We start from the raw sequence: 144,179 nt of genomic DNA on the forward strand, positions 1-144,179 counted from the left end.
GTTTCTTTGGAGTGCTTGCTTGAGTGTTTAAAATCAGGCGGGCACTCTACAAGTTTATTTATAATGGAACACACCTGCATACCTGTGGGAGGGTCGCAGAGTGTTTCCAAATTTTTAATCTATAAATTATTATAGATTGCGGTTTTGGTCATTGATTACGATGGTAACTGCTGCAATTCGAAACAAGAAAAAGAGAAATCAGAGATTGCAAACCCTCACCAGGATGTATTTTCAGTGGTTTTAAAGGCTTTTGTGTTAAAACAAATATGGCGGCCAAATCACGTGACCGATGACGTCATCATTTTTTTTTTCTAAACTAGTTTATTCCTGGATGATGCTCAATAAATTTCATCTTGATCGGATGAAGTTTTGTACTTGCCAAATTATGACGTCATAATGGAGGCACCTATGACATCATCATTAACATATTTTACTCCCCATGGAGAGTTCTTTACATTGAGCCGTGTCTCAATTTTTTTCTATTCAGCGCTTTCAGAGATCCAGAGGTGCAAAGTTTTTTGGTTTTTCCAAGATGGTGGCCGAAACACGTGACCGATGACGTCGTCATTAATTTTTTTTTCTCCACCACTTGATGCCGACATGGCGCTCAATAAATTTCATCTTGATAGGATGAAGTTTTGTACTTGTCGAATTATGACGTCATAATGGAGAAACTTATGGCATCACCATTAACATATTTTATTCGCCATGGAGAGTTCTTTACAATGAGCCATGTCTCAATTTTTCTATGCAGCGCTTTCCGAGATATAGAGGTGCAAGATTTTTCCAAGATGGTGGCCGAACCACGTGACCTATGACGTCATAATTATCATTAAAAATTTTTTACAGGTGGAGTTGCACCTATGGTGAAAATTTCCTGTCAATCGGACCAAAGGTTGCAGATAAAATCAAATTTATTCTGTGCGGACAAACAAACAAACAAACAGACAAACGGACAAACGGACAAACAGACAGACTCAAATGCAATACCCTCTCCTCTGGCGAGGGTAACTAGAACGGCACTCAGTAGAGAGCATACCTTTGCCAGGTGAACAATTTACGTTTTGTATCCTAGAGTAGACCAGAAAATCACAATACAGAATCGAATTTAATCAAAATCATCCATCCACAACTTTTTGAGATATCCTGCTATGTATCGTTTTGGCCCTATCTCCAATGGTGAAGAATCACTTAAAAAATTCTACTAGCCGGATCCGGATCCCGATCTTCACCAAAATCGAATCGATTCTTCCTTGTCACACACACACAACCTCTCCAACAAGTTTCGTCCGAATCCGTCCATAACTTTTTGACATATCCTGCTATATGTTGGTTTTAGCCCAATCTCTCAACGGTGAAGAATCACTTTTAAAATTATACTAGCCGGATCCGAATCCATATTCAGATATTCACCAAAATCGAATCGAATCGTCCTTATCCCATACACTACATCTCTGCCAAATTTAGTCCAACACCGTCGACAACTTTTTGAGATATCCTGCTACATATCGTTTTTGGCCCTATATCTCAATAGTGAAGAATCACTTGAACAATTAAATAATTCTCATATCCGAATCCATATTCAGATATTCACCAAAATCGAATCGAATCGTCCTTATCCCATACACTACATCTCTGCCAAATTTAGTCCAACACCGTCGACAACTTTTTGAGATATCCTGCTACATATCGTTTTTGGCCCTATATCTCAATAGTGAAGAATCACTTGAACAATTAAATAATTCTCATATCCGAATCCATATTCAGATATTCACCAAAATCGAATCGAATCGTCCTTATCCCATACACTACATCTCTGCCAAATTTAGTCCAACACCGTCGACAACTTTTTGAGATATCCTGCTACATATCGTTTTTGGCCCTATATCTCAAGGGTGAAGAATCACTTGAACAATTAAATAATTCTCATATCCGAATCCATATTCAGATCTTCACCAAAATCTAATCATTTCGTCCTTGTCACACATCTTACATCTCTGCCAAATATCGTCCGAATCCATCCACAACTGTTTGAGATATCTTGTTCACAAACGGACAGACAAACAGACCGACAGACAGATAGACAGGGGTGAAAACATAATCTTCATCCATCTTTGGTTGCGGAGGTAGAAATACAAAAAGTTTGATGATTTTATGTGACCATGACCTTTTGACCTCAAAATCAATAGCTTCAATTACCCAATATGCAAAACCTGTTTAAATTTCAAGTCAATCAGATGGATATTGATGATTTTGTGACCTTGACCTTTGAATATTCTTGGGAGAACACAGGTTACACTCGATGAATTAGGTCATGTTGGGTCACTGACATATCAATATTTATGCAACTTTGACCTTTTGATTAAAAAAAACAATCGGCTCCTACCTTTTGATTGGTGAACCAATTCAGTGAACCCAGTGATCAGGTTCGATTCCGATCGTGATACCAAACACCGTAAGAATGGTACGTGCTGCTTACTTGCTTGATGCTCAGAATTTAGAGGATAGAGTTGTAAAGAACAAATTGCTTGTTGCAGGTGCAGGTCTATACGTCACTGCTGCATACAGGTGCAGGTCTATACGTCACTGCTGCATACAGGTGCAGGTCTATACGTCACTGCTGCATGCAGGTGCACGTCTATTCATCACTGCTGCATGCAGGTTCATGCACAGGTGAGTATCTGTACACTAATAGCAGCTGCCTCCATTAGTTCATTCTAATTTTAAAGGATTATCACCGTCTGTGGATTTAAACTTACACTGTTAAGAAAAAGCATTTTTCTCACCTTTGCCATGAAAACGTATCTCATTTTAGCTCTTTTGACGTTTGCTTGCCCTTGTGGGAAAAACATTCAACCTGTACAGAGTAAAGGTGTGTTACCAACACAATACCCCTGCAGCGATGATGACGTTCTTCGCAAAGGGCATTTTTGTTACCCATGGGTCTTCAATCTTGAGAACGTAAATGAAACGATCTTCTCTTATTTAAAAAAATATTTATATCTTGATGTTTAATATTTAATTATTTACTTTAATATTTAATTATTTTCAAATGTTTCATATTATTTATTTACTTTAATATTTAATTAATTTTCAAATGTTTAATATTTATTTGATTTGATTTTAGTTATTAGGTGGATTATCGGATGATGGATGAAAAAAGGCTAACATCAAATCCACCTTTTTGACGACTAAACCTTCTCACAGGTAATACAACCACTACACGGGTACACCTGTATACAATGACACCTCAACATACAGTATAAGCTACCCACCGCTCCAGGCAAAATCAATGTACCACATAATCCCGAAAGCTTCCAGAACCAATAGTGAAGCTCTTTAGCTCGTCCTCTGCGCAGCGGGAGACAGACGCAATCCCTTCTGTTATGTCTGTTTGTGGACATGTTTGTCTATCCGGGCCATAACTTGTTTTACCATTTGAGTTTTGTCATTAAATTTCCACCAAAGCTTTATTATGATAACACGGAGAAGACAAATTAATAATTTTGTCTAAAGGTCAAAGGTCAAGGTTGAGTAAAATCGTCAATTTTCACCTGATTGACCTGAAATTTAAAGAATTTGCATATCGGGTTACGGGATTGGTTCACAAATCAAATAGTATGAGAGGATTGTTTTTGTTTTTTTAGATCAAAAGGTCAAAGGTCAAGGTTGAGTAAAATCAGCAATTTTCGTTCAAATGACCTGACATTTTAAGAATTTGCATATCGGGTCACGGGATTGGTTTAATGGTAGAAGTGGATTGTTTTGTTTTGTTTTAGATAAAAATGTCAAAGGTCAAGGTTGCATAAAATCGTCAATTTTCGTTCAAATGACCTGACATTTTAAGAATTTGCATATCGGGTCACGGGATTGGTTTAATGGTAGAAGTGGTTTGTTTTGTTTTGTTTTAGATCAAAATGTCAAAGGTCAAGGTTGCATAAAATCGTCAATTTTCGTTCAAATGACCTGACATTTTAAGAATTTGCATATTGGGTCATGGTATTGATTCACTAATCAAATGGTAGAAGTGGTTTGTTTTGTTTTGTTTTAGATCAAAATGTCAAAGGTCAAGGTTGCATAAAATCGTCAATTTTCGTTCAAATTACCTAAAATTTTAAGAATTTACATATTCGATCACAGAATTGGTTCATTAATCAAAAGCTCGAAGCTGATTTTTAAAATATTATTCTACAGCACATCCCCATCAGTTGGCAATCATCGCACAATCCCCATCAGTTTGCAATCATAGGACAATCCCCATCAGTTTGCAATCATAGGACAATCCCCATCAGTTTGCAATCATCGCACAATCCCCATCAGTTTGCAATCATCGGACAATCCCCACCAGTTGGCAATCATCGGACAATCCCCATAAGTTGGCAATCATCAGACAATCCCCATCAGTTGGCAATCATCGCACAATCCCTGTCAGTTTGCATTCATCGGACAATCCCCATAAGTTGGCAATCATCGGACAATCCCCATAAGTTGGCAATCATCAGACAATCCCCATCAGTTGGCAATCATCGGACAATCCCCATCAGTTGGCAATCATCGGACAATCCCCATCAGTTGGCAATCATCGGACAATCCCCATCAGTTGGCAATCATCGGACAATCACCATCAGTTGGCAATCATCGCACAATCCCCATCAGTTTGCAATCATAGGACAATCCCCATCAGTTTGCAATCATAGGACAATCCCCATCAGTTTGCAATCATCGCACAATCCCCATCAGTTTGCAATCATAGGACAATCCCCATCAGTTGGCAATCATCGCACAATCCCCATCAGTTTGCAATCATAGGACAATCCCCATCAGTTTGCAATCATCGCACAATCCCCATCAGTTTGCAATCATCGGACAATCCCCATCAGTTGGCAATCATCGGACAATCCCCATAAGTTGGCAATCATCAGACAATCCCCATCAGTTGGCAATCATCGCACAATCCCTGTCAGTTTGCAATCATCGGACAATCCCCATAAGTTGGCAATCATCGGACAATCCCCATAAGTTGGCAATCATCAGACAATCCCCATCAGTTGGCAATCATCGGACAATCCCCATCAGTTGGCAATCATCGGACAATCCCCATCAGTTGGCAATCATCGGACAATCCCCATCAGTTGGCAATCATCGGACAATCACCATCAGTTGGCAATCATCGGACAATCCCCATCAGTAGGCAATCATCAGACAATCCCCATCAGTTGGCAATCATCGGACAATCCCCATCAGTTGGCAATCATTGGACAATCCCCATCAGTTGGCAATCATCGGACTATCCCCATCAGTTGGCAATCTTCGGACAATCCCCATAAGTTGGCAATCATCGGACAATCCCCATCAGTTGGCAATCATCGGACAATCCCCATCAGTTGGCAATCATCGGACAATCCCCATCAGTTGGCAATCATCGGACAATCCCCATCAGTTGGCAATCATCGGACAATCCCCATCAATTGGCAATCATCGGACAATCCCCATCAGTTGGCAATCATCGGACAATCCCCATCAGTTGGCAATCATCGGACAATCCCCATCAGTTGGCAATCATCGGACAATCCCCATCAGTTGGCAATCATCGGACTATCCCCATCAGTTGGCAATCATCGGACAATCCCCATCAGTTGGCAATCATCGGACAATCCCCATCAGTTGGCAATCATCGGACAATCCCATCAATTGGCAATCATCGGACAATCCCCATCAGTTGGCAATCATCGGACAATCCCCATCAATTGGCAATCATCGGACAATCCGCATCAGTTGGCAATCATCGGACAATCCCCATCAGTTGGCAATCATCGGACAATCCCCATCAGTTGGCAATCATTGGACAATCCCCATCAGTTGGCAATCATCGGACTATCCCCATCAGTTGGCAATCTTCGGACAATCCCCATAAGTTGGCAATCATCGGACAATCCCCATCAGTTGGCAATCATCGGACAATCCCCATCAGTTGGCAATCATCGGACAATCCCCATCAGTTGGCAATCATCGGACAATCCCCATCAATTGGCAATCATCGGACAATCCCCATTAGTTGGCAATCATCGGACAATCCCCATAAGTTGGCAATCATTGGACAATCCCCATCAGTTGGCAATCATCAGACAATCCCCATCAGTTGGCAATCATCGGACAATCCCCATCAGTTGGCAATCATTGGACAATCCCCATCAGTTGGCAATCTTCGGACAATCCCCATCAGTTGGCAATCTTCGGACAATCCCCATCAGTTGGCAATCATCGGACAATCCCCATCAGTTGGCAATCATCGGACAATCCCCATCAATTGGCAATCATCGGACAATCCCCATCAATTGGCAATCATCGGACAATCCCCATCAGTTGGCAATCTTCGGACAATCCCCATCAGTTGGCAATCATCGGACAATCCCCATCAATTGGCAATCATCGGACAATCCCCATTAGTTGGCAATCATCGGACAATCCCCATAAGTTGGCATCCATGGGGAGGAGGAAATTCATCTTGAGGAAATGCCCCACTGAGTACGGTGAGAAAAGTGGCGCCATTGTTATGACGTTGCTGGTACCCAGAGTATCCCGAGAAGTAACGGTTGTGACGCACTTCCCCCAAGCTCCATGGCTGTGTTAAGTGTTTGTCTCATCAGTATGTTCTTGTGGTGTGTGTGTGTGTGTGTGTGTGTGTGTGCGTGTGTGTGCTCTATTATGAGCGTTAGCCCAAGTACAAACACGCTCAAAGGTCAAGGCTCATAAAATCATCAATTTTCATTTAGTATTAATAGTGTAGCAGCATAGCAAACCTGTTGTGCATTTTGTGATACAAGCACCAAATTTGGCACAAATGTACATTAATATGTTGCGAACATTTTCAGATATTGGGCCACTTGAAATTCCGTAATTTTTTTTTTCAAATTTTTTCAAATTTCGTAATTTCAAATTTTTCGGGTGACACCGTCACAATTTCGGTCTTCGAGGCCGGCCGATATAGTGGGGCGGCTTAGCCCAAATATTCAAAAGAATTGTGCATTTTGTGATACAAGCACCAAATTTGGCACAAATGTACATTAATATGTTGCGAACATTGTGTGGTCAGCAATGAAGACGAGAGTCTGAATTACATGTATGCAAAAGACCTTGTGAACCAGTGAAGCAAATACACGGGTAAGCATGAATTAAATCTAGGGCATGATATAATTTCCATGATGTTTACCTCTACACTCAATGGTGGAAGGAGGTAATGTTTTGATCCCAGCTTGTCTGTATGTCTGTTTGTCTGTTAGTCCACAAAATTCCAGACAAAGCTTGTAGTAGTGGTAGTTGTAGTGGTAGTGGTGATAACAGAAATTGTTATATAGAACTGAACTTATATTATTATTATATGCAGAAAATAACTTCATTTCTATATGCCCTGCAGTGGACAGGTTAATTGGTTTATGCACTGAAGGGGTCACCCTGGTGTGCACTGCTGTGTTCTGCCTCACTGAGTTGTTCAGGTATGATGTACTCAGCACAAGCTTCCGGTCGGCCCGGAGGTGGGGGTGCGGGGCCTGTCACGGAACGTCAAAACAAACGGCCTGCCGGGGCCGCCCAAAAGTCGGGCGTGAGGGGCGCGTCCACTTATGGAACGCCTCTCGCTTCCCAGATCGAGGGCCACGTGGTCAGGAGAACCTCGTCCCTTCCGGTCACACTTTGCCTATCGGCCGGCCTCGAAGACCGAAATTGTGACGGTGTCACCCGAAAAATTTCAAATTACGAAATTTGAAAAAATAATTACGGAATTTCAAGTGGCCCAATATCTGAAAATGTTCGCAACATATTAATGTACATTTGTGCCAAATTTGGTGCTTGTATCACAAAATGCACAATTCTTTTGAATATTTGGGCTAAGCCGCCCCACTATAAAAATAAAATTGTTTTCATTGTTTTGAGCATACAGAGAAAAATAAGACGTCTGAATACAAACGGACCTATCTAACAGCAATGGTTAACAGCAACTTTTCCAACTAGCCAAAATCAAGACTTTCTGCTCACCTTCACTCCTTCATTCCTCTTTTCTCCCGCCTCTGGAACAACCTCCCTCACTCGATTCAATCCCACTCCTCCCTCCAGGTCTTCAAAACAGCTGTTCACCACCATCTCTTATCTTCCCCCATCCAAAACCTTGATCTTTTCTACCGCCGTTAATTCACCCGAGATACACTTTTTTTTAAATACCGACTTCTTTCCTGGAAGTAAATTGATTATTCCCTTTCCAACCAAGTAAATCGATTATTCCCTTTCCAACCAAGTAAATCGATTATTCCCTTTCCAACCAAGTAAATCGATTATTCCCTTTCCAACCAAGGAAATCGATTATTCCCTTCCAACCAAGTAAATCGATTATTCCCTTTCCAACCAAGTAAATCGATTATTCCCTTTCCAACCAAGTAAATCGATTATTCCCTTTCCAACCAAGTAAATCGATTATTCCCTTTCCAACCAAGGAAATCGATTATTCCCTTTCCAACCAAGTAAATCGATTATTCCCTTTCCAACCAAGGAAATCGATTATTCCCTTTCCAACCAAGTAAATCGATTATTCCCTTTCCAACCAAGTAAATCGATTATTCCCTTTCCAACCAAGGAAATCGATTATTCCCTTTCCAACCAAGTAAATCGATTATTCCCTTTCCAACCAAGTAAATCGATTATTCCCTTTCCAACCAAGTAAATTGATTACTAGCTTTCCAACCAAGGAAATCGATTATTACCTTTCCAACCAAGTAAATCGATTATTCCCTTTCCAACCAAGTAAATCGATTATTCCCTTTCCAACCAAGGAAATCGATTATTACCTTTCCAACCAAGGAAATCGATTATTCCCTTTCCAACCAAGGAAATTGATTATTCCCTTTCCAACCAAGTAAATCGATTATTCCCTTTCCAACCAAGGAAATCGATTATTCCCTTTCCAACCAAGGAAATCGATTATTACGTTTCCAACCAAGGAAATCGATTATTCCCTTTCCAACCAAGGAAATCGATTATTCCCTTTCCAACCAAGTAAATCGATTATTCCCTTTCTAACCAAGGAAATCGATTATTACCTTTCCAACCAAGGAAATCGATTATTCCCTTTCCAACCAAGGAAATTGATTATTCCCTTTCCAACCAAGGAAATCGATTATTCCCTTTCCAACCAAGGAAATCGATTATTCCCTTTCCAACCAAGTAAATCGATTATTCCCTTTCCAACCAAGTAAATCGATTATTCCCTTTCCAACCAAGTAAATTGATTACTAGCTTTCCAACCAAGTAAATCGATTATTCCCTTTCCAACCAAGTAAATCGATTATTCCCTTTCCAACCAAGTAAATCGATTATTCCTTTTCCAACCAAGGAAATCGATTATTCCCTTTCCAACCAAGTAAATCGATTATTCCCTTTCCAACCAAGTAAATCGATTATTCCCTTTCCAACCAAGGAAATCGATTATTCCCTTTCCAACCAAGGAAATCGATTATTCCCTTTCCAACCAAGTAAACCGATTATTCCCTTTCCAACCAAGTAAATCGATTACTCCCTTTCCAACCAAGTAAATTGATTACTAGCTTTCCAACCAAGTAAATCGATTATTACCTTTCCAACCAAGTAAATCGATTATTCCCTTTCCAACCAAGTAAATCGATTATTCCCTTTCCAACCAAGGAAATTGATTATTCCCTTTCCAACGAAGTAAATCGATTATTACCTTTCCATCCAAGTAAATTGATTACTAGCTTTCCAACCAAGTAAATTGATTTTTACCTTTTCAACCAAGTAAATCGATTATTACCTTTCCAACCAAGTAAATTGATTACTAGCTTTCCAACCAAGTAAATTGATTTTTACCTTTTCAACCAAGTAAATCGATTATTACCTTTCCAACCAAGTAAATTGATTACTAGCTTTCCAACCAAGTAAATCGATTATTCCCTTTCCAACCAAGTAAATTGATTTTTACCTTTTCAACCAAGTAAATCGATTATTACCTTTCCAACCAAGTAAATTGATTACTAGCTTTCCAACGAAGTAAATCGATTATCCCCTTTCCAAGCAAGTAAATTGATTACTAGCTTTCCAACCAAGTAAATCGATTATTCCCTTTCCAACAAAGTAAATCGATTATTCCCTTTCCAACCAAGTAAATCGATTATTCCCTTTCCAACCAAGTAAATCGATTATTCCCTTTCCAACCAAGTAAATTGATTATTCCCTTTCCAACCAAGTAAATCGATTATTCCCTTTCCAACCAAGTAAATTGATTACTCGCTTTCCAACCAAGTAAATCGATTATTACCTTTCCAACCAAGTAAATCGATTATTACCTTTCCAACCAAGTAAATCGATTATTCCCTTTCCAACCAAGTAAATCGATTATTCCCTTTCCAACCAAGGAAATTGATTATTCCCTTTCCAACCAAGTAAATCGATTATTACCTTTCCATCCAAGTAAATTGATTACGAGCTTTCCAACCAAGTAAATATATAACCAGCTTTCCAACCAAGTAAATTGATTTTTACCTTTTCAACCAAGTAAATCGATTATTACCTTTCCAACCATGTAAATTGATCACTAGCTTTCCAACCAAGTAAATTGATTTTTACCTTTTCAACCAAGTAAATCGATTATTACCTTTCCAACCAAGTAAATTGATTACTAGCTTTCCAACCAAGTAAATTGATTTTTACCTTTTCAACCAAGTAAATCGATTATTACCTTTCCAACCAAGTAAATTGATTACTAGCTTTCCAACCAAGTAAATTGATTATTACCTTTCCCACCAAGTAAATTTATTACTAGCTTTCCAACCAAGTAAATTGATTACTAGCTTTCCAACCAAGTAAATATATAACTAGCTTTCCAACCAAGTAAATTGATTACTAGCTTTCCAACCCAGTAAATTGATTATTACCTTTCCCATCAAGAAAATTTATTACTAGCTTTCCAACAAAGTAAATTGATTACAAGCTTTCGAACGAAGTAAATCGATTATTACCTTTCCAACCAAGTAAATTGATTACTAGCTTTCCAACCAAGTAAATATATAACTAGCTTTCCAACCAAGTAAATTGATTACTAGCTTTCCAACCAAGTAAATTGATTATTACCTTTCCCATCAAGAAAATTTATTAGTAGCTTTCCAACCAAGTAAATTGATTACTAGCTTTCCAACCAAGTAAATATATAACTAGCTTTCCAACCAAATAATTGATTATTACCTTTCCCACCAAGTAAATTTATTACTCGCTTTCCAACCAAGTAAATTGATTACTAGCTTTCCAACCAAGCAAATCGATTACTAGCTTTCCAACCAAGTAAATTGATTATTACCTTTCCCATCAAGAAAATTTATTACTAGCTTTCCAACCAAGTAAATTGATTACTAGCTTTCCAACCAAGTAAATATATAACTAGCTTTCCAACCAAGTAAATTGATTATTACCTTTCCCACCAAGTAAATTTATTACTAGCTTTCCAACCAAGTAAATTGATTACTAGCTTTCCAACCAAGTAAATATATAACTCGCTTTCCAACCAAGTAAATTGATTACTAGCTTTCCAACAAAGTAAATTGATTACAAGCTTTCCAACGAAGTAAATCGATTATTACCTTTCCAACCAAGTAAATTGATTACTAGCTTTCCAACCAAGTAAATTGATTATTACCTTTCCCATCAAGAAAATTTATTACTAGCTTTCCAAAAAAGTAAATTGATTACAAGCTTTCCAACAAAGTAAATCGATTATTACCTTTCCAACCAAGTAAATTGATTACTAGCTTTCCAACCAAGTAAATATATAACTAGCTTTCCAACCAAGTAAATTGATTACTAGCTTTCCCATCAAGAAAATTTATTACGAGCTTTCCAACCAAGTAAATTTATTACTTGCTTTCCAACGAAGTAAATCGATTATTACCTTTCCAACCAAGTAAATATATAACTAGCTTTCCAACCAAGTAAATTGATTACTAGCTTTCCAACCAAGTAAATTGATTATTACCTTTCCAACCAAGTAAATTGATTATTACCTTTCCAACCAAGTAAATTGATTATTACCTTTCCAACCAAGTAAATTGATTATTACCTTTCCAACCAAGTAAATCGATTATTACCTTTCCAACCAAGTAAATATATAACTAGCTTTCCAACCAAGTAAATTGATTACTAGCTTTCCAACCAAGTAAATTGATTATTACCTTTCCAACCAAGTAAATTGATTATTACCTTTCCAACCAAGTAAATCGATTATTACCTTTCCAACCAAGTAAATTGATTATTACCTTTCCAACCAAGTAAATTGATTATTACCTTTCCAACCAAGTAAATTGATTATTACCTTTCCAGCCAAGTAAATCGATTATTACCTTTCCAACCAAGTAAATTGATTATTACCTTTCCAACCAAGTAAATTGATTATTACCTTTCCAACCAAGTAAATTGATTATTACCTTTCCAAACAAGTAAATTGATTATTACCTTTCCAACCAAGTAAATCGATTATTCCCTTTCCAACCAAGTAAATCGATTATTCCCTTTCCAACCAAGGAAATTGATTATTCCCTTTCCAACCAAGTAAATCGATTATTACCTTTCCATCCAAGTAAATTGATTACTAGCTTTCCAACCAAGTAAATATATAACCAGCTTACCAACCAAGTAAATTGATTTTTACCTTTTCAACCAAGTAAATCGATTATTACCTTTCCAACCAAGTAAATTGATTACTAGCTTTCCAACCAAGTAAATTGATTTTTACCTTTTCAACCAAGTAAATCGATTATTACCTTTCCAACCAAGTAAATCGATTATTCCCTTTCCAACCAAGGAAATCGATTATTACCTTTCCAACCAAGGAAATCGATTATTCCCTTTCCAACCAAGGAAATTGATTATTCCCTTTCCAACCAAGGAAATCGATTATTCCCTTTCCAACCAAGTAAATCGATTATTCCCTTTCCAACCAAGTAAATCGATTATTCCCTTTCCAACCAAGTAAATTGATTACTAGCTTTCCAACCAAGTAAATCGATTATTCCCTTTCCAACCAAGTAAATCGATTATTCCCTTTCCAACCAAGTAAATCGATTATTCCCTTTCCAACCAAGGAAATCGATTATTCCCTTTCCAACCAAGTAAATCGATTATTCCCTTTCCAACCAAGTAAATCGATTATTCCCTTTCCAACCAAGGAAATCGATTATTCCCTTTCCAACCAAGGAAATCGATTATTCCCTTTCCAACCAAGTAAATCGATTATTCCCTTTCCAACCAAGTAAATCGATTATTCCCTTTCCAACCAAGTAAATTGATTACTAGCTTTCCAAACCAAGTAAATCGATTATTACCTTTCCAACCAAGTAACTCGATAATTCCCTTTCCAACCAAGTAAATCGATTATTCCCTTTCCAACCAAGGAAATTGATTATTCCCTTTCCAACGAAGTAAATCGATTATTACCTTTCCATCCAAGTAAATTGATTACTAGCTTTCCAACCAAGTAAATTGATTTTTACCTTTTCAACCAAGTAAATCGATTATTACCTTTCCAACCAAGTAAATTGATTACTAGCTTTCCAACCAAGTAAATTGATTTTTACCTTTTCAACCAAGTAAATCGATTATTACCTTTCCAACCAAGTAAATTGATTACTAGCTTTCCAACCAAGTAAATCGATTATTCCCTTTCCAACCAAGTAAATTGATTTTTACCTTTTCAACCAAGTAAATCGATTATTACCTTTCCAACCAAGTAAATTGATTACTAGCTTTCCAACGAAGTAAATCGATTATTCCCTTTCCAACCAAGTAAATTGATTACTAGCTTTCCAACCAAGTAAATCGATTATTCCCTTTCCAACCAAGTAAATCGATTATTCCCTTTCCAACCAAGTAAATCGATTATTCCCTTTCCAACCAAGTAAATCGATTATTCCCTTTCCAACCAAGGAAATTGATTATTCCCTTTCCAACCAAGTAAATCGATTATTACCTTTCCATCCAAGTAAATTGATTACGAGCTTTCCAACCAAGTAAATATATAACCAGCTTTCCAACCAAGTAAATTGATTTTTACCTTTTCAACCAAGTAAATCGATTATTACCTTTCCAACCAAGTAAATTGATCACTAGCTTTCCAACCAAGTAAATTGATTCTTACCTTTTCAACCAAGTAAATCGATTATTACCTTTCCAACCAAGCAAATTGATTACTAGCTTTCCAACCAAGTAAATTGATTTTTACCTTTTCAACCAAGTAAATCGATAATTACCTGTCCAACCAATTAAATTGATTACTAGCTTTCCAACCAAGTAAATTGATTATTACTTTTCCCACCAAGTAAATTTATTACTAGCTTTCCAACCAAGTAAATTGATTACTAGCTTTCCAACCAAGTAAATATATAACTAGCTTTCCAACCAAGTAAATTGATTACTAGCTTTCCAACCCAGTAAATTGATTATTACCTTTCCCATCAAGAAAATTTATTACTAGCTTTCCAACAAAGTAAATTGATTACAAGCTTTCGAACGAAGTAAATCGATTATTACCTTTCCAACCAAGTAAATTGATTACTAGCTTTCCAACCAAGTAAATATATAACTAGCTTTCCAACCAAGTAAATTGATTACTAGCTTTCCAACCAAGTAAATTGATTATTACCTTTCCCATCAAGAAAATTTATTAGTAGCTTTCCAACCAAGTAAATTGATTACTAGCTTTCCAACCAAGTAAATATATAACTAGCTTTCCAAACAAGTAAATTGATTATTACCTTTCCCACCAAGTAAATTTATTACTCGCTTTCCAACCAAGTAAATTGATTACTAGCTTTCCAACCAAGCAAATTGATTACTAGCTTTCCAACCAAGTAAATTGATTATTACCTTTCCCATCAAGAAAATTTATTACTAGCTTTCCAACCAAGTAAATTGATTACTAGCTTTCCAACCAAGTAAATATATAACTAGCTTTCCAACCAAGTAAATTGATTATTACCTTTCCCACCAAGTAAATTTATTACTAGCTTTCCAACCAAGTAAATTGATTACTAGCTTTCCAACCAAGTAAATATATAACTCGCTTTCCAACCAAGTAAATTGATTACTAGCTTTCCAACAAAGTAAATTGATTACAAGCTAGTAGTGTAATAATGTTGCTTCTGGGACACCTCCGTTTAACATGGGAAATCCCTATCTAATGTCATTTACCCCCTTGTCTTTTTCAAAAATCATAAACACCTCTATTTATCCCACCCTCATCTTTATGAACCTTTTGTCTGTAGTACCTATCCTTAATGTTGTTCATTAGACCACTCAAACACTACAAATATTTGTTTTCTCTTATAGACCTATCATCCTTCTTCTACATATCATCTGGCAGATTAATCTTTGACCCACTCAAACATTGACCCATTCACTTCCATATTAATTCTTTCCCTCCCTCATTGCCCCTAAACACCTATATTTCTCTCACCCTGTTCTTTACGAACCTTCTAACCTTTTGACATGTTATCCTTATTCATTAGACCACTTAAACACCTGTGATCCTTCTGACCTCATGGACCTTTTAACCTTTTACTCTTAATATCATCTGGTGAATATAACCCACTCAAACAACGACCCTACAAATATTTGTTTATGCGTGGGAAATAATTTAATTCTCCTACAACTCTCTTCACCATCTAATATATTAACAAAAAATATGTTTGAGTTTGGTTCTTTATTAAGATATTTTAACTGAGCTAAGATAAAATGGTAAACCTCCCTCAATGTTCTTATTTGAGCGCCTCCAGTGCCACATACCATTTTTAAATTAAAGTATATATTTTCCTGACAACCATCAAAGTTTTCCGTCCACTCAAAAATATTTCCATCTTTTTTACCCAATTCACCGGTATTTAAATTAATTCTCTTATTTGTTTTGTGAACTTTTTTACCAGTTGCCTTTTCAATTATACCTATTTGATATTTTTCACATTCATTATGTTTTCCATTTATATACCAAGGTTGATTACACCTCCACTCTTTAGTCTGGTTGATACTTGGTTCTATCATTTATATAATAGTAAAAAAGGCGGCGGTAGCCCGTTAAAATCCCCAACCCCCCCCCCCCCCCTTTTAACTTATCACTTATATATATCTTATCACTTATATATATCTTATCACTTATGTATATCTTATCACTTATATATATCTTATCACTTATATATATCTTATCACTTATATACTTATATAACCATAAGGGAGACTATCAATTCCATTTTCTAAAATAAACCTCTTATCATCAAAAGCCCCCAATGCTTTCTTATTTATCTCTTCTGAATATAATTGATGTTTATAACTTCTTATTCCATTAATCTTTCTAAACTCTTCTTTCTTTGTTGTTAAACAGTTATAATAATCCTTAAAGTTTATTGTTTCTTTAATAACATTTTTCTTTACACCTTTTAACTTCTTATCAGTCTTTTCAACGTTATTCACAATGTATTTATAAGCATAAGCCTTTGACCTCAATCCCACAAATTCACTCATAACATTTCCTCCTAATTCATCCTTGAACTTTCCAATCACCTTTTTATTTTTAGAAGAGAACAACTCACTCTCTGGACTGTAATTACTCGTGTCATAGATATTAATGTCTCTTTTCATGTCTGAATAAACATCGTTGGTATTAATTTTCAAAATAAAACTATCTGTATCCATATAAAGTAGATTAACATCATTTTGATATTTCTTCCTCAAGTTATTATAAAAGTAATCATACATTAATGACTTTGATAAATCAAGAATTGTTGTTCCAATATAAATAGGTTTGTTCATTTCAATACTCTCTTTAATCAAATGGATCGCACAAAAGTTCTCAGTAAAGACCTCAGCTCGAGTAAAACTCGGTCTATTAATTAATTTTGATGCTTGTTCCCAAGATGTTGATAGTCTGATATTTTGTCTTTTCCTCACATTCTCCATAGTCTTACCAAAGACCGCATTATTCATCAATTTATAAAAGTCTTTCTCAAAATCTGTTTTTGACTCTGTTCTTCTTTGTGTATTAAAATCAATGTACCCCTTTAACCAATGACTTTGATTGAACTTTAGAACCCTATGGATCTTCTCTACTCTTAGACCTTTTGATAAATATTGTCGCAAATTTCTTTGGTGTAGAACATAATTTTTCTTGTTATATAATGTAGTAAGTAATTTTTCTGTTGATTCACCTATATCAAACGATCGTTGATAATCACTCAACCATTCTTTCTTTGGACTTTCTTTCTCACAAGCAAATGGGAGATCTTTGTGTAGGTTATGGAGTTCCTCTGGATATTTTAAATCAATTTCAAAATAATAACCAACTTTTTCTTCATCCAATTCTTTTTGTGTAGAGATACATACATCTTGTAAAACGTTTTTGTAGTCTTTTTCCTTTACCCATCTAAGTTTTCCATAAGGAAGAGCCTGAGACATTGCCCAGCCATACAGGTTGTTCGCGTCATAGTACATCAAGTAAGAACTCTCTTTCGTTGGATCATAATTTGGAAGATATTTGTTATTTGCTTTTGCGTATCTACTCGAGCAGACTTGTGAAATTCCACCTCTTTTTGCCTTTTCAATCATCAAAAGCATATCAACATCGGTTATCAAATCCAAATCTTGTTTTGTCATTTTCAACATCGCACTCCAGGCCAATCCAGGTGCTGTGTAGTAGTGAGCAGGATCCAATCCATATCCAGTGCGACAAACAGATCTAAAGGCTTCAAATACATCGGCCAATAAAAGCACATCAGTTTTGAGATACAAATCGTGATACTCGCCAAGATTCTTGATGTTATATTTTTCCCAAACATTTTGTGCGTGTACATAATCTTTATCAGATATATGACTATTATTTAATTTGTTATAGAAATTTTCTTTTGAAGGAAGTTGTGTTTCATTGAATCTCTCAAATGAGTCCATATAGTCATAGGGGTAAATTCCCTTTTGTGTTAGAAAATCTTTATCTAAAAAATACTCTGAAAGACATGGAAACTCTTTTAGATTTTGAACCAAGTTAACCAATGGACTTGCCATGAATTTAAATGTATCAAGAAATCTGATATGAGTAATAGGAGATGTGTGAATTGTTTTTGTGAATGAAATGTATTTCTGATCCGTGTTTGGAATTGCTGAGATACTTCCAGAAGTCTTTGAGAGTTCCTTGATAAATAGATGTGTATCATAATGAGCGTTGTTATGAAGAAAGACAGGAATGAAAGAGGGGAGTTGATAATTAATATTACAACTTTGATGAGCCGGACCTCTATATTTACCAGTGAGATGACAATGGTCTCTAACCTTTAGACCTTTACCAATTTTCTCCTCACAAATATGACAGACATTGTTTTTTATAAATTCCCTTTTTTCTTTACTTGTTAAGGACATTGGTTTATTGGTTTCTCTCATTATCTTGGTTAATCGAACACAGTCTTTTTCTAGTCGTTTCACAAACTCCTCTGGGGTATTTGAGCCTCTATACATCTCTAACTTGTTATATTTATCACCAACGGATGATTTGATATAATAACAAAAACCACAAGGAGTATGTTTTTGATATTTATTTGTGTATGATTCTTTTGGATCTTGAGAAGCAGTATCAATTTTTTCTAAAATACTTTCAAAATCAGCATATATAACAAATGGATGTTTGATCTTTTTATTTTCATCTTTGAATGTGATCTTTGAGCCTTCTTTAGGCATATTGATTACCGTTGATTTATGTTCGCCACAATAATTTGAATGTTTATCTAATCTTTCTTGTGAATTGAAGAAGTTAAGACAACGCAAACAAATATATATTTTATTTGTTCTCTTACAGACTTGTGGTTTTATTAATTTAGCAATATCTTTGATGTATGTATAATGTGAATTTTCGTCTGAATTAAAATATAGAAGATTAATATGAGTTTGTTTACAATTGTCAGAAAGCTTTAAAACCTGAATGTTGTTTGTTTCTGTTAGACCATAAACATTAACTGATAAATTATTCATCTTTTCAAATTTAGGAATATCATTTAAAGTCATCGGAAACTTTAGATCTTTCGTATTTAATGTATTCTCATATTTTTTATAATGAGATACTCTTTCATCATGAAAATGTGGAGGATGTAAGTGTGCTAAAATAGACCAGAGAAAACATTTATTGTCTTTATTTTTGATATTGATAACTGCTTTTCTATTTTTGATAACACTGGGTAAATCAATGTAAGAAGAAGCTTTTAGAGGATCTGATTTAAGAATATGAATGTCTATGTAAATAATTTTTCCTATATTGAATCCACTTCCTACGATTGAATTATCCACATCTTGCTCTTGTTTAATAAGTTCATCATAGACTCCTGATGTTTTAAAATCTTGATATGAAGATATAAAGTGTGGCTCAGTTCTCATGTATGGTGCATCTATAACTCCTTCATCCTTTGTCATTTCTAATTTTACTCCAACTTTCTTTCCAAGTAAATTGATTATTACCTTTCCAACCAAGTAAATTGATTATTACCTTTCCAACCAAGTAAATCGATTATTACCTTTCCAACCAAGTAAATATATAACTAGCTTTCCAACCAAGTAAATTGATTACTAGCTTTCCAACCAAGTAAATTGATTATTACCTTTCCAACCAAGTAAATTGATTATTACCTTTCCAACCAAGTAAATCGATTATTACCTTTCCAACCAAGTAAATTGATTATTACCTTTCCAACCAAGTAAATTGATTATTACCTTTCCAACCAAGTAAATTGATTATTACCTTTCCAACCAAGTAAATCGATTATTACCTTTCCAACCAAGTAAATTGATTATTACCTTTCCAACCAAGTAAATTGATTATTACCTTTCCAACCAAGTAAATTGATTATTACCTTTCCAACCAAGTAAATTGATTATTACCTTTCCAACCAAGTAAATTGATTATTACCTTTCCAACCAAGTAAATCGATTAATACCTTTCCAACCAAGTAAATCGATTATTACCTTTCCAACCAAGTAAATCGATTATTCCCTTTCCAACCAAGTAAATCGATTATTCCCTTTCCAACCAAGGAAATTGATTATTCCCTTTCCAACCAAGTAAATCGATTATTACCTTTCCAACCAAGTAAATATATAACTAGCTTTCCAACCAAGTAAATTGATTACTAGCTTTCCAACCAAGTAAATTGATTATTACCTTTCCAACCAAGTAAATTGATTATTACCTTTCCCATCAAGAAAATTTATTAGTAGCTTTCCAACCAAGTAAATTGATTACTAGCTTTCCAACCAAGTAAATATATAACTAGCTTTCCAACCAAATAATTGATTATTACCTTTCCCACCAAGTAAATTTATTACTCGCTTTCCAACCAAGTAAATTGATTACTAGCTTTCCAACCAAGCAAATCGATTACTAGCTTTCCAACCAAGTAAATTGATTATTACCTTTCCCATCAAGAAAATTTATTACTAGCTTTCCAACCAAGTAAATTGATTACTAGCTTTCCAACCAAGTAAATATATAACTAGCTTTCCAACCAAGTAAATTGATTATTACCTTTCCCACCAAGTAAATTTATTACTAGCTTTCCAACCAAGTAAATTGATTACTAGCTTTCCAACCAAGTAAATATATAACTCGCTTTCCAACCAAGTAAATTGATTACTAGCTTTCCAACAAAGTAAATTGATTACAAGCTTTCCAACGAAGTAAATCGATTATTACCTTTCCAACCAAGTAAATTGATTACTAGCTTTCCAACCAAGTAAATTGATTATTACCTTTCCCATCAAGAAAATTTATTACTAGCTTTCCAAAAAAGTAAATTGATTACAAGCTTTCCAACAAAGTAAATCGATTATTACCTTTCCAACCAAGTAAATTGATTACTAGCTTTCCAACCAAGTAAATATATAACTAGCTTTCCAACCAAGTAAATTGATTACTAGCTTTCCCATCAAGAAAATTTATTACGAGCTTTCCAACCAAGTAAATTTATTACTTGCTTTCCAACGAAGTAAATCGATTATTACCTTTCCAACCAAGTAAATATATAACTAGCTTTCCAACCAAGTAAATTGATTACTAGCTTTCCAACCAAGTAAATTGATTATTACCTTTCCAACCAAGTAAATTGATTATTACCTTTCCAACCAAGTAAATTGATTATTACCTTTCCAACCAAGTAAATTGATTATTACCTTTCCAACCAAGTAAATCGATTATTACCTTTCCAACCAAGTAAATATATAACTAGCTTTCCAACCAAGTAAATTGATTACTAGCTTTCCAACCAAGTAAATTGATTATTACCTTTCCAACCAAGTAAATTGATTATTACCTTTCCAACCAAGTAAATCGATTATTACCTTTCCAACCAAGTAAATTGATTATTACCTTTCCAACCAAGTAAATTGATTATTACCTTTCCAACCAAGTAAATTGATTATTACCTTTCCAGCCAAGTAAATCGATTATTACCTTTCCAACCAAGTAAATTGATTATTACCTTTCCAACCAAGTAAATTGATTATTACCTTTCCAACCAAGTAAATTGATTATTACCTTTCCAAACAAGTAAATTGATTATTACCTTTCCAACCAAGTAAATCGATTATTCCCTTTCCAACCAAGTAAATCGATTATTCCCTTTCCAACCAAGGAAATTGATTATTCCCTTTCCAACCAAGTAAATCGATTATTACCTTTCCATCCAAGTAAATTGATTACTAGCTTTCCAACCAAGTAAATATATAACCAGCTTACCAACCAAGTAAATTGATTTTTACCTTTTCAACCAAGTAAATCGATTATTACCTTTCCAACCAAGTAAATTGATTACTAGCTTTCCAACCAAGTAAATTGATTTTTACCTTTTCAACCAAGTAAATCGATTATTACCTTTCCAACCAAGTAAATCGATTATTCCCTTTCCAACCAAGGAAATCGATTATTACCTTTCCAACCAAGGAAATCGATTATTCCCTTTCCAACCAAGGAAATTGATTATTCCCTTTCCAACCAAGGAAATCGATTATTCCCTTTCCAACCAAGTAAATCGATTATTCCCTTTCCAACCAAGTAAATCGATTATTCCCTTTCCAACCAAGTAAATTGATTACTAGCTTTCCAACCAAGTAAATCGATTATTCCCTTTCCAACCAAGTAAATCGATTATTCCCTTTCCAACCAAGTAAATCGATTATTCCCTTTCCAACCAAGGAAATCGATTATTCCCTTTCCAACCAAGTAAATCGATTATTCCCTTTCCAACCAAGTAAATCGATTATTCCCTTTCCAACCAAGGAAATCGATTATTCCCTTTCCAACCAAGGAAATCGATTATTCCCTTTCCAACCAAGTAAATCGATTATTCCCTTTCCAACCAAGTAAATCGATTATTCCCTTTCCAACCAAGTAAATTGATTACTAGCTTTCCAAACCAAGTAAATCGATTATTACCTTTCCAACCAAGTAACTCGATAATTCCCTTTCCAACCAAGTAAATCGATTATTCCCTTTCCAACCAAGGAAATTGATTATTCCCTTTCCAACGAAGTAAATCGATTATTACCTTTCCATCCAAGTAAATTGATTACTAGCTTTCCAACCAAGTAAATTGATTTTTACCTTTTCAACCAAGTAAATCGATTATTACCTTTCCAACCAAGTAAATTGATTACTAGCTTTCCAACCAAGTAAATTGATTTTTACCTTTTCAACCAAGTAAATCGATTATTACCTTTCCAACCAAGTAAATTGATTACTAGCTTTCCAACCAAGTAAATCGATTATTCCCTTTCCAACCAAGTAAATTGATTTTTACCTTTTCAACCAAGTAAATCGATTATTACCTTTCCAACCAAGTAAATTGATTACTAGCTTTCCAACGAAGTAAATCGATTATTCCCTTTCCAACCAAGTAAATTGATTACTAGCTTTCCAACCAAGTAAATCGATTATTCCCTTTCCAACCAAGTAAATCGATTATTCCCTTTCCAACCAAGTAAATCGATTATTCCCTTTCCAACCAAGTAAATCGATTATTCCCTTTCCAACCAAGGAAATTGATTATTCCCTTTCCAACCAAGTAAATCGATTATTACCTTTCCATCCAAGTAAATTGATTACGAGCTTTCCAACCAAGTAAATATATAACCAGCTTTCCAACCAAGTAAATTGATTTTTACCTTTTCAACCAAGTAAATCGATTATTACCTTTCCAACCAAGTAAATTGATCACTAGCTTTCCAACCAAGTAAATTGATTCTTACCTTTTCAACCAAGTAAATCGATTATTACCTTTCCAACCAAGCAAATTGATTACTAGCTTTCCAACCAAGTAAATTGATTTTTACCTTTTCAACCAAGTAAATCGATAATTACCTGTCCAACCAATTAAATTGATTACTAGCTTTCCAACCAAGTAAATTGATTATTACTTTTCCCACCAAGTAAATTTATTACTAGCTTTCCAACCAAGTAAATTGATTACTAGCTTTCCAACCAAGTAAATATATAACTAGCTTTCCAACCAAGTAAATTGATTACTAGCTTTCCAACCCAGTAAATTGATTATTACCTTTCCCATCAAGAAAATTTATTACTAGCTTTCCAACAAAGTAAATTGATTACAAGCTTTCGAACGAAGTAAATCGATTATTACCTTTCCAACCAAGTAAATTGATTACTAGCTTTCCAACCAAGTAAATATATAACTAGCTTTCCAACCAAGTAAATTGATTACTAGCTTTCCAACCAAGTAAATTGATTATTACCTTTCCCATCAAGAAAATTTATTAGTAGCTTTCCAACCAAGTAAATTGATTACTAGCTTTCCAACCAAGTAAATATATAACTAGCTTTCCAAACAAGTAAATTGATTATTACCTTTCCCACCAAGTAAATTTATTACTCGCTTTCCAACCAAGTAAATTGATTACTAGCTTTCCAACCAAGCAAATTGATTACTAGCTTTCCAACCAAGTAAATTGATTATTACCTTTCCCATCAAGAAAATTTATTACTAGCTTTCCAACAAAGTAAATTGATTACAAGCTTTCCAACAAAGTAAATCGATTATTACCTTTCCAACCAAGTAAATTGATTACTAGCTTTCCAACCATGTAAATATATAACTAGCTTTCCAACCAAGTAAATTGATTACGAGCTTTCCCATCAAGAAAATTTATTACGAGCTTTCCAACCAAGTAAATTTATTACTTGCTTTCCAACGAAGTAAATCGATTATTACCTTTCCAACCAAGTAAATATATAACTAGCTTTCCAACCAAGTAAATTGATTACTAGCTTTCCAACCAAGTAAATTGATTATTACCTTTCCAACCAAGTAAATTGATTATTACCTTTCCAACCAAGTAAATTGATTATTACCTTTCCAACCAAGTAAATTGATTATTACCTTTCCAACCAAGTAAATCGATTATTACCTTTCCAACCAAGTAAATATATAACTAGCTTTCCAACCAAGTAAATTGATTACTAGCTTTCCAACCAAGTAAATTGATTATTACCTTTCCAACCAAGTAAATTGATTATTACCTTTCCAACCAAGTAAATCGATTATTACCTTTCCAACCAAGTAAATTGATTACTAGCTTTCCAACCAAGTAAATCGATTATTCCCTTTCCAACCAAGTAAATTGATTTTTACCTTTTCAACCAAGTAAATCGATTATTACCTTTCCAACCAAGTAAATTGATTACTAGCTTTCCAACGAAGTAAATCGATTATTCCCTTTCCAACCAAGTAAATTGATTACTAGCTTTCCAACCAAGTAAATCGATTATTCCCTTTCCAACCAAGTAAATCGATTATTCCCTTTCCAACCAAGTAAATCGATTATTCCCTTTCCAACCAAGTAAATCGATTATTACCTTTCCAACCAAGTAAATCGATTATTCCCTTTCCAACCAAGTAAATCGATTATTCCCTTTCCAACCAAGGAAATTGATTATTCCCTTTCCAACCAAGTAAATCGATTATTACCTTTCCATCCAAGTAAATTGATTACTAGCTTTCCAACCAAGTAAATATATAACCAGCTTACCAACCAAGTAAATTGATTTTTACCTTTTCAACCAAGTAAATCGATTATTACCTTTCCAACCAATTAAATTGATTACTAGCTTTCCAACCAAGTAAATTGATTTTTACCTTTTCAACCAAGTAAATCGATTATTACCTTTCCAACCAAGTAAATTGATTACTAGCTTTCCAACCAAGTAAATTGATTTTTACCTTTTCAACCAAGTAAATCGATTATTACCTTTCCAACCAAGTAAATTGATTATTACCTTTCCAACCAAGTAAATTGATTATTACCTTTCCCATCAAGAAAATTTATTACTAGCTTTCCAACAAAGTAAATTGATTACAAGCTTTCCAACCAAGTAAATCGATTATTACCTTTCCAACCAAGTAAATATATAACTAGCTTTCCAACCAAGTAAATTGATTACTAGCTTTCCAACCAAGTAAATCGATTATTACCTTTCCAACCAAGTAAATCGATTATTACCTTTCCAACCAAGTAAATTGATTACTAGCTTTCCAACCAAGTAAATTGATTATTACCTTTCCCATCAAGAAAATTTATTACTAGCTTTCCAACAAAGTAAATTGATTACAAGCTTTCCAACCAAGTAAATCGATTATTACCTTTCCAACCAAGTAAATATATAACTAGCTTTCCAACCAAGTAAATTGATTACTAGCTTTCCAACCAAGTAAATCTATTATTACCTTTCCAACCAAGTAAATATATAACTAGCTTTCCAACCAAGTAAATTGATTACTAGCTTTCCAACTTAGTAAATTGATTATTACCTTTCCAACCTAGCAAATTGATTATTACCTTTCCAATCAAGTAAATCGATTATTACCTTTCCAACAAATAAATCGATTATTACCTTTCCAACAAATAAATCGATTGTTACCTTTCCAACAAAGTAAATCGATTATTACCTTTCCAACAAAGTAAATCGATTATTACCTTTCCAATGATACCATTTGTATTATTGTTCGACAGCAGAAACCCTTTCTGATAAAGCGTTACTGTCGATGGAGAAACTGATGGGCTCCTTTTATATGTACTTGAGTAATTCTGAAACCGATAATAGTAATTTAGGCCATGATGCACGCACAACATACTATTCCTACATTCCTCCAACCCCGGGCCATCTCTCGCCCCCACCAACAAAAATATTTTCTACATCACGTGTCTCCAGGTACAACATAATTCTGGTGTTTAAGCCTCTTCTGTGTCCCTTTATTAAAAGATTTACTGGAATGCAAAACGATTATTTGACATGTTCATTATGTTGATGTGTGATGTGCCCCCTGCTCATCCCCCTCCAATTCCGTGGTAAGTCTAATCTCCAACAACACAGTCATGATTTCATAATCAGGAAAACGCAAATGAGAGAATGGGCCCCAAACGATTTGTAATAATAAATATTTCAGAATATATATTTGGGCATTGCATCTGATGAATCAGGGTTTGAATATGTGGATTAATTAGACATTGACAGACGCAGGTCAAAATGTGGGAAAATCTTGTGGATCCATAATATTATGTTTCCCTTTAACCCCGGTAACCAATCCTCGAAAAAAAATACCGTAAATGATCTGAAGCTAGGGCTGCACCTGACCATGATCTCTTGTTTAAGTATCTATGTGATTACACCCTCAATAATCACCATATGTTACATACAGTATTCCCAAGTTCGATTGCCAATATAATTCGATCCGAATACAAATTGCCATGCAAATTCGTTAGAGGAGACATTGGCCTGGCTGTGCCCTTGACATTGTCCTTCAGACTCTATTGTCCAAAGCATTTATCCTAACATGATAGACTTTTCAGGTTGGTAACCTGGTCATGTCATGTATGTTTCCTCCACAGTCAAACTGAGTTGTACAAAAATGAAAAAGGTTTTGCATCAACCGTTTTGTCCTTTTAAAGAGACATTTAAAAGATAACCCAATAACTCTTGTAAAACCTAAAACACCTTCCCAAACAAAAGTCGTTAACTTGAGTGAAATCGATGGCGTGCCATCGTAAATCAGCACACTTCCCACCGAAAGGAAAGTTGATGAAAGATGGCAAAATATTCCATAGGGAATGACCCAATATCAACTTTTAAGTAAAAAACATCATCTGTTTTGACCCCTGTGACCCTAACTCCCCATCCCTGGGGCATGAACCGAGGTCAAATCCAAAAAATTGTTACATATCTCATGCGCCCCCCCCCCCCCCATTTTGATTGCACATACGAAATTTCAATTAAAATGTTTTTAAATATGCCGGTAATTGCATTTTGGGGTACTTGACCTTATGACCACGCCCCAGGGCCCAAACGGGCGGGGCCTAAAATGATACTGCTCCTGCATCGTCTTGCCATTTATTTTTTTTGTATACAGAATCGAGGCTCGTGTAAGAGCTAACACATTGAACATGAAAACATGCACAGACACATAAAACATACAATAAAGGGAGCGGGAGACAAGAGGGAGAGAGAGAGAAGCACACATGCACAACAACAGTAGAGGCCAGGGACATCGGGAGATCTGTGGAAGGGGGATGGCTGGGGAGGAGGGAGGGGTACATGGTATGAAGTAAATGAACCCTACTAGTAATTTCAGGAATGAAATTGGGTATTTAAAGAGGCGGATTTGGGGTGTCTTAACGAGGGTAGAAAAGATCAAGGTTTTGGATGGGGTGAACAGCTGTTTTAAAGACCCAGAGGGAGGAGAGGGATTGAAGAGAGTGAAGGCAAGCAGGGAGTCTTTATTTTGGTAGTTTCACCAGAAGAGGGTCTGAAAGATCTTGTGTGTCCTGCAGGAATATGTAGCGGTGAGAGAGATTGCGATTTAATGATCATATCTACTAAGTTTGGTGAATTTCCGCACATATAGAGATAGACAGACAGACAGACATACATACGAAGTCGATTATAATATTGCCCCTTTAAAAAAAGCATTGGGATAAAAACCTAAGTTAGTCCCATCTCATGCCAACATTCCAATTTGGAATGTCGGTCTGTGCACATACAGTCACGTGAAAAATCAAGTACACCCCATGTAAAGTTTTGACTTTTTCAACATATTTCAACATACAGCTATTTGACCTTTACTTCAACAATATTGATAGACTAGCAGAAGTACCCGGCATTGCCGGGCGGGGGAGGGGAGGGGGAGGGGGAGGGGGAAGGGGAGGGGAGGGGAACGGGGGGAGAGCGAGCCCCTTGGTAAAGCGAGCGATTTTTTTTTTCATAGCGTCATAGCGTCATAGCGTCATAGCGTCATAGCGTTCACAGCGTTTCATAGCGTCATAGCGATTTTTTTTTTCATAGCGTCATAGCGTTCATAGCGTCATAGCGTTCATATCGTTCATAGCGTCATAGCGTTCATAGCGTCATAGCGTTCATAGCGTCATAGCGTTCATAGCGTTTCATAGCGTCATAGCGATTTTTTTTTTCATAGCGTCATAGCGTCATATCGTCATAGCGTCATATCGTTCATAGCGTTCATAGCGTCATAGCGTTTCATAGCGTCATAGCGTCATAGCGTCATAGCGTCATATCGTTCATAGCGTTCATAGCGTCATAGCGATTTTTTTTTTCATAGCGTCATAGCGTCATAGCGTTCATAGCGTCATAGCATTCATAGCGTCATCACGTGATCGCTCTGAGCGAATCAGTGCCCACCTGCTCTGATTCCGTGTGCTGAAATGCGCTGAGGTAAATATGAATAAAAAATATGGATCGTCAAATATTTTGAGTTCGGCCATGTTCGTCCCAGGCTCAATGGCCATGTCTATGCCAAATATCAAGCACGTAAGCCTCTCCGTTTAGGAGTCTATCGGTAACATTACACACAAACACACACACACACACACACACACACACACACACACACACAAACTGTGTTTTATATATATAGATAAAGGTGATATAATACAACAAATATCATGAAAGATTTACATTTTGTAGTCCATTGTATAATTTAAATAAACATAAATGCAAATTTCGTATGTGGAAAAAGTAAGTACACCCTTGGCTCTAATAGGTGGTATTGCCCCCTTTGGCAGAAACAACCTCAAGTAGGCGTTTCTTATAACTGTCTACCAGTCTCTGACATCGACTGGGAGAAATTTTTGCCCACTCCTCCACGCATAATTCTTTTAGCTGTGCGATGTTTGAGGGGTTTCTTGCATGCACAGCAAGTTTCAAATCCCCCCACAACACCTCGATGGGATTTAGATCCGGGCTTTGACTTGGCCATTCCAGAATCCTCCATTTCTTTCTTTTCAGCCATTCCTTGGTGGATTTACTGGTATGTTTAAGGTCATTGTCATGTTGCAAGGTCCACCTTCTGTTGAGCTTCAACTTTCCGACAGATGGCCTCACATTATCCTCAAGCACCCTCTGGTACAATGAAGAATTCATAGTGGATTATATGATGGTGCGCTGCTCAGGCCCTGATGCAGCAAAGCTGCCCCAAACCATAATATTTCCACCACCATGCTTTACACTTGGTATCAGGTTTTTGTGGTCAAATGCTGTCTTTGGTTTTCGCCAAACATGTCTTCTGGTATTGTGGCCAAATAGCTCTACCTTTGACGCATCTGTCCAGATCACATTGTTCCAGAAGTGCTGGTCTTTGCCGAGGTGTTCATTGGCAAACTTTAGTCTTGCCCTGATGTTCTTTCTGGACAGCAATGGTTTCCTCATGGCACACCTCCCATGTAGATCAAATTTGTGCAGCCTCTTTCTAATGGTAGACTCGTGCACTTTGACATCAACAGTGGCAAGAGCTACCTGTAGGTCCCGTGATGACATTCTGGGGTTCTTAGACTTCCTTCAGCATCTTGCGGTCTGCTCTCGGGCTGAACTTGCTGGGGCGGCCTGGCCTGAACAAGTTGGTTGTTGTTTGGAATCTCCTCCACTTGTAGATGATCTTCCGGACAGTCGAATGATTGATTTCAAATTGTTTGGAGATCTTTTTAAATCCCTTCCCAGACTCGTAGGCATGTATAACCTTCTTTCTGAAGGCCTCAGAGAGCTCTTTTGATGTAGGCATAGTGACGCCGCACACTTCAACAACAAAAAGCAAACCAAACTAAATGTCTGAGGTTTAAATAAGACAGGTTCCTCCAAGATCCTCTCTAACGATGTTTTAATCATTTGCACCTGAGCTGGTGCACCTGATTCTAATTTTAGGTATTTGAAGTAGTGATAAATGTAGGGGTGTACTTACTTTTTCCACATGCGAAATTTGCATTTATGTTTAATTAAATTATACAACGGACTACAAAATGTAAATGTTTCATGATATTTGTTATATTATATCACCTTTCATTCATTCATATATATATATATATATATACATATATATATATATATATAATCACCTTTATCTATCAATATTGTGGAAATGAAGATCAAATAGCTGTATGTTGAAATATGTTGAAAAAGTCAAAACTTTACATGGGGTGTACTTACTTTTTCACATGACTGTATGTTCTATTTTGACAAAGTGTTGCCAAGTTTGTCTTGGTCTAATTATTTAAATAGTAGGGAATATTACACACGGAAGAGATTTTCCTCCTCGCCTGTGATTGTGCCACTTCATCCAGGGCCTGCCACATTGCCTAAAGGAACTTTTTTTTAAAGTAAAATGTTTTTCTTACGGTCAACACCTGCTGCACGAACTGAGAAAAGTGCAATGTTCCATGAATGGTGTCTATCTGATGCTAATGCTGTTCTTCCTTCTGTACCTTGCGTGTCTCCTGGGTACCGAGACATTAATCTGGTTGTTCTCACCCCTGAATATTTACACCTCTGGCACCAGTTCGATGAAGTAGCAAGGCTGCCTGTGATGATGCCAAGAGGCCTAGCTAAGTTCCTTGATGCTACCATGATGCGAAGACGTGCGGAGCGGGTCTGGGCACATATGTGCTGTGTGGAGACTCCCCATCGATGATTCATTGCTTTTCCCATCAGCCAAGCATAATAGTTGGAGAATAAATTTAATGGGATTATGGGAAGAAGTGCTATAAATATCTTCCATTTAAATACCCCAATCACAGGAACCTTTATATGACCTTGATAACTTGTTTCATGAAAGGGCTGCTCACAAAGCTGACGTTTTTTGCTCGCAGACATTTTTTTGCTCGCATTCTCGACACAGCCAGCAGTCTGGTCGATCGCGCGTCCGGTTTGCAGACGCTGGATTACAGATGCTGATGAATGCTCTTGCATCCAACTTAAGAGCGGCGTTTCCCTGCATATGCCTACGAATCCCAGGCACTGTGTGGTCTCACAATGGCGACATCGCTGACTCAAGGCCCAGGTTGTGACCAAGATTGGAATTCAGCTTGACTTGATTTAAAACGGTCCCGTTCAAATTGAATCTAGCTGTGCATAAGTAAGCCTATGAAATCACCCTCTATGACCTGACAGAGCCTTGTCCCTGAGATGGAGGTAAACGGCATAAATATTGCTGCTGACTAAAAGCTGCTGCAGTAAAGTGGAAAAATAATGAAATATTTTTCATGCCTCCACCCCATAAAACCATCTCCTCCACCTTCCCTCGGTGTGCTCTTGGACTAGATGATAATTAGACGCGACTCACCTGCCAAAATGTACACATCTTTTTCTCTTCGACATACAGGCTCCAAGCTGTGGTGGGGCATAACACGGGAAGTAGACCTGCTGGGGGGCTTCTGTGGGTGGCCAGCATGTTGCCAGAGGTGACTGGGCCGTCATCAAGGAGACGGATGACCCTTCGCCCCACCACCGCAGCTCCCAGCACTGTCCTGTACATCTTCTATCACCCAGAAGTGGTAGGAAGCAGGATTAGCCAGCAGCTCTTTGCTGTCCCGGGCCGGAGGTGCTCTCTGTTTGATGCCATCGGAGTTATGGGAAGTTGGCAGTCTGGATGCCAACACCTGCTGCTGGGAGAATCCTTTCTCTAGGGTCATTTGGAAAATATACCAGCACAGAATGTTAACCTGTTAAGTAACGCACTTTGCTCAATATTTCGACATCGTCATTATATAAGAATTATTTTCAGCTTCAATAAACTCAGAAATATTTTCTTTCTTGACTTTTTCTTTACCATTTTCAGGTAATTCCAGGAATGGGGAATTGGTTGCAAGTGTAAAAGACAAAAGCATTCCATGACAAACTAACCTGAACCCTAACTAGATCGAAGCCATCACGAATCCCCACACTTACCACCAAGAGGAAAGTTGAAAAGATGGGAAAAAAGTTTCACCGGGAATGCCTCAATATCAAATCCTGAGTTACTTCTTTCCAGTTTTGACCCCTGTGACCCCACACCCCGGGGGCATGAACCAGAGGTCAAATCCAAAAAATCGTTACATGTTGCATGCGTCCCCCAATGTTGATTGCACATAGAAAGTTTCATTAAAAACGTGTACGAATGTGTCCGTAATTGCATTTTTTGTTATTTGACCTTTTGACCCCACCCCAGGTGGCAGCACCGAATTGACACAGCTCTTACACCTTCATGCCATGTGGCGATCATAACTACCAAGTTTGGTGAATTTCTGCTCAACTGTTTTGTAGGAGACAGAGTGACGGATGAAGGACCAACAGATGGAGCCGGTTACAACATCACTCCCACCCACCCCCCCCCCTCCTTTAAAAAAAAAAAATAAAGCGTGGGGATAACAACTCATTAAAAAATTAAGCTAGAAAGCATCTGAAAATGCAAATCCCGTCCGCGTCCGTTTGTATTCAAACGTCGTCTTCTTCTTCCGTATGCTCAAAATAACGAAAACAGTTTTAAAAAATACAAAATGAAAATTGGCGATTTTACGCAACCTTGACCTTTGACATTTTGATCTAAAAACAAACAAACAATTAGCTTCTATCTTTTGAATGGTTAACCAATTCAGTGAAGCAATATGCAAATTCAGGTCAATTTGTTGAAAATTGATGATTTTATGTGATGCTGACCTTTGACCTTTTGACAAAATTCTTAATTTGCCTTCTACGTATTATAATAATAAAGCTTTGGTGATGATATGATGACAATGTCTCAAATGGTAAAAAAAAAGTTACGGCCGACACACACACACACACACACACACACACACACACACACACACACACACACACACACACACACACACACACACACACACAACTCAGGAACAGCATTGCTGATTGAGATATCAGTATCCAGCGATTTTGGCCTAAAAACAACGCAGAAATAAAGAAAATGACCAAATACCAAGATCTAAAAAATGACGTAAAGAGACCTTGGAAGCTGAAGAGCATCGAAATTGTAGCAGTGATAATTGGAGCAACAGGAATGATGAAGAAGAACCTCACTGAGACGTTAAAAACCATCCGCGGGAATATTACCACAAATTAACTACAACTGGAGGCAATCGGGGGTTCTATGACGATCCTGAAAAGAGAACTTGGAACAAAACTCTGAAAAAGTTGAACAGTTTTGTCCATGAACCGTGATCCCTTACGGAAAAGGAGGTGGATACTCTTTCGGTCCTGGGAGGAATCCGGTCCACCTCCTGAAACCCACAAATGGAGATAACGACCAACAGCACACACAGGTGTTTAGAAATCCCCGTTTCCTGCTGTGCACGGTTAGGGATAACAAACAAACTAGAAACCCAGAACAATAATCCTCTTAAATAACTTCACATGGTCCCTGGAAAAATGTCTTGTGGAAATTTTCCAGGACTCAATAGTTCTGCAACACCAAGCAGGACAAATTATACAGAATTCTAGACAACATTTATTGCAGCATTCACCAAATTCTTATCGACGGAAAAATACTTCATCAAATATTTTTCTCTCTCAACTTTCAGCACATGCTTCACATAATCAACAACAGGTTTGTGACCGAAAGATTACCTGGCTTGAGTTTCGAAGGAAGTTATACCTTGGGTTATTTTACCTTGTGGTGAATCCACCATACCGATAACATATAGACATTCGTTCAGTGTTTCAGGGTAGATCATTTTCACTGAGGTCTGTGACCTATATCTGCTTCGAGGACAATCACCCACCGAAAAGACTTCGGGATTATTCCAATTCATGGATATCAGCTGTCTTGCGAATAATCACCCACCGAATAGACTTCGGGATTATTCCAATTCATGGATATCAGCTGTCTTGCGAATAATCACCCACCGAAAAGACTTCGGGATTATTCCAATTCATGGATATCAGCTGTCTTGCGAATAATCACCGACCGAATAAACTTCGGGATTATTTCAATTCATGGATATCAGCTGTCTTGCGAATAATCACCCACCGAAAAGACTTCGGGATTATTCCAATTCATGGATATCAGCTGTCTTGCGAATAATCACCGACCGAATAAACTTCGGGATTATTCCAATTCATGGATATCAGCTGTCTTGCGAATAATCACCGACCGAATAAACTTCGGGATTATTCCAATTCATGGATATCAGCTGTCTTGCGAATAATCACCCACCGAAAAGACTTCGGGATTATTCCAATTCATGGATATCAGCTGTCTTGCGAATAATCACCCACCGAAAAGACTTCGGGATTATTCCAATTCATGGATATCAGCTGTCTTGCGAATAATCACCGACCGAATAAACTTCGGGATTATTCCAATTCATGGATATCAGCTGTCTTGCGAATAATCACCGACCGAATAAACTTCGGGATTATTTCAATTCATGGATATCAGCTGTCTTGCGAATAATCACCCACCGAAAAGACTTTGGGATTATTCCAATTCATGGATATCAGCTGTCTTGCGAATAATCACCCACCGAAAAGACTTCGGGATTATTTCAATTCATGGATATCAGCTGTCTTGCGAATAATCACCCACCGAAAAGACTTTGGGATTATTCCAATTCATGGATATCAGCTGTCTTGCGAATAATCACCGACCGAATAAACTTCGGGATTATTCCAATTCATGGATATCAGCTGTCTTGCGAATAATCACCCACCGAAAAGACTTCGGGATTATTCCAATTCATGGATATCAGCTGTCTTGCGAATAATCACCCACCGAAAAGACTTCGGGATTATTCCAATTCATGGATATCAGCTGTCTTGCGAATAATCACCCACCGAAAAGACTTCGGGATTATTCCAATTCATGGATATCAGCTGTCTTGCAAATAATCACCGACCGAAAAGACTTCGGGATTATTCCAATTCATGGATATCAGCTGTCTTGCGAATAATCACCCACCGAATAGACTTCGGGATTATTCCAATTCATGGATATCAGCTGTCTTGCGAATAATCACCCACCGAAAAGACTTCGGGATTATTCCAATTCATGGATATCAGCTGTCTTGCGAATAATCACCGACCGAATAAACTTCGTGATTATTCCAATTCATGGATATCAGCTGTCTTGCGAATAATCACCCACCGAAAAGACTTCGGGATTATTCCAATTCATGGATATCAGCTGTCTTGCGAATAATCACCCACCGAAAAGACTTCGGGATTATTCCAATTCATGGATATCAGCTGTCTTGCGAATAATCACCCACCGAAAAGACTTCGGGATTATTCCAATTCATGGATATCAGCTGTCTTGCAAATAATCACCGACCGAAAAGACTTCGGGATTATTCCAATTCATGGATATCAGCTGTCTTGCGAATAATCACCCACCGAATAGACTTCGGGATTATTCCAATTCATGGATATCAGCTGTCTTGCGAATAATCACCCACCGAATAGACTTCGGGATTATTCCAATTCATGGATATCAGCTGTCTTGCGAATAATCACCCACCGAAAAGACTTCGGGATTATTCCAATTCATGGATATCAGCTGTCTTGCGAATAATCACCCACCGAAAAGACTTCGGGATTATTCCAATTCATGGATATCAGCTGTCTTGCGAATAATCACCCACCGAAAAAAGACTTCGGGATTATTCCAATTCATGGATATCAGCTGTCTTGCGAATAATCACCCACCGAAAAGACTTCGGGATTATTGCAATTCATGGATATCAGCTGTCTTGCGCAGTGCCGGATTACGCCTCGGCTGGCCCTAAGGCACATTTTGAAATTTTAGAGAATGGCCTGAACAATTTAAATTAGATCTCGGGCTCATGGAAATGGACCCCAGACAAAAGATGACCTGATTCATGAACAAAATATTTAAAACAAAAAAAAGACAAATATTTAATGTGAAAAGAAACTACTTTCAAACTAGTTTAGTCTATACAATTTGCAGTGTATGAATATATGCATGACAAAACACGCACATATTTGGCACTTTGCTTTACAGTTTACGAGACCTTAGATTGTAACCTTGCGCGCGTTTACAACTTTTTGTGGCCCGAATTTTTGGCTGGCCCTAAGGCACATGACTTGTCTGCCTAATGGTTAATCCGGCACTGGTCTTGCGAATAATCACCCACCGAATAGACCTCGGGATTTTTCCAATTCATGGATATCAGCTGTCTTGCGAATAATCACCCACCGAAAAGACTTCGGGATTATTCCAATTCATGGATATCAGCTGTCTTGCGAATAATCACCGACCGAAAAGACTTCGGGATTATTCCAATTCAGGGATATCAGCTGTCTTGTGAATAAGCACCCACCGAATAGACTTCGGGATTATTCAAATTCATGGATATCAGCTGTCTTGCGAATAAGCACCCACCGAATAGACTTCGGGATTATTCAAATTCATGGATATCAGCTGTCTGGCGAATAATCACCCACCGAAAAGACTTCGGGATTATTCAAATTCATGGATATCAGCTGTCTTGTGAATAAGCACCCACCGAATAGACTTCGGGATTATTCAAATTCATGGATATCAGCTGTCTTGCGAATAAGCACCCACCGAATAGACTTCGGGATTATTCCAATTCATGGATATCAGCTGTCTTGAGAATAATCACCCACCGAATAGACCGGGATTATTCCAATTCATGGATATCAGCTGTCTTGCGAATAATCACCCACCGATTAGACTTCTGGATTATTCCAATTCATGGATATCAGATGTCTTGCAAATAATCACCCACCGAATAGACTTCGGAATTATTCCCATTCATGGATATCAGCTGTCTTGCGAATAATCACCCACCGAATAGACTTCGGGATTATTCCAATTCATGGATATCAGCTGTCTTGCGAATAATCACCGACCGAAAAAAGACTTCGGGATTATTCCAATTCATGGATATCAGCCGTCTTGCAAATAATCACCCACCGAATAGACTTCGGGATTATTCCAATTAATGGATATCAGCTGCCTCGAGGACAACCACCCACCGACAAGACTTTGGGATTATTCCAATTCATGGATATCAGCTGTCTTGCGAATAATCACCAACCGAAAAGACTTCGGGATTATTCCAATTCATGGATATCAGCTGTCTTGCAAATAATCACCCACCGAATAGACTTCGGGATTATTCCAATTAATGGATATCAGCTGCCTCGAGGACAACCACCCACCGACAAGACTTTGGGATTATTCCAATTCATGGATATCCGCTGTCTTGCGAATAATCACCCACCGAAAGACTTCGGGATTATTTCAATTCATGGATATCAGCTGTCTTGCGAATAATCACCCACCGAATAGACTTCGGGATAATTCCAATTCATGGATATCCGCTGTCTTGCGAATAATCACCCACCGAAAGACTTTGGGATTATTCCAATTCATGGATATCCGCTGTCTTGCGAATAATCACCCACCGAAAGACTTCGGGATTATTCCAATTCATGGATATCAGCTGTCTTGCGAATAATCACCGACCGAATAGACTTCGGGATAATTCCAATTCATGGACATCAACTGTCTTGCGAATAATCACCCACCGAATAGACTTCGGGATTATTCCAATTCATGGATATCAGCTGTCTTGTGAATAAGCACCCACCGAATAGACTTCGGGATAATTCCAATTCATGGACATCAACTGTCTTGCGAATAATCACCCACCGAATAGACTTCGGGATTATTCCAATTCATGGATATCAGCTGTCTTGCGAAAAATCACCCACCAAAGAGACCGGGGTGATTCCAATTCATGGATATCAGCCGTCTTGCGAATAATCACCTACCGAAAAGACTTCGGGATTATTCCAATTCATGGATATCAGCTGTCTTGCGAATAATCACCCACCGAATAGACTTCGGGATTATTCCAATTCATGGATATCAGCTGTCTTGCGAATAATCACCCACCAAAGAGACTTCGGGGTTATTCCAATTCATTGATATCAGCTGTCTTGCGAATGATCACCCACCGAATAGACTTCGGGATTATTCCAATTCATGGATATCAGCTCTCTTGCGAATAATCACCCACCGAAAAGACTTCGGGATTATTCAAATTCATGGATATCAGCTGTCTTGCGAATAATCACCGACCGAAAGACTTCGGGATTATTCTAATTCATGGATATCAGCTGTCTTGCGAATAATAACCCACCGAATAGGCTTTGGGATTATTCCAATTCATGGATATCAGCTGTCTTGCGAATAATCACCCACCGAATAGACTTCGGGATTATTCCAATTCATTGATATCAGCTGTCTTGCGAATAATCACCCTCCGAATAGACTTCGGGATTATTCCAATCCATGGATATCAGCTGTCTTGCGAATAATCACCCACCGAAAAGACTTCGGGATTATTCAAATTCATGGATATCAGCTGTCTTGCGAATAAGCACCCACGGAATGGACTTCGGGATTATTCAAATTCATGGATATCAGCTGTCTTGCGAATAATCACCCACTGAATAGACTTCGGGATTATTCCATTTCATGGATATCAGCTGGCTCGAGGAAGTTTCCGTGAAAGGGCAAATATTTCACAATGGAATGAGCGGGCGCACAACTCAGACAACTTTTCTATGGTCTCTTGGAGACACCTGGAGTAATCTTGGAGACACCTGGAGTAATCTTGTAGACACCTGGAGTAATCGTGGAGACACCTGGAGTAATCTTGGAGACACGTGGAGTAATCTTGGAGACACCTGGAGTAATCTAGGAGGCACCTGGAGTAATCTTCGAGACACCTGGAGTAATCTTGGAGACACCTGGAGTAATCTTGGAGACACCTGGAGTAATCTTGGAGACACCTGGAGTGATCTTCGAGACACCTGGAGTAATCTTGGAGACACCTGGAGTAATCTTGGAGACACCTGGAGTAATCTGGGAGACACATGGAATCGTCTTGGAGACACCTGGAGCAATCTTGGAGACACCTGGATTCTTATCCATTGTATGTTGCATATGGAAAAGCCTCTGTGCCACTCCTTCCATAGTACGCAGTGATATTCCTTATTTTCATTAAAAGACCTTTGCCGAACACCAACATTGCTCACCATGTTGGTTAAACAGCCACTACATCCTGTCCGGCAACTGCTGTCATAGCTTGCTTGATGAGCTACGTTGAGTTACGAAGTAGACTTGCAAGGCCCATGCCTTTAGGTTTATGGATGTGTCAGGCTGTTTGTGTTGTTGCTTTCTGTCTAGTTGGTGATGGATTTTCTCGTAACGTGCGCTTCGCCGCCCGTCAGATCGCTCCGATAAATCATTGAGATGGAGGCCGGCGGGGAGAGGGATGGCTTGGCTTCCTGGTTTGATGAGGGGATGGGGGTGTCAGGGCATGGGGAGGGGAATGGGGGTCATTATAGCCATGGTCAGCAAAATGGTGAAAAAAACCTCCATTTTTGGTGTTTTTAAAACAAGTAACAATGCCAGATCAATTGAGCGCAAGTTTTGTGCCAATTTGTCGAAAGAATATGACGGTTAATCAAAATGGTATCAGGTACATTACCAACTCGACCAATCACAATATAGCACAAGACATTAAATCGTTTCTGTATAACACTATAATGTTTGACTGAGAGTATTAGATTTTTCATCAAATTTGTTTTTGGTCACCGAGCAGGAGTTTTCCTTTAGAAACATAAACTTTAGAAGGTTTATAACTAGAAGGGCACTCGGTAGAGCACACACCTGCGACAATCTGAACAGTTTACGTATTGTACCCACTGATAGGTCGGATCTGGATTCGGACCTGAACCAAAATCGAATCAACTTCTTCTTGTCACCTAACCAACTCATCCACCAAGTTTCGTCCAAATCCGTCGACACCGTTTTCAGATATGCTGCTATATATCGTTTTTGGCCCGATCTCTCAATGGTGAAGAATCACTTTTTAAAATTTTAAACTCTTGTATCCGGATCTTCTCCAAAATATAATCGATTCGTTTTCGTCCTTGTCACACACACAACATGTCCACCAAGGTTCGTCCGAACCCGTGTACAACTTTTTGAGATATCTTGCTATATATTGGTTTAGTCTTATCACTCAATGGTGAAAAATCACTTAAAAATTCTCTGATCCGGATCCGGATTCGAATCCTCACCAAAATTGCACAATCATTACATGTCAAACACTGAACTTGTCCATAAAGTTTCGTCCGAACCCGTGTACAACTTTTTGAGATATCTTGCTATATATTGGTTTAGTCTTATCACTCAATGGTGAAAAATCACTTTAAAATTCTCTGATCCGGATCCGGATTCGAATCCTCACCAAAATTGAACGAATCATTACTTGTCAAACACTGAACTTGTCCATAAAGTTTCGTCCGAACCCGTGTACAACTTTTTGAGATATCTTGCTATATATTGGTTTAGTCTTATCACTCAATGGTGAAAAATCACTTTAAAATTCTCTGATCCGGATCCGGATTCGAATCCTCACCAAAATTGAACGAATCATTACTTGTCAAACACTGAACTTGTCCATAAAGTTTCGTCCGAACCCGTGTACAACTTTTTGAGATATCTTGCTATATATTGGTTTAGTCTTATCACTCAATGGTGAAAAATCACTTTAAAATTCTCTGATCCGGATTCGAATCCTCACCAAAATTGCACAATCATTACATGTCAAACACTGAACTTGTCCATAAAGTTTCGTCCGAACCCGTGTACAACTTTTTGAGATATCTTGCTATATATTGGTTTAGTCTTATCACTCAATGGTGAAAAATCACTTTAAAATTCTCTGATCCGGATCCGGATTCGAATCCTCACCAAAATTGCACAATCATTACTTGTCAAACACTGAACTTGTCCATAAAGTTTCGTCCGAACCCGTGTACAACTTTTTGAGATATCTTGCTATATATTGGTTTAGTCTTATCACTCAATGGTGAAAAATCACTTTAAAATTCTCTGATCCGGATCCGGATTCGAATCCTCACCAAAATTGAACGAATCATTACTTGTCAAACACTGAACTTGTCCATAAAGTTTCGTCCGAACCCGTGTACAACTTTTTGAGATATCTTGCTATATATTGGTTTAGTCTTATCACTCAATGGTGAAAAATCACTTTAAAATTCTCTGATCCGGATTCGAATCCTCACCAAAATTGCACAATCATTACATGTCAAACACTGAACTTGTCCATAAAGTTTCGTCCGAACCCGTGTACAACTTTTTGAGATATCTTGCTATATATTGGTTTAGTCTTATCACTCAATGGTGAAAAATCACTTTAAAATTCTCTGATCCGGATTCGAATCCTCACCAAAATTGCACAATCATTACATGTCAAACACTGAACTTGTCCATAAAGTTTCGTCCGAACCCGTGTACAACTTTTTGAGATATCTTGCTATATATTGGTTTAGTCTTATCACTCAATGGTGAAAAATCACTTTAAAATTCTCTGATCCGGATCCGGATTCGAATCCTCACCAAAATTGAACGAATCATTACTTGTCAAACACTGAACTTGTCCATAAAGTTTCGTCCGAACCCGTGTACAACTTTTTGAGATATCTTGCTATATATTGGTTTAGTCTTATCACTCAATGGTGAAAAATCACTTTAAAATTCTCTGATCCGGATTCGAATCCTCACCAAAATTGCACAATCATTACATGTCAAACACTGAACTTGTCCATAAAGTTTCGTCCGAACCCGTGTACAACTTTTTGAGATATCTTGCTATATATTGGTTTAGTCTTATCACTCAATGGTGAAAAATCACTTTAAAATTCTCTGATCCAGATCCGGATTCGAATCCTCACCAAAATTGAACGAATCATTACTTGTCAAACACTGAACTTGTCCATAAAGTTTCGTCCGAACCCGTGTACAACTTTTTGAGATATCTTGCTATATATTGGTTTAGTCTTATCACTCAATGGTGAAAAATCACTTTAAAATTCTCTGATCCGGATTCGAATCCTCACCAAAATTGCACAATCATTACATGTCAAACACTGAACTTGTCCATAAAGTTTCGTCCGAACCCGTGTACAACTTTTTGAGATATCTTGCTATATATTGGTTTAGTCTTATCACTCAATGGTGAAAAATCACTTTAAAATTCTCTGATCCGGATTCGAATCCTCACCAAAATTGCACAATCATTACATGTCAAACACTGAACTTGTCCATAAAGTTTCGTCCGAACCCGTGTACAACTTTTTGAGATATCTTGCTATATATTGGTTTAGTCTTATCACTCAATGGTGAAAAATCACTTTAAAATTCTCTGATCCAGATCCGGATTCGAATCCTCACCAAAATTGAACGAATCATTACTTGTCAAACACTGAACTTGTCCATAAAGTTTCGTCCGAACCCGTGTACAACTTTTTGAGATATCTTGCTATATATTGGTTTAGTCTTATCACTCAATGGTGAAAAATCACTTTAAAATTCTCTGATCCGGATTCGAATCCTCACCAAAATTGCACAATCATTACATGTCAAACACTGAACTTGTCCATAAAGTTTCGTCCGAACCCGTGTACAACTTTTTGAGATATCTTGCTATATATTGGTTTAGTCTTATCACTCAATGGTGAAAAATCACTTTAAAATTCTCTGATCCGGATTCGAATCCTCACCAAAATTGCACAATCATTACATGTCAAACACTGAACTTGTCCATAAAGTTTCGTCCGAACCCGTGTACAACTTTTTGAGATATCTTGCTATATATTGGTTTAGTCTTATCACTCAATGGTGAAAAATCACTTTAAAATTCTCTGATCCAGATCCGGATTCGAATCCTCACCAAAATTGAACGAATCATTACTTGTCAAACACTGAACTTGTCCATAAAGTTTCGTCCGAACCCGTGTACAACTTTTTGAGATATCTTGCTATATATTGGTTTAGTCTTATCACTCAATGGTGAAAAATCACTTTAAAATTCTCTGATCCGGATTCGAATCCTCACCAAAATTGCACAATCATTACATGTCAAACACTGAACTTGTCCATAAAGTTTCGTCCGAACCCGTGTACAACTTTTTGAGATATCTTGCTATATATTGGTTTAGTCTTATCACTCAATGGTGAAAAATCACTTTAAAATTCTCTGATCCGGATTCGAATCCTCACCAAAATTGCACAATCATTACATGTCAAACACTGAACTTGTCCATAAAGTTTCGTCCGAATCCGTGTACAACTTTTTGAGATATCTTGCTATATATTGGTTTAGTCTTATCACTCAATGGTGAAAAATCACTTTAAAATTCTCTGATCCGGATTCGAATCCTCACCAAAATTGCACAATCATTACATGTCAAACACTGAACTTGTCCATAAAGTTTCGTCCGAATCCGTGTACAACTTTTTGAGATATCTTGCTATATATTGGTTTAGTCTTATCACTCAATGGTGAAAAATCACTTTAAAATTCTCTGATCCGGATCCGGATTCGAATCCTCACCAAAATTGAACGAATCATTACTTGTCAAACACTGAACTTGTCCATAAAGTTTCGTCCGAACCCGTGTACAACTTTTTGAGATATCTTGCTATATATTGGTTTAGTCTTATCACTCAATGGTGAAAAATCACTTTAAAATTCTCTGATCCGGATCCGGATTCGAATCCTCACCAAAATTGAACGAATCATTACTTGTCAAACACTGAACTTGTCCATAAAGTTAAACCGTCCACAACTTTTTGAGATATCTTGCTATATATTGGTTTAGTCTTATCACTCAATGGTGAAAAATCACTTTAAAATTCTCTGATCCGGATCCGGATTCGAATCCTCACCAAAATTGAACGAATCATTACTTGTCAAACACTGAACTTGTCCATAAAGTTTCGTCCGAACCCGTGTACAACTTTTTGAGATATCCTGCTATATATCGTTTCTTTTTGGCCTATCGCTCAATGGTGAAGAATCACTTTAAAATTCTCAGATCCACATCTGGAACCGAATCTTCACCAAAATCTTATCATTTCGTCCGTGTCACATACCCAACCTGTCCACAAAGTTTCGTCCGAATCCATGCACAACTTTTTGACATATCCTGTTCACAGACAGACAGACAAATAGACAGCGGTGAAAACATGACTTCCATCGACCTCCACAAATAATCTGTTATTACTCCCGCCAGGGAGTAATGCATTCGATCGTGTCCGTCCGTGTGTGTGTGTGTTCGTGTGTTTGTGAACGAGATATCTGGAAAAGTTCTGAACGGATTTGGATGAAAGTTGGTGAGATGATTGCCCTTGGGATAAGGAAGAATTGATTAGTTTTTGGTGAAGCTCAGGATATTATTCCGGATCCAGGAATTTTTTTTACCATTGGAAGTTAGGGCTCAGCAGCGGCCACCCACGGCGGGAGTATGCGCTCTACTGAGTGGCGTTCTCGTTCCCATTGCAGCAAAATAATGGCAGCCCAAGATTTGTTAATTGTCAAACTGTCAGCACATCTCCATGTCATTAAAACCAATAAATTGGACATACTTCGGCATTAGATTTCACAGTTTCATTAGGACAAATTCGTTTTGAAGAAAAAGGTGTTATATTATGGAAAAACCTGAGTGTTTAGAAATAATCAGTAAATTAAATAGAAATATTATAAACTTATTAAGTTGTATGAGTTGAACTCAAGAATGCATTTCTCTTGGAATATGGAAGTTTTCCGAGTGGGTTCAGATAGTTGCAAAAAAAAAAAAAAAATCTCCAGTGACAGCAATTTCCATCGTGCCGTTTAAATGTTGGGGAAATGATGAGAAATGTCCAGTTCGTCATTCCAGGCGGACAGGAGGTGACAGCGAGGTTGAGTGATGGAGGGACGGTGTGACTAATGAAATGGTTTAAGTGGATACAAATCAGGTGGACCAGTGCAACACATAAGGTGAGAGCTGGAAAACATCCCTGAAATGTAAACCTTCAAAAAACAAGAGATGGATACTTTGGGCTGTGGGAGGGCCCTGTTCCCACCTTTTATACTCACCGAAGGAGATTACAACTAACTTGAGATAATTGACTTAATTAGGTGACATAATGGTCCCAAATGTGGGGAGAGGGGTGAACAACCCCAGCAATAAGCACCTGTTCCAACTAGATGATATTCATAGAATACTTACCCTGCGCAGTCAACGTGTTGTGAGCCAATTCTTCTGTTTTTGAATGTTTTTTTTCTTTGATCCAATATGGCTGCCAGACCACGTGAGGGATGACATCATAAATTTATATTCTCTAATATAATTGTTGCATAGATCACGCTCAATACATTTCAAACTGATCAGACTAAGCGTTGTCCCTGTCGAATTATGACGTCATAATTATGGCACCAATGACGTCAACGTTAACAACACCTATTCCCCAAATGGAGTTCTTTACAATGAGCCACGTTTAAATTTTTGCCATGGAGCGGTTTTGGAGACATAGAGGAGCAACGTTTGTCGGTTTTTCCAAGATGGCGCCTGTAACACATGACCTATGACGTCATGATTATCACTAAAATATTTTGCAGGACGAGGAACTCTTTTGGTGAAAATTTCGTGTCCATCAGACCAACAGTTGCTGAGAAATAAAATTCATAATGATCAGAAAAGTGTTGTACCTGTTGAATTATGACGTCATAAAGGCAACGATGAAATCATCATTAACATATCTTATTCCCCATGGAGAATAGTTGACAATGAGCCAGGTCTAAATTTTTTCCATGGAGTAATTTCAGGGCTATAGAAGTGTGAAGTTTTTCCAAGATGACGCCTGCACCACATCACCTATGACGTCATGATTATCATTAAAATATTTTACCGGACGAGGAACTCTTATGGTGAAAATTTTGTGTCAATCGGACCAGCAGTTGCTGAGAAATAAAATTCATACCGATTGAATCACACGTTGTACTTGTCGAATTATGACGTCATAATTAAGGTACAGATGACATCATCATTAAGATATCTTATTCCCATAGGGAGTACTTGACAATGAGGCATGTTTCAATTTTTTCCATGGAGCGGTTTCGGAGATATAGAGGTGCAACTATTTTTGATTTTTCCAAGATGGCGCCTGTACCACGTGACCTATGATGTCATTATTCTCATTTAAAAAATTATACAGGAGGAGCCGCACATATTTTGAAAATTTCTTGTCCATCGAACTAACAGTTGCGGAGGAAAGTTTTTTTTCCATACTGATCAGATCAAGCATTGTACTTATCGAATTATGACGTCATAATGAAGGCACCAATGACATCATCATCAACATATCTTATTCCCCATGGTGAGTCCTTGACAATGAGCCATGTTTAATTTTTTCCCATTGAGTGGTTTGGGAGATAGAGCCTGGAGGTGTAACGTTTCTCCAAGATGGCGACCGTACCACGTGACATATGACGTCATAATTCTAAATAAAAAAATTATGCAGGTGGAGGCACTCCTCTGGTAACATTTTCTACGTACTTAACCGAATGCCTAACCCTGTTTTTGCTTCGCGAGCACAGGTGATGAGGGATTCAATTTGGGCTGATGTTTGCACCATGTGACCATCAACAAAATAAAAAAAATTAAGTGACGTGAATCAGGTTATTAAATACAGGTTGGCTCAAAAATCCCGAATCATGGGATATATTTTAAATGTAGTTTTGAGACGATACCTTTCAGTTGGATTGTACAGGACGTCGTGGACCGACAGAATGGACAAACCTCACCCCGATTTAACACCACTTGAATTTTTGTTATTTGTGGACTCCCGAGATCAGTGTATCACAGGGAAAACTATACCACGTGACAAACTACCACGTGAAAAACCATGCCACGTGACAAACCATACCACGTGACAAACTATACCACGTGACAAACTTTACCACGAGACAAACTATACCACGAGACAAACTACATCATTCTGGTGATGGTAACATAAAGTTCTGTTTTGAATGTTTTTTTTTCTTTGATCCAATATGGCTGCCAGACCACGTGAGAGATGACATCATAAATTTATATTCTCTAAATAATTGTTGCATAGGTCACGCTCAATAAATTTCAAACTGATCAGACTAAGCGTTGTCCCTGTCGAATTATGACATCATAATTACGGCACCAATGACGTCATCGTTAACAGCACCTATTCCCCATCTGGAGTTCTTTACAATAAGCCATGTTTCAATTTTTTCCATGCAGCGGTTTTGGAGATATAGAGGTGCAACGTTTTTTGTTTTTTCCAAGATGGCGCCTGTACCACATGAGCAATGACGTCATGATTATCATTAAAATATTCTTCAGGAGGAGTCATTCCTATGGTGAAAATTTCGTGCCCATCAGACCAACACTTGCTGAGAAATAAAATTCATAATGATCAGAAAAGTGTTGCACTTGTCGAATTATGACGTCATAAAGAAGGCACCGATGAAATCATCATTAACATATCTTATTCCCCATGGAGAATAGTTGACAATACATAAAGGTTAAACTGCCAAAATCAAGACTCTCTGCTCACTCCTTCATTCCTCACTTCTCCCGCCTCTGGAACAAACTCCCTCACTATCTTCAATCCCACTCCTCCTCCAGGTCTTTAAAGCTGCTGTTCACCACCATCTCTTATCTTCCCCCATCCAAAACCTTGATCTTTTCTACCCCCGTTAATTCACCCCAAAATCCACCTTTTTGAAATAAACCTCTTTCCTGGAAGTCCCAGCAGTGTCCATGTGTTTTATACGTCTCCCACCCCTCCTCCCCCTCTTCCCATGCCTCCCCCCCCAAAGCCATCTCCCTCCCACATATCTCCCGATGTCCCTGTTCTTACCTCCTCCCCCCCCTAGCCCTCTCCCTCCCACAGATCTCCCGATGTCCCTGTTCTTGCCTCCTCCCCCCTAGCCCTCTGTCTCCCACAGATCTCCCGATGTCCCTGTTCTTTACTGTTGTACTTGTCTGCTTTCCTCTCTCTCCCCATCTTGTCTCCCGCTCCCTTTATCATATGCTTTTTGTGTCCGTTTTTTTGTGATTAATGTTAGCTCTTACATGAGCCTCGATCTTGTATACAAAAAAAATAAAATACCATGAGACAAAACTATAGCACGAGACAAACTATACCATGTGACAAACGATATCACGTGATGGTATCGTGATGAGACAAACTATACCATGTATCTATGTTAAGACATAGTCAAAGAAAGCTTTATACAATAATTGATATGTGTTTATGTCCGTGAGTGATTCGCAATTCGAGGAATCATTATAAATATCGTCATAAACACTGAATGTGTAGATGTTCAGCAATCGGTGTAAAATGACATCGTTGTGCGGTGTCACATTGTGGTACAACGGCCTCTTGTCCAATGGGCTATCATCAATGTAGCCAGTTACCTGTCTATGTCGACCGGTGTCAGAGTCGCTATCTTTATTTTCGAACCTCCGTATTTCATCAGGGCCATCGGGCTCACGTGTGGATGGATGTGTCGCCCCGCAGGGGGAATTCATCAGGAGGGACGATGGCGGAGCCACGGACAAGATGGCCGCGTGCCTGTGACCCTGATAATGACAGCACAGTTGTTTGTTATTGTGGCAGGTACCGTGCAAACAGCAGCAGCACTGTGCAGGGAAGGTTAAGTTCGTATTTAATTGAAGGTATGTTGTGACATGCTTTATCTCAGGACGGATTTGGTCAAACTTGTCATTAGTTATAAGTCGTCACCTCCACTTTCTGCCTCGATATAAATCCCATGGGAAACTTTCCAACACACACAGCGGATCACAGTTACACTTTCCCATAGTCTTGGTAACTTTCAAGCATTTCCAGGAAGCATTAGTACTCTTAAGTGCATGATAATGTCAACAACAATAATAAACATCTTTCCCATTACTAACCGGGTTAATAGTCTTGTTGACCTCAGGTTGAGATGTCACCTTTACCGTATATATCACCATCATCATCATAATCAATAGTTAACAAAGATAAAAATCTATCACCACCATCATCATAATCAATACCTACCAAAGATAAAGATCTATCACCACCATCATCATCATAATCAATAGTTACCAAAGATAAAGCCATATCACCACCATCATCATCATCATAATCAATAGTTACCAAAGATAAAGATCTATCACCACCATCATCATCATAATCAATACTTACCAAAGATAAAGTCATATCACCACCATCATCATCGTAATGAATAGTTACCAAAGATAAAGTTATATCACCACCATCATCATCATAATCAATACTTACCAAAGATAAAGATATATCACCACCATCATCATCATCATAATCAATAGTTACCAAAGATAAAGATCTAAAACCATCATCATCATCATAATCAATAGTTACCAAAGATAAAGATCTATCACCACCATCATCATCATAATCAATACTTACCAAAGATAAAGTCATATCACCACCATCATCATCATAATGAATAGTTACCAAAGATAAAGTTATATCACCACCATCATTAATCATAATCAATACTTACCAAAGATAAAGTCATATCACCACCATCATCATCATAATCAATAGTTACCAAAGATAAAGTTATATCTCCACCATCATCATCATAATCAATACCTACGAACGATAAAGATATATCACCACCATCATCATCATAATCAATACTTACCAAGATAAAGATCTATCACCACGATCATCATCATAATCAATACTTACCAAAGATAAAGTTATATCACCACCATCATCATCACAATCAATAGTTACCAAAGATAAAGTTATATCACCACCATCATCATCACAATCAATAGTTACCAAAGATAAAGATCTATCACCACCATCATCATCATAATCAATACTTACCAAAGATAAAGTTATATCACCACCATCATCATCACAATCAATAGTTACCAAAGATAAAGATATATCACCACCATCATCATAATCAATAGTTACCAAAGATAAAGATCTATCACCACCATCATCATTATAATCAATACTTACCAAAGATAAAGTTATATCACCACCATCATCATCACAATCAATAGTTACCAAAGATAAAGTTATATCACCACCATCATCATCATAATCAATACTTACCAAAGATAAAGATATATCACCACCATCATCATCATAATCAATACTTACCAAAGATAAAGTCATATCACCACCATCATCATCATAATCAATAGTTACCAAAGATAAAGTTATATCACCACCATCATCATCATAATCAATACCTACCAAAGATAAAGATATATCACCACCATCATCATCATAATCAATACTTACCAAAGATAAAGATATATCACCACCATCATCATCATAACCAATAGTTACCAAACATAAAGATCTATCACCACGATCATCATCACAATCAATAGTTACCAAAGATAAAGTTATATCACCACCATCATCATCACAATCAATAGTTACCAAAGATAAAGATCTATAACCACCATCATCATCATAATCAATACTTACCAAAGATAAAGACCTATCACCACCATCATCATCATAATCAATAGTTACCAAAGATAAAGATCTATCACCACCATCATCATCATAATCAATAGTTACCAAAGATAAAGATTTATCACCACCATCATCATCATATTCAATAGTTACAAAAGATAAAGATCTAAAACCATCATCATCATCATAATCAATAGTTACCAAAGATAAAGTTATATCACCACCATCATCATCATAATCAATAGTTACCAAAGATAAAGTTATATCACCACCATAATCATAATAAATAGTTACCAAAGATAAAGTTATATCACCACAATCATCATCATAATCAATAGTTACCAAAGATAAAGTTATATCACCACCATCATCATCACAATCAATAGTTACCAAAGATAAAGTTCTATCACCACCATCATCATCATAATCAATACTTACCAAAGATAAAGTTATATCACCACCATCATCATCACAATCAATACTTACCAAAGATAAAGATATATCACCACCATCATCATCATAACCAATAGTTACCAAACATAAAGATCTATCACCACGATCATCATCACAATCAATAGTTACCAAAGATAAAGTTATATCACCACCATCATCATCACAATCAATAGTTACCAAAGATAAAGATATATCACCACCATCATCATCATAATCAATAGTTACCAAAGATAAAGATCTATAACCACCATCATCATCATAATCAATACTTACCAAAGATAAAGACCTATCACCACCGTCATCATCATAATCAATAGTTACCAAAGATAAAGATCTATCACCACCATCATCATCATAATCAATACTTACCAAAGATAAAGTCATATCACCACCATCATCATCATAATGAATAGTTACCAAAGATAAAGTTATATCACCACCATCATCATCATAATCAATACTTACCAAAGATAAAGTCATATCACCACCATCATCATCATAATCAATAGTTACCAAAGATAAAGTTATATCTCCACCATCATCATCATAATCAATACCTACGAAAGATAAAGATAAATCACCACCATCATCATCATAATCAATACTTACCAAGATAAAGATCTATCACCACGATCATCATCATAATCAATACTTACCAAAGATAAAGTTATATCACCACCATCATCATCCCAATCAATAGTTACCAAAGATAAAGTTATATCACCACCATCATCATCACAATCAATAGTTACCAAAGATAAAGATCTATCACCACCATCATCATCATAATCAATACTTACCAAAGATAAAGTTATATCACCACCATCATCATCACAATCAATAGTTACCAAAGATAAAGATATATCACCACCATCATCATAATCAATAGTTACCAAAGATAAAGTTATATCACCATCATCATCATCACAATCAATAGTTACCAAAGATAAAGTTATATCACCACCATCATCATCATAATCAATACTTACCAAAGATAAAGATATATCACCACCATCATCATCATAATCAATACTTACCAAAGATAAAGTCATATCACCGCCATCATCATCATAATCAATAGTTACCAAAGATAAAGTTATATCACCACCATCATCATCATAATCAATACCTACCAAAGATAAAGATATATCACCACCATCATCATCATAATCAATACTTACCAAAGATAAAGATATATCACCACCATCATCATCATAACCAATAGTTACCAAACATAAAGATCTATCACCACGATCATCATCACAATCAATAGTTACCAAAGATAAAGTTATATCACCACCATCATCATCACAATCAATAGTTACCAAAGATAAAGATCTATAACCACCATCATCATCATAATCAATACTTACCAAAGATAAAGACCTATCACCACCATCATCATCATAATCAATAGTTACCAAAGATAAAGATCTATCACCACCATCATCATCATTAATCAATAGTTACCAAAGATAAAGATTTATCACCACCATCATCATCATATTCAATAGTTACAAAAGATAAAGATCTAAAACCATCATCATCATCATAATCAATAGTTACCAAAGATAAAGTTATATCACCACCATCATCATCATAATCAATAGTTACCAAAGATAAAGTTATATCACCACCATAATCATAATAAATAGTTACCAAAGATAAAGTTATATCACCACAATCATCATCATAATCAATAGTTACCAAAGATAAAGTTATATCACCACCATCATCATCACAATCAATAGTTACCAAAGATAAAGTTCTATCACCACCATCATCATCATAATCAATACTTACCAAAGATAAAGTTATATCACCACCATCATCATCACAATCAATAGTTACCAAAGATAAAGATATATCACCACCATCATCATCATAACCAATAGTTACCAAACATAAAGATCTATCACCACGATCATCATCACAATCAATAGTTACCAAAGATAAAGTTATATCACCACCATCATCATCACAATCAATAGTTACCAAAGATAAAGATATATCACCAGCATCATCATCATAATCAATAGTTACCAAAGATAAAGATCTATAACCACCATCATCATCATAATCAATACTTACCAAAGATAAAGACCTATCATCACCATCATCATCATAATCAATAGTTACCAAAGATAAAGATCTATCACCACCATCATCATCATAATCAATAGTTACCAAAGATAAAGATCTATCACCACCATCATCATCATATTCAATAGTTACAAAAGATAAAGATCTAAAACCATCATCATCATCATAATCAATAGTTACCAAAGATAAAGTTATATCACCACCATCATCATCATAATCAATAGTTACCAAAGATAAAGTTATATCACCACCATAATCATAATAAATAGTTACCAAAGATAAAGTTATATCACCACCATCATCATCACAATCAATAGTTACCAAAGATAAAGTTCTATCACCACCATCATCATCATAATCAATACTTACCAAAGATAAAGTTATATCACCACCATCATCATCACAATCAATACTTACCAAAGATAAAGATCTATCACCACCATCATCATCATAATCAATAGTTACCAAAGATAAAGATCTATCACCACCATCATCATCATATTCAATAGTTACCAAAGATAAAGATCTAAAACCACCATCATCATCACAATCAATACTTACCAAAGATAAAGATCCATCACCACCATCATCATCATAATCAATACTTACCAAAGATAAAGCTATTTCACCACCATCATCATCACAATCAATCGTTACCAAAGATAAAGTTATATCACCACCATCATCATCACAATCAAGAGTTACCAAAGATAAAGATCTATCACCACCATCATCATCATAATCAATAGTTACCAAAGATAAAGATCTATAACCACCATCATCATCATCATAATCAATCGTTACCAAAGATAAAGATCTATCACCACCATCATCATCATAATCAATAGTTACCAAAGATAAAGATCTATCACCACCATCATCATCATAATCAAGAGTTACCAAAGATAAACATCTTTCACCACCATCATCATCATATTCAATAGTTACCAAAGATAAAGATCTATCACCACCATCATCATCATAATCAATAGTTACCAAAGATAAAGTTATATCACCACCATAATCATAATAAATAGTTACCAAAGATAAAGTTCTATCACCACCATCATCATCATAATCAATAGTTACAAAAGATAAAGGTATATCACCACCATAATCATAATAAATAGTTACCAAAGATAAAGTTATATCACCACCATCATCATCATAATCAATAGTTACCAAAGATAAAGTTCTATCACCACCATCATCATCATAATCAATAGTTACCAAAGTTAAAGTTATATCACCACCATAATCATAATAAATAGTTACCAAAGATAAAGTTATATCACCACCATCATCATCATAATCAATACTTACCAAAGATAAAGTTATATCACCACCATCATCATCATAATCAATACTTAACAAAGATAAAGTTATATCACCACCATAATCATCATGATCAATAGTTACCAAAGATAAAGTTATGTCACCACTATCATCATCATAATCAATAGTTACCAAAGATAAAGTTCTATCACCACCATCATCATCATAATCAACAGTTACCAAAGATAAAGATCTATAACCACCATCATCATCATAATAAATAGTTACCAAAGATAAAGTTATATCACCACAATCATCATCATAATCGATAGTTACCAAAGAGAAAGTTATATCACCACCATCATCATCATAATCGATAGTTACCAAAGATAAAGTTATATCACCACCATCATCATCATAATCAATAGTTACCAAAGATAAAGATATATCACCACCATCATCATCATAATCAATACTTACCAAAGATAAAGATATATCACCACCATCATTATCACAATCAATACTTACCAAAGATAAAGATATATCACCACCATCATCATCATAATCAATAGTTTCTGAAGATAAAGTTATATCACCACCATCATCATCATAATCAATAGTTACCAAAGATAAAGATATATCACCACCATGAGCGGCGGATGAAAGCCTTGTATGTGGTGAGGAGCTCAGGTGTGCCAAGGAAGGACTTCGCACGACGGACGATGCCCAGTCGGCGACTGGCTTTGGAGGCCACCTTGGAAATGTGGTTTTCCCAGGAAAGATCATGGCAGATAGTGAGACCCAAAAGCTTCAGTGACAGAACTTCTTTGAGAGGATTGGTGAGAAAGTAGATTGGAGGGTTGTCCAGTCTGTCTTTTCGAAGAGACATTGTGAGAGTGTGAGATTTGTCATGATTGAAAGACATGTTCCACTTGTTTGACCAGTCTGTGATTTTGTCCATGTCTTCAGAGAGTGAGGAGGCTGCAGACTGCCGATCTGAGGGTTGACGTATGGAGCGGCAGAGAGTGGAGTCATCAGCAAAGTGATAAACAGGATTTTCCAGAGAGTCGGAGAGATCATTGATGAAGACCAGAAATAGCACAGGGCCCAGAACACTGCCTTGGGGAACTCCAGGTTGAACAGGAAGGGGAGATTAGAGAAATACATTCAGGGCCACACGTTGACTACGACCAGAGAGGAAGTCCACAAGCCATGCATGTAGATTTCCATTGATACCATCGGAAGAGAGTTTGGTGAGCAGAGTGGGGTGCCAGACCGTATCGAAGGTACATGATATGTCAAGGGAGACAGCTCTGATTTCCTGTTTGGCATTGAGGACCTCCATCCATTGATGAGACAGCAGAAGCAGCATGTCCAGAGTAGAGTGACCAGGTCTGAATCCAAATTGATGATCCAAGATCAAACCATTGGAGAAAAGGAAGGATTTGATGTCAGAAGCTGTGAAGGATTCGATGACCTTGCTTATGATTGGGAGAAGGCCGATTGGTCTGTAGTTGCAAGGATCTGTGTTTGTACCTTTTTTGTGGAAAGCGGTAGTGTTGGCTGATTTCCAAGCAGATGGCAGATGACCTTGAGCAAAAGAGAGGGTGAAGAGACCCGAGGGATGGTGCGCTAGAGCGGCGGCAGAGCATGATTTTCGGACCCGTGGGATGATGCCGTCTGGTCCAGTTGCAGAAGCAAAGTCGAGGTTTGACAAAAACTTCTCCACCTTGTAAGGAGAGAAGGACACAGAGTACAGGAGCAGCTGGGTACGACTGGGTAAGGTGGGTACAGAGAGAGATGGGTTCTGGACACAAGATTTTTAGGCAAACATTGAGTTGAGGCATTTGGCTTTTTCATGTGCGGTGTCAGCTGTGTAGCCATTTGAGGTAAGGTAGGGGATGGAAGCGGAACAAACAACAGAAACAGATTTGACCAGACACCACCAGGATTTGGAGGAGGGAGACAGGTTTGAGAGTTCAGTCTTGAGAGTAGAGAGATAGTGCTTCCAGGCTCTCCTGAGTAGGGTGGTCCACAGATATATGTAATATTTAATACTATTGACAATCAATGCTCCACAAGGCTGCCCTTGTTCCTATGTTTATGAAGATCATATGAACCAAATATGAGGTCAATTGGAACTTATTTAGAGGTTGCCCAAAAATAACGTTTTTATGTATTCTGTTTTTTTCAGATGGCAGAAACTCGCAGCTCTTCCACAGTTTGGTTGCTGGGCAAGTCTGAAAACGAAATAATATGTGGGGGACTACCAACCAAAGGACACACATTGCAGAAAATGGTGTACCATCACATACAAGAACACCATACAGTTCGTGAAAGTGCCAAACCTGGTGTACAAGCTGTGTGTGCATACTGGGAGAAAGCACGAATTCCAGTGCAGAGAGTTGATTCCTGTGAGCGCCAACTTTTGAAGTTGTATGATGCCTACAAACTGGTAAAGAAAAATAGAACCAAGACATTCGAAAACTAGAACGGGCACTCGGTAGAGCGCATACCTTCGCCGCAGCTACTGTTCTGTACTTGGCATGGGAGTGTAGGGAACAGAACAACAAAAATACGATTTTGACCTTTTCGTGACCTTGACCTTGACCTTTGACCCGATTGCTCCCAAAATCTAATCAAATGTGTACCGTATAATAACCAATCATCCCACCAAATTTCATGCAATTCGGTTGAATACTTTTTGAGTTATGCGAATAACATACACACACACACACAGACATACAAATAAATACACAGCGATCAAAACATAACCTTCCGCTTTTGCGAAGGTAACTAGAGTGAAGGAGCAGATGTTCAAAGATGATCTTCAATCCCTCTTCAATATCTCACCAAATGATGCGCTTGAGAAAATGACGAATGAAGAAGACAAAGCATTCCTTATCATGCAGCGTGAGGATCCCTCAAGTTCACGTATTGGATCTGTGGACAACACTCTGGCAGTGAAGGAGAACAGAAAGTGTATCAGGCTTGAGAATGAAGATAAAAGAAAGAAGAAACATGCTGCTGAGACTCTAACAGCAATGCAATCTATTCCATCAACATCGGCTCTGGTTGATGATGATGATGAGTCTGAGATTGAAAGCTCCGATTCAGGGGGCAATGGATTCAAACTCCAAAGTCCATCTTCTGCCAAACAGGCGAAAAAGGCTCCCATCAAGGTGATCACTCCAGCAATAGTGGCAACTCTGGACAGAATAAATCTCTCAGATCGGCGTGCTATGTTTGTGGCCAGTGCTTTTGCACAATCTCTTGGTGATACCATTGAAGACAAGTGCAAGCCAACAATAATAAATAATTTGAGTAATTGAAAATAGATAATTATCTATGAATTGATGGATGATGCGAAAAATTCTGTATCTTATTATTCATTAAAATTTGTCAACATATTGAGCAACCTCTACGTATTGTCCAATCAAGCTCACGTTTACACCACAAACTACTCTCTTCAATAGGAATAAGGGCAAGCTTGTGGAGAAATGAAAATCCAATCTTCAAATTTTTGGACCACCCTACTCCTGAGGGTAGACACACACTTGTTCTGAGCTTTGTGAAAGGAACTGAGATTGCCTTCAGTTGGATTAGCCTTCCAAGAGGCAAAGGCAAGTTGTTTCAGGGCAACTGCCTCACCACAAGTTTCAGTGTACCATGGAATGGTATGACAACTGAAGACGAGATGGGATAAATCTGTGCATGTGAGAGAGCAGTTTACTTTGGAAGAATTCCCAGGAAGAGTTGATGTCAGAGGCAGTCGAGATGGGAGACAAGAACAGATGATTCATGGCTGCTTGAAGACTGTGCCAGTCGGCCTGAGTGAAATGCCAGACTCGTCAGCGCTGAGGAGGCTTTCTGAGAATAGCCAGAGAGATGTCCACTTTGACAAGCACATGATCAGAAGAACCGATTGGAGCAGAAGATGAGCAGCAGACATTTGCAGGGAAGTTTGTCATAACCAAGTCTAGAAGAGAAGATGCTCTGATGATTGTGTCAGTTCCAGTGAATCGCAGAAGTCCTTCGCTGAGATCCCATGGCTGGTGAGAGAGGTACCCACCCCCAGCCAGCTGGAATGATGACAGTTGAAGTCACCACACATGAGGAAGAGAGAGTTGGGATGAGTGGATAGAAGTTGGTCCATGTTGTCGGACAGGGAGATGTAAATGAAGTCATCACTGTTTGGAGGACGGTTCCAAACACATATGAACAAAAGGTGGGAGTGGAGAGGAAGCCGTAGCCAGAGGTACTCCTGGGGTTAAAGTGGAGAGAGAGCAGTGCAAGGAAAGTGAGGAAGAGAGTTTTTGATAAAGATAGCAACCCACCTCCAGGACGAGGCTCAGGTCTATCATACCGGAGGTGGGAGTAACCAGGCAGAGATATTAAGGAATCAGAGACATCTTGAAGGAGGAGAGTTTCTGTTAAGCAGATTACGTCTGGTTTGTCAAAAGCAACCTCTATGGAGAGGTCAATGAGGTTTTCGTGAAGGCCCCGGATTATTATTATTATTTTTTTGTATACAAGATCGAGGCTCGTGAAAGAGCTAACATTAATCACACAAAAAGTCAAGCCGACACATAAAACACAAAATAAGGGGAGCGGTAGTCAAGATAGGGAGAGAGGGGGAAAAACACAAACACAACATTTGAGAGCAGGGACATCGAGAGAAATGTGAGAGGGGGAGGGCCTGGGGGGAGGTGGGAGAGGTATAAAACATATGGACACTGCAAGGACCTCCAGGAAAGAAGTTGGAATTTAAAAAAAAGTGGATCTCGGGTGAATTAGCGGGGGTAGAAAAGATCAAGGTTTTGGATGGGGGAAGATAAGAGATGGTGGTGAACACATCGTGGTGTGCATGTATTTGTACATTTTCAACATCAGATTATACAATCACAAAACCTTACATGTGCCAGATGGCAGAGTGAAGCTGAGGGAATGGTTGAGGTCCATACCATTAAGGCAGAGGGAGGGGCGAGGGGGGAGAATTGAAAGAGGGGGTGAGGAGGGAGTTTTGTAGGGGAGGGGTGATGGGGGAGATTAGGAGGGGAGGGGTGAGGGGGGAGTTTAGAAAGTGGATGATTAATGACAAATGAACATTTATTACAAAGTGGGTTTGTTGTCATTTTCAAGTCAGAGATCCGTTTGAAAACAATTGAGGAGGGGTGGAATTTAGGTGAGTTTAGAGAATGTAGAAGGAAGAATTGTAAGAGATTGAATATTTTTTCGAAGTGGAACTATTTGATCAGGGAATTGAAAAAAGCCTTGTAAGAAGGAAGAAAAACAGTGTGTTGTAATAAACCACTGAATAAAACACTGCAGGGGAAATTTTAAACATATTTCAATAATATTTAAACAAAACTGTGAAAAAACAATCTGGGAAAATTCCCTGAAGTGAGGGAGTGGATCTGAGAAAGAAGGAGAAAGGGTTGAATAAGTATGGTGGAAACTATAATTGTAAATGTGAGTATCGGCTGCAGATGGAAGGAATAGGTGGAAGAAAATGAGATAAAGGAGGTGGGGCAAGACAACAGCACACGTGGGCGGGTCCCTCGAAGAGAAGGATTTTTATTATTTTTGTATTTATTTAAAAGGTTAGACAAAGGGTAAAATGCTCAGGGAAGTTAGGGGAAGAAAAGAAAATCAGACAAAAAGCAAAACAGCGAAGGAAAGAACTTAAATTCCCAAGGTAGTGTTCTGGGCCCTGTGCTATTTCTGCTCTTCATCAATGATCTCTCTGACTCTCAGGAAAATCCTCTCTATCTCTTTGCTGATGACTCCACTATCTGCCGCTCCATTCCTCATCCCTCAGATCGGCAGTCTGCAGCCTCCTCACTCTCTGCAGACCTGGACAAAATCACAGACTGGGCAAACAAGTGGAACATGTCTTTCAATCCTGACAAATATCACACTCTTACGATGTCTCTCCGAAAGGACCGACTGGAGAACCCTCCCATCTACTTTCTCAACAATCCTCTCCAAGAAGGTCTGTCGCTCATGCTTTTGGGTCTCACTATCTGCCATGATCTTTCTTGGGAAAACCACATTTCCAAGCTGGCCTCCAAAGCCAGTCGCCGACTGGGCATCCTCCGTCGTGTGAAGTCCTTCCTTGGCACACCTGAGCTTCTCACCACATACAAGGCTTTCATCCGCAGCTCAATAGAATACTGTTCCCCCCGTCTGGGCTGGTGCTCCTGCCTCACACCTAGCTCAGCTTCACGCTGTTGAAACCAAAGCTTTCAGAATCATTGGAATCTCCTGCGATGAAGTTAACTCCGAGGGCCTTTTACTCACTCACCGCAGGCAGGTTGGTGGTCTTTCTGTCTTCTACCGACTCCTCTCCGGCCTTGCTCCCCCCAGCTCTCTCTGTGCTCTGTCCCCCCAATATTCCTTCAGGTCGCACAAGATCTGCCTGCAACCCTCTTATGGTTAAACTGCCAAAATCTAGGCTCTCTGCTCACCTTCACTCTTTCATTCCCCTTTTCTCCCGCCTCTGGAACAAATCCCCCACTCCTTTCAATCCCACCCCTCCCTCCAGGTCTTTAAAACAGCTGTCCACCACCTTCTCTTATCTTCCCCCATCCAAAACCTTGATCTTTTATACCCCCGCTAATTCACCCCAGATACACAATTTTTTTATTTTTTTTGAAATTCCAACTTCTTTCCTGGAAGTCCTTGCAGTGTTCATATGTTTTATCCCTCTCACGCCTCCCCCCAAGCCCTCCCCCTCCCACATTTCTCCCGATGTCCCTGCTCTCAAATGTTGTGTTTGTGTCCTTCCCCCTCTCTCCCCATCTTGTCTACCGCTCCCCTTATTTTTTGTGTTTTATGTGTCTGTTTGACTTTTTGTGTGATTAATGTTAGCTCTTTCACGAGCCTCGATCTTGTATACAAAAAAAAAAAAAAATTCACAAAACACCGAGGGAAGCCTTGAGATACTAGGCCGTGCATGCGATGCAAACCGAAAACGATTAATTACAGACAAGTTTTCACGAATTACAAACCAACACAAACTAAAAACACACAGTAACGCATAAACAATAAAATAGCGAGTGGAAATTTGACAAGGAGATTAATGGGAAAATACTTAAACTTTGATGACGTAGAGTCGTAGAGAGATCAAAGGACGCTTCCTCGCCGGGAGAACTGGAAGCGGAAGTCAAGTTTGGTTGTTTTCTTGTTACTTCTGCCACGAAAGGTGGATGGTGGTTATGTTTTCACCCCTGTCTGTCCGTTTGTTTGTTTGTGAACAAAATATCTCCAAAAGTTGAGGACGGATTCGGAGGAAATTTGGCAGAGATGTAGCGAATGTGACAAGGACGAAATGAGTAGATATTGGTGAAGATCCGGATTCGGATCCGGCTAATAGAATTTTTAAGTGATTCTTCATCATTTGAAGATAGGGCCAAAAACTATACATAGCAGGATATCTCAAAAAGTTGTGAACGTATTTGGACGAAACTTGGTGGACCGCTTGTGTGTGTGAGACAAGAAAGGCACTACCTTTAGAGGCCATTTTTCCTTGCAGAGCAGGGGTTGACCTTTTTCAAGCACCTTGGTCCCCTTTTTGAAGCAATGTTTATGGCCAGATGCCCTTCCTGCCACCAACCCTGTTAGTCGTCTCTTGCGACACAAAGGGAATTACCAGTGAACTGGTACTCAATTTGCCGACCTCAGAAGGATGAACAGGCTGAGTCAACCACCCTGGTGTTAATTCAGCAATCGACTGGGATTTGAACCCAGGATCCTAGGTATCCCAAGCTGGCACCCTAACCGCGAAGCCAACACCAGGCTGTGTGACAAGGAAGAATCGATTCGATTTTGGTGAAGATCTGGATCCAGCTAGTATAATTTTTTAAGTGATTCTTCACCACTGAGTGATGTGGCCAACCAGGCAGAGGTATGCTCTCCAATGAGTGCCGTCCTAGTTTGTTTGTTTATTTGTCCGGGCGACATGTCAGCCATCCTTTGAGATATAGGAAGCTGAAATTTGGCCACAATACAATAGTGAGCACGTGCTTTGGCAAAACGGTATTTTTTGTTGAATAAATTAATTGATTAATTATTTAATTACGATGAATTTATAAAGTGCTTATTTATTTATTTCTCATCGGGGCAATATGTCAGGCACCTTTTGAGCTAAGAAGCTGATATTCAGACATGACAGTGACCAAGTGATATGGCAATAAGGATATTTTTGATTTATTTATTAATCAATTAAATCAATAAATCAAATTTTTTGGGGGGGATTATTTATTTATTTAAGTTACAGCTTCAGATAAAACACTGATGGTTTAGGTATACTATTAGCCAATTGATTTAGAAATTACTTATTTTACGATTCTTATTTATTAATTTTAATTACATGATGAATTAATAAATTATTGTTCACCTCTCTCCCAATACTGTCTCTTTGTGCTGCATGGTGGCATCGCCGGGCACCAAGGTCGCCACGGAAATGTCGCGCGCTGGAGGATATTTATTTATTTCTTTGGCATGGGGGCGGTGTACTTTGAATTTATCTGTACTTGTTTTCCGATTTCCGATATCTGTATTCCGATTTTCGTGATGTGAGTTTTATGGATAGATTTTAGATGGGGACACATTTTCTTAATTTCCACTCTCCCAAATTTCCAGTTTTATTTTTGCTTCTGTATCCATGTTGTCCACTCCATGTGTTCCCGCTACCCATCATTCCTCGCCAAACACATTATTTGTCCAAAAACTCCCTCTATTTTACCCTTTAACCCCGCGATTGGTGTTTTCCCCCTATTTCCGCTGTTCCTTTTATTCCGTTTCAATCTAATCCATTCAATGTTCCACCTCTTCCACGAGCCTTTATTTTGTATCCCCTTCAAAAAAAGGATTTTGGAAAAAGAGGAAAAGTAGTTTATAGTTGGATCGCATTCCCTCTGGAATTTAGCCCTGCTAAATGAACTCTCAGGTCTGTCCTGCTATGCAGACAATGCTTCTTCGTTATTTAGGTGATTTCTAGGTGCTATTTAGGTGTTAGAATTAGGTGCTTTGTCCGTGTTTGCTGATTGCTAAGCCCAAAGATCTGAAATTGGATGCTGATGAGTATCTCCTTCAACTTCACATGCACAGATGAGCAATACCACTCCGCAGGGCTGAGGTCACCTCGGATTTCATTTCTGTACATTTTAAACAATCACTATGCATTGTATTTGATGGCGTTATACATGGTAATTGGTAAAGCAATTACAGTATATGATATTGTGGAATTAAAGTAACATGGAGATCCTATACTGTTTAAATAAATGCACAAGCATACAACTACATATAGGATGGTATAAAGCATACATAATAAGATCATTGTAAGCTCGTTCCAAAGATTTGGAAATTGAAGGCATAATTACTAAATATCTGCATGATATTGTTTGTTTCCGACTTGGTGGCATGAATGACCTGGCAGGTTAGCTCAAAGGTAGAAAACTCACCTCCAAGGTGCCTAGATTACTATAAACGCTAATCCTGGTCCTTTGCAGACAGGGAGATGCAACAATGGATATGTTTTCCTTAAGAGACATTAAACCGGCTGTCACATCTGCTTCAATTTGCTGGTGGGTGTGTTAATATCCCATTGTGCTTTCAAAAAGAGTAGGTAATTGTGTGCCGGTATCTGAGCCAAAACCAAAATTCCTCCCCCAATCTTAAAGGGCCCTGTATCAGTGTCATATCCAGGCCTCAATGAAGAAAAAAATATTCCATGATTATTCAATCAAATAAGCATTCACTCGACATATCCATAAAGTCGAACAATTCAATCACATCCCGGTGGTTGAGCATATGGCCAATCAGTGATTGAGTTTGAAACCTCTTATCCTGAATTTAGACCACAGGGGACACTGCATCGCAAAGCACATCATTCTTTGGATGAAGACATAAAGCCACCTGTGTATCTGCATTTAAGGTATGCATGAACATTGAATATCCCAAGATATCTGATATATTATAATTGGCTATGCAACATAATTATACAGAGATATGCATGTTAAAATAATATTTAAATGCGAAAGGTGGATTTAGGTCATATTGATAGGTTAACCTGGGATGTGGGCGAATGACTACAACTTCACTTTGCATACCTGCACCATGCGATTTTGAATTTATTTAATATAAAAAAACGTTTTTTTCTCTGCAGGCAGTGATCTCATATCATTCTCACGGCTTAAGTCACAACTTAAAGCACAAAGGAATACACTGGATTTTTTTTTTCTGAATCATAACCATTTTCGAACTCAAAACACAACCTACCCATAAGGTGTTACCACACTTCGGGTGGATATTCCACACACACGTCTTGATCCAGGTGATGTAAGCTGAAAAGTTTTCTGATGCACAGCTGAAAGTGAAGGAATGTCTTCACCAAATGTACTTCTGCTCAACAATCAAGTCGAAATGTACGAACATTTCTTCATAAGTTACCGTGGTGTTGTGTCATGTCATTCGTTTGGTAGACAAGGGGTTCACAGTCCCAGGATGATGGAAGGATAAGTGCAAATAGGCAAAACGGCCTCCCAGAGACATTGTGATTTGGATTTTCCAACAATTATATTAATGAAAAGTTTTAAACCTGAACACATTAAAAGAAAGGGTATTAATTGTAGATCAGTGAATCCAGCAGAATGTACAAGTACAAAGAAAGATAATTACATTTCATGTATAATAATTCCCCTGCTGATTACTGACTACATCTATTTGTAGATACTACTTTAAAGATTATTTCAAAGAGCAATTGTCGTGATTTATATAAGTTTGGGTTTTATTCCATCCACACAAAGCAAAAAGTGCGGTTAAGCAATTGTGTCACTTTTGTCTGTCCTTCTGTCCACAAATGTCAATTGTATAATTTAGGACCAACTTAATTTCAATTGAATGTTATATTTTGAACACGAATCGGAAAACAACTCTGAAGTTTAGCAAATTTTTGACTGAATTTGTCCCAATTGCGCATGCGCACAGAAGAGTGAGATTACATGTTTAATATGTCTGCCTGTCTGTCAGTAAAACAAAATTTAATATCATTCCGAACACGAAACTTCTTGTTTTTAAGGACGTCATGAAGGACACAAACAACAGACGTGAATAACTAATGTAACATGTTAAATAAGGTGGTGCAAATAAAGTTCAATTTATTTTTTTTACCTGTGACCTGTCGTATGTCCACAAAAGCTTCACGTTGCTGTTGTTGTTGTTGGGGTCGATTTTTTAAATGCGCACCCATTGGTCGGACAGCTGCTGGACCACACCCACATCTGTCGCTTGACTCCACCCACCATAGACGAAATGATATGCCCGCCATCTTGGTTTTCTAATGGGCCTAACACATTAGGCCAGTAGGCCTCTGCTGATTATACACTGCCCACGTGCCCAGATTTGTTGCATCGCATTTCCATTGGCATTATTTAGGTCGAGTGTTATTCACGATGAGGGCCACAGAAAAATGTCATCATGTGTCGAATAATAGTAAGGTTTAATCAAGGGTGGCGAACTCACAGTACGTCAGAACGCACGGTAATCCAGCATTACATTACAACACGTAATCAAGCGTTATGTTATGCAAATTACTAAAACCATTGGCTTTTTGGGTCAAGTGTTATTCACGATGAGGGCCCCAAAATCTAATCATATGTTGAATAATAGTAAGGTTTAATCAAGCCTGTCAGAATGCACAGTGCGTTAGAACGCACGGTAATCAAGCCCAGTAGAACTCACGGTACATCAGAACGCATGGTAATCAAGCCTGGTAGAAGTCACGGTACATCAGAACACACGGTAACCAAGCCCGGTAGAACTCACAGTACATCAGAACGCACAGTATCCTAGCCCGGTAGAACTAATGGTACATCAGAATGCACGGTAATCAAGCCCAGTAGAACTCATGGTACATCAGAACGCACGGTATCCTAGCCCGGTAGAACTCACGGTACATCAGAACGCATGGTAATCAAGCCCGGTAGAACTCACGGTACATCAGAATGCACGGTAACCAAACCCGGTAGAACTCACGGTACATCAGAATGCACGGTAATCAAGCCCGGTAGAACTCATGGTACATCAGAACGCACGGTATCCTAGCCCGGTAGAACTCATGGTACATCAGAACGCACGGTATCCTCGCCCGGTAGAACTCACGGTACATCAGAACACACGGTAACCAAGCCCAGTAGAACTCATGGTACATCAGAACGCACGGTAACCAAGCCCGGTAGAACTCACGGTACATCAGAATGCACGGTAATCAAGCCCAGTAGAACTCACGGTACATCGGAACGCACGGTATCCTAGCCCGGTAGAACTCATGGTACATCAGAACGCACGGTAACCAAGCCCAGTAGAACTCATGGTACATCAGAACGCACGGTATCCGAGCCTGGTAGAACTCATGGTACATCAGAATGCATGGTAATCAAGCCAGGTAGAACTCACGGTACATCAGAACGCACGATAACCAAACCCGGTAGAACTCACGGTACATCAGAACGCATGGTAATCAAGCCCAGTATAACTCATGGTACATCAGAACGCACGGTATCCTAGCCCGGTAGAACTCACGGTACATCAGAACGCAAGGTAATCAAGCCCAGTAGAACTCATGGTACATCCGATCACACGGTAATCAAGCCCAATAGAACCCATGGTACATCAGAACGCACGGTAATCAAGCCCAATAGAACTCACGGTACATCAGAACGCACGGTATCCTAGCCCAGTAGAACTCACGGTACATCAGAACGCACGGTAACCAAGCCCGGTAGAACTCACGGTACATCAGAACGCACGGTAATCAAGCCCGGTAGAACTCACGGTACATCAGAACGCACGGTAATCAAGCCTGGTAGAACTCACGGTACGTCAGAATGCACGGTAATCAAGCCCGGTAGAACTCACGGTACGTCAGAATGCACGGTAATCAAGCCTGGTAGAACTCACGGTACGTCAGAATGCACGGTAATCAAGCCCGGTAGAACTCACGGTACGTCAGAATGCACGGTAATCAAGCCCGGTAGAACTCACGGTACATCAGAATGCACGGTAACCAAGCCCGGTAGAACTCACGGTACATCAGAATGCACGGTAATCAAGCCCGGTAGAACTCACGGTACATCAGAACGCACGGTAATCAAGCCTGGTAGAACTCACGGTACGTCAGAACGCACGGTAATCAAGCCTGGTAGAACTCACGGTACGTCAGAATGCACTGTAATCAAGCAATACATTACGTAATTAAGCGCTGCATTACGCAACTTACTAAAAAATAATAAGGTTATGTAATTTTTTAACAGCCCCATAATGGGGTTAAGCAATCCGTGACCATGTGACAAATCAGCTCGTTTTGATATAACCGTGGCGGAGGGTGACATGGATAAGAAGTGTCAAATTTTTTTTTTTCCAGCGCAATAAAAGTGTGTTTCTCAATTTGCTGTTCATCTTTTAAGAGTTCTTTAAATATGTGTTTCCCAATCGGCCTGTTACTGGATTTTGTCACAGATTGTGGCTACAGTGAAGTCATTCCTGTTTTTCTACAACCTTTAAAACCTTCATTTAATTTCAATTGAATTATGTACGTGAACACTGTGGAACACAAATCGCCTTTTTTTTGTACACAATATGGAGGCTCGTGTAAGATCTAACACCAATCACAAAAAAAAAAAAACGGACACATAAGACGCAATAAAGGGAGCGGGAGACAAGATGAGGAGAGAGAGGGAAGCACACAAGTACAACAGCAGAGGACAGGGACAACAGAAGATCTGTGGGAGGGAGAGAGCTTGGGGGGAGGAGACATGGGAAGGTGGGGGGTGGGGGTTTGGAGAGGAATAAAACACATGGACACTGCTAGAACTTCCAGGAAAGAAGTCGCTATTTCAAAAAAGTGGATCTGGGGTGAATTAACGGGGGTAGAAAAGATCAAGGTTTTGGATGGGGGAAGATTAGAGATGGTGGTGAACAGCTGTTTTAAAGACCTGGAGGGAGGAGTGGGATTGAAAAGAGTGAGGGAGTTTGTTCCAGAGGCGGAAGAAAAGAAGAATTAAGGAGCGAAGGTGAGCAGAGAGTCTTGATTTTGGCAATTTCACTTCAAACCCTTTCACTTCAAAGCCTTCTTGGCACATTCAAAACCCTTCTGTTTCGCAGCTCTTGGACAAAACATTATGGCATTTTATGTTATCGCGACCAATCAAATTTGCTGCACGCAGACCCCACCCATGTTCTTGTTTCTCAAGACTGTGCGGGGTAAGGTGTTCTATGAACTCTGTAGATATAGTTTGCCTAAATCCACAAAATAGATTAACAGTATTGAATTCTGCTTTAAACATTTGATGATAAAGACCACTCCTTTTTGCAACTTCAGATGCATATGGCTGCCAAAGCAGTTTATTGGGTATCAGGCACAATCCTGGACAGGTTGCCACTGATGCACGACACTTAAATGGCGCATTTTATGGTTAATAATAAATTCATACCATATTCATAATACCATATAATAATAATAATAATTATTAATAATAATTAATACCATACCATAAATTAATGGTTAATAATAATTAATACATTTAATTAAATTTATTAATTATAAATTAGTATTAACTTAAATTAATGGTTGGCATTGTGGAAACATCTGGCAGAAGGATTTCAGATCGAGTCACTCGACAGCAATTCGATGACACTTGGATCCCAATAAGCTGGTACTCATTTTTGCCAACCTTAGAGGGATGACAGGCTGAGTCAACCCACCTGGTGTTAAATCCACAGCATGATGGGGGCTTGAACTCAGGACCCTGCGATCTTAAGCCAGTTACCTTAACTGTTAAGCCACCAGGCACTGTAAACATTTAAAGAAGGTATCACTTCAGATGTTTGAACAACCCACCACAAAAATCTACCAATGCCATAATCAGTAGAAGTGCAAAGATTTTCCACCCAATCAACAAGGACCGGTGTAATTTGGCACAGATCTTATTCCCTTTCTCTGTAATTTCTTCCATCCAGTATCATACATATTTCCCAGCAGTGGATGGGTTTGTTGATGCCATTGGAATAGGTCGTGTAAACATGCTGATATTGATGCAGCCAAGTGTTTTGGTACAGAGCCAACTTGTTTCCAGGCAACAGGGAAATTCGAGTCACCTGCAAGCATGAACACAGGAGATAAACACCCAGCCAGGGCATCACAATCCCTGAAAAAGGAAGTGAATGATGTCGCCTTGTAAGTGCTGTCTGCAGTTGGGAAAGCGCATTCTGGGTGTCTATATCTAAAGAGCAACGCAACTTCCTTTTTCTTTCAAAGATTGTAAATTATTCTTTCAAAGTGAGAATAGATCACTTGCAGGTGTGTTTTCCTGTGTGGGCTGGGGCTAGGTATGTTTGTGCCAGGTCTGCTCTGGTTTGGTTAAAAAAGAAACTGTTTGCATGCAAAAAAAACCTTAATTTTGTGGCCAATTTTGACCTTTGACATCTGTATGATTGAAAATAGGTCACTAGACCATTTACCTGCTTTAATCTGCAGGAGCTATGGCAAGGTATTTTTTCTATGGCAAGTCTGGTCTGCATTGGTTCAAATAAATGCTTGGCCAGAAACCTCCATTTTGAACCTGAATTTGACCTTTCACCCCATGCAGAATCCAAAGAAAAGCACAAAACTAACGTCTGTTTACTTAAACACTGCACTAGCTGTGTCAAGGCATCATTTTGCAGATTCCTCGCTGGAATGGTTAAAATACAGAGACATGACAAGAGAGTAAATCCCAATTTTGTAAACAAGTTTGAGCTATGACCCATGTATAATCCCGAAAACGACTCTTTATTGTCATTCCCCAATATCCCATTATATGGGTCGAAGCTCACTGGAACTGAGCTGCTGCTCTGCTTACCAGCCACCTCTCTCCACTCTCCATCCACCTCCACCTTTCTGACATCACTCTTCACACAAATCTCACACCTCAACTGCAGTCTACCCCTCTTTCTCCTGCCTTGCTCTTTTAACTCTCTTTAGAAGTCTATCTTCCTCAATCCGCATCAGGTGCCCTTCCAATTTTAGCCCGTTCTTTACCAATCCTCCTGTCAAGCTCATCGGGACACCGAGCTCCTTCCTTCCTCTTATATACACCCTCTTCAATGTAGCAATGCTCCTGTCACATTTGTTCTCGTAGACCTGCAGCCTCTGTTGTTGCTGCTCTGTCTGCGCTACTACCTCAAGACCATGTACGTATGCCAGCATATACACCACCATTGGACTTTCCATTTCAACGACCTCAATATCTTCCTGCCCATAATCAAATCCTCTACTTTTCTACATGCATTTGTGTAAGGACGTCAAGCTTCTTTTGTTATCAATTTTCCCCCTTCCCATGCCTCCTCCCCCCAAGCCCTCTCCCTCCCACAGATCTCCTGATGTCCCTGCTCCCCATCTTGTTCTCCCGCTCCCTTTATCATGTTTTATGTTTTATGTGTCAGTTTGTCTTTTTGTGATCAATGTTAGCTCTTACACGAGCCTCGATCTTATATACAAAAAATATATATATATTTCAACCTTCATTTTATCGACATGCAGCAAAACGGGAATTCTAACATGTGAAACACTTACATGTAAAAATGTAGGCAAGCTGGTCGATGACGTGCCTTAATGTGTTTGTAGCTCGGCCCTGCTGTGCTTACCACAATCTACCAAATAAAACACAATGTCAGTTTGCGTTTGTACAGATATCTGTCCCCCTTCTTGAGGGTAGATTTTAAAGGTCAATCTTTCAACACGAAAGTGTGTTCACTACGGTCTATTCTTGAGGATAAAACTAACTTCAAAAACATTTACCATAAAATAGTAATTATGTCTCTTCTATTGGAATAGGTAGACGGTGGCTTGCAAACCGAGCCTCAAGGGCGGTGTACAGAAGCGTTTCTTTAAATAACAATAAATAAAAGGTGCAGGGAGGTGAAATTCGCTGCACATGATGTGTAACTTACATAGAGTAAAACGAGTGTTAATTTACATCCGTATGATGTCTAATAAATAAAGAAGATATATAAGCACACCTGACACTAGGCCGAGGCTTCAGACTTTGAGACACTTACTAGTCTTAGAATAAAGGCAACGAGACCAGCTCCGGTGTTTATTTGCTCTCTCTGTCTCTCGCCCCCCTGCTGGACGTTGGTGAGTCGTGCGTGGGTGTGGCAATCATGGCGGCTGTGTGTTGAGCTGCGAGTACGGTGCTGTGTTGGTGGTCTCTCCTATCCCCCATTCCACTCCCTTTGTGTCCTGTACGTGTTTGTGGAGTTTTCCCCATGTTTTCCCTTTCTTTGTCGAGGTGAGAGAGAGAAAGAGAAAGAAAAAGAGAAAAGCTATTTGGAGGCATTGGCGGTAGGCCTTTCCCCGTACTGGGCGTTGGTTATCGCGATAAAATTTGGTTTCGTTTTTTCTCTTCGTCGTTAATCCTGCATCTTGCCGTAGTATAGACGTTCCACTTTAAATCGTATTTATTTTCTTTCGTTTGGTTTAATTATTATTACCTTTTCCTTTTTTTCTTTTTAATCTCCGCAACCCGAGTTGTTCGGGTAAAACGGAGTTCTTTTGTTTTTTTAGACATGGCGACGACTCTTTCGCAGCAAGACGCTGCGTTCGAATCGTTAACCCGCAAACTCTCTTATCTCTTATCTGTCTCCCTCTTCCAAATCCTGGTGGCGTCTGGTCAAATCTGTTTCTGGTGTTTGTTCCCCCTCCATCCCCTCCCTCACCTCAAATGGCTTAACGGCTGACTCCGCACGTGAAAAAGCTGAATGCCTCAACTCTGTGTTTGCCTCTAAATCTTGTGTCCCAAACCCATCCCTCTCTGTACCCACCGTACACAGCTGCTCCTGGACTCTGTGTCCTTTCCTCCTGACAAGGTGGAAAAGTTTCTGTCAACCCTCGACTCTGATTCTGCAACTGGTCGTGACGGCATCAGCCCACGGGTCCTAAAATCATGTTCTTCTGCTCTTTCACTCCCTCTTTCTGTTCTCTTCACCCTCTCTATTGCTCAAGGTCATCTGCCATCTGCTTGGAAATCAGCCAACATCATCGGTTTGCACAAAAAAGGTGCAAAAACAGATCCCAGCAACTACAGACCAATCAGCCTTCTCCCAATTATCAGCAAAGTCATGGAATCCATCATTGCTTCAGATATTAAATCTTTCCTCTTCTCCAATGGCTTGATCTCTGATCATCAATTTGGTTTCAGACCTGGTCACTCTACTCTGGACATGCTGCTTCTGCTTTCTCAACAATGGATGGAGGTCCTCAACGCCAAACAGGAAATTAGAGCTGTCTCCCTTGACATTTCACGTGCCTTCGATACGGTCTGGCACCCTGCTCTGCTCACCAAACTCTCCTCCTTTGGTATCCATGGAAATCTCCACGCATGGCTGGCGGACTTCCTCTCTGGTCGTAGTCAACGTGTGGCCCTGAATGGGTTTCTCTCATCTCCTCTTCCTGTTCAGGCTGGAGTTCCCCAAGGTAGTGTTCTGGGCCCTGTGCTTTTTCTGGTCTTCATCAATGATCTCTCTGACTCTCTTGAAAATCCTCTCTATCTCTTTGCTGACGACTCTACTCTCTGTCGCTCCATTCCTCATCCCTCAGATCGGCAGTCTGCAGCCTCCTCACTCTCTGCAGACCTGGACAAAATCACAGACTGGTCAAACAAGTGGAACATGTCTTTCAATCCTGACAAATCTCACACTCTTACAATGTCTCTCCGAAAGGACCGACTGGACAACCCTCCCATCTACTTTCTCAACAATCCTCTCCAAGAAGTTCTGTCGCTCAAGCTTTTGGGTCTCACTATCTGCCATGATGTTTCTTGGGAAAACCACATTTCCAAGCTGGCCTCCAAAGCCAGTCGCCGACTGGGCATCCTCCGTCGTGCGAAGTCCTTCCTTGGCACACCTGAGCTCCTCACCACATACAAGGCTTTCATCCGCAGCTCAATGGAATACTGTTCCCCCCTCTGGGCTGGTGCTCCTGCCTCACACCTTGCTCGGCTTCACGCTGTTGAGGCCAAAGCTTTCAGAATCATTGGAATCTCCTGCGATGTAGTCAACACCGAGGGCCTTTCACTCACTCACCGCAGGCAGGTTGGTGGTCTTTCTGTCTTCTACCGACTCCTCTCCGGCCTTGCTCCCCCAGCTCTCTCTGTGCTCTGTCCCCCCAATATTCCTTCAGGTCGCACAAGATCTGCCTGCAACCCTCTTATGGTTAAACTGCCAAAGTCTAGGCTCTCTGCTCACCTTCACTCTTTCATTCCCCTTTTCTCCCGCCTCTGGAACAAACTCCCCCACTCCCTTCAATCCCACTCCTCCCTCCAGGTCTTTAAAACAGCTGTTCACCACCATCTCTTATCTTCCCCCATCGAAAACCTTGATCTTTTCTACCCCCGGTAATTCACCCCAGAGTCCTTGCAGTGTTCATATGTTTTATTCCTCTCCCACCTCCCCCCAAGTCCTCCCGATGTCCCTGCTCTCAAATGTTGTGTTTGTGTCCTTCCCCCTCTTCCCCCTCTCTTTTGTGTCCTTCCCCCTCTCTCCCCATCTTGTCTGCCGCTCCCCTTGTTTTTTGTTTTGTGTGTCGGTTTGTCTTTTTGTGTGATTAATGTTAGCTCTTTCACGAGCCTCGATATTGTATACAACAAAAAAAAAAAAAAAAAAAAAAAAAAACATGCTCTGGTTTGTGTCCCTCCTGAAGGGATTCCGACCGAAGAGATCGTCTTGGCGGTTGGAGAGGTTATCGGAATCGAACATGTATGTGCTGCGTCACGTATGAACCAGAAGATTGTGGTCTTCGTTGCGGATGAGCATCTAGTTCACGATGTCGTGAGTTCCGGGTTAACCACAGAGAGTGGACACTTTGTTATGGCCTCCCCGATGGATGTCCCGGCAATGAAAATAATTGTTTCAAATTGTCCTCCCTTCGTGTCCAATGAAAAACTCGTGTCGGTTTTGTCTCGATATGGCACAATCGTTTCGAGAATCTCGATGATCCCCCTCGGGTGCCGCCATGAAAAAGCGAAGCACGTGATGAGCTTTCGACGGCAGCTTCACATGGTTCTTCCAGACCGTGGGGATCATACGGGTTTAAAGATTTCATTTAAGATTAAAATTGATGACCGTAATTATCAAAAATACGTTTCATCAGCGACATTAACATGTTTTCTTTGTGGGGCGTTTGGGCATTTCAAGAGATTTTGTCTGAAAGCTGCTTGTTCAAAGTGTGGGGAAGCAGGACACGTTAATGAAGATTGTAAAACGGTTAACAACCCACTACCTCGTGTGGTGGAGGAGGTGACACCCAGTGTCTCAAATGTTTCCGCTGACACTGTGTCCTTACAGAGTGAGGAGGGTAAAGAGGATTTTGTGACTGTGGAAAAAAAAACGTAGAGCCTCCGCTCCTCGTGGCCCCACTAGTGCCCCCAAAGTAGTTGTACTGGATACGAGTGGTGCAGTAGCTGAGGAACCTCAAGGTAGTGAGAAAAAAGATGGATTACCCTCCAATGATGGAATTTTAATCCAAAGTGCACAAGGTGGTACGGTTCTATCAAATAGTTGTACAAATGAAGGGTCTATTATTATTGATGAGATGTTGGTTGAACGTAAGGAGATATCACCATCATCATCATCATCAGCACCACTGCCTAAGCCTCAACAAAATAGTGCGTCCATCCTTCCCAATGTTCCCACTGCAACAAATGATCAGAATACAGTTTGTGTGGCCCCGACAGAGATGCCCGACGTAGAGGTGCCCGACGTAGTTGTAGGAGATGGTGGTTAGGGTGGCCCAAAAATTTGAAGATTGGATTTTCATTTCTCCACACGCCTGCCGCTATTCCTATTGAAGAGAGTAGCTTGTGATGAAAATTTGAGCTTGATTGGACAATATTTAGAGGTTGCTCAAAATGTTGATAAATTTTAATGAATTATAAGACAGAATTTTTAGCATCATACATCAATTCATAGATAATTATCTATTTTCAATTACTCAAATTATTTATTATTGTTGGCTTGCACTTGTCTTCAATGGTATGACCAAGAGATTGTGCAAAAGCACTGGACAAACATAGCACGCTGATCTGAGAGATTTACTCTGTCCAGAGTTACCACTATTGCTGGAGTGATCACCTTGATGGGAGCCTTTTTCGCCTGTTTGGCAGAAGATGGACTTTGAATGAAATGACTGAATGATCGTTTTAAGGCCATTTTCCCCACGAGAGCAGGGGTTAGCCTTGCGGCCCCCATGACAATCATGGTTCCCTGTTTGAGGCAATGTTTTTATGGCCGGATGCCCTTCTTGACGCCAACCCTTGGTCACCTCTTACGATGCGCAGGGATACAGTGTACCTATTCTAAACCGGGGTACACACCGGGATCATTCATCCCAGCAAGCTAGTACTCAATTTGCTGACCTCGGAAGGATGACAGGCTGAATCAACCCCCCTGGTGTTAATTCAGCGATCGACGGATTCGAACCCAGGATCCTAGGATCCCAAGCCGGCACCCAAACCGCTAAGCCAACACCAGGGATAAGAAGATGGACTTTGAAGTTTGAAATCATTGTCCCCTGAATCGGAGCTTTCAATCTCAGACATCATCATCATCAACCACAGCCGATGTTGATGGAACAGATTGCATTGTGTTATGTGCTCCTCCCCAAACCCCCTGGTCACAGTGTACCTCCGAGCCCCGAGAGGAGTCACGGCAGAAAAATGTGTTATTCTGTATGTCAAAGATCAATGGTGAAGCCACACCAATTGTTACCAACAAACAAATATTGTATTAAGATCACACAAGAATAACAGTACAACAATAATAGTAATCAAAAGTACAATCAATATATATCCTATGATGGTACCATCAGTTTCGTAGTATATAACTCACTGTGCTCCAAGTGAGTGAAACAAGAAGAACATTCCCCAATGTCTCTATTCCGGCATCAAGCCAAAGTCGTTGTCCCTTTCCCGGCTTCAAGCCAAAGTTGTTCTGGCTTCACGCCAAAGTCGATCCGCTCCAGCGATCGTCAGAACGATGTCCAATCGAGACCAGAATCCCGTTCGGATGACAAGTACAGTCCCGCTGCCAAAGCTGCGCAAAGGCGTCCTCAAGGTGACTGGGAAATCACACCCTCGGGTATGAATCACACCCTGTTCACCACCATCTCTTATCTTCCCCCATCCAAAACCTTGATCTTTTCTACCCACGCTAATTTCACCCCAAATCCACTTTTTTGAAATACCAACTTCTGTCCTGGAAGTCCTTGGTGTCCTTGTGTTTTATACTTCTCCCATCCCCCTCCCCCCTTCCCACGCCTCCTCCCCCCAAGCCCTCTCCCTCCCACACATCTCCCGATGTCCCTGCTCTCAAATGTTGTGTTTGTGTGCTTTCCATTCCCACCCCATCTTGTCTACCGCTCCCTCTTTTTATATATTTTGTTTGTCTGTTTGATTTGTTTGTGAAATAAATGTTCGCTCTTTCACGAGCCTCGATTCTGTATACAAAAAAAGAAAAGAAAAAAAAAAAGCACAAATTCATCGACTGAGGAAATTCATTACAACAGCAAGGTTGGAACTGTCTCAACAGCAGCTAAACCCCCCTTGATAAGGCATGTAAAGGAAGGAAGTGCTGTTTGGCACCTTAAACATGAATGGTGGTGGTGCTAACAATTTACGTCAGCTCCAAGTTACAAACTTATTGTTTCAGAAACATATCGATATATGTTTATTGCAGGAAACATAACAGACTTCACAGAAGATTGCTGTTTCGTTTGGTTTAATTATTAAGAATGTTCTTCACGGAACAGAAGATTGCTGTTTCTCTCTTAGAAACTGAAAATTTACACTTAGAGGAAGACTTGGCTAAGTCTCAAAATGGCAGGAAACTTCAGTTATTATTGGAGAAAAAAAAAAACTTAAGAGAATTGATTCATGAAAAAGTAATGACAGTCAGTTAGACTCAGAATCCAAAATGTGAAGTTCTCTGACACCCCAAATAAAAGTTTTTCTCAGTTAGAAGGGGTCAAGACCGTGGTTCTTAACCTCGGTTCGACCGAACCCCAGGTGTTCAGTGAGCCAGTCTCAGGGTAATTACACATAGATTCAAAGGTCCTCCGAAACGCATTGCAATTTGTTTTTTGTTTTTTTAAAGTTTTGTATCAATTTTGAATCTATGTGTAATTATGCTTATTATTAATATTATTATTATTTTGCTATGAATGTTATGAACGAAAGGAAATGTTATTTGTAATTGTATTCCCATCCCATTCATGGTTTCTCTGGTCTGTGTTTAAGATAAGTTGTTTCACACTGACTGTAGTAAGTTGAATCAATGAGCAACTTGCTAATTATTCTGTTGATGGTGCTTACTTGCTTACTTACTTACTGGATTTTGGACTTTGCAGGTGTTCGGAAATTCCAGTGAATAGCCTCGATTAGCTTGCCGTGTGCCGTGCGTCATTGGTCGCGCCTTACTTTGGAGTTACTGATTAATTGAAAAGTAAGTTGGAAATGTTTGTGGATATGCAGGGTGGGTTCAGAGTTGTATTAAAGTCAAAAGTGGGTGGTGATTATAAAATATGATTGAATTACTCAGAAAATTAGGTGGAGGTGATATAACTCCTTTGGTAGCAATTAAAAACTAACAATTCGCAGTTTTCTATGTAATATTATAATGGGATTTGAGGTGACATAGAGTTGAGTAGATAATAAATCCTGTCATCGTAACTATAAGTTATATTTTCTTCGTTAAAATTTCTCAGTTTTCAGAGGGGTACTGATTATATTTAAGCATGTTCCTTTTTTAATTTTTGTCATATAATTATTTGCCCGAACTCAATTAAGATCAGTTTGTTACTTCTTTTTTTTTTCTTTTTTTCTTTTTTTGCAGTATGTCGAGCAAAAAAAGGAAGTGGTCGGAGGATTATGTGCGGTACGGGTTCACATGTTAGATGGAACGGGACGGAAGTCAGCGTCCTCAATGCATGCTTTGCAATGTCAAGTTGAGCAACTCCAGCCTAGCACCAGCAAAACTACAGGAACACTTCAAAAAACTGCACGGCGAGGGGCAGTACAAAGACGCACCGCTGGATGAATTCAAATTGAAGAGAGTCCAATTCGACGCAAGTGCTACCGTGCCCACTCTCGGCTTCGTTCCAATTGACAAACCGAACCTCACCGCATTGTATGATGTTGCGTGACTGATCGCAATGCAGGGCAAACCGCACACCGTTGGCGAAACACTCATCAAACCGGCCGTGTTGAAGATGGCCAACATCATGCTGGGAAAAGCTGCTGAAAACAAGTTGTCTCTCGTTCCACTCTCAAATGACACCATCAGATGCAGACTCAACGACATGAGCGACGACATCCTCGCCCAGGCCGTTTCAGATTTAGTCGCGAGCCCGAAAAAATTCAGCCTTCAACTCGAGACCACAGACGTTTCGAATTTGAGCCAGCTCATCCTATTTGTGCGTTATGTCAAAGGAGACGAGATCAAGGAAGACTTTCTGTTCTGCAAGCCTCTCACAACAACGACGTAGGCAGCTGACGAGAAGAAGCTTGTGGACAACTTCTTCAGAAGCAACGGCCTCTCATGGAACATGGTGTCTGCAGTTTGTTTGGACGGAGCTCCAGCCATGCTGGGATGCAACTCCGGTTTTGGAGCGCTGGTGAAGGCCGTTGCACCACACATCATCGTCATGCACTGCGTCCTGCCCAGACACGCGCTGGCATCAAAATCCCTGCCTCCAAAACTGGCCAATGTTCTGAAAATCGTCGTTGAAACTGTGAATTACGTGCGAAGCCGTGCACTCAATCATCGCATCTTCAAAGAGCTGTGCAATGAAATGGGCTCTGAATTTGAAGTCCTTCTCTACCACTCTAACATTCGATGGTTGTCACGAGGGAAGGTAGTGAGCCGTGTTTTTGCCTTGTGTGTAGAATTAGCCCTGGTTTTGCGAGAACACCAGCCTTGCCATGCAACGCACTTCCAAGAGTCAGAGTTCATCGTCGCCTTGGCGTACTTGGCTGACATCTTCGACGCACTCAATCTCAATTGCCAGATGCAGGGCGGTGGAGCGAATGTCATCGAATCTGAAGAAAAGCTGAGCGCTTTCCAAAATAAGTTACCGTTGTGGAGGCGGCGAACAGAGAATGACAACTTCGCGGACTTTTCACTACTGGACGAGTGCGTGAGGGGGATCGAAGATGAGTCTGAAGTTTGAGGCACTGCTGTACCGGGGGAGCTGAAGCAAGCGATTGCCATGCACTTGGATGAGTTCGGAAAGTCATTCGACGGCTACTTCCCCGACCAAGAGCAATACCCAGCATGGGTGCGGCAGCCGTTTACTTTCGACGTTGCAACGGCAGATGTCAACGACCAATACCTCGACGACCTCATCGAACTTCAGCAGAGCCAGACTCAACAACAACTCGGCGCAACAACGCACAACAACTCGGCAGCCGTTTACTTTCGACGTTGCAACGGCAGATGTCAACGACCAATACCTCGACGACCTCATCGAACTTCAGCAGAGCCAGACTCAACAACAACTCGGCACAACAACTCTCAACGTTTTGGTGCCGCCAAATGGAAAGGTATCCTCACATCGCTAAAATTGCCCTTGACATCCTCATGCCGTTCGTTACAACGTATCTCTGCAAGAGCATGCGTTTTCGAAACTGGTGGACATTAAAACAAAGAAAAGGAGCAGGCTTGCATGCGAAAATGATTTGAGGGTGGCCCTTGCCAAAACAAAACCACGCATTTCCCAGATCGCCTCCCGAAAAGAATAACAGAAAACGCATTAAGATGCAATTCTTCTTAATTTTTTGGTCAAATTTGAGAGGTTCCGCGAGTGTTCGGTGGGTTTCGTTATGGTTCGGCGCCTTTAAAAAGGTTAATAACCACTGTCCGTTAAGAAGTCCAAAAGGCAAATGTTTTCCTTGTTAGACACAAAGGGGAATATTACACAAAATGAAAGTGATGTTAAGATGCTTGTGAAAAGGTTTTTTTTCTGGTTTCTTTGCAGAGAAAGCTGTGTTTAAAGATACTAGGGCATGCCCGTACTATATATATATCTAAAATTATATCCCCCCCCTCTATTTACATGAAATGGTTTGGTCCATTCGCAAAGCCAAAGCGAACGGCTTGCGAGTACGGTGACAATCCCCCCCCCCCCCCCCTCTATTTACATGAAATGGTTTGGTCCAAAGCGAACGGCTTGCGAGTACGGTGACAATCCCCCCCTCTATTTACATGAAATGGTTTGGTCCAAAGCGAACGGCTTGCGGAGTTTGGTAAAGAAATCGCCATAGCTCGGTAACTACTTGTCCGATTAATTTCAAACCTTGAAAAGGCACATCCTCGGGTCCCCAGCAATATACCTGGCAAGTTTCAAGTATATCGGACCGGTAGTTGTCGAGAAACAGCGGTCGCATACACACACACACACACACACAGACACACACACACACAGAGATTACTGGAATTATAGATAGATGATTGATGATATTTTTTTTTTATTTTTTTTTTTTTTTGTATACAAGATCGAGGCTCGTGAAAGAGCGAACATTAATCACACAAAAAGACAAACCGACACATAAAACATATAACATCGGGAGCGGTAGACAAGATGGGGAGAGAGGGGGAAGGACACAAACACAACATTTGAGAGCAGGGACCGAGAGACATGGAGACATCGAGAGATCTGAGAGAGGGCGAGGGCTTTGGGGGGGGGGGCATGGGAAGGGGGTGGTGGGAGAGGTATAAAACATATGGACACTGCCAGGACTTCCAGGAAAGAAGTTGGAATTTCAAACAAGGTAGATCTGGGGTGAATTAGCGGGGGTAGAAAAGATCAAGGTTTTGGATGGGGGAAGATAAGAGATGGTGGTGAACAGCTGTTTTAAAGACCTGGAGGGAGGAGTGGGATTGAAGGGAGTGAGGGAGTTTGTTCCAGAGGCAGGAGAAAAGAGGAATGAAAGAGTGAAGGTGAGCAGAGAGCCGAGATTTCGGCAGTTTAACCATCAGAGGGTTGCTGGCAGATCTTGTGCGACCTGTAGGAATATTTGGGGGACAGAGCACAGAGAGAGCTGGGGGTGCAAGGCCGGAGAGGAGTCGGTAGAAGACAAAGACCACCTACCTGCCTGTGGTGAGTGAGTGAAAGGCCCTCAGAGATAGCTTCATCGCGGGAGATTCCAATAATTCTGAAAGCTTTGGTTTCAACAGCGTGAAGCCTAGCTAGGTGTGAGGCAGGAGCACCGGCCCATAGGGCAGAACAGTATTCCATTGAGCTGCGGATGAAAGCCTTGTATGTGGTGAGGAGCTCAGGTGTGCCGAGGAAGGACTTCGCACGACGAAGGATGCCCAGTCGGCGACTGGCTTTGGAGGCCAGCTTGGAAATGTGGTTTTCCCAAGAAAGATCATGGCAGATAGTGAGACCCAAAAGCTTGAGCGACAGAACTTCTTGGAGAGGATTGTTGAGAAAGTAGATGGGAGGGTTGTCCAGTCGATCTTTTCGGAGAGACATAGTAAGAGTGTGAGATTTGTCAGGATTGAAAGACATGTTCCACTTGTTTGACCAGTCTGTGATTTTGTCCAAGTCTTCAGAGAGTGAGGAGGCTGCAGACTGCCGATCTGAGGGATGAGGAATGGAGCGGCAGAGAGTGGAGTCATCAGCAAAGAGATAGAGGATTTTCAAGAGAGTCAGAGAGATCATTGATGAAGACCAGAAAAAGCACGGGGCCCAGAACACTGCCTTGGGGAACTCAAGCCTGAACAGGAAGAGGAGATGAGAGAAACCCATTCAGGGCCACACGTTGACGACGACTAGAGAGGACGTCCGCCAGCCATGCATGGAGATTTCCATGGATACCAAAGGAGGAGAGTTTGGTGAGCAGAGCGGGGTGCCAGACCGTGTCGAAGGCACGTGATATGTCGAGGGAGACAGCTCTAATTTCCTGTTTGGCATTGAGGACCTCCATCCATTGTTGAGACAGCAGAAGCAGCATGTCCAGAGTAGAGGGACGTGGTCTGAAACCAAATTGATGATCAGAGATCAAGCCATTGGAGAAGAGGAAAGATTTCATATCCGAAGCAATGATGGATTCCATGACTTTGCTGATAATTGGGAGAAGGCTGATTGGTCTGTAGTTGCTAGGATCTGTTTTTGCACCTTTTTTGTGCATAGCGGTGATGTTGGCTGATTTCCAAGCAGATGGCAGTTGACCTTGAGCAAAAGAGAGGGTGAAGAGAACAGAGAGAGGGTGAGATAGAGCGGCAGAGCAGGATTTTAGGACCCGTGGGCTGATGCCGTCGGGTCCAGTTGCAGAATCAGAGTCGAGGGTTGACAGAAACTTTTCCACCTTGTCAGGAGGAAAGGACACGGAGTCCAGGAATCAGCAGGGTACGACTGGGTATGGTGGGTACAGAGAGGGATGGGTTTGGGACACAAGATTTAGAGGCAAACACAGAGTTGAGGCATTCAGCTTTTTCACGTGCGGAGTCAGCTGTGTAGCCGTTTGAGCTAAGGGAGGGGATGGAGGGGGAACAAACATCAGAAACGGATTTGACCAGACGCCACCAGGATTTGGAAGAGGGAGACAGATAAGAGAGTTCGGTCTTGAGAACGGAGAGATATTGTTTCCTGGCTCTCCTGAGGGTGGACAGACACTTGTTTCGGGCTTTGTGAAAGGAAATGAGATTTCCTTCCATTGGATTTGCTTTCCAGGAGACGAAGGCAAGTTGTTTCTGGGCAACAGCCTCACCACAAGATTCCGTGTACCATGGACGGGAGGAAGGGTATGACAACTGAAGACGAGATGGGATAAATCTGTGCATGAGAGAGAGCAATTTACTTTGGAAGAATTCCCAGGATGAGTTGATGTCAGAGGTGGTAGAGATGGGAGACCAGTCCAGATGATTGATGGCTGCTTGAAGACCGTGCCAGTTGGCCTGAGTGAAACGCCAGACTCGTCGACGCTGAGCAGGCTCCCTGAGGATGGTCAGAGAGATGTCCACTTTAACAAGGACATGATCAGATGATCCGATTGGAGCAGAAGAAGAGCAGCAGACATTTTCAGGGAAGTTAGTCATAACCAAGTCCAGAAGAGAAGATGTTCCGTTGACTGAGATCCGGGTCGGGAAATTGACAGATTGTGTCAGTCCCAGTGAGTCGCAGAAGTCCTTTGCTGAGGAGCCATGGCTGGTGAGAGAGGTACCCACACCCAGCCAACTGGCATGATGACAGTTGAAATCACCACATATGAGGAAGAGAGAGTTGGGATGAGTAGATAGAAGTTGGTCCATATTATCGGACAGCGAGATGTAGATGGAGTCATCACTGTTTGGTGGACGGTACAACACACATATGAACAAGAGGTGGGAGCGAAGGGGAAGCCGTAGCCAGAGGTATTCCTGGGCGTGAGGTGGAGAGAGTGCAGTGCAGGGCGAGTGAGGAAGAGAGTTTTTGGTAAAGATAGCAACCCCACCTCCAGGACGAGGCTCAGGTCTATCATACCGGAGGAGGGAGTAGCCCGGGAGAGATACTAAGGAATCAGAGACATCATAAAGGAGGAAAGTTTCTGTTAAGCAGATCACGTCTGGTTTGACAGAAGCAACCTGTATGGAGAGATCAGTTAAGTTTGAACGAAGGCCCCGGATGTTTGAGGTCCATACCGTTAATGAAGAGGAAGGGGGAGCATCAGATACAGAACAGGGGGGAGGAGGGGTATGGTAAGATGTGGAAGAGGTGGAAGAGGTAGGGAGAGCTGTTGAAGGTGTGTCAGAGATTTCAGAATAGCTCAGAGAAAGGGAAGGATTGGGAGGATAAAAGGTTTGATGGTGATTGGGTGAGGCACAATGAGGTGTTATTTGAGGAGGGGGAAGAGCGAGGCAGAAGGTTGGGGGAGATGGAGGTGAGAGTTGGAAGGGGGAAGAAGCGGAGAGGACGCTTTGAGGAGGGGGAGTGAGAGGGGGGAAATTGAGAAGCAATGAGGGTGGGGAGATTTGAAGGGGAGGGGTGAGGGGGGAGTTTGGGAGGGAAGGGACAAGGGGAGGGATTTGAAAGGGATGGGATATGGGGGAGATTTGGAGGGGAGGGGTGAGGGAGGAGTCTAGGAGGGGAGGGGTGAGGGAGGAGTCTAGGAGGGGAGGGGCGAGGGGGCGTCTTGGCGGGGAGGGATGAGGGGGTAGTTTAGGAGGGAGGGGGCAAGGGGGGAGATTTGAAAGGGATGAGTGATGGGGAAGATTTGGAGGGGAGGGGTGATGGGGAAGATTTGGAGGGGAGGGGTTATGGGGAAGATTTGGAGGGGAGGGGTGAGATTGGATTTTAGAAAGTGTACGATTTATGGGAAACGAACATTTATTGCAAAATGAGTTTCTTGTGACCTTCGATTTAAAAATACGTTTAAGGACGCTGGATGGAGGATGGAGTGCAGGAGAGTTTAGGGAATGTAGAAAAAAGGCACTATAGGAGATGGATTGATTTGGTGAGCAAGTCGAAAGCAGCCTTTTAAAGAAGAAGAAAAAGGTGTTATAAAATATGACGGAATACATAACTTGAGGGGAAAGTGTAAACATTGAAGGTTAATAACAGTGAAAACTATCTGGGGAAATGGGGGAGAAACACATGGTCGAAGAACGAACGAACGAATAAGAATGAATAAACGAATGAGAACAAAAGAGAAGGAAATTTTTTTTTTTTTTTTGAGTTGAGATTTACACAAGGAAGTAGGCTATGGGTGAAAAGACTGGGAATACAGAGAACGAAAGTTATTGGATCACAAACGATGGACCGCTGAGAGAAAAACAAAGCCTCAAGGTTGTACAGTGTACACTGTACAAGGCCTCAAGACACGACACGAATTAACACGATTTTCAATACAGGTATGAAAGATTTGCACCGAAAAATCTTCGTCGGGACACAATATACGTACAACACCATAAATAAATACAGTTTTAACGAAAATACAAATGGGAACAATCACTTAACTTCGATTTCAAATCGTTCGCGACACGGCAAACAGACGATCAATTTATGAAAGATAAACACCGAGAAACAACCAAAGTTGCACACAATAACTTCACACACCGAAAGATAAATACAGTTTCGACAAAATACAATTGTGAACAGACTTAACTTCGAAAAACGTGGAGACCGTGTGGAGCTTCGAAAATCCCTCCCACCGTCTCCGAGATCTCGCGAGACTCTCACGAGATGACGAAGGCAGGGAATATGACGAATTCCCTGCCTTCGTCGAGTTGTGACCAGTGTCAAGGTCTTGAAGAGCCGTTTACTTTGGAGGAGCTCAGCACAGCTCTGCATAGCTTTGAACACGGAAAAGCCCCTGGTATCAACGGCCTCCCCGTGGAATTTTTTGCAGCGTTGTGGGACATTTTAGGTCCAGAAGTACTGCTGGTGCTACAAGAAAACTTACGCTCTGGCATACTACCCCTCAGCTGTAGAAGAGCAGTGTTATGCCTTCTCCCAAAAGGTGGTGATCTCCGTCGGATAGAGAACTGGCGCCCCATCTCATTAGTGTTCTGACTACAAACTTTTTTCCAAATTGTTGGCCAATCGGCTATAGGTTGTCATTGGCACTGTTGTTCATCCTGATTAGAGTTGCAGCATTCCGGCAAGATCAATCTCTGATAATGTCTTTTTAATTAGAGACTTGATTGACTGTGGCCTTAAGGAGGAAGAGGGGCTTGGGTTGATTTTCCTAGACGTTGAAAAGTCTTTTGATGGCATTGATCACACTTACATGTTTCATGTTCTGCAAAAGTTTGGTTTTGGTGAAAAGTTTATAGGTTTTGTTAAATTGTTATACAACAATATATTTAGTTTGTGCAAAGTAAATAATCGTCTTTGTTCACCCATTCAGGTTCAGAGGGGTGTTTGGCAAGGCTGTCCTTTGTCAGGGTTGCTGTTTAGCCTTTTTCTTGAGCCACTACTCATAAGTCTGAGAGCCTCTCTTTCCGGCTTTGTGCCTTCTCCAGAATAGAACCACATCATGGTATCAGCATATGCTGATGGTCTGTGTAATCATTAAGAATGATAAGGACCTAACTATTCTTGTTGAGTCCTTACACAGGTTTCATCTTGCTTCACGTTTGCGGTGCAATTGGCAAAAGAGCAAAGCTTTGTGGGTGTCCTCAGCTCACGGTACATCCTGTAGGCTTCCCTTCACTCCCCCCCCCCCCCCCCCCTCAGTCTCTTCCGAAAGACATAAGTTGGACAAGAGAAGGGGTTAAATACCTAGGTGTTTATCTTGGACCCAATCAGTACTCCCATATTAACTGGGAAGGAGTGGTAGAACAGGCAACCAAGCGGCTCAACAAATGGAAAAGGTTCCTTCAACAAATGTCCTTTAGAGGCCGAATACTGATAATTAACACCTTGGTTGCCTCTGTCCTGTGGCATAAATTTATTTGTTTGCAGCCACGGGAAGGCTTGCTTTAGGCTATTCAACAGACACTGGTAAATTTATTTTGGGGAGGTTACCACTGGTTGCGGTTGGACATACTTTGTCTCCCCTTTTCTGATGGCGGCCAAGGGCTCATTGACATAAAGTGTCGGCTGATGGCGTTTCGGCTGAAGTCAATACAACGTCTGCTCAATGTTGAAAAATTGCCCTGGCGCCCTGTAGCACAAGGAATGTTGAGGCAAGCTGGAATGCTCGGCTATGGCCTTGACATTTTTGATCGAATCCCAAAAAGTTGATGTGCCCCACCTTCCTCTGTTCTACCAGAGCTTGTTGAATGCTTGGCAAGCCGTAGTGGTGAGCCGCCAAAAGGAGTCCTATGATGTTAAAATGTTTGCGGGAGAACCTCTATTTCTCAACCCACTCTTTCCCCAGGTTCCCAAAATCCATTGTTTTGCCCAAAACTTCATTTCAGTTGGCATCAGAAATGTTTGGCATCTTCGTGACTCAGCAAATTGTTGTTGGAGATCTGCTAAGGAAGTCGCTGAGATTACTGGTACCAGATCAATGAGAGCTGTAGGTCAGGTACTTGTAGAAGTCATTCGCACATCCTTTCGACTTTGGTTGCAGTAGAGTACTGGGGTTAAATGGGCATCTCGTAATCCTTTGCTTTCTAACTTACTTGTTGCTTTCACCGGTTCTACTTTGTCCCCAGTCAGTACTGGCTCTTGTTTATTTAGTAATCTTGAGAGTAAATCTATTTACCAGTTCTGTCTTTCATTGATTAATGTAAACAACTCTGCAGCAGGAGTTATGAGATGGAAAGCTTTTTTACCTGATGCCACCCCTTCTGAACTTCAATTGCGAAGGTGGGAGCAAAGGTGGTATCAAAAAGGTCGGGTGATTTACAATGGAGACTGGCTCACGGGGTATTGCCAACAAACACTTTTGTAAACCATTTGGATGCCATGGTATCAGTGATCTGTCCCTTTTGTAATAATATTGAAGATTTGTTTCATGGGTATGTTGATTGCATACGATTGTGTCCTTTTTCTTTTACTGAACAATCTGTTTGCTCAAGTTAATGTTCCTTTTTCTCTCTGGTTGTTTATTTTTGGACTGGGAGTCACTTCAGCAAAGGAAAAATTGTTAATGTTTCTAAATTATTTATTGTCGGAGGCTAAACTGGCCATATACTTGTCGAGAAAAGCAAAAAGGGCAAGCCACCCCGAGCAATGTAATGTGATCCTGCATTTCCAATCCCTGGTATCAATTCGGTTAAAACTGGAATTTAAGTATTATAGTAGCAATGCAAATATTAAGGCCTTTGTTGAAACATGGTGTGTGGGAAAAATATGCGGAGTAAATTAAAATGTATTGGAGATTTACATGTAGGTGTTTCCTTGTCTTTGCAATCTCTTGTTTTGGAATGTATTACATCACATTGATTGTTTCTGCTTTTATTTGATTTTCTTTGACTTTTGTTGTATTCTCTTGAAAACTGTTTTTTGGTTTATTCTTGTTGACGCTTGATTTTGTAGTTTTATAATAAAAGGACTTAAAAGTCAAAGTCTGTCTCTCTCTCTCTCTCTCTCTCTGTCTCTGTCTCTGTCTCTCTGTCTGTCTCTCTGTCTCTGTCTCTCTGTCTCTCTCCTGCTGGACGTTGGTGAGTCATGCGTGGGTGTGGCATCATGGTGGCTGTGCATGTTGAGCTGTGAGTTCTCTGTCGTGTTGGTTGGTTTTCCTATCCCCCATTTCGTTCCCTTGTGTCCTTCTTTATGCTTGTAAAGTTTCCCCTGTGTCCTTTCATTGTTGAGACGAGAGCGAGGGGGAGAGCGCACACGGTAGGTGGTGTTCGGTTGCCTTTTTTCGAACCTCCGGGTTTGAGGCCTGGCCTCCTTTTTGCCGTGGTTTCCTAGTCCAGGCAGCGGTGTTTCTCTGCTCTAAATGGTTCTTGGACCTAGTCCATGAGTTTTGGTTTTACCTCCACTTGCCGGTGTTGCTTGTGGTTGGTATCGTTTTGTTGATTTCTCACTTTTTTATTTATTTAATTTATGTTCGCTATGGCATACGATTGTTTGAGGAATAGCAGGTACAAGTTGCTCACTCGCAAGCATGGGCTGGTGTGCAACCCTCTGAGTGAGGTAAATATGGAGCAAGTGCTTCGAGCAATCGGAAAAAGCGTTGGCTCACAATATCCGTGCAGCCTCTCGAATGAACAAGAAGGTGGTTGTGTTTGTATCGGAGGTGCACATGGTGAACTCTGTTGTGGAGCAAGGCCTTCTCATAGAACCCGACATGTTTCTCGTGGTGTCCCCATTAGATACACCTGCGGTGAAGGTCAATGGGTCTAATGTCCCTCCCTTTGTTAAAGGTGAGGACTTGTGTGCTCAATTGAGCAAGTTCGGTACGATCGTATCAAAAGTGACAATGGTGCCGATACACTCGGAAAGGGGTGAATTTCGACACGTGATGACTTTTAAAATGGTCGTTTACATGATATTGCCCGAAAATGTGCAAAAGCTCAATGTAGTTTTGCATGCAAAGATTAATGGCCATACTTATAGAATGTATGCCTCCACTGATGTCATGGCGTGCTATGGGTGTGGAGCTTATGGATACGTAAAGAGTTCCTGTCCCGGTTTGGTGAGATCATTAGAAAATCGAGACCATGAAGGAGCTGGGGCTCCCACGTCGATCGGAAGAATGGACGCGACAAAAAGCTAGAATTCATCCGAGTTGCTTTAATGAAATCAAACACTCAGGCACTCTGAAAACCCGTTTATCGGGCAGCAATATATATCGATTAACCCAGGGGGTTTGCCCAGGCCCGGCGCCAGGGGGCATGCCCGGGCGTCCCGACCGAGGCCTGGCAAGTTGAGCGCGGGCCTGCCCGGGCGTCCTGGACGAGCCCGGCATGGTGATCGCTCCGCGTCCTTGATAGGTGCAAGGCGATTGTGAAAACCCAGCGGCAGCCGCTACACACGTCCCCCCAGAATCGACTTACACCGGCAGGGTCAATTTGAGGGGGGTCCTGATGACCCGGCCGAAGCGACCCCTGGCGGGTCGTGGGAGGGGGTCCGGTGAGGTGGTGGGCGGTCGAGTGGGGGGCACCGTGGACGGGGGGCGGCCTCGCCGCGGCGGAAGGGCCACCCGTGGTGGGTGGTCGACGTCCACGTGCGCCGGCTTGAGGCGGTCCACTGCAATCTGGTCCGACCTGCCGCCGATGTCGATGACGAACGACTTGTCGTCCCGTCGCAGCACCCGGAAGGGCCCGTCGTACGGCGGCTGGAGTGGCCACCGATGTGCGTCGTGACGCACAAAAACATACTCCGCTGTGCGGAGTGCTGGGGGGACGTAGGACTGGGGGTCACCGTGGTGGGATGTTGGCACGGGGGCAAACCGTCGGGCGGCCTCCTGGAGGTCCGAGCGCTGGTGAGCTGCGGACCAGGGACTGGTAGCGTCGGGCACGAATTCGCCCGGGACGCGTAGCACCTGGCCATAGACAAGCTCGGCGGTGGATGCCTGGAGGTCCTCCTTGGGGGCCGTGCGAAGGCCCAAAAGGACCCACGGCAGCCGGTCGGCCCAACCGCCGTCTTGAAGGCCGGCCATGAGCGCGGCCTTCATGGAGCGGTGGAATCGCTCGCACAACCCGTTTGCTTGGGGGTGGTAGGCCGTAGTACGGTGGAGCTTGACCCCCAGGTTGCGGGCGACCGCGCCCCACAGCTCGGAGGTGAACTGTGGTCCGCGGTCTGACGAGATGTCCGCCGGTGCGCCGAAGCGGGCGACCCAGGTGGCGATGAAAGCCTGCGCCACGTCGGCGGTGGTGGTGGTGGAGACGAGGGGAACGGCCTCCGGCCACCTGGTGGTCCTGTCCACCATGGTGAGCAGGTGTGTGAACCCCCGTGACGGGGGGAGGGGGCCCACCAGATCCACGTTGACGTGGTCGAAACGTCGTTCGGGCACGGTGAAAGGTGCCAGCGGGGCCTGGGTGTGTCGGTGGACCTTGGCCCGTTGGCAGGCCGTGCAGGTGCTGGTCCAATCGCGGACGTCCCGACGAAGGCCGTGCCAGACGAAACGCGCCGACACCAGCTTCTGGGAAGCTTTCCGGCCCGGGTGGGAAAGGCCGTGGAGGGAGGCGAAGATGCGGCGTTGCCAGGTGACGGGCACGATGGGGCGAGGCTGGCCTTGGGAGACGTCGCAGAGCAGGACAGTGTCCGCGCAGGGGATGTCGGCCAGGCGGAGGCCCGTGTCCGCCGCTCGGAGGGCTTGCACCGTGGTGTCGGTGGTTTGGTCCGCCGCCATAAGCGCAAAATCCACGCCCAGGTGGACCGCGTTCGCGCAGGCCCGGGAAAGACAGTCGGCCACGGCGTTGTTTTTGCCGGCGACGTGCCGGATGTCCGTGGTAAACTCCGACACGGCGGAGAGGTGGCGCTGTTGGCGGGCTGACCATGGCTCCGTGACCTTGGCCATGGCGTAAACCGACGGCTTGTGGTCGACGAACGCCGTGAAAGGTCGGCCCTCCAGGAGGTGGCGGAAATGGCGGACGGCCAGCTGTAGACCGAGGAGCTCCCGGTCAAACGTGCTGTATTTGAGCTCGTTCGGCCGGAGCTGCCGGCTGAAAAAAGCGAGTGGCTGCCAAACCCCGTTCACCCATTGCTCATGTACGGCGCCCACCGCGTAGTCGGAGGCATCCGTGGTGAGGGCGATGGGAGCGTTGAGCACCGGGTGAGCGAGCAGTGTTGCGTCGGCGAGGGCCCGCTTTGAGCGTTGGAAGGCCGCATCCATTGCTGCGGACCAGGCGATGTCGTGCTTGGCCGGCTTGCCCCGGAGGGCTTCGTAGAGGGGCCGCATGAGTTGAGCAGCGCGGGGCACGAAGCGGTGATAAAAATTCACCATTCCCAGGAATTCCTGCAGGGCCTTTATGGTGCGGGGACGCGGGAACGTGGTGATGGCCTCGACCTTGGTTGGCAGCGGCACGGCCCCGTTCTTGGTGATGTGGTGGCCCAAAAAATCAACGGCCGTCGTGCCGAAGTGGCATTTGGCCGGGTTGACGATGAGGCCGTGCTCGCTGAGGCGCCCGAACAGTGTTCGGAGGTGGAGGAGGTGCTCGGCCCGGGACGTGCTGGCGACGAGGATGTCGTCCAGGTAAACGAAAAGGAACGGCAGGTCACGCAGCACGCCGTCCATCAAGCGCTGGAACGCCTGAGCCGCGTTCTTGAGACCCAACGGCATCCGCAAGAATTCGAATAAGCCGAACGGCGTGATGACTGCCGTTTTAGGGACGTCGGCCGCCCTGACAGGTACCTGGTGATATCCCCGTATGAGATCAATTTTCGAAAAAATGACCCGTCCCGCCAGACGGGGGGAGAAGTCTTGGATATGCGGGATCGGGTACCTGTCGGGGGTGGTAGCGTCATTGAGACGGCGGTAGTCGCCACACGGGCGCCATCCACCCCCCGGCTTTGGCACGATGTGCAGTGGCGAGGCCCACGCGCTATCGGAGCGCCGCACGATGCCGAGGTGCTCCAACGCGTCGAATTCGGCCTTCGCTACGGCGAGCTTGGCTGGGTCGAGGCGGCGGGCCCTGGCGTAGACCGGCGGGCCCGTGGTTGGTATTAGTCTAGTAGGAAGACTAGGTCCCCCTGCACCCCCCGGAGATATACTTCTAATCAGTGTTTCTAGATTGGAAAAAATGTGTAGAAAATGACTAGCTATGGCCCCAAGCTGAAAAGATGTCCCACATACCATTTTTATGCAAATAACTGCTGCCATTATCAAAAAAAGACTAGGTCCCCCTGCACCCCCCCGGAGATATACTTCTAATCAGTGTTTCTAGATTGGAAAAAATGTGTAGAAAATGACTAGCTATGGCCCCAAGCTGAAAAAATGTCCCACATACCATTTTTATGCAAATTACTGCTGCCATTATAAAAAAAACGATTTTTGACATATCTCAGCCAATATTGCAGATAATTGAAAAATGAAGGTGTCTAGACCCATGTTTTGAAGGGCATAGATCATGATAGAACTATTCATAACATGATTACATGTGTCTATGGTATACTAGTATGCTAATTAGTGCTTTATTTACAAAATAATCACAGTTTTACGAAATAATAGACTCATATTAAGGTCCGTCTACACAGACGTTAACACAAAGTTTTATTTTTCTAAATACCCTGTGAAATTCACCGAATGCCCTGTGAAACCTGGGATTCTTCTCCAGCTTTTTCAAGGGCCCGACTTTTCCCTTCCCTTTGAAGGCACTGGTGCAGTCTTCTCCGCTGAACACATAGTACCCCAGGAGAGTGGCACAGTAGTCCTCTCCCAGGGATTCTGCCAGCTCAGAGACGTTGACAAGTTGGCGATGCTTCCCTGACCCTGTATCCAGGTACACCGTCAGCTTGATGTTGTGGGCATGGTGGAGCAGGATCAGGAGGATGTCTGTGTCCGGTGTTCTGACTACAGCGTTCTTGTATCCGATGGTAGCAGCATGATGGAGGTACAGAACCACCCTGGTATCAGTCTCTTCCTGGTTGCTGTAGATCGTGGGGAGTTCACGTACCTCGACCTGAAACACAAAAAGGCACCGCATTTCAATCACCAGTCACTGCCAGTTTCAGTATATCTCCGGGGGGTGCAGGGGGACCTAGTCTTTTTTTGATAATGGCAGCAGTAATTTGCATAAAAATGGTATGTGGGACATTTTTTCAGCTTGGGGCCATAGCTAGTCATTTTCTACACATTTTTTCCAATCTAGAAACACTGATTAGAAGTATATCTCCGGGGGGTGCAGGGGGACCTAGTCTTTTTTTGATAATGGCAGCAGTAATTTGCATAAAAATGGTATGTGGGACATTTTTTCAGCTTGGGGCCATAGCTAGTCATTTTCTACACATTTTTTCCAATCTAGAAACACTGATTAGAAGTATATCTCCGGGGGGTGCAGGGGGACCTAGTCTTTTTTTGATAATGGCAGCAGTAATTTGCATAAAAATGGTATGTGGGACATTTTTTCAGCTTGGGGCCATAGCTAGTCATTTTCTACACATTTTTTCCAATCTAGAAACACTGATTAGAAGTATATCTCCGGGGGGTGCAGGGGGACCTAGTCTTCCTACTAGACTATATGTGGTGCTCGATCCCATGCCGTACTGCGACGGCCGAAAACGTCGGCTGCGTGAGGGCCGGGAACTCCGTGAGCAGGCGAGCAAACTCGTTCGCCGCCGGGACGGTGCATGCCAGCTCGGTCGGCGCGGAGCTGCTCAATGTGCATACCAGGGAGCTGAAGGTTTCAGCGTTGATTAAACGACGCCGTTGGACGTCCACCAGCAGTCCGTGTGCGCAGAGGAAGTCGGCGCCTAGCAGAGCCATGGGCACGTTGGCGGTTACAAACGTCCAAGCAAAGCGTTGGCCGCCGAAGCAGAGGGTGACGTTGCGCGGGCCGAAGGTGCGGATAGTCGATCCGTTGGCCGCAACCAAGGAGGGGCCGCAAACCGCGGATTGCCTGTCCTGGTCAGAGGCGGGTATGACGCTCAGTTGGGCGCCGGTGTCGCACAGGAAGCGCCGTCCGGACGCTTTATCCATGATGAACAGTAAGTTGCCCGTGTGGCCGGCGCTCATGGCTGGTAATGAACGCCGGCCCGGCCGTTTCCCGGCCTGCCGAAGGTGCACGGGGGTCGGCATGTCCGGGCCTTCTGTCCGAACCTGGCATGATAGTAACACCACGCTTGGTCAGGTGGAGGCCTCGGTCGTCGTGCTGGAGGTGGTCGGCTCGGTAGAGCGGCCGCCAATTGCGTCGGCAGTTCGGCCGTCGACCGTGCCGGGTGCTCGGGCGCCATGGGTGTTGCGTCGGACGGCGGTGGGTCCCATGTCGCCGCTGCGATGCGCTGTCCTGCGGCGGAGATCTTGTCGGCTTCTCTGGCAAGGGCCCGGGGATCTGTGATCGTCGTGCTTGCCAGGGCGAGGCGTACCGGGTTAGGCAGCTGACGGAGGAACAGCTCCCGGAACAGGAATGCCGGAGAGTGCTCGCCGAGCAGTGAAAGCATGTAATCCATTCGCTCGGAAGGGCGCGTGTCGCCGAGCTCAGGCAGTTCGAGCAGGCGCCGTGCGCGTTCCGCCGATGGGAGGGCGAAAGCATCGAGGAGCAGCTTCTTAATCGCGCCGTATTTGTCAGCGGCTGGCGGGCTTTCGAGGAGGCTCAGGGCGCGGGCCGCGGTAGCCGACCCGAGCGCAGCTACCACATGGTGGAAGCGGGTGTCGTCGGCCGTGACGCCTCGCAGGGCGAACAGGGACTCCGCCTGCGCGAACCAAACCGCCGCGTGAGCCTCCCAGAAGGTAGGCAGTTTAAGGGCGACTGCCGTGTCCATGTCGATAGGTCACCAATGAAGGAGCTGGGGCTCCCACGTCGATCGGAAGAATGGACGCGACAAAAAGCTAGAATTCATCCGAGTTGCTTTAATGAAATCAAACACTCAGGCACTCTGAAAACCCGTTTATCGGGCAGCAATATATATCGATTAACCCAGGGGGTTTGCCCAGGCCCGGCGCCAGGGGGCGTGGCCCAGCGTCCCGACCGAGGCCTGGCAAGTTGAGCGCGGGCCTGCCCGGGCGTCCTGGACGAGCCCGGCATGGTGATCGCTCCGCGTCCTTGATAGGTGCAAGGCGATTGTGAAAACCCAGCGGCAGCCGCTACAACCAAGTGATTGCAGATTCTCCTCCCTCCCCACCTAATGGGGCGGAAGATATTGTAGACTCCTCCCCATGACCTAATGGTGATCGGCAAACAGTAGACCCCTCCCCCTCACCTACTGGGATACTGGAATGGCAGACCCCTCCCTACGACCAATGGGTGAGCGGGAAACAGTAGACCACTCCTCCATACCTGCTGGTGTGACAAAAGTGGTTGATCCCTCTCCTACTGAACAGGACTGTACGGATGACAATATGGAAGGGTTGGTAACAGTGGCTCGTAAAAAAGGACATAAACGTTCATGTCCCGTCGTGAAGGATGCAAGCACAGTACAAAGTAAGGTACTTGTGTCAAATGTGTCGCCGAGCTTGCAAGATGGAGCTTGTATAGAGAATCCATGTTTGGGATTGCAAACGGAACTGGAACCGGGTTTAAGTCTAAGCAATTCGTTTGCACCACTTGCAGAACTGTTTGAGGGTTCTGAGTGTGATCTAGACATCGAGAATCCTCGTGCATCTCAGGAGGACACAAGTGGTGATATTGATAACCCTGATGTCTTACATGACATTAATGTAAAGGTCACAGAGGTGGGCGCAGGGATGGCTGAGCGTAATGACAAAACAGATAAGTCAGACAGCCCCTCAGAAGAAACCTGTAAGCCTACACGTTTCGAACAAAATAAATGGGATGACAAGAAGGAAGCTGCATGTGACGATGAGCAGCTAAACAGGAATGAAAACGATATCCATGTTTCTGATCCTGGGGAGATTTGTGCCTCAGAAATAAGTTTGCATCAGGAAGAGAATGACAAAGATGATGCGTTTGATTTTGATGAACCCGACTCTACCCCGTCAGGTAGTGGGTTTTGTGCCCAAGAGGATGAGGATGGGGACACTGTAGTTACAGAAGATGAAGTTTAAAAATTCCTCGATGAATCCTTCAGGAAAAGGAATGTCAGAATTCAGGATATTTCCCAAACCTACATGCTTTTCTAAAAACTACTAGAAACATGATTCGTGAACCCCAGCAAGTTGGGATCTCAGAACCTCAATTTCAGCGGTTGAGGAAGTGTGCCACTAAGGCAGGAAAAGAACTCCAAGAGGAGGAAAATTAATAAAGAATAAATGAAGGTAACGTCTCAACATAAACGGAGGCCGCAGCTGTATGCGGCGTCTGGAGGTGTTACAACTATTTGAGAAAGAAAAGATTGATATTGTTGCGGTTTTTAGAACCCTCCACTTTGTAAATATCTGTAATATTCCCTTATAAATAATCCCCTGTAAATACTCCCATTTTTGGTGTAAAGGTCAAAGGTCGCACCCTAGTTAGGTCATATTGCAACACGTAGGACACCATAGGCTTCTTCTTTAGTTATCTCATTAGTATGTGTTCTAGTTAAGGATCTGTTCCCAATAGTTGAATCTGCGTTGCATTAATCAAATAACCTAGGCCCCTTCAATTACCCCCAATCTCTCTCTCTCTCCAAGTGCCAATAGCACCTACAGACGGGGCTTGTCCTTCCTAATGCTCTCACATAATCTTATTGCCGCCGTCGCTGCCTTAGCGCTCGCTCCAAACGCTATTGGACATGCGGTCGGCTCGAGGAAAGAAGGGGCGGAGCCACGGGAAGAGGTGTGGCCTCGCCCACGAGCCGGCGAGGGTGGAGCCAGTGAGCCCTCGCTGACCAACCAGGGCTGAGGTAAGCTCGTTAGTTGGCGTAGCCCTCTGAAGGCGGCTTGATTTCGACGCGCGATGATATAAGCGCGAGCGCGAAGCCCTTTGATGGACTTCGCCGGGGGATGCTGATTGTGAATGAACTGCGTGGGGAGCGCTCGATTGATTGCCACGTTGTTTGAGCGACCTGCGTGAGGGTACCCTCTGAGACGAACGCTAGGCGAGAGAGAGTTGTCATGAAGATTACATACGCGGCATCCCAGTCCCCCGCATAATTATAAGGTCCGGTCGCGCGCCAACGACACACGAAGCTGCCTGCCATTCTTTGCGGCGGACCCGGAGCCTGGAACCATCTGCTTGACCTTTCTCCTTCTACCTGCTATTCCCCATTCGTGTAAGTGTGTTTGTACTGTCCTGGGCGTGTGATAATATATGACTGTTTAAGGCTGCCCTGTGTCACTGCTTCTTCTTCTTCTTGTATATTCCCTTCTTTCATTTCCTCTTCAGGTTTCTTGTACATAATTAATAAATTATATTTGTTCTTCCTTTACTTTGGTTCCTCTCATCCGATCGCTTGCGTCCTGTCCCCAATTGAATATCGGTGGCACGATATAGGAACCGCTATAATCCGGTTTAGACTGGCGCTAACGGCTCGAGCTTCGGATTGCTAAACTGCTCGGCACCATTCCATCTTGTCCGTGGCTCGGGCAGAAGTATCGCCCTGCTTCCGACCGGAAGGAGCGCGATATCTTCTAGGACTCGGATGGCCAGCTTAATAGACGAGGGGATTAACCACCCCTTGGTAAGGAGAGCGCCGTAATCCGATATCCGCAACAATTGGTGTCGGGGAGTGGGATTGGACCCAAACCAAATTTTTTAATCCATCTGAAAAATTTGGTCAAAATTAGGGGCGGCCGAAATCTAGTATTAAAAACCAAATTATATCGTGCCATGGATGGTCAAGGCGATCGGATGCTGGTGGGGGAGATAGAAGAGGGGTTAGAGTCAACCCAGGACCCCAGGGAACAATTGGGGGTAATGGAAGAGGGGGTTGAAGAAGGTGTGGTAGTGGGGGTTGCAGGCGCGCAAAATGGCGGTGCCTCGCACGTGGTAGCGGCAGCACAAAATGGTGGCGCCTCGCACATAGTGGCGAGAGCCGAGCCCGATGTGCCAGCGGGTTGGGACCTGTATGTGCTCCAAGAACAACTACGAGCATCTATAGAAATGCAGAGAGACGAAGCAAGGGGTACCAGTGAGCAATTGAAAAATGAGATGGGAAACCAAATTGGAGGATTGAGAAACGAGATGGGAAACCAAATTGGAGGATTGAGAAACGAGATGGGAAACCAAATTGAAGGATTGAGAAACGATGTGGGAAACCAAATTGGGGGATTAAGGAAAGAGATGGGAGAAATGAGGGCTGATAGTGAGGGAATGGAAATTAGAATGGGGGAACAATTGGGAAGCCAAATTGGGGGCCTAGAAGTCAAATTGGGGGGATTAGACAACAAAATTGGGGGGCTAGAAAGCAAATTGGGAGGATTAGGGGGCCAATTGAAGGACGTGGGTAGCCAAATTGGGGAAATGAAGGACGGGTTAACGGGATTGGAAAATAGAATGGCCACCCAGGAGAACCAAATGGAAAGGGTGAAGAATGGGTTAACGGGGTTAGAAAACAAGATGGAAGGCAAATTGAGGGAGATAGGGGATCAATTGCCCGGGAAATCAAACAGATGGGGGATCAGATAGAGGAGGTAAAGAATGGTCTAGAGAGCAAAATGGACGCCCAAAAGAATGAATTGGAACAGATGAGGGCGGCATCTACCAAGGAAATGGGAGACGGGGGAGGATATAAGGCGCGGGGTGAGCGAAGAGGTCGGAGGAGTACGCGATGATGAGCGCATGGAGAGAGAGGTGAGAAAGAGTACGGCGAGGTTACAAGGGGGTATAGAGGAGTTGACGCTAGGAGTAGGGCAGCTGACAGTGGGACAAAAGGAGTTAGGGGAACAGGTAGAGAAGAACACAGCTGTGATGGGGGGCTGAAAGCGACACAGAAGGAGATAAAGAAGGAATTAATAGCGACAAAGAAGGAATGTCAGATGGTACACGAGCGGCTGACAAAGAGGTTGGATGAGGTGGTAGAGACGTTGGGGCCGAGAGAACGAGAAGTGAGGAAGCATATAGAGACGCCAAGGTGGCCTTAGAAGAAGAAATTGTGGGGGCGCACCGGGAAATAGGGGGGGTGAAACAAAAGTTGGAGGAGGTTTAAGAGGGGGTGAGTGAAATTAAAAAGAGACGAAGGGAGACTAAGAATGAAATAAAGGAGGAGGTGATGGAATTGGTACAAGGTCTGTGCTCACATCGTGATGACGTACTTGCTAACCAAATAAAGAGTTTGCAGGTGGCGGAGGAGGAGCGAAGAGGAAGAAGCACCGAGGTGAGTGGCGATATGATCGGTAATGCATATGGTGTGAGGGGGAGGTTCAGTGAGCTTGGCGGTCGGTATAGACCCGGGCGTTCGTGAGAGGCCAATGGTGAGGTGTGAGACTGGTCCGGAGTGCGTGGAAAGAGGATGTGTGCAAGGAGTTCCGATGATGGGGAGTGTGAGGAGTATTGGTGAGCCAGGGTGTGCGAGTATGGAGTGGGTAGTGGGTTGCGGAGGGGCGACCCAGGCATCGACACCGACAGGGGTAGTTTTCAGAGGGACGGGGGATGCACGAGAGCCCCCTGGGAATAGTGTAATGTGGGGGCCCGAACGGTTCGGCCCCGCGCTAACCCCGCAAGGAGCGACGCACTGGGTCTGGCCATCGGGCACCACAAGGTCCCACTCGCGCCGTATGATGGCAAGAGTGATTTACGAGTGTATCTGGCGCAGTTCAGGTATGTGTGTAGGGGAAACGGTTGGAATCCGGACGAAGGGGGAGTACACCTTCTGGGGGCATTGCGCGGCGTGGCGCGGTGGCGGAGGTGCTGACGGCTTTACCGCCGGGTGCTCTCACCCTGCCGGTCTCACAAAGACTACATCTCGGGTCCGCCGGAGGTTCTATTGGGTAAATATGGGGCGCGACATACAGGACTGGTGTCGGAGATGCGATGCCTGTACTGCCAAAAAGGGACCAGCATGGAGGATGAGGGCCCCCCTTCAATTACACCAGGTTGGGGCCCTCCTTGAGCGGGTGGCTATGGATATCCTAGGACCACTACTCCGCACCCACCAAGGTAACAAGTACATCCTCGTTGTGATTGACTATTTCACCAAGTGGCCGGAGGCCTATGCCCTCCCCAAACAAGAAGCCGGGGTGGTAGCACAGGCCTTCGTGGAAGGATTTGTATGTCGGCATGGGATTCCAGAGGAGCTGCACACCGACCAGGGCCGAAATTTTGAAAATCAATTGCTAAAAGACGTGTGCAGACTCCTGTCAATTAGGAAAACACGGACAACGCCCTTGCGGCCACAATCTGACGGGATGGTGGCACGGTTCAATCGAACATTGGTCCAACAATTGGCCTTGTTCCCCACCACCAGTCAGGATGACTGGGACGAACATCTCCCGTATTTGTTGATGGCCTACCGAACTAGCCAGCACGGGGCCACCGCATGCAGTCCAGCGTTGCTTATGTATGGGCGGGAGTTACGGGCTCCTGCCGACTTGCTATGCGGTCCCGTGCCAGACACCACCGATATCCCGCCGAGCGAGGCTTATGCACGTCACCTGGAGGAGGGAATGGAGAGGGTCCATGCCTTCGCCCGCCGACAGCTCCATCTGGCGGGGGCCAAGGTGAAGCGCAGGTACGACTACCGGAGCCAGGGGAATCAGTACGCTCTGGGGATGAAGATTTGGTTCTTCAATCCCCGGAGGCGGAAGGGTAGGTGCCTGAAACTCACCTCTCCCTGGCAAGGCCCGGGGGTCGTCCTGTCGCAAGTCTGTGACGTGGTCATTAAGATCAAAATGGGGCCACGAGCCCTCCCTCGGATCGTCCATGCCGACCGATTAAGACCCTACACCGGTGAGCAGGTGCCCTCGTGGATTGCCTCGGCTGTAGATGCCGAGGCAGGACCCAGTACCTCTTGTGATGGGGGCTCATAGTGCCAGAGCACTGGGGGTGATAGTGGGGGGAGATGCTCGATGTAGAGGGATGGTAAATTTACCATCCCTCGCATTATTGTGGGCAAAGGAGCTATAGTTTTATGGGGTATGGCGGTGAAAACCTAGCCAGGGAGGGCTTGGTTATTGTATCGGGAATTAGAAATGACCATAGGTAACGTTAGATTTAAGTAGCGACATTATACCTGTAGTCGGGGACGTAGGTAGATTAGTTTGGATGATAACGACGTGGGATGTGCAATAGTATAAGGGAAGATGGGAAGCACTAAGTTATAGGGAAAACCAGGTAGATCAGGTGATGCAGTGTGTGTGTCAGAAGTGATTGAGCAGAGTATTGTGAAAGGTGTGATTGTGCATTGAGTTGAGTGTATTGTATTGAGTGAATGGTCCTGGAGGGAAGGAGGGTGCAAGTGCCACCAGGTGTGCAGGTGCCACCAGGTGTGCAAGTGCCACCAGGTGTGTGGGCACAAGGTGTGCAAGTGAAATTCCAGGTGAATGAAGAATGGTTGTATGGAATGGATGGCGTGGAGTGAGTAGTGTGGAATACGTGGAGCGGAGTGGTTGGTGCGAAAGGAGTGGATGGGGAAGGATGGACCCTGCACGAATACTCGGGGAGGGTAGTTTAAAAGTAGGTAGAGGGAGTAGGTAAATTGTGTTTGGATATTGGCATCTGTGGTGTGGGAAGTTGCACAGGAGTGTTGTGTTGGGTGCATTAGTAGAGTAAATTGGCTGGGCTTGTGGCCCGTTAGTACATATGGTTAAATGGGCACTCCACCACTGTTAGCCTATCGGCCAGGTGAGGCCGCAGGTAGGCTCTGGGAGCCAGTAGCTGTTCAATGGGGCCCGAGGATCTAAGGACGGACCCGGGTAGCCCGACGCCAGAGAGGGCGGTAGGGGGTGAGAGCGCCAGAGGGCCTTCCCCAGGTAGGTTTGGGTGAGGAGCATGTAAGCTCGGGAGACAACTACAGTGGCGGAGGTGTGCAGGTGAGCGGACCTGCTGGGAGCGCCACATGACCCAGCCCGGGAAATTGTGCGAGGGCACCGGGAGTAGAATCGGGGGAGTGAGACCTCAAATTGGTGAGCACCACAGTTTGGTCAATGGGAGTTCGGTTCTTAGAACCACATAGTGTAAAAATGGCCAATAGTTTGGCAGGGAAAGACCCCAAGTAGTGTAAAGTGTGTTAAAGTCATTTAGAGTATAGTTAGGATTGGAAGTCTCTTCGCACCATCCGCATCCACTCACTAAGGTGGCAGGACTCCACACCACCGGGTTTTTTTGCAAATGTCTGGTATGTAAGATGCATCATGACATGGGGGTGACATTGTGCTCATTGTTCCATCTCTTCCTCCTTATGAGGGATTGATGGTAAATTCGGAATAAAGGGATTAATGAGAAATTGGGATTGATGACGAATTTGGTATAGAGAGGAGATATGGGGAAGACAGGTCGTTAGCGACGGATTTGTAAATTGTGTAAATATGGGGTAAGGGCAAGGGTAGATTAGGTGACAGGGGGGGGGGGGATGTACGGTAGGGACGAGCTTTCTCGGATTGCTCTCCTGCGCACATCACCTCTGCATTACCTTGTGTTGATGTGTACCCTTGCGATCTTGCCCCGCTGCTTGCTTGTCCTCCTTCCACCCCCCATGGATTTGCTTCTTTTGGGCCCGGGGGGAGTGCGCAGGTGCCTGCAGTTGTGTGCCCGCACCCTCGCTGCTGCCTGCCTGGACCGGTACCACACTTATGGACTGCATGTTGTTGGGGCCGAGCACCACCATATGGACCACAGGTCTGTGGTCGAGCACCACTCATGGACCCCACGTTTTGGGGCCTGGCATTGCTGCTGGGAATCTTGCTTGCGGACCACGGTAAAGGTGGCACCTAAGCCATGCAGGTGGACCACCCTTAGTTGGCCCCTGCTGGCCATAATTTAAAAAGTGGACGTGTTTTGTGCCCTTTTTGTTTATGATTAAATAGGCCGCAAGCAAAGAAGTCGTCCAGAAGCTTCGGCCCAGCAGAGAAGAGAAGACGTCATCTGCTGATTATTATTGCAATGTATGACTGTGCACCGGATGGTGCTTTTTGTGCATTTTGGTGCTTTGGTGCTTTTGGTGCTTATTGGTGCTGGTGGTATCGGTGCAGTGCAGTGTATGCCTTTCCTCTTCTCAAAAAATCTTCTTTTTGTTTCCCAAAAGACAGGTCCTGGGTTCGCGTTGTAAATACCAACTAGTGTCTTTGTAAATAACGATCCCCACCGTCAATGTTTAGTTTTGAAGACAATTCCGTGATTCGGTTATTCTGTGGGCGTGAGTCTGATAGACATAATGCAGCGCAGCAGACGGGACATACTTAGTAGTTTTTAAAATGTCGCACTCAGGGTGAAGTTTATAGTAGAGGGTAACCACACCTGAGTGTCACACTAATAGTGGGGGGGCCAATGTTTTCCCGTTGAATTCAAATGTTAATTTGTGGACACTGGTTGGGTTGTCTTTAGGGATGATAGAAGTTGTAGAAAAAATATGTCTCCATTTTTTTCAAGTTCTTTATAGCGGCCATTTTGGATTATCAAAATGGCGTTTGTTGAAAACCGAAATTGTCATTATCTTGGCTTCTAAATGACCTAGAGTGTTAATTTTGGTGTCCAAATGTACATATTTGCGGATACTTAATCCAATAAACACACATTTATACACCTACATATGATCAAAAGGGTTCTTATGGCAGCCATCTTGGATTTTCACGCACTTATGCCAACACATATATATATTTTTTTCCATCATTTTCACTTCTAAATCACATAAAGGCTGGACTTTAGTGTTCAAATGTACACTTATAATGTCTTTGTGCAATATTTTTAGTTGGCAGTGTTCATTGTTACATTGAAGGATCTCCATCCTCCTCATCATCATCAGTGTTATCGATTCCCATGGGGCGCTCCTGACCCGTGTTACCACACACCTCTTCATCTGCCCCACACATACACATCTCAGAACAGTTGAGATGCTGAGACCTGCATGAGCAGTGAGACATGCATTGGGTCTTCTTGCAGTTACATTTGATTAGATGTGTGATGGCAGCTGGGGCTGGAGGGTCCTTGGTTGTGATGGGCACCAGGTGATCTCCTTCTGCTCTCCATCCATGTTCTGTTGGTTGTGGAAGCTGGGGGTCCGGTACATCAGCCTGATGCCACACCATGGCCTGGAAATGTGCACGAGCAATGGCTTCATGTAAAGCTCCCCGTGTTGGTGGCAGCTTCTGTGCCTCTAGCTGTTTCTTGGTAAACAGTCTCCACCTCAGCTTGCCCACATCCACAACTGTAGTACGAGGCTCATACAGCTGGCATACAAATGCCTCAATGTCACTTTCTGTGTCAGCTCTCAGCTCCTCAGAGGCCCCAAGGTCATGAAACGCAGATACCACCTCAACAGAGCACCTATTGAGGGCTTGCCAACATGTGAGCTTTCCCTTGCCGGCAAACCGACCAGTCTGGTCTGCTCCCGTGAATGCATGGAATCCTGGTAGGGCTGCAGCCTTCCTGACACCAAGTTCATGTACTATTGGTTCCAGTGAGATTTGCCTCTTCTTGTTCCCCACACCCGTGATGAAGTATGTGTCTTTGCATAGTTCATGGTACCGGTGGAGTGCTAGGATGAATACATCAGTATCAGGTGACTGAATGTACAGCTGTGTTGCACCTCTTCGGACGGCATCTAGACTGTGAAGAAAGATCCTCGTATCAGCCTCCTCCTGGGAGCTACGGAGATGCTGTACATCCATGCAGTTGGAGAAGACATCCTGCCTTGAAGTGACGATGAAGACCTTGGTAGTCCCCTCAAAGTGACACAGAGCTTTCTTTGCCAGATAGACAGTTAGCTCATCTTTGGTGTTGGTGTGCGACAGGAACTGTTTTGCTGTCAGTTTCCCAATCGGGGTGCTGTCTTGAACGTGGTAAGCAGTGGGCGGCTTGCCACCTTGGCGCCTCTCCCGTGTGGCCTCTTTCAGTGAATTTGGCAGATCATATCGGTCAAACACGAGGTGGACTTCATCATACCCGTTGGTCTTGCAGTCCAGTGTTGCATTGAAATGGCCAGCCCACTGGGCACATGTTTTGACCCATTGTGGCTTACCCATTGCTTGCACTAATGCCATGCCGTCTATGACAGTCACCTTCTTGGGAGGGGGTGGAGTATGTTCAGGATTGTCGTCGTCTGGCTGCTGACCAGTGCCAGTTGACTTCTTGGGTAGATCTTCTAGGATGCCCATGAGCTTGCTTTTGTCTGTGCATGGTAGTAGTGTCCCAGCCATTGCAAAGAGGGTTCGTGGAAGCGCGGTGAATTCATATTGACCTATGGCATCCTTCAAGTTGATCTCTGGTCGTGAGCGGGCCACGATCAGCATGCGCGCAAACAGTGACCTGTCGTCTTTCAGCTCTACAACCTTGTCTGCCAGTTTGTGCTTCACAGCTTTCCTGGCACTCTTCCACATCTTCAGTTTGACCTTTCCCATTCTGGCCCAAAGGTTGATTTCATTTGTGTTGATGCGCTCTGCAACAAACGTGTTATACGCTTTCTGACCAATCTCATCTTGGTTGCAGACATCCTTCTGTACTTCAGCTGGCATCACCACCTTGGTGATGATAGTCGTCAGGTCTTCACCCTCATGCGTCATGGGATTCATGGACTCTCTGATCACATTCTTCAGTCGACGAATGCTGTCTTCCTGCCGAGCCCAGACTGTGGTTGATAGGTCGTGGTGCTCCTTGCGTGTAGCTGATTGTGAGCCAGCCATCTGACGGGCTTCTTCAGCAAGCCTACTCAGCTCTGGTGCTGTCAGAAAGAACCTTTCGCGGGCACTGGCATTCTGGGTAATGCCCACAATACCCCCTGTCACCTTCATGATCCTGTTGATGTGCTCCAGTGCATGGTCCACACCTACAGCACAGAAGGGGATTTCATTCTTATGGACACTGAAGTTCCCATCCATGAACTCTTGGTAGATCCCTGGATCTGTCATCTTCAGGGCCTTCATCTCTGCAAGGTACCGGGGAGTCAGCCTGGCATATTTCTGTTTGTCATGTGCAAAGAAGTATATGCACATCTCATCCAGTGAAGACAGGTGAAGCTCAAATTGTCCATCACGGGTGGCACGGATGAATGTGTATATCAGCATTATCATCCGCATGTAGCGTCGCACAAACTTGAACAGTGGACTCTTGGCTTCTTTCCTCTCATCAAACTTTGCCATGGCCTCCAGGACTTCGTTTGACTCGAGGACAGCTAGCATGTTGTTCTGCGCGCTTGTCATCTCCTCTCGGTTGTGTAGATGACAGCTCTGGGCAACCTGTTGTGCTGACTGGGTACATGGGCCCCTCAGATGGGGATGCTCTTGGAAGAATTCGTCCACATAGAGGTCGAAGAGGGCTTGGACAGTGGTGATGTGGGCCTCCAAAGCCCTCTTCATGTGCTTGGCTTCCAGTATTTGTCTGGTCGTTGTTGGGCCATAGATATCAGCCTCAGACCAAGCCTCGTCAAGACCACTGTCCTCTATGGCATTCCCAGCAGCCCTCAGTGCAGCCATCACAGTGTGCATCTCCCCTAGTCGCAGTACCCACTTGCCTTTGCAGTCATCTCTGGTCATCTCCAGCTGTTTGGCTCGCTCATACAGGGCCATGTCTAAGGTGATCACTGTCTTCCTATCGGGACCCATGACCATGCAGTTGATTTGCTGTGTCTGTTTCAAGACTGTTATCAGTGTTTGCCATTCATGGGCTGGTGCTGCTACCAATGGCAGGGCGTTGACCTCTGTCAGAGGCTTCGAAGAGGAGAGCAGTGAGTTGTAGGCTGTCCAAGTTGGGATATCGTGATGCTTGATCCTACTGCCAGGTGGTTGTTTTGGATCGTGGACGAGTGACCCAACAGGGTCAGCATGCTGGGGTTCTGCAGCTTGCAGCTGGTCATCTGGTGGGATGATGTCGTCTTGTACGTCCTCAGCTTCAGCTGTTCGCATGATTGTGCGTGAAAGTAGCCACACTGTGTCCGTCGCAGAGTACGGCTTGGTGACATCTGGGTTTGACCGTGTCTTGAAGCTATACGTGGTACCTGTGGCAGATTGTTTGTTTGGTGCTTGGCAAGGAACAAAGTCTGGAGCAGTCAGAACCTTGAGTGAGCGGTGTCTGGCCTTTCGGTCATGTAGTGTCAGTGTTCTATGTTCATCTGTGGAGGGTGCATGTTCCCGTCGTTGGTAGAGTGCCCAGGCTGTAGCATGGAGTGTCCGCTTCCCATCAGGTGTGTCTTCATTGAAGTCACTGTTGTCCACTGCAAAGAAGACAAACGTCCCTATGCGCATGGTTCTTGGAAAGTATACACCCTGTTCTGTCGTAGACTCTATGACTGAGTTGGCCAGCTGTGTCTCCAACCGCAAGATCCGACTATAATCAACAGACAGACCGAACCCATGCAGGAAATCCAGAAGCTTCTTGTTTCTGGTGGACTGATGGACTACAATGGCAACGGCAAGCTGCTGTGGCCATTCTAAGCGATGGCGGAATGGTGCATCTGGCTCTTTGGGCTTGTACGTGACTTGGCGTTTTGACTTGTAGCCGTACATGATGTTCTGACTGATGGTTATAACATCTCGATGAATAGTGGCTGAGCGCATAGTCTCTGGCTCAATGCTCGTGGCTGGTCCTTCCAGTAGCCAGCGGAGGAAAGCATAGAGTACTTTGGGTACATGCTTTTCAGCATCATCAGTGTTCATTTCTCCTTCAAATTGCCATGGGTGCTTGTTCTGACAAGCAATGGCACTGCGGAGAACAGAGGCACTCTCAAACAGTTGTTCGATGTTTTTTTCATTTGTCTTCGTCATTGCATCTTCGACAGCTGCATCACGCACGGCAGTGGAGAATACACAGTCTGACTCGTTTCGACGTTTTGGTTTCATGAAGTGAACGTCATCAATGTGAGAGTTGATTTTCTCCTTCATGCCTTGGGTAGTAGGTGATGGGACATTGTGCACACCATTATTGTCAAGAATCCTGGAGTAAACCGACTTCAGGTCAGACATGTTGAGAATTTCACCAGCTTGGAGTAGAGAGCGAACAAGGCTGACAAACTCAATGTCTGCGGCTATTTTGATAACATTAGTTTCTTGCAGTATGTGTTCTTTGTCATCACTTGATGTCCCACTCTTGGGAGCACGTTGGACATTCTGCACCCAGCATGGGAGATGATACTTGACGTCGATCGCATGAGCATCATGTGCACTGATGGCAGCACTCAGCTGAACTTTCCACTTGTGGTTGCTGCCTTCTTCAACAGCTTTCTTCAGCTGTTTACCTGCGTTGAACGTGCATACAACATGTACACTTTCCTTAGTGACCTCTTGACAGAAGAAACAAAGGTCTCTGTTGAATGGAGTTGATGATGAACGTGTGAAGCGAAGAGTCTCGTCTTGCGTAGAACCTGAGGTACTTGCAGTGGCAGGTGCAGAAGAAGGACGTCCACACCTCTTATGAAGATGCTGGGTGTCGCCATGTTCGCAGGCTTTCTGGTGGCGAACTCTAGCACGCTCCAGGTGAGCAGTGTTGCATGTAGATCCATAACATGCCCGGTGCCACTTTGCTTTATTGTTCCTCAAGTCAGTGGCAGTGAAACAGCTTAATCGTTCGCTGATCTGTTTGAAGTCGGCATCACCATATCGTGCCCTCTCCTGGATGAACTGGAGAAACTTTGCATATGAGCCCAGTGCTGGCTCAGTCACTAGTGCACCTTGGGGATCCTGGCACTGAATGCAAAGTGTGAAATCAGTTTCTTTCTTGGTTTTCTTGCTTTTTGGCTCCATCATAGCTCAGGGTCACGAATCTGGAACATACAAATAACAAATAACAATTAAGATAGATGTGCATTAAGTTAGATTTTGGACACTGGTTCGGCTGTGCCATAAAAACCTATTTTTATCCCTTGTAGGTTATTAAAGAAGGTTTCATTCAATTCTCTATCCCCAAAAATGTACAACTGGACACCAGAATCGAAACTCTAGGTCATTTAGAAGCCAAGATAATGGAATTTTACGTTTTCGACATCCGCCATTTTGAAAATCCAAAATGGCCGCCATAAAGAACTTGAAACAATTGGAGACATATTTTTTCTAGAACTTATATCATCCCTAAAGACAGCCCAACCAGTGTCCAAAAATTAACAAGCAATTTCACCGGGCATTTCAATCTGCTACATTGGCCCCCCCACTATAAGTTAAAGTTCTGTCGGGCTGGGCTGGCCCTGGCGGAAATGAGGGTGCTGTGTTGCGGTTTTTAGAACCCTCCACTTTGTAAATATCTGTAATATTCCCTTATAAATAATCCTCTGTAAATACTCCCATTTTTGGTGTAAAGGTCAAAGGTCGCACCCTAGTTAGGTCATATTGCAACAGGCAGGACACCATAGGCTTCTTCTTTAGTTATCTCATTAGTATGTGTTCTAGTTAAGGATCTGTTCCCAATAGTTGAATCTGCGTTGCATTAATCAAATAACCTAGGCCCCTTCAATTACCCCCAATATATATCTCTCTCTCTCTCTCTCTCTCTCTTTCTCTTTCTCTTTCTCTTTCTCTCTCTTTCTCTTTCTCTTTCTCTTTCTCTCTCTTTTTCTCTTTCTCTTTCCCTTTCTCTTTCTCTCTCTTTCTCTTTCTCTCTTTCTCTCTTTCTCTTTCTCTCTCTCTCTTTCTCTTTTTCTCTCTCTCTCTTTCTCTTTCTCTCTTTCTCTCTCTCTTTCTCTCTTTCTCTCTTTCTCTTTCTCTCTCTCTCTCGTTGCCATGGCAAAGAAAGCAATATATCGCACAAGGAAAATGCAAATTGAAAATCCTACAAGATGTACAGATAACCTCCCGGCCTGTTTTAAAGGACTTGTTTTTGCCCGGATTAAAACAGAATTTTGTTTCTAAACATCTATGGATAAAGTATTGATCTTCAAAAGTATATGGGCATTGAATAATGCGCTTTGCTCTGTGCAAAATGGTGCGCTGATCACAGATTGATCACTCCTCGAGCATGATATGATTTCTTTGTGAGGAGCAAAACACTTTATTATTTTTTTTCCTGTTCCCTTTCTTGATGTACTAATGGTCTTCATGTAAATGTTCCCTTTAAAATGGTTTTGCTTGTTTTTTTACCTCTGATTTGTGAAATGGTTGTATTTATACGTTTTACAAAATATACTTTGATATTTTTGTAATAAAAGGATGTAAAAGTCAAAGTCTTTCTTTCTCTTTCTCTTTCTCTCTTTCTCTTTCTTTTTCTCTTTCTCTCTTTCTCTCTTTCTCTCTCTCTCTCTTTCTCTCTCTTTCTCTCTTTCTTTTTCTTTTTCTCTTTCTCTTTCTCTCTCTCTCTCTCTCTCTCTCTCTCTTTCTCTCTCTCTTTCTCTCTCTCTCTCCCCCACTTGCATCCTCCTCTGCACCTCTGAACTACCATCACAGGTCACCATTCTACCAAGGTAAACAAATGATCTATTTCCCTGCCTTACCTTATCTCCTTCCCCTCTAACCTGTGCTCAATTTTTCTCTCTGCAGTTTATCCTTCCCCTCTAATCTGACCCACATTAACGATGGCATCTTCTCCAGGTTCCTCCTCAGTTGGGGTTCTCAAATCCCTACTTCTACGATTCCAGCGCTTGTGTATTGTATCTCCTGCTTTCTCTCCGCAACTATCATCAGATCGTCTGCATATGGTAGCTTCCTGAGAATGCCATTCCCACTGACCTTGCAGCTACCAGTCCATCACCATAATGAACATTGGTGGGAAGAGTGGACGTTCCTGTCTCAAACTGATGTTAATGCGGAAACTCCTCCGACATTTGACTTCTAAACCAAAGCTCTTACCTTCGTTCCCTCATACAAACCTTCAACCAACCAAACTTATGCTTATAGTACTCCCATCCATTGTAGCTCACATGAAACATAGTTCAGGGGAGGTATTAGTGTCCGTCAGTTAGTCAGGCAGTGAATCAGGATGTAAGTAAAACTCAGATGATCTTCTCGGAAACTACACACACGATATCAATGAAACTTGACCACAACCTTCATCACCCATGATGTACCAAAGTTTGTTCATGGCATAAATAAATAAAAATCAGGATCTAAGGGGGTCTAAGGTGTGGGGTGAGGATCTTGACCACTCCAAAATAGGTATTTGCTCTCTTCTCCGAAACTACACACACAATTTCGATGACACATGACCTGATGTACTAAAGTTTGTTCACAGCATTGATAAAAATGAGGTATTTACTTTCTTCTCCGTTACATATTTTGTGGGTCATAAAACGCCTACCAGTGATCCCTGGTTCTACCATGTGAGCCCAGGGGCATTGCCCCTATTTTTTTTTTTACCAAAAACAGTACTCCAATCCGACTTTTGGTACACATCCCCATATAGAGCCGACTTGATTGCACCTTTGTGCCAACTTTAATATCTACCGGCTCAATCACATGGGAATGGCAATGAAAATATGATATTTAGTGTTTCACCAGAGACCTCCAGAGAGAGAGACCTCTCTCTGGGTGTATATTGCAGATGAGGATTATGAACATCCACAAACAATATGGAGAAAATTTTGAGAATATATATATCGGTGAATTCCATGGGCTGGCAGGATAGTGTAGTGGTGTGCACACTTCCCTTGGTGGACGTTAAATATACCATGGTACTGGTGTGCTCTGTGAAGAGTAGGTGAGCTATCACCTTCACCCTGAGCAAGTCACAAAATCCTCCTCTAACCTCAAGGGGCCATTGCATCAACCTCACCCCAGCGAATGATTCTACCCGAAGCCATGTGATGTCTCAGAAAAAAGAAGCTCGTCAAATCTTCACAAAGGACACCCGGGAACTTTGACGTTCACCAACCAATGTTGGCAGACGAGACACATCTCTCCGAGGGATGGCACACGCACAGTGATGCTTCCTTCACCTGCCTGCGAAATCCCAGGGTGACAATTTATACCTGGGTCGGAATTCGAACCCAGGATGGTGTGCATACCTCTGCGCTATCCCGCCAGCGTCTTCTTTCAGGAGGACCATCTGTAAACCGACGATCACAGCAGTGTTTACTCGTGACCTCCATCATATTATTCCACGTGACAAACAGCACATTTAAGAAGTAGAAAAAAAATTATCTTAATTTTTTTTTTTTTTACATTTTAATTTAAGAACATCGAATTTTATTTTTTCTTCAATAACTTCACATATCCCCAACTCTGTTTTAAAGCATTTATTGAATTATAAGAACATTTATTTTTAAATAAAGATGGTCACTGCTTTTCACCTTGGAAAAAAATGTTACGATCTTGTATAATTGTTATTTTTTTTCCAAATTAAAAAAGTCTTTTCAATGTCCATACAGGAACACGATACATTTGCCATATTTAAAAGGCTCGTGGTGACCAAGCTACTCTGGGTGGTGCTGTCAAGTGTCACCAACAAATCCAAATTGAGGTGGCATTTTCATTATTCACTAGTAGTGGAAAGCAGGGACACACGAAGATTACCCAATGGATCCTTCCATAGGAGTTAACTCAGATTTCACCTGCTTGGATCAGTGCCACAATGAGATCCCCAGGCCAATCAGATTTCAGCAGTAAGTGACGTCATTGGGTCTGTCACCGAAATCATCATTGGCACCCAACCTTTGATCTGTCAATGAACTAACCGAATCCAATTAATAATGCATGCTTTGTGCATTATAATATTCCTTTTTAATTTAATTTTAAACTGCAAATTAAATACTACTAAAGTATATTAAATTAATATTTAAGTACATATAAAAGACATCACAGCAAAAAGAGCTTCGTCTCAGGACAACAGTACAAGGCCTGTGTGGCCTTGGTGTGCGATGTGGTGGCTTCTGGATGCAGTGAGCTGCAGTCATAGTTTTGTGGGTATTTCTAAAGTCATCCAGAGATGGTAACTACTGTCCTTGCAAATACAGACTTGGCATTTAATATGGAATTTTTTTTTTTTTCTTGAATTGGGTTTACTTTCTGAACTCAGTATATCAATCTGGTGAGTTTCTTTTACCCTTCGGTGATGTCTTTGTTGAAAGAACCATGTCACTGATTGTCTTTCGCAGCAAGAAGTCAATAACAGGATTATATCACAGGTGGCGTGACAAAATGTAAGGACAGGTACATTTGACGATTGGCTTCACAATCGGGTATACACGGGTTGTTGCGTTCTGTATTAGTGGAAAACAACTGCTGCACGTCTACAAAAGTTTTTGCCGCTTCCTCTGGAGATGGTCCGTCAACTTCACAATGCTGTTTGTCATGGAGTGGTGGCTTTACGAAATTCTGGCATGAAACAGCATGCTATTGCTCGGCAGTACGGCATCACTCAAGGTCAGGTGTCAAAGATCCTGAAACGAAATGCTCAGAGGGGTGTCCCTACTCCAATACCGAGGCCAGGACGTCCATGCAGAACCACAAGGAGAGATGATCGCCAGCTGCACCGGTTCGTCTGCAATGACCGTACCAAGTCAGCTAATCAGCTTAGGGCTGAGTGGCAGCAACTAACAAATGTGCCTGTATCCAGAAGGCTAGTCAACCAACAACTGGTTCAAGCAGGCTATCGTTCCAGGCGTCCCCTGAGAAAGCCATGCCTGACCAGACAACACAGCCAGCGCCGATTGCAGTGGGTCAGAGAGCACCGTCAATGGCAGCCAGGACAGTGGAATCACGTGACCTTCAGTGAAGAGTCTAGATTTCTGGTCTATCGTCAAGATGGCCGCATCCGAGTGCACAGACAAGTGCATGAAGCCCACAACGAAGATTGTGTAGCGCCAAGAGTCCACACTGGAGGTGGTGGGGTGACCGTTTGGGCTGCTTTTCATGCAGGGGGCAAAACTGACCTGGTTGTTCTGAATGGAAACCTGAACCAGTTCAAGTACAGGGTCATTCTGGAAGAAACATTGCTTCCATTTGCTCGTGCAGCCTTTCGAGGAAACTTTGTCTTCCAAGATGACAATGCACAGCCTCATCGTGCTCGCATGATCCAACACTTTCTTGCTGACCGTGGTGTAGAGCATATGGAGTGGCCTGCCATGTCCCCGGATATGAATCCGATAGAGAACTTGTGGGCAGAATTAACGCGTCAAATCGACAACTTGGACCAGCAGCCTACATCTGTGCATGAATTGCAGCAGACTATTGTCACTGCATGGCAAGCGATTCCTGTCCAAACCTTGGCAAATCTCGTGAACACATGCCTCGACGTGTACGTGCTCTCCTGAATGCTCGTGGGGGTTACACGAAGTACTGAACTGTAATTTTACTGTCCGTAATCCCAGTCATCATTTAGCTTTTGTTTTTGTTGAACATTTTTTTGGCTAATGTGCAAAATAAAGAGATACTCTTGGAAAACGTACAGAAGTTTAACACAGTACTGTCCGTGAATTGAGTTCGATATCAGTTTACATCACTTTCAAGGATCAATTTATTTGCTTTGAAATGCTAAATGTGTTTTTTTTTGTTTGTTTGTTTTTTCTTTTTTTTTTGTATACTGAATCGAGGCTCGTGAAAGAGCTAACATTTATTTCACAAACAAATCAACCAGACAAACAAAATATACAAAAGGAGGGAGCAGAAGACAAGATGGGGAGAGAAGGGGAAGCACACAACCACAACATTTGAGAGCAGGGAGAAGTGTGGGAGGGAGAGGGCTTGGGGGCAGGAGGCGTGGGAAGGGGAGGGGGGGGGGGGAGAGGTATAAAACACAAGGGGACCGAAATTAGTAGGGGTAGAAAAGATCAAGGTTTTGGATGGCTGAGGATAAGAGATGGTGGTGAACAGCTGTTTTAAAGACCTGGAGGGTGGAGTGGGATTGAAGAGAGTGAGGGAGTTTGTTCCAGAGGCGGGAGAAAAGAGGAATGAAGGAGTGAAGGTGAGCAGAAAGTCTCGATTTTGGCAGTTTAACCATAAGAGGGTTGCAGGCAGATCTTGTGCGACCTGTAGGAATATTTGGGGGACAGAGCCCAGAGAGAGCTGGGGGGGGGGGGGCAAGGCCAGAGAAGAGTCGGTAGAAGACAGAAAGACCACCAACCTGCCTGCGGTGAGTGAGTGAAAGGCCCTTGGAGTTAGCTTCATCGCGGGAGATTCCAATGATTCTGAACGCTTTGGTTTCAACAGCGTGAAGACGAGCTAGGTGTGAGGCAGGAGCACCAGACCAGAGGGGAGAGCAGTATTCCATAGAGCTGCGGAATGAAAGCCTTGTATGTGGTGAGGAGCTCAGGTGTGCCAAGGAAGGACTTCGCACGACGGAGGATGCCCAGTCGGCGACTGGCTTTGGAGGCCAGATTTGAAATGTGGTTTTCCCAGGAAAGATCATGGCAAATAGTGAGACCCAAAAGCTTGAGTGACAGAACTTCTTGGAGAGGATTATTCAGAAAGTGGATGGGAGGGTTGTCCAGTCGGTCTTTTCGGAGAGACATCGTAAGAGTGTGAGATTTGTCAGGATTGAAAGACATGTTCCACTTGTTTGCCCAGTCTGTGATTTTGTCAAGGTCTGCAGAGAGTGAGGAGGCTGCAGACTGCCGATCTGAGGGATGAAGAATGGAGCGACAGAGAGTAGAGTCGTCAGCAAAGAGATAGAGAGGATTTTCAAGAGAGTCAGAGAGATCATTGATGAAGACCAGAAAAAGCACAGGGCCCAGAACACTACCTTGGGGAACTCCAGCCTGAACAGGAAGAGGAGATGAGAGAAACCCATTCAGGGCCACACGTTGACTATGACCAGAGAGGAAGTCCGCCAGCCATGCGTGGAGATTTCCATGGATACCAAAGGAGGAGAGTTTGGTGAGCAGAGCAGGGTGCCAGACCATATCGAAGGCACGTGAAATGTCAAGGGAGACAGCTCTAATTTCCTGTTTGGCGTTGAGGACCTCCATCCATTGTTGAGAAAGCAGAAGCAGCATGTCCAGAGTAGAGTGACCAGGTCTGAAACCAAATTAATGATCAGAGATCAAGCCATTGGAGAAGAGGAAAGATTTCATATCTGAAGCAATGATGGAAATCCATGACTTTGCTGATAATTGGGAGAAGGCTGATTGGTCTGTAGGTCACATTTGAAAGGTCACATTAACAAAATCTAGAATAATTTCAACATAATTCCAATGAACTTTTGGTTCTAAATCATGAAAAGTAAGTTCACCCCCACAAAAAAAATATTCCATATTAAATGCCATGTCTGTAATAGGGAACAACTGGAAGAGGGCTGCAGAAAAGTTTTGAGTGTTCAATCTCACATAGTGAATGCCTAACTAGTCTAATTATTGGTCGCCTCCCGGTGTACACCGGAGGGGACTATAGGTTTGCACTCCGTCCGTCCGTCCGTCACGCAAAGAACAGTTTTCCGGACTTTTTTCTAAACTCTTAATGCTAATGATTTCAAACTTGGTACATGGTTTCCTCATGATAAGTTACAGATCAAGTTCGAACTTCACGACGTTTCGATCATTTTTGACAACGTTATGGCACTTTGAACTTTGGTAATTTCCCCAACAGTTTTCCGGACGACAGACTGCCGGTAGGGGACATCTATTGCAGCGCAATACTCAGAATGCATGTTTCAACTAGCAACGGTACCTGCCCTCTGGGCGGGGCTTCAATTGGGAGGCCCAAAAGAAAAGGCAAAATATCAGAAATTGAAGGCTTTTTATATTTTAAACGATTCATATAAACATCCATTAAATCATATCACACGCAAATCATCAAAATCTAAACAGTATTTGTAAAATTTCAATAAAAGCCACATCACTGTTCATATTGGTAAATAGTATTCCATAGTGTTTGGAAAAACTGGAAAATTGGAAATTGGGAAAAAATTGGAAAAACAAAATTGCCTATTTTACTCCAGGATTACCCACCCAAAATTTCGTTGCAATCGGTTCAGCCGTTTTTACTGTACCTGGGAACAGACGGACAGACAGACATTTGGTGAATTATAGTAAGATGAAAAAACATAAAACACGGTTCCGAGGATGAAGAAATAGAACTCAAACCGTATTTCATTCAAATCACCTTAACTGATGGAGACGATATAAGCAAAGATTTTTATATTTAGAATTGATGATCAGGATGTGAACGCACTTGTCAAACTATTAACTATTTTCTTTCTCTTGTATTTCCAGATATCATCATCCCTTGGGAAGAACCACGGACGTGGCATAAATGGTTGTGTCCTACTGCACGACGGTACTTTTACAAACCCTCAACCCAAAATATTTCAAACATGGTGGTTAACATACCAGCGTATTGTTATAGCCGGCGAAGCTGGTGTTGTGAATGAACGCATACGTATTATGATGAAAAGCCAGATTTTGCAGGATCCTTTGAGAATTTCGAAGCTTTGACGCACCAAATCGCTACATGGAGGCCGCCATCTTGTGGATGCGGAAGTGTGCATAAAAATTGAGAAAAAGTTCAATAGGAGTTTGTTCCACCCGTCTTTTTTTGATTCACAATCTTATGCACCTCTAATTTGTAATTAAAATACTTTAAGACCAACCTCGTTCACCGGGCCCGCACGGGCCCTGGTTATCTTCAACGAAAATCGTCACCAAACACCGGAACCAATGAGATTCGAGTATTTTAAAAACTATTTCAAAAAAGCTTATTACCGCGTTTCGGAGGCTGAAAACGGCGTCAAATACTCTAAAATTGACGAAGAATTATTTTTTAGAAATCTCGCGGCCGTAGGGGGTAGTTTTTCACGGCCGGAAATATCCGAAATTGAGACGGAATTCACCGAATTAATAAAGAAGGAAATTTTATAAACTAGAGAAATACCCGTGCATAGCACGGGTGGGAGGCCAGAAGCAAACAGGCAATGCAGATACGGTGAATGCTAAAGCATGAAACCAATAAATTCCACATTCCTGGAGCACCTTCAGTCGCATGTCAGACATGGACAGCAAGTTCGTGAAGGACTTCCATGAAAATCGTACCTGTTTGCAAACAAACGGGTACGTTCACGTAGACAAACAACGATCGTGGGTCCGTGGTGAATCTGCATATGGCGATGGCAAAATATCAGAAATTGAAGGCTTTATTATTTTAAACGATTCATATAAACATCCGTTGAATCATCTCACACGCAAATCATCAAAATCTAAACAGTATCTTTAGAATTTCAATAAAAGCCACATCACTGTTGTTACGTGCTCCTCCCCAAACCCCCTGGTCAAAGTGTACCTCCGAGCCCCGAGAGGAGTCACGACAGAAAGATGTGTTATTCTGTATGTCAAAGATCAATGGTGAAGCCACACCAATTGTTACAAACAAACAAGTATTGCATTACGATCACACAAGAATAACAGTACAACAACAATAGTAATCAATTGTACAACCAATATATATTTCCGATGATGGTACCATCAGGTTCGTACAATATAACTCACTGTGCTCCAAGTGAGCGAAAAGAAGAAGATTCCCAATGTCTCTAATCCCGGCTTCAAGCCAAAGTTGCTTCCGGCTTCAAGCCAAAGTCGATCCGCTCCAGCGATCGTCAGAACAATGTCCAATCGAGACCAGAATCCCGTTGGGTTCGCAGTTACAGTCCTGCTGCCAAAGCTGCACAAAGGCACCCTCAAGGCGACTGGGAAATCACACCCTCGGGTATGGACGTTTCACGGCTCCAAATCGGCGACACACAGATTTTCCACTCAAAAGCCACGTTACACACACACACACACACACACCAGATCAACGTCTGAATGCGGTGAAAATGGTCAAAGCGAGATGAAACCTTGAGCAAAGCGCATGTCCTGCGTGAGGTAAAAATGGCCGACGGCCCGTTCTCGTGGCGTAACAGCACTCCAACGATTCTCTTCGGAATCGACCGCAAAACCTGACACGCAGGTTGATCTGTCACAGCGATAACAACTCTGTCGCAGGAATCCCTTTCCTGGGAAACCCAAATTTCACCCGTGACTTTCGTTCGCCAATCTTTCGCTCCAGACCTCGAAGCAACTAGGCTTCTTGTCCGACTCGCTCGCTGCACCTTTTCCCCCCTCTTCCTCTTTGTCGTCGTCCGGTTTCAGTTTCATTTAAAACATTGACTTTTTACCTTTTGAAAATAGTAACTGTAGTGAAATCGTATTTGTACTGAACCCGGGGTGATGCTCGCTGCTCGTTGACACCGCTAGGGGCGTGACTATAAGACCCGCTGCTGCGGACGGTGCTCCGAGACTTCTCCTGTGACACGTTACATCTGGTAGACTCGCTAACGGTACGACAGCATAGAATATCCAGCTTGCTTGCATTGAATGTTACTAGGGCATGCCCGTACGTGGGTGCCCGTTCCTTGCCAAAAAAAAAAAAAAACGCTACCCGTACGCTCTACCCCGCCCGTACGCCCGTACGCCCGTAAACAAAAAAAACAACGCTCTTCGCTTCCGCCCTTCGCTCTGACTGAATTGGGAGAAATAATGCGCATAAGAAATCGAGAAATTATTATTTTCTCCGGAAGAAATCGAATTACGAACCGTAATGGCGCACGCGCTCGGCTCGGCTCGCTCTCACATCGGCCACGCCCACGCAACAACGCGTTCTGTGATTGGCTGCCGGAAGTGCAGTCTTCACTGTCCGGAAGGTCGCAAATCGCAGTTACGATGAATCGCAAATTAGTTTTAATTAGTTTTAAAACATAGTTTAACGGCAACATAGTTTGCCAACGTGAAATAAATGAATATGCTCTCAAATGTGCCGTCCGAGGCAGAGTCTGTTCGCCACGTTCGGCACACGTGATAGCTCGCTGCTCTCTGATTGGTTGAATCGTTTTTTGGACATAGCTCGGTAACTACTTCTCCGATTAATATGAAACCTTGAAAAGGCACATCCTCGGGTCCACAGCAATATACCTGGCAAGTTTAAAGTATATCGGACCCGTGGTTGTCGAGAAACAGCGGTCACAGACATACAGACATACAAACATACAAACATACAAACATACACACAGAGATTACTGGAATTATAGATAGATGAATGGTCCCATGTGATGCCACATCGTATACTTATTGCATTTCCTGCATTACAGGATGATGTCATGATCTAAATGGAATTAAACCACAAGTTGGACTAAAGTTGTGTGGACCTGATTGGTTTTCCACAACACTTAATTCCATTTATATCTACCGACATGGCTGGCAACAAGACGCTGGCGGTTGCCGTATTCTGCGCCGACCCGCAAGCCCCGGATGGTGGCTTGCAACTGAAGCACTGGCTCAGAACATTGGAGAATCATTTCGAGGAGCCTGAGACCGCGCCGATGGCTGCCGCGAAGCTAGCAACGCTTCATTCAAAAATCGACTACAAGGTGTAAAATTCCATCGCTCAATTCGCAACGTATGACCTCTCGATCGCGGAGCTCAAACGGCTGTACATAAAGGAAAAAAGCCCGGTGTATGCACGATATTTGCTGCTAACGCGACGTCAGCAACCCAACGAGGCGATGGACCACTACGCCCAGGAGCTCCGGCAGCTCTTGCTGGACAGCATCAAGGAGCCACGGACTCCCGCGCAGTCTCAGGATGATCTTCTTTTAGATGCCTTTATTGCAGGGGTCTCCTCCCAGGAACTAAGGCTCAAGCTCCTAGAGAAGACCGACCTGACTTTCGCTACGGCACTCGAGCAAGGGAAAGTATACACCGAAGCGCGGATGCAATCGAACACCTATGATCGCACGCGCCTCTTGGCGGGCACTACACTACACGCCCGGCCAGAGAGTGCTACCGCCGAGGACGTGGACCTGCTCGCGGAACTCCGGGATGCTCCGGAGGAAGACCCAGTCCTGACGGCTGCCGCTACGGCCAGACCCAAGGCCTTACGCGGGGCCGCATGCTTTTTCTGTGGGGGGCCACGCCATGCCCGGCCCGTGTGTCCGGCACGAGACGCTATATGCCATTTGTGCTCGCAAAAGGGACATTACGCAAAAGTGTGCAGGAAAACGGCACGCGGCTTGCGGCTCATTGAATCGCGCGGTCGCGGTCACGCGACCGCGGCGACCTTGAATGGGCTCATTGCGGAGCCTGCGAGCCGAGCCCGAAACCCGGCGCCTTACCAGTCTTCGAAGGGGAGGGCCCCTCTCTGCGGGCCCCTGGGCGCTCAGACGTCCTTGGCGGGCGTCACCGGACAGCCACCACAGTCTCATCCTCAATCGGGCACGAAGTACGTGTCCTTGACCAAACTCCGGGCCACGCAAGGGGCTTTGAAGCCTCGCCAAGCCCCAGCGGAACGTTCTCCTCGTGTCGTCCACGAGCTAACGGTGGCCCTCACCCCGGAAAAGGCGATTTCGAATACTACGGAAGCCTTGTCCTGCCAAAAGTGTCAAAAGGCGTTTTCAAATACTACGGAGGCCTTTTCCCGTCAGAATTGTCAGATTTTGAATCGCGAAACACCGGAATGCTTGGGAAAGCCCTCTGATGGCATTAATGGATTCCCCATGGACAACGCATACTCCGGCCACGACCACAAAACTGCTGCTGGCATAGGATCCACCCACGAGGCTTGTCCGACCCATTCGGGGGGTTCAGTCCCACTCCCAGCAGCCTCGTCTGGCCTGGCTCAAGCCCTTATTCCCCTCATGGTCGAAGGCCATTGTGTTCGGGCCTTGGTGGATACAGGGTCTACGGATAGTTTTATCGACCAGCGACTTGTGCTCAGGCATGGATGGCGGATCTGGAGGTCTACGAGACGGATCTTCATGGCTTCCCAGGGGCTTCGACTCAGCACGAAGGAGGAATGTCGATTGAAACTCGTGCTAAAGGGACGGGTTTTTCCTGATGTACACCTTATGGTTTTACCCGCTTTATGTGCTGATATTCTGTTAGGACACGATTTTCTTAAGCTGCATGGACGTCTGGTAATGGAGTTTGGTGGGCCTGACACGCTTGTTGTGGGGGCGGACGACGCGCTTGCGGTGTGCGCCCTAGCGAAAATGGACATCCAGCCGCTTTCGCTGTTCCCCAATCTAACCTCCGACTGTACCCCTGTCGCGGTGAAATCACGGCGCTACTCTCGCGCAGACATGCAATTCATTGCGGACGAAATGGCTCAGCTCTTGAAAGACGGCATCATAGAACCTAGCAGGTCGCCGTGGCGTGCCCAGGTCTTGGTGGTGCGCAGCGAGGCCCACCGCAGACGCATGGTAATCGACTATTCCCAAACGATTAACCGCTTTACACAGCTGGATGCCTACCCCCTTCCGGGGATGGACGCGCTGGTGCAACAGGTGTCCCAGTATTCGGTCTATAGCACTCTCGATCTCCGTAGTGCGTACCACCAGATCCCTATCTCTAGGGCGGATCGTATCTATACCGCTTTTGAGTCGGGGCAGCGGTTGTACCAATTTACGTGATTGCCTTTTGGGGTAACGAACGGGGTCGCTTGTTTCCAGAGGGCCATGGATGACCTCATTGCGCGGGAGCACTTAACCGATGTTTTCGTCTACCTCGATAATCTTACGGTTTGTGGATATGACCAAGGGCACCATGATGCTAATCTGAAGCGCTTCCTTGAGGTCGCGCAGAGGTATCACTTAACTATGAACGAGGATAAGTGCCAATACTCCCTATGCACGATAGATCTTCTGGGGTACACCGTGACCCATGGCTCTGTTGCTCCGGATAAGGAGCGTCTGCGACCTTTGCTCGACATGGCCCCTCCCTGTGATCGGGCGTCCCTGAAGCGCGACCTCGGGCTATTCGCCCATTACTCCAAATGGGTGCAAAATTTCTCCGCGAAACTTCGCCCCCTCGTGGCCTGCGACACCTTCCCACTGAGTCCGGCCGCATTGGCGGCCTTTGAAGGCCTTAAGGCCGACATCGCCCGAGCCGCCATGGCGACAATCGACGACAGCGGATCTTTCGTCTTCGAAAGCGACGCCTCGGATCAGGCCATCGCGGCGACCCTCTCCCAAGGGGGGCGTCCCGTGGCTTTCTTTTCACGGACTCTTACCACCGCTGAGCGGAGACACTCGTCCGTCGAAAAGGAAGCGTATGCGATCGTCGAGTCTATTCGGCGATGGCACCCGTACTTACTCGGGCGGTGCTTCCAAATCATCATGGACCAGCAAAGCGTTGCGTTCATGTACGACACCTTACACGCCCAGCGCATTAAGAATGAGAAAATCACTCGCTGGCGTATTGAACTCGCCGTCTTCTGTTACACCATCAAATATCGCCCGGGGAAGGATAACCGGGCCGCCAATGCCTTATCACGACCGGCTACATGCGCGGGTATCACCTCTTTGGAGGGCCTATGTGTGCTGCATGCCACTGCGGGCCATCCCGGCGTAACGCGTTTCGCTCATTTTGTGCGGCGTGGCAATCGCCCATACTCGATTGACGATATCCGCCGTATCTGTCGCGACTGCGCTATCTGCGCGGAAATCAAACCGCGTTTCTATAACCCTCCCATGGGGACTCTGGTTAAGGCTACGCGACTGTGGGAACGCTTGGCGATGGATTTCAAGGGCACATTGCCGGTGTCGAGCGGCTCTCGCTATCTGCTCACTATCGTCGATGAGTACTCGCGATTCCCCTTTGCTTATACGTGCGCGGACATGACTGCTGCCACGGTGATGCGATGCTTACAGAACTTGTTCTCAATGTTCGGGTACCCGGCCTATGTCCATACCGACCGGGGTGCGGTCTTCTTGTCTCAGGAGGTGCGCGGCTATCTGCTCCAAAATAACATTGCTTCTAGTTACACCATGCCGTACAGACCCCAGGCTAATGGGCAGATCGAACGCTTCAACGGGATTATCTGGAGGGCCGTCATGCTCAACCTCTGGACCCTCGGCCGGGGCCTCGATAAATGGGCTTGGTCGCTACCTGCGGCGTTGAACTCGATCAGGGCTCTCCTGTGTACGGCAACCAACCAAACTCCCCACGAGCGACTTTTCCACCACCCCAGGAGCACGGGGTGTATACGGTCTTTGCCCAGTTGGCTCGCTGGGCCCGGGCCGGCCTACCTTAAACGGGCGGTTCGCGCGAGCAAGTACGACCCCCTAGTGGACAAAGTGCAGATTCTCCAGGCTAATCCTGAGCATGCTCGTGTGATGACGACTGATGGCCGTGAGACTACTGTCTCCGTCCGTCACCTTGCCCCTTGCGGGGTCGCCGACCTGAGTAGGGAATCGGACGGACCGACCGAACCCATCTATGAGACTATGGCCTCTCCCGACGCTCCCATCGCCGAAAGTCTACCGACTCTCCCCTCGCCGGGTCTACCTGGGCCCGACGACTTGGAGTTACCCCCTTCGTCACCCGACCCTGATGGCGCCTCCGACGCCGGGGACACAGGGATACGTGATGCCGTACCCGGGGAATTTCGGACGCGTGCTGGCAGAGAAATTCGCCGCCCGGCCCGATACGGTTGGGTCGACTGATGTTCCGCACCCTGTTCGTGCTGACGCTCGCTCGCTTCTAGCCGCACCGCCGTATAATTCTGACGGGGGGGGGGGGAGAATGTAGTGAAATCGTATTCGTACTGAACCCGGGGTGATGCTCGCTGCTCGTTGACACCGCTAGGGGCGTGACTATAAGACCCGCTGCTGCGGACGGTGCTCCGAGACTTCTCCTGTGGCACGTTACATCTGGTAGACTCGCTAACGGTACGCCAGCATAGAATATCCAGCTTGCTTGCATTGAATGTTATGAATGATCCCATGTGATGCCACATCGTATACTTATTGCATTTCCTGCATTACAGGATGATGTCATGATCTAAATGGAATTAAACCACAAGTTGGACTAAAGTTGTGTGGACCTGATTGGTTTTCCACAACAGTAACTTCTCTCCCTTAAATGACAACAATAATAGTACATGGAATCAAAAATGTTTACAGTGGATGAAAACCACAACAACGGAAGTGACGAATCCGTAACACTGTTCATATCGGTAAATATTATTCCATCGTGTTTCAAATCGTGATCGATACACTATGATCATGATGATCGTGATCGATAATCATGCTCACCATCGCTATGTCGTATGTACTCCCGATACGTGTACCAAATTCCCCAAACGTGTATCTGTACCAAATCAAAACTTAAAAAGGATTTTGAGCCGATAGGTGTTACGGCCTTGGCAAGATCGTTCGTGCCAAAGTTCAGATCCTCCTTCATGCTACATCCGATCGATGCAGCCGTGCAGCGATTGGTGGTCGTTTGTGCGGCACACGGTGCAGCGATAAGTGCAGCCGTTTGTGTGGCACACGGTGCAGTGATCGGTGCAAACGTGGACTCCCACACTGCAACATCCTGCTGATACTTGCTCCCGCATGACGTTTCCGCATGACGGATGTTTATAAAAATCGTTTAATAGAAAAAAGGGCTTCAATTTCCGATATTTAGCCTTTTCATTTGGGCCTCCCAATTGAAGCCCCGCCCGTAGGGCGGGTACCGTTGCTCGACGTAAGAAGACGTCACAATGAACGTCATGCAAACGCGAATGTTATGCGGGAGTCCAAACCTGATAATGCTGGAGACTAAAGCTGAAATTGGGAAAACTAAATAGCCTATTTTACTCCTGGGGATCACAGGATTATCCACCCAAAATATCTTTGCGATCGGTTCATCAGTTTTTACGGTACCTTCGAACAGACAGACAGACAGACACTTGGTGAATTATAGTAAGATTTTAATCTCATCCAAAATGCAAATGGTGTCATTTTGAACTAGGTACGGTACCTGCTACACCTACCTACTACCAACTACCTAACCTACTGATGCCATAGTGATGGGTAAAATAGTGGCAAGAGGCTTTGGCTTCGCCGGCTCATTGCGGCTTTGCAGTAGGGTACTAGTATGATAACATATCTGTGTTTAACAAATAAGTTAACATATCTGTATATTAATCTTACTATAATGCACCAAATGTATTGTTTTTCCAATTTCAGCTTTGGCCTCCAGCATTTTCCAGTTTGGACTCCCGCATAACGTTATTTTCCCAGGTACTGCACAAACGGCTGCACCGATGGCTGCACGGCTGCACTGATCGGACTCGGTGACCTCGGACAAAGATCTTTTATAAGGACATGGGTTGAATCCCTGCTTGAGAGAATGCCAACACCCTCCCCGCCATCACTGTCTTCTCTTCAACTCACAATCCCACGAGATATGCGGAAAGGACGACCCAAAACCAATTATCTCATTTTTGATTGGTATATAAACATCATTAAAAGTAAATAATGACCTCGGTCGAAGTTCAAACAACGTGGGTTTAATCTCTACATGAGAGAATTCCACATAGCTATTTGGGCGGTGTATAAGCTAACAGATCGCTGTCTCCATCGATCTTGTCAAGGCCGTAACACCTATTGGCTCAAAATCTTTTTAACAGTTCACTTCGTAGTTTTTACAATGACGGAAACACGTATGGGTAGTACATACGACATAGCGATTGGGAATGTGACAGCTCTGAGGCGTCTTTTGCTTTGCATCAAATTGTTCATTACATTCATTCATTCATTTAATGATCATTACGCTCATTCTTACGATTTTTTTTATTTTTTTTTGTATACAAGATCGAGGCTCGTGAAAGAGCGAACATTAATCACACAGAAAGACAAACAGACAAACAAAACAAATAACATCGGGAGCGGTAGACAAGATGGGGAGAGAGGGGGAAGGACACAAACACAACATTTGAGAGCAGGGACCGAAAGACATGGAGACATCGAGAGAACTGTGGGAGGGAGAGGGCCTTGGGGCGGAGGCATGGGAAGGGGGGGGGGGGGGTGGGAGAGGTATAAAACATATGGACACTGCCAAGACTTCCAGGAAAGAAGTTGGAATTTCAAACAAGGTGGATCTGGGGTGAATTAGTGGGGGTAGAAAAGATCAAGGTTTTGGATGGGGGAAGATAAGAGATGGTGGTGAACAGCTGTTTTGAAGACCTGGAGGGAGGAGTGTGATTGAAGTGAGTGTGGGAGTTTGTTCCAGAGGCGGGAGAAAAGAGGAATGAAAGAGTGAAGGTGAGCAGAGAGCCGAGATTTCGGCAGTTTAACCATCAGAGGGTGGCTGGCAGATCTTGTGCGACCTGTAGGAATATTTGGGGGACAGAGCACAGAGAGAGCTGGGGGAGCAAGGCCGGAGAGGAGTCGGTAGAAGACAGAAAGACCACCTACCTGCCTGCGGTGAGTGAGTGAAAGGCCCTCAGAGATAGCTTCATCGCGGGAGATTCCAATGATTCTGAAAGCTTTGGATTCAACAGCGTGAAGCCGAGCCAGGTGTGAGGCAGGAGCACCAGCCCATAGGGGAGAACAGTATTCCATTGAGCTGCGGATGAAAGACTTGTATGTGGTGAGGAGCTCAGGTGTGCCGAGGAAGGACTTCGCACGACGGAGGATGCCCAGTCGGCGACTGGCTTTGGAGGCCAGCTTGGAAATGTGGTTTTCCCAAGAAAGATCATGGCAGATGGTGAGACCCAAAAGCTTGAGCGACAGAACTTCTTGGAGAGGATTGTTGAGAAAGTAGATGGGAGGGTTGTCCAGTCGATCTTTTCGGAGAGACATAGTAAGAGTGTGAGATTTGTCAGGATTGAAAGACATGTTCCACATGTTTGACCAGTCTGTGATTTTGTCCAGGTCTTCAGAGAGTGAGGAGGCTGCAGACTGCCGATCTGAGGGAAGAGGAATGGAGCGGCAGAGAGTGGAGTCATCAGCAAAGAGATACAGAGGATTTTCCAGAGAGTCGGAGAGATCATTGTTAAAGACCAGAAAAAGCACAGGGCCCAGCACACTGCCTTGGGGAACTCCAGCCTGAACGGGAAGGGGAGATGAGAGAAATCCATTCAGGGCCACACGTTGACTACGACCAGAGAGGAAGTCCGCAAGCCATGCATGGAGATTTCCATGGATACCATAGGAGGAGAGTTTGGTGAGCAGAGCTGGGTGCCAGACCGTATCGAAGGCACGTGATATGTCAAGGGAGACAGCTCTGATTTCCTGTTTGGCATTGAGGCCCTCCATCCATTGTTGAGACAGCAGAAGCAGCATGTCCAGAGTAGAGTGACCTGGTCTGAAACCAAATTGATGATCAGAGATCAAGCCATTGGAGAAGAGGAAAGATTTCATATCCGAAGCAATGATGGATTCCATGACTTTGCTGATAATTGGGAGCAGGCTGATTGGTCTGTAGTTGCAAGGATCTGTTTTTGCACCTTTTTTGTGTAAAGCGGTAATGTTTGCTGATTTCCAGGATGCTGGCAGATGACCTTGAGCAAAGGATAGGGTGAAAAGAACAGAGAGAGGGTGAGATAGAGCGGCAGAGCAGGATTTTAGGACCCGTGGGCTGATGCCATCTGGTCCAGTTGCAGAATCAGAGTCGAGGTTTGACAAAAACTCCTCCACCTTGTCAGGAGAGAAGGTCACAGAGTCCAGGAGCAGTTTGGTTCGACTGGGAAAGGTGGGAAGAGAGAGAGATGGGTTTGGGACTAAGGATTTTGAGGCAAACACAGAGTTGAGGCATTCGGCTTTGTCATGTGCGATGTCAACTGTGTGGCCATTTGAGGTAAGGGAGGGGATGGAGGGGGAACAAACACCAGAAACGGATTTGACCAGACGCCACCAGGATTTGGAGGAAGGAGACAGGTTTGAGAGTTCATTCTTGAGTGAGGAGAGATAGTGCTTCCTGGCACTCCTGAGGGTAGACACACACTTGTTCCGAGCTTGGTGGAAGGAACTGAGATTTCCTTCAGTTGGATTAGCCTTCCAAGAGGCAAAGGCAAGTTGTTTCAGGGCAACTGCCTCACCACAAGATTCAGTGTACCATGGACGGGAGGAAGGGTAAGACAACTGAAGGCGAGATGGGATAAATCTGTGCATGAGAGAGATCAGTTTGCTTTGGAAGAATTCCCAGGAAGAATTGATGTCAGAGGCAGTGGAGATGGGAGACCAATCCAGACGATTGATGGCTGCTTGAAGACCGTCCCAGTCGGCCTGAGTGAAATGCCAGACTCGGCGACGCTGAGGAGGCTCTCTGAGAATGGCCAGAGAGATGTCCACTTTGACAAGCACATGATCAGAAGAACCGATTGGAGCAGAAGAAGAGCAGCAGACATTAGCAGGGAAGTTAGTCATAACCAAGTCTAGAAGAGAAGATACTCCATTGGCTGAGATCCGGGTCGGGAAATTGACAGATTGTGTCAATCCCAGTGAGTCACAGAAGTCCTTTGCTGAGGTGCCATGACTGGTGAGAGAGGAACCCACACCCAACCAGGTGGCATGATGACAATTGAAGTCACCACATATGAGGAAGAGAGAGTTGGGATGAGTGGATAGAAGTTGGTCCATGTTGTCAGACAGTGAAATGTAGATGGAGTCATCACTGTTTGGGGGACGGTACAGAACACATATGAACAAAAGGTGGGAGCGGAGAGGAAGCCGTAGCCAGAGGTACTCCTGGGGGTGAGGAGGAGAGAGGGCAGTGCAAGGAGAGTGAGGAAGAGAGTTTTTGATAAAGATAGCCACCCCACCACCAGGCCGAGGCTCAGGTCTATCATACCGGAGGAGGGAGTAACCAGGAAGAGATATTAAGGAATCAGAGACATCTTGAAGGAGGAAAGTCTCTGTTAAGCAGATCAAGTCTGGATTGTCAGAAGCAACCTGTATGGAGAGATCAGTCAGGTTTGAGCGAAGGCCCCGGATGTTTGAGGTCCATACCGTTAATGAAGAGAGAGGGGGAGCATCGGGTACAGGACAGGGGAGGGGAGGAGTAGGGTAAGATGAAGGATGAGAGGGGGAGGTAGGGAGAGCAGTTGTTAGTGTGTCAGCGATTGCAGAAGATTTCCAAGAAAGGGAAGGATGAGGAGGATGAAAGGTTTGAAGGTGAAGGGATGAGGCACAGAGAGGGGTTGTTTGAGGGGGAGCAGAGGAAAGAAGAAGGTTGGGGGGGGGTGGAGGTATGAGATAGAAGGGAGACGAAGTGGGGAGGAGGCAGCTTTGAGGAGGAGGGGGGAGGAGGGAGAATTGGAGAGGAATGGTATGGGGGGAGATTTGAATGGGAGGGGTTGGGGGGGAGTTTTGAAGGGGAGGAGTGAGGGGGGAGTTTAGGAGGGGAAGGGCAAGGGGGGAGTTCAGGAGTGGAAGGGCAAGGGGGGAGTTCAGGAGTGGAGGGGTAGGGGGGGAGTTTAAGAGTGGCGGGGTAAGGGAGGAGTTTTGGAGTGTAGGTGCAAGGGGAGGGATTTGGATGGGAGGGGCAAGAGGGGAGTTTAGAAAGTGGATGATTAATGAAAGACGAACATTGAAAACAAATTGGGTTTGTTGTGATTTTCAAGTTCGCAATCCGGTTCAGAATGATGGAGGAGGGATGGAATGAATGTGAATTTAGACCATGTAGTGAGGGAGACGTATAAGATATTGAATTTCTTTTTTTTGAGGTGGAATGAGTTGGAGAGGAAATTGAGAAAAGCCTTTTAAATAGGAAGAAAAACAGCGTGTTGTAAAATACCACTGAGTAAAACACTGAAGGGGAAAGGTTATACATATTTAAATAATATTTAAACAGAACCGTGAACAATCTTATGTGCACAAAAATACCAACGGGGGGGAGAGCCGAGAGGGACCACCACGAGTCACGTGAAGGGCAAACGGTGGATGGCAAGGAGTTAATGGGGGCGGGGCGAACAGCACACCTGGACAGAAAATACAGGATGAGTCAACAGTACACGTGGAGAAAGGAAAATAAATGTTTTTGGTTTTTTTTTTTTTGTTTGGTTTTTGGGGGTGGGGGGGGGGAGGTGGGGATTTAGAACGTTAGACAGAGTATTATGTTCGGGGTAGAAGGGAAAAAAACTAAGAGCCAAGCAAAACACGATTAAGATAACAAACACCGACGGGGGTACAACTACAAGGCCGCACACGAGGAGCAGAACACGATTAAATAATTACAAGTTACAGGAAATTCAAACCAAAAGTAACTATAATCAAAACAATAACGCATGGACGATAAAATAACGAGTTGAAATTTGACAATCTATCTGGGGAAATGGGGGAGAAACACGTCGTCGAAGAACGAACGAACGAATAAGAATGAATAAACGAATGAGAACAGAGAAGGAAATGTTTTTTTTTTTGGATTTTTTTGAGTTGTGATTTACACAAGGAAGAGGGCTATGGGGTGAAAAGATTGGGAAAACAGAGAACGAAAGTTATTGGATCACAAAAACACGGACCGCTGAGAGAAAAACGAAGCCTCAAGGTTGTACAGTGTTCACTGTACAACTACAAGGCCTCAAAACACGACCGGAATTAACACGATTTTCAATACAGGTATGAAAGATTTGCAAAGACAATATATACACCATAAAATAAATAGTTATAACGAAAATACAAATGGGAACAATTACTTAACTTCGATTTCGATGGATAGCATGGAGAGCTGAGAATAAACGAACCCTCGCCAGCAAGACCGGAAACGGAAGTGATCATTAAACATTAAACGTTCATTAAATGATTACGAAAATAATAACGAAAAACATTACGAAATTACGTTCACACAGTCACATCAAGCAATACTGTGAACACAAATGTCGTTACAACATCGTCACAATGAAAACATCGTCACAAACGTTACGTTACGTAATTCAAAACGTGAGCACATCGAATATTGGAGAGCCCATTGCCCAAATTTGAAACACGATGGAATAATATTTACCGATATGAACAGTGATGTGGCTTTTATTGCAATTCTACAAATGCTGTTTAGATTTTGATGATTTGCGTGTGATCTGATTTAACGGATGTTTATATAAATCGTTTAAAATAAAAAAAAGCCTTCAATTTCTGATATTTTGCCTTTTCATTTGGGCCTCCCAATTGAAGCCACACCAATAGGGCGGGTACCATTGCTAGTACTCTTAACTTACAATGTGCATCCACTTTGAATCCCAGAGGACGGCGGATCAATTCTAACCAAAGCCGAGTCGTGTCAAAGACTATCACAATGGTACGTGCTGCTTTCTTGCTCGACTCTCCACATTTGGTGGAGAGAATGTACAATCCCCTTGGGGAGGGAGATTTCTCCTGAAAAGGTGCCCCGCTGAGTGTAGAGGGGAAAAACTCTGCTAATCGTACTAGATGGTGCCGCGACACACCAGTGTGTTTCAGAAAGTAAATTTTCCAAGTTTAACAGCCTTGCTTCTCTGATATCAAGTTCTGTATTGTCTGCTGTCTCCTTCTGCATCTGAGTCGTGATTTGTTTGTGCAACAAATCTTCCACGAGCCTGAGAGAACTAATTTTGAAGAAAAAAAAGAAAATAAAAGAACCGCCTTTAGAGACCATCTTTTCTCCCGCAGATCAGGGGTTGGCCTTTTTTTTTCGGGCACCGTGGTCCCCTTTTTGAAGAAATGTTTTATGGCCAGATGCTCTTCCTGCCGCCAAACCTGTTCGAACCCAGGATCCTCAGATCCCAAGCTGGCACGCTAACCCCGCGAAGCCAACACCGGGCTTCTAATTTTAAAAAAAACTAAGAAAAAAAAACGTGGGGATATTGTGAACAGCTCTGTCTGTCTGTAAGTGACGCTATCTTCTCCGAAACAGTTGTGCAGATATTCATCAAACTTGGTTGTTATAATCGCCACATGGCAAGAAGGTACGAGAGCAGTTTCGTTTTGTCCCGTCTCCTCGGGCAGGATCAACAGGAGGAATACTGCCGAGAACCACGTCAATGTGGGGTTCATGGTGATGAGAACCACGTCGATGTGGGGTTCATGGTGACGAGACCACAACAATGTGGGGTTCATGGTGACGAGAACCAGTCAATGTGGGGTACATGGTGATGAGAACCAGTCAATGTGGGGTTTATGGTGACGAGAACCACGTCAATGTGGGGTTCATGGTGATGAGAACCAGTCAATGTGGGGTTTATGGTAACGAGAACCACGTCAATGTGGGGTTCATGGTGATGAGAACCACGTCAATGTGGGGTTCATGGTGACAAGAACCACGTCAATGTAGGGTTCATGGTGCCAAGAACCACGTCAATGTGGGGTTCATGGTGCCGAGAACCACGTCAATGTGGGGTTCATGGTGCCGAGAACCACGTCAATGTGGGGTTCATGGTGCCGAGAACCACGTCAATGTGGGGTTCATGGTGCCGAGAACCACGTCAATGTGGGGTTCATGATGCCGAGAACCACATCAATGTGGGGTTCATGGTGCCGAGAACCACATCAATGTGGGGTTCATGGTGCCGAGAACCACGTCAATGTGGGGTTCATGATGCCGAGAACCACGTCAATGTGGGTTCCATGGTGCCGAGAACCACGTCAATGTTGGGTTCATGGTGCCGAGAACCACGTCAATGTGGGGTTCATGGTGCCGAGAACCACGTCAATGTGGGGTTCATGGTGCCGAGAACCACGTCAATGTGGGGTTCATGGTGCCGAGAACCACGTCAATGTGGGGTTCATGGTGCCGAGAACCACGTCAATGTGGGGTTCATGGTGCCGAGAACCACGTCAATGTGGGGTTCATGGTGCCGAGAACCACGTCAATGTGGGGTTCATGGTGCCGAGAACCACGTCAATGTGGGGTTCATGGTGCCGAGAACCACGTCAATGTGGGGTTCATGGTGACGAGAACCACGTCAATGTGGGGTTCATGGTGACGAGAACCAGGTCAATGTGGGGTTCATGGTGCCGAGAACCACTTCAATGTGGGGTTCATGGTGACGAGAACCACGTCAATGTGGGGTTCATGGTGCCGAGAGCCAGTCAATGTGGGGTACATGGTGACGAGAACCAGGTCAATGTGTGGTTCATGGTGACGAGAACCAGGTCAATGTGGGGTTCATGGTGACGAGAACCACGTCAATGTGGGGTTCATGGTGACGAGAACCACGTCAATGTGGGGTTCATGGTGACGAGATTCTGAGCACCTCCATGAGGTTTCATTTTTCTGTTTTTATTTTATTGAATGTTTGGGGAGGGGGGGGCAAGAGGAGGGGGGGGGGGAGAGGTACGTCCCATGGAAAGGATGAGGGAAATCCTGTCTATACTCCCAGGTCTCTACTACTACACGAGCCTGGGAGGGAGCGGACCATTCACAACCTCACATGGAAAACAAACAGGACAACAAGAGACAACGAGGTCGTGACCGTTCACTGCCCGAATCAAGTGGCTGAAATGCGCGCTTTATATCCCGGAAAGGCGGACCTCGTAGAGAACACACCCTTCTGATCCATCCCAACATTTGTGCTTTCTTTCCCTCTCTGTACCGTATCCATCCCTCCGCTCAGCGTCACATCGACCTCACTCGAGTTTCTCTCATTGCGGATTTGTTTGAGTAATTCTCCAAAAGGAAATATTCAAATAACTTTCCTTTAATCATCTTCAAACAGTCTCAAAAGTTGTTAAAATCACGATTGAATCAGCCATTTAACACTTCGAAGGTATTCTGCCCTCGTTCCTCCTCTCGATCAAACCACCTCTGTTTACATATATTTTCTCCTTTTAAAGAACGACACAACTCACAGACAAGCAATTAATTGGACGTTTATAATTATAACTTACACAAGTTCGTCGATTTCGACTCAATAAAAACACAACTGAGCGAGGGGCGTGGCTGAACGATTTCAAAGCGGTCAGCGAGGGGCGTGGCTTTGCCGTTTCCAGGCAGTTTACGCGTTCTTAACAACAACCAAGCTTTGGAACATCATGTATTTAACCATGAGCAATGAGCTTGGTATCGCTTGCCAAGCCAGTCGTTCCTTATAAACCGTTTCTTTGGAGTACTTGCTTGAGTGTTTAAAATCAGGGGAGCCACTTGGCGAGCGCTTTACAAGCTTATTGAGTTATGGAACACTTATGCAGACCTGTGGGAGGGTCGCAGCTCGCAGAGCGTTTCCAAATCCTTAATCTATAAACTACTATCGATTACGATGGAAACTGCAGGAACGAGAACGGCACTCATTAGAGGGAATACCTCCACCTGGTTGGCCATATCACTCAATGGTGAAGAATCACTTTTAAAAAATTCTGCTAGCAGAATCCGGATCCGGGTCTTTACCAAATTTGAATCGATTCTTCCTTGTCACACACATAATCTGTCCAACAAGTTTCGTCCAAATCCATACATAAATCTTTGAGATATTTTGTTCACAAACGGACAGACAGACAGGGGTGAAAACATAACCTCCATCCACCTTTGGGGGCAGAGGTAATAATTTTTCAAAAGCTGCATAGCAGATGTGTGCTTATTATTATACAGCACTTATATTTCTGCCCCCCATGCTGGACGGCTGTTTATTAGTCCCCATTGGACTTAGTCCGAAACGAGGGGGCTTATGGATTTGCTCTCGTCCGTGCGACCGCACTCATATCTCGGGGATCTATGGACCGATTTTGTTCATACTTGGCAGAAAGACAATACATGATGGCATGCACATTTTATTTCATGATGCGATCAAAGATGGTCGACTGGCGGCCATTTTAGTTGTAAAAAAAAAACCCATGTTGAAAACGTCCTCAGCCATTTCTCAGACGCGCTTTTGCCGATGTTGTTCAAACTTGGCACACAGATAATGAATAATGGCTTACATTCCCCCTTTTTTTTTTTTCGAATTCAGATCCAAGATGGCCGACTGGCGGCCATTTTGTTACTTAATCGTGTCCCCATCCATTTCTTGGACAGGTATGGACCGATTTTCTGCAAACTTGGCAGAAAGACAATACATGACACGAGTATACATATGCAGAAGATTTTTTTGTGTTATCCGACCAAAGATGGCCGACTGACGGCCTTTAACATGGTACAGCAAAATTACTAAAACCACGGTGGGGGCTATATGACATTTTATGTCTTTTTGTTCTTGTTTCATATTTCCTTCAGTCTCTATTTAAAAGGCATGGATTTTTGATTCAGGTCAAAGTTACAATAGCAACAGTTAGTGAATGCAGCCACCAATACGTATCTATAATCAAATATTTGAAGAATACTTACCCTGCAGAGTCAACGAGGTGCTAGCCAACTTCTGTTTTTGAAGGTTTTTTTTCCCTTTGATCAAATATGGCTGCCAGACCACGGAAGCGATGACATCATAAATTTATAACTCAAATATAATTAATTGTTGCATTGATCACACTCAATAAATTTCAAACTGATCAGAATATGCGTTGTCCTGTCTAATTATGACATAATTATAGCACCAATGACGTCATCATTAACAACACCTATTCCCCATATTATATGGAGTTATTTACAATGAGCCACATTTAAATTTTTTCCTTAGAGCGGTTTTCGATATATAGAGGTGCAACGTTTTTCGGTTTTTCCAAGATGGCGCCTGTACCACATGACCTATGACGTCATGATTAGCATTAAAATATTTTACAGGAGGACACCCTCCTATGGTGAAAATTTCGTGTCAATCGGACAGAGAATTGCAGAGAAAAAACATTCATACTGCTCGAATCAAGCATTGTATCTTACTATAATTCAGCAAATGTCTGTCCATGTCTGTCCATGTCTGTCTGTCCGTCTGTCCGTCTGTTCCCAGGTACCGCAAAAATGGCTTAACCAACCACAACGAAATTTTGGGTGGGTAATCCTGGGATGCCCTGGAGTAAAATAGGCTATATTGTTTTTCCAATTTTTTTTTCCAATTTTTCCATTTTTTCAACTAGTGAGGTACACGTGCTACGCACTGCCACGCACGGGTGAGAGGCCAGAAGCAAACAGACAATGCAGAAACGACGAATTCTAAAGCATGAAACCAATAAATTCCACATTTCTGTAGCACCTTCAGTCGCACGTCAGACATGGACAGCAAGTTCGTGAAGGACTTCCATGAAAAACGTACCCGTTCACAAACAAACGGGTACGTTCACGTATAGAAACATCAATCGTGGGTCCATGGCGAATCTGCATATGGCGATCCACGAATTTCACGTTTAGAAAGTAGAAACCATCACGGCATGTCGTCATTTACTTGAACTCGATATCTTTTTTTTTCATTCCAAACAGCAAAACTCCAATCACAAATTAAATAGCATTAATAAAAAAAATAAACATTTAACAACATTGTTAATGTTTCCTTCATTGTAAAAACTACCAAGGCAACAGTTAAAAGGATTGAGCCGATAGGTGTTGCAGCCTTGGCAAGATCGATGGAGACAGCGATCTGTTAGCTTATACACTACCCAAATAGCTATGTGGAATTCTCTCATGTAGAGATTAAACCCACGTCATTTGAACTTTGGCCGAGGTCATTATTTACTTTTAATGATGTTTATATATGAATCAAAAAGAAGATAATTGGTTTTGGGTCGTCCTTTCCGCATATTTCGTGGATTGTGAGTTGAAGAGACGACCGTGATGGCGGAGAGTGGGTTGGCATTCTCTCAAGCCGGGATTCAACCCTTGTCCTTATGTATTGTTATTTTGATCCAAAATGGCCGATTAAAAAAAAAGTACATTCCGACAAGTCCTTGGTTTCTGACCGATTTTTCATTTGTTTGTTTGTCTGTCCGTTTGTCCATTTGTTTGATTGTCCGCACAGAATAAATATGATTTTCTCTGCAACCGTTGGTCCGATTGACCATGCAACTCCACCTGCAGAATTTTTTAATGATAATTATGACATCATAGGTCACGTGGTATGAGCGCCATCTTGGAAAAACCAAAAAAATTTGCACCTCTATATCTCCAAAAGCGTTGCATATAAATAATTGAGACATGGCTCATTGTAAAGAACTCTCCATGTGGAATAACATGTTAATGATGATGTCATAGGTGCCTCCATTATGATGTCATAATTAGACAAGTACAAAAACTTCATCCGATTAAGATGAAATTTCTTGAGCGTCATCTAGGGATAAATTGATGGAGAAAAAAGAATAACTATGACGTCATCAGTCACGTGGTTCGGTCGCCATCTTGGAAAATGCAAAAACGTTTGCACCTCTATATCTCCGAAAGCGCTGCAGAGAAAAATTGACACATGGCTCATTGTAAAGAACTCTCCATGTGGAATAAAATATGTTGTTGATGCCATAGATGCCTCCGTTATGACGTTGTAGCGGTTACCTTATTGGGACATAATCCACGGGCACGGGCCAGTGGGGCTTTTTGATGGTGAGCGTGGCGTGCACGCGGTTGTTGGAGCCACGCCCTCCGAAGAGGGTTTTGGCGTTATAAAAGCTGTATGAGTTCCGGTCGCGTTTTCAGTGTTGTTGGAATGAAGGAGCTTTGAACAGCTGAAATGTCTCGTCCTCTCGTCATCCGCAACTCCTACAACGTCATAATTAGACAAGTACAAAACTTCATCCGATCAAGATGAAATTTCTTGAACATCATCTCAGGATAAATTGGTGGAGAAAAAAAAAGATGACGTCATCGGTTCCGTGGTTCGGCCGACATATTTGTTTTACTACAAAAGCCTTCAAAACCACTAGTGGGGGCCATACATGGGTAATTTTTTCTTTTCATTTCAAATTGATGCAAAAGTTTCGTTTTCAGTACCAATTTGAAGGTAAGGGCCTATAGAACAATTTTGGTTCGAGTGTCAAGCACTCAGATAAAAAATGGGGCTTCTGGGTCCCGACCCCCCCCCCCCCCCCCCCACCGGCCTATGCGAATTATGGAAACCGTTATAACTTTTGATTAGATGATCCGATCTGAACATATGAGGTATGTATGGATTCAGGATCAGGAGTATGAACTTTTTTTCAAGCATATTGCCCATAGAAGCAATAATTTTTCCGGTATTCGCGCATATCCACAAAAAAGGCATAGCCACATTGGCCAGGTAAGCTGAAACATGTTTTTCAAAAATAAACTGGACAATTATAGTCGGACCCAATGATATAGTGACATTTTTATTTATCTTTTAACTGTGCTACAATATGGTGGTGAGTAATTGCTTGGACAATTGCTTGAATAACTCCTTGAAGAATAGTTTTAATAAGAAAGTGGCTAACAAATCGACCATATATACATGTCAGTATTGGAACTTGTTCTGTTCCAGCTACTTCTCGCATTTGCATTTGCACAGACGTGTGCACTTCAACTTTGCCCTCATGCAATTGCACAGAGTGCAGGTACTTGTGCAAGTGCACTTCACATCCAGGTGGAATACATCCTTGGTGAGGGGCAGCGAGGTCCAAATGGGAAGCAGCTTGCCGTCCTTTTCCTTCCACCCATGATTAGTGGGGTTGTTGACGGGCATCATGGACCTTTGCGCTGTTGTCCAGATGCTCGCTTGGAAGACACTCCTTTTGAGATGTTTATCCAAAGCATCACTCGTTGGGGGAATTCTCTCCACGTCCCTAGTCTTCTGTGAGAACACCCTCATTCGGACGAGGTCAACGCCATTGTGCTCGTTTGACTCATTGGAGTACAACCTACAGACAAAGTTCGTTGCCACTTCTTTCAGCCTTGGCGATGTTTGGAATGGAGTGTCGACGATAGTTGCAAATTCCTCCATGAGGGATGACACTTCGTGCATCAACTTGCAGCAGTATCGCTTACCCTTAAACTTGAAGGAAGACGTGCTGTCTGATCCAGTGAATGCGTGGAAGAGGGCCATGGCTTTGCACGTTGTCGTGCCCAGGTTTGTGGCGATAGTGTTCAGCGAGATCATTCTGGTTGTCTTTCCCGCTTTGAAGGAGATCCAGATTTCTGCAGCCTGATTCTTAATGTGATGGACATTACTCAGAAGGATTACGACAACATCTGTGTCTCCAGTATGAACCATCCCAAGTGACGATGTTTGGAGGGTGTGGAGGAGATGTACTAGGACACAAGTGTCAGCTTCCTTATGGTTGCATTGATCCATTGGTGGACTGTTTCCAACATGGTGGACTGTTTCCAACATGGTGGACTTGATCACCTGCAGTGATGTAGACATCCTTGTCATCTGGGAACTGTCCTTCTGTTATCTTTTTTGACAGGAATGAGAACAGTTCCTTCTTGTTATTAACGTTCGCCAGAAACCTCTGCCAATTTCCTGGGATTTTGGCAGTACCAGATACGCGTTGTCGGGTGCCTGTTCCTCGTTTCTCCCTTATGCCTCCTTTGATTGTCAGTGCACGATACTGGTCCCAGACAATGTCTACTCTTGTCGATCTTTTCAAGTCGTGGTGAACTCTTGGGCAGAATACCTTGTCGAAATATGAATCAAAGGTGTTTTCTTGGACAGTTGTGCCAGGAAGTGAGTGTATCAGTACTCCACCGTCAATAACAATGAAGTCATAAACATCTGGCGCAACTAGCTCCTCGTCGACAGAAATGGCGCTACTCGTACTGGCTTCCACGATGTATACCAACAAATCTGACTTGGTACTAGGGTTGAGGGACAATTCGGATGACAACGCAGATGGGTAAGGGGAAGATTCGTGACGAAAAAAAAAGAGTTTATATGAGTATATTGTCGTGCGAATCCCTCCGGTTAACACCAGGGACCGCGGATGGACCAAACGGATCTACTGGAGGCAACGACCAAACATGGATTTTGCTTTTGCTATCAACCGCACAGGAGAAGAAGGGAAGTGGAAAATGAGGTAAAAGCGCGTAACTGTGGAAGGGGAACGAACTCAAACGAACACAAGATTTGAAGGGAATGTGAAATAATAAAAGGGTTTATTGTAATAAAAGGGTAGGAACAGGTAAACGCGATATTAAATAAAAGTCCTAAATTGGGACGTTCCCACAACTCACTTCAGAAACAGCACACAGGAATGGATTAATAAAAAGAAACGTCGTGTACTCGTAAATGTGGGGCGTGAGTGCAGCCTTATCTGTGGTACGTCCGTCGTCCAATGCGGCCTCGTCCGGCTCCAAGCACCACGCCAATGCACCACACGTCCAGAAGCACCTCAAAAGCACCACGCAGCACCAAAGCACCAAAAGCACCACAAGCACCACGCGGCACCAAAGTACCACCAGCGATCCCCACACGAGACCACTCTCCAACCCGAAGGGGCCGATCTCCAAGCACGAGGCACACAGAGACAGGAACGGGGAGATTGCAGGAGGAGAGAACAGTGTCTAGACAAGAAGAAGCCAAGAGAAAGGAATGCGACTGCACGCTCTCAGACCCCCGGGCCAACTCCAAGAGAGCAAATGTCATGCAGCGCCCCCTTTTTATAACCTTCCTCCTCTCTGTCGAACTTTCCAGACCCTTCCTTCAAATGAGTCACCTCCCTCCCAGCTGCGTCTTCGTTCTCCTCCCCTTGGTTGGCTGCAGGTTCGCACTCGCTGGCCTCTTTCATTGATCGAGTGCCTTCCGCTCCAACCAATCATTACAGGGGGGTCGGACGGAGGTTACATAACGCTATTAACCAATGACTATTTTGTTTATCTCTATAATAAGAGTCACAGTTTTGCATTCACATCGAACATTAATAAAAACGATATAAAATAAATTGGGGAAATTGTAGCATGTGGTCCTATTTTAAAATTTATACACCGCTTAGAATGTAAATCTTCAACGTTACATTTTCGGAAATAGGAGAGTATAGCGATTCTAGTCCTAAAAATTCAACAGTACAGTATAACGATTGTTAGCATTTGGAAGTCGATGTAAGAGTGGTGAAGAAAAAATACAGTCGACCTCACTTTGAGAAATTGCGGCGATGAAAGTGAAGATGCAATTTTTTCAGAAAATAGTGTCACCCATAAATGTGCATTAAAACCGACGTACTTAGCATTGTTTTTATCCCCCAAAAAATTTTTTAAGTATGTTAAATATTTTTGGTGTTTTAGATACGAGAAACACCCACTCCCTACAGGGGCATATAATATCCTGAAGGACCTGTGCTCCAACTCGAATCGAAAGAATGGACGCGACAAAAAGCTGGAATTCGTCCGAGTTTCTTTATTCCATCAAATCAACTCGGGTAAAAACTGAAAAGCCCATTTATCGGGCAGCATTATATACAAGCACTCGAATATCTCATGCCGGAGCGTTTGCCCTTAAAAGGCGCGACTGGGCGTGTCCGGGAGACCTGGGCGTGTCTGGACATGCCCGAGAACGGCGAGATTGGGTGTCGCCGGACGGGCCGAGCGAGCCTGGACATGCCCGGGAACGGCGAGACTGGGTGTCGCCGGACGGGCCGGGCGAGCCCGGGAAAGGCGAGTCCGGGCATGCCCGGGAAAGGTGAGACTGAGCGTCTCCGGGCGGTCTGGGCGAGCCCGGCACAGCGATCGCTCCGTGGTTGCGTACTCGGCAGGTGTAAGGCGATTGTGTATGTTCAGCTGCAACTGCTACACAGGCTTCCCCCCCCCCCCCCCCCCCAGAATCGACTTGCACCGGCAGGGTCAATTTAAGGGGGGTCCTGATGACCCGGCCGAAGCGACCCCTGGAGGGTCGTGGGGGGGGGGTCCGGTGTGGGGGTGGGTGCTCGAGCGGGAGGCACCGTGGACGGGGGGCGGCCTCGCCGTGGAGGAAGGGCCAACCGAGGTGGTTGGTCGATGTCCACGTGCGCCGGCTTGAGGCGGTCCACCGAAATCCGGTCCGACCTGCCGCCGACGTCGATGACGAAGGACTTGTCGTCCCGTCGCAGGACCCGGAAGGGTCCGTCGTACGGCGGCCTGAGTGGCCCCCGGTGTGCGTCATGACGCACAAAAATGTACTCCACTGTGCGAAGCGCTGGGGGGACGTAGGACTGGGGGTCACCGTGGTGGGACGTTGGCATGGGGGCAAACCGTTGGGCGGTCTCCTGGAGGTCCGAGCGCTGGCGAGCTGCGGACCAGGGACTGGCAGCGTCGGGCACGAATTCGCCCGGGACACATAGCGGCTCGCCGTAGACCAGCTCGGCGGTGGACGCCCGGAGGTCCTCCTTGGGGGCCGTGCGGAGGCCCAAAAGGACCGACGGTAGCCGGTCGGTCCAGCCGCCGTCCTGAAGGCCGGCCATGAGGGCGGCCTTCATGGAACGGTGGAACCGCTCGCACAACCCGTTGGCTTGGGGGTGGTAGGCCATAGTATGGTGGAGTCTGACCCCCAGGTTGCGGGCGACCGCGCCCCACAGCTCGGAGGTGAACTGCGGCCCGCGGTCCGAAGAGATGTCCGCCGGTGCGCCGAAACGGGCGACCCAGGTGGCGATGAAAGCCTGCGCCACGTCGGCGGTGGTGGTGGAGATGAGGGGAACGGCCTCCGGCCACCTGGTGGTCCTGTCCACCATGGTGAGCAGGTGTGTGAAACCCAGTGATGGGGGGAGGGGGCCCACCAGGTCCACGTTGACGTGGTCGAAACGCCGTTCAGGCATGGTGAAAGGTGCCAGCGGGGCCTGGGTGTGTCGGTGGACGTTGGCCTGTTGGCAGGCCGTGCAGGTGCTGGTCCAATCGCGGACATCCCGTCGAAGGCCGTGCCAGACGAATCGCGCCGGCACCAGCTTCTGGGAAGCTTTCCGGCCCGGGTGGGAAAGGCCGTGGAGGGAGGCGAAGATGCGGCGTTGCCAGGTAACGGGCACGATGGGGCGAGGCTGGCCTTGGGAGATGTCGCAGAGCAGGACAGTGTCCGTGAAGGGGACGTCGGCCAGGCGGAGGCCTGTGTCCGCCGCCCGGAGGGCTTGCACCTGGTGGCGGTGGTCTGGTCAGCCGCCATAAGCGCGAAGTCCACGCCGTGGTGGACCGCATTCGCGCTGGCCCGA

The sequence above is a fragment of the Myxine glutinosa genome, chromosome 6, assembly GCF_964187855.1.
Source record: "Myxine glutinosa chromosome 6, kmMyxGlut1.1, whole genome shotgun sequence".
NCBI classification, from domain to species: domain Eukaryota; kingdom Metazoa; phylum Chordata; class Myxini; order Myxiniformes; family Myxinidae; genus Myxine; species Myxine glutinosa.